The sequence below is a fragment of the Felis catus genome, chromosome D1, assembly GCF_018350175.1.
Source record: "Felis catus isolate Fca126 chromosome D1, F.catus_Fca126_mat1.0, whole genome shotgun sequence".
Lineage (NCBI taxonomy): Eukaryota > Metazoa > Chordata > Mammalia > Carnivora > Felidae > Felis > Felis catus.
This window is the reverse complement of record NC_058377.1, coordinates 106291875-106427182: the sequence shown is the minus strand read 5'-3', so window position 1 is coordinate 106427182 and position 135308 is coordinate 106291875. Positions and strand designations below refer to the sequence as shown.

The window sequence follows — 135308 nt, the reverse complement described above, 5'->3', positions numbered from 1 at the left end:
GATTTTAATGCAAACACTGTGGAGTGCAACCCCTCAACCTACCAATATGTGATATGTGTAATCACTCCCCTGGGGCCCTGGCTCTCCTTTGACTGTGGCTCTGGCCCAAAGACCAAATGGGTTGCAGATGCAGCTGGGGATAGGGGAGAGCTGGGGACAGGGAAGGTGTTACCCGTTAACCCTGTAGAACCCAAAGTCTCCAAAACAGCTTTGGAGAGGAAGGCTGGGAGCCATGGGTGGGAAATGGGACCATGACTTAAAGATGAGGTTCAAGGTAGAGGGTCTGGAGCTGGGAGCCAGGAGACTTGGGGCCAGAGGCTGCATAGTAAGCTAGGGAATGAGGTCTGTTGACTGAGGACTGGAGGCCAGAGGCTGGGCTGGGGAAACTTGGGGCTGGGGCCCAGGATGGGGAACCAGGTAACCACATCCAGGGCTATGGGTGGCCATCACATTGACCCCTGCCAGGAGAGTCCAGATGGTTCCTTTGGGAACCAGGAAAGATCTGGGAAGGGGCAGGCAACTGGAGTGAGTTTGAGCCTTCCAGGGCAGAGTCAGGGAAAGTCACAGGAAGCCAGGCACAAAAGACATGCTAAGGAAAGTAGAACAAGGGGCCCAGAGGTGAAGAGTGGCCAGGAAAGGTTGGACCCAGAGAAAGGAGCCTTTGATGGGGACAGGAGTCCAGGTCTAAAGGGTGGAGGAAATGCCTAGAATGTTCACATGCTGGAGCTGGAGGGTTTCTATGGAAGCTAGTGCACAGTGACTCAAGTATGTTCCTCAGGGGGCACCTGGGTGGCTCAGTCGGCTGAGCGTCCAACTCTTGATTTTGGCTCAGGTCATGATCCCAGGATCATGAGATCGAGCCCTGAGTCAGGCTCCATGCTGAGCGTTGAGTCTGTTTAAGATTCTCTCTCTCTCTCTCTCTCTCTCTCTCTCTCTCTCTCTCTCCCCCTTCTCCTTCTCCCTCTCCCCCATTCACTGTCTCAAAAAAAAAAAAAAAAAAGTATGTTCCTCAGATGCCAGTCCTGAGAAAGGCTCATGTAAAAAAACTTCCGTGGTGAAATAAGTTGGAGAAACCTGCACGTTTTCTCTGCCTCTCAGAGATTGTCAGTATATACTTGCCATTTAAAGGTTCTGATAGGTTCCTGCAATAAAGAAAACCGAATTAATTTCCCATTTTATCACGGAGGCCTTTTTTCTTATAACTTACACCTACTAATGTCTTGCAAGATAGACTTTGAGGAATACTAGGCTAACCTAATCGCCTGATTTACTTCTGGGAAACCAAAGCTCGGTGATCTGCCCAAGGTCTCAGGGCCAGGAAAGGCAGAAGTGAGTTGAACCCCAGGTGTCCCACCTGCAAAGAACATCAGAGCTGGGAGAGTCTTTGGGGACCACCTAGTCCATCTACACCTCTGTCCCCATCATATTTATAGATGGGTAAACTGAGGCTGGGAGGAAGGCCATGACATCTTCCCTCACACTGGGCCTGCAACTTGACTCAAACAGTCTGGTGTCTCGACATACTACATAAACCCCAGATCCAGATTATCCTCCCCAGCCTGGCCTATACCCCCCCCCCAATGGAGCCAGCTCCCACTGACCATCCCTGTACTTTTCTTCACCTTTTTCCCCATTCCCAGGAAGTTCATGGGCTCTGGTCTGCCCTGGTAGCTTTCCCAAGATCATCTTATCTCAACTAGTTCATCAACCCCCTGTCTTCTGGACTCTGGTTTCTCCTGTTCCCTTCCTGTGGTTAACACAGTGCTGGGCATAGACTCCACACTATTCCCTTAGGATGGGGCTGCCTTATCAATCTGGAGGAAGTAGGACATACTATAGGCTGCACTGTGTGGTTTTTAAATAGCAACTACTGGTCTAAAACCCCGGAAGCCTCTCCCTGGAATGTAGGGCAAGGGAGCAAAGGCTCCCCATGAGAAGGGCTGAGCTGGGTCTGGGCTTTTACCCCTGTCTTCCCTCACCCCAGGTGGTGTGCAGACCCACTTCCATGGTGGAAGCCTATCTAGCCTGCTCTGAAAGCTGGAGCAGGCTAGATGTGTGCTCAGGGAAGAGAGCAACAGGCCTAAGAGAAAAACATACCCACCCCAGAAGTAAGCAACTTGAGGCCCAAGCAGGGCTGCTTCCCACCTTCCAAATCCCAGATCCGGCCTGGCTTCCTCCCTCCCTCCCAGTAATGCAGCCATTTTCTGTTAGGGCTTCCTTCTAATATGCACCCAGCCCCTCCCTATCTGAGCCTCCAGTCCTCAGTGAAAAGGGCTAGAAGGGCTAGAAAGGCAGCGAAGGTTTGTCCGCAGCTCCAGAGGGCCACATGCTTCCTAGCCCCACTGGCAGGGCACAGCACCCTCTAGACCTCCCCGGGGGCTCCAACTTCAGGCCAACCCCTGATGGCCCCAGGGAGAGGGGGCTCTAGCCCGGAGGCCCCTCCCCCTCCCCAAGCCTCAGCCTCGGAGCTCTGGCCCTAACTCGATTGTGCACTGTTAATCACAGCGTGTGCCGACAGGCGGAGTAAACAGGCGGCCTCCGAGGTCGCCCAAAGTCATCAATCCCTGCCCTGGTTAGGCCTTCAGCGGCTGGAGCTGACAGGAAGCGCCAAGGGGGCGAGGCAGGGGGGGGGCCCTAGATTCTGGCAGAAAGATTGATTGCCCCACAGTCCGGGATGCGGGGGTGGGGCGGAGGAGAAGGGGAAGGCTTCGTGGATTCATTGATATGGACATTTGGGGGGCCTTTATAGGATAGAGACAAAGCACTGATTGAAGTCAACAGGCCCAGCTCTGTCACCTACTAGCCATGCGACCTCAGACTACGGAACCTCTCAATACCTCAGTTTCCTTATCCATGAAATGGGGATAATAATTCTATCTACTTCGTTGGGTTATTACAAAAATTAAATTAGTTAAAACATGTAAAACTTTGAGAACAGAGCTAGGTGTTTGTTAAATACATGGGACAGCGGAATGAAGAACTGGCTTAGCAAATTCCTGGGATGCCCCTCCTTCTTTATAAATGGCCCACAGGGTTCTCAACTAAGGCTCCAAACTGGGGCCAAAATCTGCAAACTGTGAAGGAGTCCAGAGGGCAGACTGAGTTAACCTAACTTCTCTGGGCCTCAGTTTTCTATCTGTAAAATGGAAATCATCACAGCGCCTGCACCTTGGGGTTGTTGAGGCTTAAATGAGAAAAGCGCACGTAAAGCGCTCCTGACTGCGACAGCCAGTGCCAAGGGCGGCAGTCCAGCCTAGCCAACTCCGGCTTCCTTCTGAGATCTGGATCTGTGCCGTCCCTCACCCGCCCCTGCCAACGAAGGGCCTGCACTGTAGGGCATGAAAGAGGTCTATGTACTATTATTCCTCTCCCTGCGCAGGAAAACGGACTCCCGGGCGCCGGGCACACCGCCGCCCCGCCCTGCCCTGTCCGACCTCTCGCCCTGCACCCCCCACCCCCGGGCCAGATCCCGGCCACCAGAGGGCGCGGGGAAGTACGGAGGGCGGTGGGTACCACCGGAACGTCCTGGTTAGTTGGTGCCCAGACGGAGGACGGCGGGGAACCACCCTGCCCGCTGACGCTGACGTACTTGCTGAGCCCACAGCGGGGACGAGGGTCTCGCGGAGAGGTGAATGGGAGAGCCAGCAGGCTTAGGTTCCACTCGACCTGCTCCCTCCCACACCACGCCACCTTGGGCTTCGAGCTTCAGTCTCCGACTGGGTGGGAACAAGGTACACGGTCACAGAAGTCGGGGGGAGAGGTGCTACAAGGCGAGGAAGCAAACTTAGCCCGGCCAGGGGCAGGGGACCCTGAATTCGGTCCTGCCTCACCCGGGTCACTCACAGGGGCGCGTAGACTCAGCTTTGGAGGGCTGGAGAGCAGCCTTGGAGATCTAGCTCGGGGTGCCCGCCCAAAGTTCCGCACCACTTCTCTCCAGCAGTTTCACATCTGGTCAAGTCCAGGGCCAGGGTGCATATGTCAAGTGGCAGAAAACTTGGGGACCCGGTGGCCACTGACCAAACAAAGCAAAGTCGACGCCGTTAATCAGATTTTCCCAGCCATTTTTTTGGCCATAGAGATTTGAGTGGGAAGCAAGGACCCCCATAACGCTGGGGAGAGCGCCCCTTCCCTCCGTCCGGGCCGCAACTCCACGATGCGTCCAAATCCTAGATGGCAGCAAGTGGCCTGGACTCTGAGGTCCTGTCCTTATAGGCGGGAATAGAGAACGCTTAGGGACGCCCAACGGGAACGCTGTTCCTCGCTGCGCCTCCCGTGCAACCGAGATTCACAGACTCGTCCAGGATGGGTGGCCTCGGTCCCCAGCATCCAACAACCTTGCCCGACCCCTGTCACCTCACGTGCTAGAAGGACCAGGGGACGCTCTGCTCAGGTCCAGGCCGCGCGAGGAACCGTGGTCTGGGCCACCCTGAACCCATCCATTCTTCAGAAGCCGACCTCGAGGCCTCCGGGCAGGTGGAGCAGGGCTGCCCAGGGGCCCTCCGCCCTTCCCCGCCGAGGGTCCCTGAACAGAGCCCGGCCTCGGAGGTGAAGCGCCTCGTAAATGGAGAGAGATTGTTTCTAGGAGGCCTGAACTGTGGAACCGGATCGGAAAACCTCGATTTCCTGTCCCATGATGATGTTTTTTGTTGTGGCCACATTCTCCACAGCCCTCCGGTGTCAGGGACTCTGGGGCCCCTTACTAGGCCTGATTTATCTGCAGCCCCGCCCTGGATTTTAGTTTCTTCTTTGATCTGAGAATTAGTCTCTCCCAGAGCTCCTCCCCCGCCCCCACCCGTTGGGGAGGCGAGGAAAGGGGCATGAGGAAGCTGAAGTCCTAAAGCAGCGGTGGGGGTGGGCAAGGAGGGGTGCCCTCAGGACCACCAGCTGCCTCCCCACCCCCACCCCGTTCTGAATAGAGGCCACCTCCACAGCGGGCGAGACCACCAACCCACGCCCATTCCCAAGGGCACTGAGGACCAACCAACTTGGCTTCATAGGTTTGGTGGGAAGGATCGCTCACTCCCGCGTCCTCCCAGGACAGAGGAAGCAACACTGAAAAGTGGCAAATTTATCCAGGTTTGAGCTTCTGACTTGGGTTCAAAGCCCAGGGTGAGAGTCTGACCTTCACCAGCACACACTCCCAGGGCGGGCTCACTTCCTTTCCCCACCCCCTGGCAGCCCTCAGCCCGGATGCCCTGCCTTAAAAAAATTCTGTCCCACAACAGGTCTGCTGGAATTGGAGCCCGCACGTTGCCACCGGGACCCCAGCCAGCCCCAGGATGGCCCCAGACGCACTGACCGCACCCTTGCACAGAGCCCTGGGATTGCACGCCGCTTGTAAATCTACTCATCTGTAAAATGGGAATAACAATACACACTCCCTCTGGGAGCTGTTGTGAGAAAAAGAAAAAAAAAAAAAAAAAAAAAAACAGTTAATGAATGTGGAGCGTTTAATAGCGCCGGGCACGTAGTAAGTGCTCAATACGAGTTATAAATAACGACGAGAATGGCTTTCACGTGAAGCAATCCACAGTGCCACGTTTAACCTGGTCAAACAGCCCCCGTCGGGGAGGTGTCTCTAACCCCCATGACGGGGACCTCAAGAAGGACGCCAACTTGCTCAGAGCGGTTCAGCTGGGAAGAGGCAGGGCTGGATTCGCACCCAGGACAGCTTCTCTCCTCCTCCACGCGAGGGGGCTGAACGAAGGAAGGGCCCAGCCCCGCGCGGACAACCCCGCGTTCCCTCGGTGGCCGGGAGGAGTGAATCCTCAGCCAAAGGGACCAAAAATAGCCACCGGCGGGAAGCCGAGACCCAGGTGTCCTGCGCCAGCCGGAGTCCCAACCCGCCAGAGAGAAGGCAGAACCGGCTGAGGTCAGGCCGGGCCGCTCCCGGGGCCGCTGGGGGGTCGAGCGGGGGTGGGGCTGGACCCCCACGTGCGCCGCCTGCCGCTGCTTAGCCAAGCCCTTTGTCGCGAGCAGCCGCGTTCGTGCCTCACTCGGCGGCTTAAAATAAAGACAATGTTCCCAGCCTCCCTGCGGCTAAATCCGGCGCGGGTGCGGGGGCGGTGAGAGAGCCGGGTGGGAGAGCTTCTCCTGGCCCTACCTCCCTTCCTGCCTCAGTTTCCCCATCTGGTACGGGGACCCAGCCAAGTCTGGACGGAAAAGAGTCATACAGTCGGGGGGGGGGGGGGGGGGGAGGGGGGCATCAACCCCCTGGCTTCGCGGACTTGAGGAGGAAGCCGCCCGGGACCGAGAGGGGCATTCGAGAAGAGGCAGGGGAGCGCTGGACACCCTCCTCTCCCGCCTACAAAATAAGTGTTTTTATTTCTAAAGGGACGTGTGCAGAGGCGGTGGGAGAAGAGAAAAGGGAGACCAAGGAGATTGGGGGGAGGGGGCAAGGAGAGAGCCTGATTCAGACTCGGAAATGGATGTGGAGCGTGGAGGCCTAACACCCCCACACTCAGCCACGTGTACGCGCACAAGTACCCGCCGCCCCACCGCGCGCACCGGCCGCAGCCGCAAACCGAGGACAGCCCAGCAGGGGGCAGCCGGAGTCCGCGCCCACGGACAGGGACCGGTGAAGTTCTGACCTCACTGCTGACCCTCTGGCCGACCCCGAGGTGGGAGGGGGTGGGGGGCGCAGATTCCTTCCTCTCTAAGCTGCAGTGCCTCCTCGACTTCAGAAGGGAGGTGGGCTGGATGCTTGCTCTAGCGGGCTTGGAGAAGCAGAGACCCCCCCCCCACACATGTACCTGCCACGTGTGCCCACCACTGGCGTCCTGTGGCTGCTGGCCAAGCCCCAGGGACTCCGGATTTGTTCCATCTGGCTCCATTGGCAACTGGGCTCCAGCCGGAGGAGGAAGCCCCAAGTTAACCTTCGGGCATCAGGATTGAGAGGGGGTGCCCGGTGGGGAAATATGCGGGGCGAGTAAGCAGTGGGGCAGGTCCCAAGCCCCTGGCTTAGAGCCAAGGGACCTGAGTCCAAACACTTGCCCACCATGTGTTAAGCACGCCTCTGCTCTTCAGTTTTCTCATCTGCATAATGGGAACAGTAGATGATCCCTATCCTTCCTACCTTCTGCCCCAGGGCTTCAGCATGGCCCGGTGGGACAAGGGACACAGCAGCCCCACAGAAGTCTCCCCTGCTCTCCTCTGCGGTCAGCTCCCCAGGAGGTCTCTAGGGCCAGGTGAGGCCCGTGCAGAACCCAGGTCTCTATGGCAAAGGGCCCCCAGGGCTTCTATCTCTGACACAGAAATCTCAAAAGGGGGGAGGGTACTGACCAAGCAGGGGGGCTAAGGGAGGCGGGGCGGGGGGAGGGCAAGTTTGTCACTTTGGGTACGCACCTGTGAGCCCTGAGTGGGAGTCAGGGGAGACAGAGTTTGACAAGCTGGGAGGAGAGCTGTCTGTCTGCCTGTCTGTCTGTCTGTCTTCCAAGTGGAAGCTGGGGGTGGAGCAGGCAGGGAGGTAGAGGCTGCCTCACTTGTCAGAATTAGCAAGTTCCACAGTTGGGCAACACTCAGACACACACCGAATACAGACACACGTGTACACACGCGTCCGGGTTCCAGACCAACAGGGCGACACCTGCATTTACACAGGTTGCGTGGTATTCGGGGACACTCACGTGGGGGGCACTCAGCAGCACGTGCAGTGGGCACACAGCACCCCCCCCATCCCTGCCATCCAGACCCCCATATACCCTCACACCCGGGCCGTGCAGCGTGGACAGACGCAGAAGCACGCAGCCCAGCACGCGGCCACGTCTGCCCAGCCCCTGGGGCGGTGCGCCAGCCCTCTGGGTCTGTTCCAAGTTGGAGCCTCTCACGTGAGGCCCAATGTGTCATTTCCAAACAGAAGGAATCTAGCTCCTTCGTTCGCAGCAGGGAGGAAGAGCAGGGTGTGGGGCTGGGTGGGTGGGTGGGTGGGCGCGTGGGCATGTGCAGGGGGCAGGGCGAGTGTGTGAGGGAAGCAGGCATGTGAATGCCGGGGAGTGTGTGTCGGGGCAGGGTGCGCACAGGTTGGGGGCTCGAGTGTTGGGTGGGGGAAGGAGCCCCGGGAAACAGTGTGCCTTTGTGAGGGTGTGTGTGTGTGTGTGTGTGTGTGTGTGTGTGTGTGTGTGCCGCTGAGTCTGTGTGCAGTGGGTGTGGGTGTTTGTCTCCCTGTATCCGCCTTCTCTCCCGTTCTGGACTTTTAGCCTTCCTGGGCTCCTTTTCCCCGTGTCCTACGCCCTCCCTCTCGGGGCTCGAATGAGGTGCCCTAGTGGAGGAGGGGGGCACCCTCCAGGAGCCTAGTCCAACCCCAGACGCTGCCTGAGGCTTCCCTCCAGCTCCCCCTCCCTTCCTTTTCTCCCTTTCCTCCCTCCCTCTCTTTCCTCTCCTCCCTCCCCCCCCCCAGGCTGGCGTGCCAGGGGGTGGGACATGCCAATCACTGGCTGTGCCTCTCCGGCTGCCAGCACAGGGCGCAGCTCCCCCCGGGAGCCAGGTGTTTGGGTCCCTGGAGACGCCGCCGGCCCCCGGGGAGGCAGTGGGGCTGAGGACCCTACAGACCCCTCTCCAGTCCCATGGTGAGTACATTTGGGAGGGTTTGGGAGGGGCTCCACTGAGGTGGGGGCGGGAAAAGCAGGGTCCTAGGAGCAAAGCCGGGGCTAGGGGGAAATGGGGATGAACCCCAGAGAGCGGAGGGGGCCAAGGAGGGGTCTAGAGGCCACGGGGGCCGTGTAGCATTGGACATTGGCGACTCCAAACACCCCGTCTCCTGGCTTTGAGCAGATACACCTGATGTTTTTCTGGGGTTCAGCTGGCAGAGGAGATGGAGACCCCCCCCTTAGGAAACTGGACCCGGAGCCCAGAGGGATTAGGCTACCATGTAGCGGGCAGAGGCCCCAGAATCCCAGGGACAGAGTGGAAAGGTCAGGGGACCAGAGGGCCGTCCTTGCCACCAGCATCCCGCGGGAGGTTGACCCCCACCCCCGACATTGGGGTGCCAAGTCCCAGAACCTCCTCCTCTTCTCCCTCAGGGAACCCTGAATCCCACCACCCCCATCCACCTTCAGCTCCCCCAAGATGGACTGAACCAGGTTGCTGGCCACACGGACAAGCTGGATGCCAAGGTGGGTGTTAGGCCAGAAGCTAGCAGGAGACCAGACCAAGAGCCCCAGGGCTCTCGGGGAACAGATGGGCACATGGAAGGCCATTCCAGCCAGGGAACATGGCCCTGGCGTGTGCAAGGGCCCAGAGGGCCCTCTCTGTGTCCACGGTATCTTGGGCTCCCGTAGGAGCAGGTCTCAGTCCCGTGTCCTGGTAATGCATGAATACTAATGGGCACCCATGCAGGCACCCATCCCAGGACCCCCAGACTCCACAATGTAGTGATGGGCTGGAGGCCACGAGCTCTGATTCTTGCAGACTCACCCCTGCGGAGGGGGTGGTCAGCTCTCCCTGGGCCATTCAGACAAGTGCTGCTTAGGGGTTATCGGTGCTACTGAGAAGGGTTCACCTCCTGCCACAAAACATACCCACAGCTCCACCCAGGCTGACCCAACACCACCCTCCCCCTCCACCCAACTGGCCGGAAGGAGTCTGATTGTCTCCTACAGCCGGACAGTCTCCTGTCCTTGAGTAATCAGCTGCTCACTGAGCTCTCAGATAAGAGTTAGCTCTCTGCCCCCTGACCTCAGCCACTAGGCACACCGTGATCGCCGCTGCAATACAGCAGGCAGGGGAGGGGCTGGCGAGATGGGGCTGCAGAAGATGTGACTCTGGGGCCTGGAGATCTGAGAACCAGATCCCAAAGTGCAGAGAGGAGTCCAGAGTGTCAAGAAGGGTTTAGGCAGAGGTCACGTCAGCCCTAAAAAGGAGCCTCCCCATTGGAACAGACAGAGAGACTGAGGCTGAGAAAGGAGAAGGGACATGCTTATGGTCACAGAGAGGATATGTAGGGGTCCTCTTGGGCCGGGACCCCTTTTCCTTGCCCTCAGCGCAGCACTGCACTCCCACTCCCTGAGCAAGACAACGGGGTGGGGAAGCAGCAAGCTCTATGAGGCAGGAGCTTGGGCTCTGGAGGGGAGGGCGGGCGGGGAGAGGTGGGTGAATATCTCGCTGGGTTTCTGCTCTGCTGTGATGCCATGGTGATGCTTAGAAGGATGGGGGAGGGAGGGAGAGAGAAGAAAGGAAATGGGGAGGAGAACGCAAGGATTGAAGAGCAGGGGGCAAGTGATGAGGGGTGGAGCACTTCTGATGCTACCTTGGCAAAGTGACGTCGAGGGCCCAGCCTGCTGACTGTCTGGCTCTGGCCATGGTTTGGCTAAAGTCAGGCAACTGGTTAAAGTCCATCAGCAATGAGTGTATTTGGCAGTGGTTCCAGGGCTGACGCTCCTCTTCCAGCTCAGCAGCGCATTTGTGAGCATTTAACTGATGGCTGCTGCCCTCCCCAGGACCATTTGGCACTCCAGTGACTGTTGAGCCTGAAAATGTGGTAAATTGTATTTGTTTACCCCTGATTCGCGAGGCCAGGCATCAGAAGTAGGAATCTGTGCACCTGTAACGGGTCGAGAGCTACCTTCAGAGAAAAGTTAACCCAGGGGGAGAGAGCCACCTCTGACAGGCTGGCTTCTCCAGCAGAAGGGACCGGTCAGGAGATCTAGCCAGAAGGAACCCTCTTCACAGCACATGTGAAATCCCAGAAGCCCAGCCCCACAGGCCCCACCTCGTGTCTCCTTCTCCCCAGTATTACCCGTTCTCTCCAGTCAGGGCTCTGCCAGCTTCCCGGCCCAGAATCACAAGATGGCTTCATGCCTCCCTCCTGAACCTCTTCCCTAGCACCCTCTCATTCTCTGTCTCCCCTTCTCTACAACGTGGCCAGTGGTAAGAGTCGGGAAGCCCAAGTGTTCAGGAATCCCTCTCCCCATCAATCGCTCCTGACCTCCCCTTCCCTCTCGCCAGCCAGATCCCCAGCCCCTGGGGATTGGTCCAAGGCTCTGGCGGTCAACAGTCTGGGCAGCTGTTCTAGAGGCTCTGACCTCATCCCTTAACTCTTTGAGCCCAGGCTGACTTTTTCCTCTCCCAACATTAACAGGCCCCAACCCACAGCCGTGCCTGTCCTGTCACCTCACGCTGCTTCCCCGCAGCAGGTGCATCAGGGATCCCTTCGTCCATTTTACAGATGAGGGGCCCGTGCTCTGGAGCCTGACCGCTGTGGATTCATCCTCATGCCCCTGAGCCTGAAGTCAAACAGGAGGACCTTATATACGTATTCATGTATTTATTCCACAAATATTTGTTGAGCAACTCCATGTGCCAAACACTGGGATAAAGCAGCGAATGAGGCAGACACACCCGCTACCCTGCCTCTCTGAGAGCGATGGCTAGACCTCCCCCTTCCCACAGCGCTGTCATCATACATCACGCAGATGGACAACAGACACTGTCACACACACAAACACACACACACACACACACACACACACACACACACGCTAGATTCTAAAGGAAGGACTGATTCCCTCACTGACTCAGACTGTGGCCAAGCCAGTCAAGGTGGGCGAGGAGGCTGTCGAGTTCACGATTCCCACAAGGGCAGTTTAGAATAGGCAGGGGTCCAAGAGGTTAGTCTTGGAAGCAGACTGCCTGGGTCTAAATCCTGGTTGCATCGTTGATGAGCTGTAAGGTCCTTACAGTCTCAGAGCCTTGGTTGCCCCTTCTGCAAATTGAGGATAATAAAACCTGCTTCACAAGGAGTCATAACAGGTCAATTAAATCCTGAATATAAACTTTAGAGCCATGTCTGGTATATGGTAAGCAGTCAGCAAATATCAGTTGCTATGATAATATTAATAATATTATTAAAAGCTCCCAACAACCTTTATCAGGAGGCCACGGTCCTGAGAAAAAAGCACCTCCCTGCTTCCTTGCCCCCTTCCGGTGCCCCAGACATGACACCCTCAGAGGATGAGTCCCAACCCATCTCCACAAAGCTACAGACTCACCCCCACCATTTCCTATTCTCACTCAGCAATGCACACACCCTCGCACACAAACAGTCATCCTACAGATGACCAGGGTGGGAAGTGACTTCCCCAAGATCACACAGCAGGGATTGGAGGAGGCCTCCAGGAATGTTCTCTTGAGCAAATCACTGTCCAAGAGAGGTTTGGGGGCAGACCCTTGCTTCTGATTGTGGAGGAAAGGCAGAGTTATTGACGGCTCTGCTCTTGGGCCCAGGGGCTCAGAAGATCCAGAGAGTGGCAAGAATCGGGGTCTAGTTCCCCAGAACTGCTACCCTTCTCCTTCCCCCAGTTGTCCCAGATGGGAGGCCTTAGGCCCTCCAGTTGGTAAGTGGGGCGTAGAGGAGTCCACTAAGTGGAAAGAATTCAGGCCCTGGAGCCCACAGGTCAAGGGGCAGAATCCCAGCTCCACTGCTTCCTGTGAGACCATCAGCAAGTCACTTAGTCCCCTGAACCTCAGTGTCTTCATCTGTGAAATAGGGATAAGAACCCTCGTCGGGGTGCCCTATGGATTAAAGGAAATGATATCATACATCAAGTGCCTGGCATGCAAGAGGTGATTAATTATGGTGGTCTATCAGTGTGGCTATTTTTTCTTAAGTTTTTTTAATTTATTTAAGCGCTCTCTACACCCAATATGGGGCCTGAACTCATGACCCAAAGATCAGGAGTCGCAGGCTCCTGCAGCTGAGCCAGCCAGGTGCCCCATCAATGTGGCTATTAAAATGAGTAGGTGGGAGGGACTTCCAGCCATTAAGGAGTGGGACTGCCAGCCAGCCTCCTCACTTCTAAGGATCATTTCTCAGAGTTCCCCCATCGTGAAAGCGTTTTTAAAACTCATCAAAGCTATAGCTAGCTTTAACAAGAGCTTGTGAGGGCCAGAGGTTGCCATGTTTCAGCCACAAGTAAATGTGATTCCAGCCCCAACTGGGAGAACCTAAGTGAGCCTTCAGCCTCTACAGCCTCCACTCAAGGACGTGGGTCCTTTCTGATCAGTCTTGAGATGTCGATTTCAGGACCCTGTAAAATCTCCCCACATGCCAGGCGGGTTCAGCTCCTCTACTGTGCAAATGAGCACTGTGAGGGACACCTGGCTGGTGGAGCATGTGATTCTTGATTTCAGGCTTGTGAATTCGAGCCCTACGTTGGGCGTAGAGCTTACTTTAAACAATAAAAACTAGGGGCGCCTGGGTAACTCAGTCGGTTAAGCGCCCAACTCTTGATCTCGGCTCGGGTCATGATCTTGCACTCCGTGAGTTCCAGCCCCGCACTGGGCTAAGCGCTGACGGTGCACCTGCTGCTTGTGTCTCCCTCTTTCTCTGCCCCTCCTCCGCTTGTGCGCTCTCTCTCTCTCTCAAAATAAGTAAGTAAACATAAATTGTTTAAATAAATAATAAATTTAAAAAGAAAGAAAGAGAAAAAACAAATGAGTAATCTGGGGCTGAGAGAGGGGCTATGCCTGGATCTGGAAGGCCAAAGGGCACAGCAAGAGGTGGCTGGGCTGTGGCTCAGAATGAGGAGTCAGGAGTAATAACAGAGAGGCACTTTGGATGCTGTCAGCCCCATCAGCTGGCAAATGCAGGGTGGCCAGGGAAAGAAAGGTTAAATGATTGCTAGTGATCAGATGGCTAGAGAGAGACAGTTTTGAGGGAGGACACACAAAATAACTCACTAATCAAGGTAAATAATATTGTAATGTAACATTGTAAAAATTCAAATGGCAAAAAAAAAAAAAAAAAAAAAAAAAAAAAGCAACAAACCACAGCCCAGAGGCTGGCCGTCTGTTTTTGTAAATAAAGTTTCATTGGAACCAAGGCCAGGATTAGGGTGAGTCATGGGTGATAGGATTGTTTTGTGTTAAGTGCAGGGTTAGATCCTGCCTTTGTTTAAAATTTGGCTCAGGGGCACCTAGGTGGTTCAGGTGGTTAAGGACATGATCTCCCTGTTTGCAAGTTCGAGCCCCACATTGGGCTCTGTGCACACAGCTCAGAGCCTGCTTGAGATCCTCTCTCTCTCTCTCTCTCTCTCTTTCTTTCTCTGTCTCTCTCTGCCCCTCCCCAGCTCACTCTCTCTCTCTCTCAAATATAAATAAACAGTGGGATGCCTGGGTGGCTCAGCTGGTTAAGCATCTGACTTCAGTTCAGGTCATGATCTCGCAGTTCATGAGTTCGAGCCCCGCATTGGGCTCTGTGCTGACAGCTCCGGGCCTGGAGCCTGCTTTGGATTCTGTGTCTCCCTCTCTCTCTGCCCCTCCCCCACTCGCACTCTGTCTGTGTGTCTCTCTCCCTCTCTCAAAAATAAACTTTAAAAAAAAATTTTAAATAAACATTAAAAAATAATAAAAAATAAAAATAAAATTTAAACAAAATAAAAATAAAATCAAATTTTGTTCATGATGGGCTTTTCCACCAATTTCCTTTTCTTTTTTTTTTAATTTTCTTTTTACATTTATTTATTTTTGAGAGACAGAGCATAAGTAGGGGAGGGGCAGAGAAAGAAGAAGACACAGAATCGGAAACAGGCTCCAGGCTCTGAGCTGTCAGCACAGAGCCCAGCGCGGGGCTAGCACCCACAAACTGTGAGATCATGACCTGAACCAAAGTCAGATGCTTAACCGACTGAGCCATCCAGGCGCCCCAGGCCTTTAAATATTGTGTTAAAATATTGTTTTCTTGATCAATGAGTCTGGGGGCACCTCAAATTTTGCAACCAAGGCAAAATTGTCTCAGCTCCCCCCAGGGCTAGACCTGCTGTGGTGTAGGACCAAATCCAACACAGTGGAGGGCTTGTCACAGTGTTGAAGGCTGCGCCGTGCCCAGGCAGACGGGAGGCCCCTGCAGCTCTGAGGTACAGCCTCTGAGGCCAGCAAGCTCCTCTTGTCTGACTCAGCCTTTTCAGGTAGTGGCCCTGAGTTCAGAGCAGAGGGACAGGAGTTGCGCAGGGCAACCTGCCAGGTGACATTCACCAGCGCCTTACCAGGGAAAGCCCCTGCGTGCACAGTCCTATCCCGGCCTCCAGCCCCAGCACCTGACTTTGGGTACAGGAAAAAGGTGCAGCAGGACTCAGTAAGCAAGACAAATAATATTTTAGCATAGTACTTTTAAAATTCAGGAGCACCTGGGGGGCTCAGTCGTCTAAGCGTCCAACTTCCACTCAGGTCATGATCTCACAGTTTGTTGGTTCAAGCCCTATGCCGGGCTATGTGCTAACAGCTCAGAGCCTGGAGCCTGCTTCAGATTCTGTGTCTCCCTTTTTTCTCTGCCCCTCCTCACTCGCGCTCTGTCTCTGTCTCTCTCCCTTTCTCAAAAATAAACATTAAAAAAAAATTTTTTTTTAATTCAAGGGACGCTTGGCTGTCTCAGTCGGTACAGTGTCCAACTCTTGATCCCAGGGTCATGAGTTCAAGCTTCACCTTGGGCGTAAAGCTTTCTTAAAAAAATAAAATAAAATAAAGTAAAGTAAAATAAAATAAAATAAAATTCAAATTGGCAGGGCTCCTTGCCACCTCAGTCAGTAGAGCATACGACTCTTGATCTCAGGATTGTGAGTTTGAGCCCCATGTTGGATGTAGAGATAAATAAATAAATAAATACATACATACATACATAAAATTTAAAGAATAAAATTTTAATTAGCGGGGCACCTGGGTGGCTCAGTCGGTTGAGCGTACGTCTTCAGCTCAGGTCATGATCTCACAGCTCGTGAGTTCAAGCCCCGCGTCGGCCTCTGTGCTGACAGCTCGGAGCCTGGAGCCCGATTTGAATTCTGTGTCTCCCTCTCTCTGCCCCTAACCCACTCGCATTCTCTGTCTCTCTCAAAGATAAACATTAAAAAAAATTTTTTTTTAATTTTTTTTTCAACGTTTATTTATTTTTGGGACAGAGAGAGACAGAGCATGAACGGGGGAGGGGCAGAGAGAGAGGGAGACACAGAATCAGAAACAGGCTCCAGGCTCCGAGCCATCAGCCCAGAGCCTGACGCGGGGCTCAAACTCACGGACCGCGAGATCGTGACCTGGCTGAAGTCGGACGCTTAACCGACTGCGCCACCCAGGCGCCCCAAAAAAAAAAAATTTTTTATTGGCAAACTGTGACCTCCAGGCCAGCCATCAGTTTTTATTTTTTTAATGTTTTCTTTATTTTTGAGAGAAAGAGAGACAGAATACAAGTGGGGGTGGGACCGAGAGAGAAGGAGACACAGAATCCGAAGCAGGCTCCAGGCTCTGAGCTGTCAGCAGAGATCCCGACACAGGGCTTGAACTCACGAACCACGAGATCGTGGCCTGAGCTGAAGTCAGGCACTCGACTGACACACCACCCAGGTGCCCCCAGTCATCAGTTTTTATAAATAATGTTTCATTGGAACAAGCTGTTTAGGCTCAAATCTTGGTTCCGGCCTGTGTGACCTTGTACCAGTTCTCTTGCTTTTCTCAGCCTCAATTTCTTCATCTGTGAAATGGAGAGAATCCCCAGGCCATAGGTTCCCTGTTAAGATTAAATGCAATAATGCACATGAGCACTTTGAGCAGAGACTGCCCCTCAGGGAGCACTAAATAGCAGTGGTCACTATCATTATCAGTTGCTGTTGTCATAGTATTAGAATTTTTTTTTATTTTTTTCAGTTTATTTATTTATTTTGAGAGAGACGGAAAGGCGGGGAGAGGCAGCCAGAGAGAGAGAGAGAGAGAGAGAGAGAGAGAGAATCTTAGCAGGCTCTGTGCTGTCAGCACATAACCTAACTCAGGGCTCGATCCCACGAACTGTGAGATCATGACTTGAGCCAAGACCAAGAGTTGGATGCTGACTGATGGAGCCATTAAGGCGCCCCTAGAATTTGTTTATTTATTTAAGTAATCTCTATGCCCAACGTGGGGCTCAAACTCATGACCCCGAGATCAAGAGCCACATGTTCTACTGACTGAGCCAGCCAGGCGCCCCAAGAGATGTTTAATCAAAGAAGCAGACGCTCGTGGGGGGAGCCCTCATGGGTGCACATGCTAAGAGTCCACAGGCATCTAGTGCCTACCGTGAGCTAGGCCTATTCCATGCATTCTGCATCTGGGGACCCATTTAAGCCTCACAATAATTCCTCGCTTTGGTGGCTAGTCATTCCCATTGGCTGATGTCATTCCTGGTTTTCAGCTGAAACAACCGAGGCACCTAGCAATGATACCACTCACAGGGATCACAGACCCAGTAAATGGTATTACCTGGGTTCAAAGGCAGGCCATCGAGCTCCAGAGTCCAGGCCCTCCCACTGTGATGTTCCATGTCCCCCTGATGGGGACACTGCCCCCGACACACAAGCACGCACTGACAGCCAGTCCTTCTCTCTCATTCTGTCACACTCCAGACTGCCATCCTGAGAGTCCCTCTCACACACCGGTTTACCGTGACCAGTGGAGATGACCTCACTGTCACAGCCCCCCCCCCCCCCCCGCCAAGGCCACCTATCATGCATCAACCTCCTCACAGGCACAGCACACTAGTCTCTCTGTCACAGACCAGGTCCTGAGGAGCACCAGGGCTTGGTGGGCCCTTGCCCAACATCTCTCCCTTAGAATTTTTCTTTTCTTTGTTTTGTTTTGTTTTGTTTTTAATGTTTGTTTATTTTTGAGAGAGGGATGGAGCGCATGCGCAGGGGAGGGGTGGAGAAAGAGAGGGAGATGGGATCCGAAGCAGGCTCCGCGCTGACAGCAGAGAGGCCGATGCAGGGCGCGAACCCACAAACCAAGAGATGGTGACCTGAGCCGAAGTCAGACGCTTAACCAACTGACCCACCCAGGTCCCCTGGAGTTTTTCCAATGATACGGTCCCTGAGGCCACAGCTGCAGGTGGGAGGAGACCCCAGCTCTTCGATGGACAGATGGACACCTGAGCCCCAGAACAGGAAGGAACCAGCCAAAACATACAGCAGCAAGGCCACGGCTGAGCTGCGGGGGCCTCCTTCCCAGCCAGTAGGTTGCTGAGAAAGGGTTTTCCCTTTACCCACCTTGGGTGCCTGGGCTGGACTCCAGGCTCGAGAAAAATGTGGGGGATCTTCCCTTTGCCCTTGCCGTTCCCCGCTCAGTTTGGACTCAGGAACAGAGCAGGGAAATAGAACGGGCCTCCCACACCTCAGCTGGGGCCAGACCCCTGCCTACCTGGGAGCTGAGGCCCTGGTCCCCGCTGCCTGCTTTCACTCCAGGCTTTTTACCACCAGGCGAGCAGTCGGGCCCAGCGCAACTTACCCGGCTGCCCTCGTGGAGGATCTGATCCAGCCTCAAACGCTGCCTTCCTTCTCTCTCTCTCTCTCTCTTTCTCTATCTCTGTCACACGCACACACACAGACACACACGCACGCACAGGGAAACCTGCAGACGCGCTAACATACACCTCTTTCCCCTTATCTTCCTCCCTCGCCTTCCCATCTTATTCGATGGAAGAATCCCACTGACGCTCCACATGCTCAGAGAAGCAGGTCCCAGTCAGACTCACCTCCTCTGTCACTGGGGGCCAGGTTTTGTAGCTGCTCAGAGCCACGGTTGCCTCAGTGAAATGGGGATCATAAGAGACCTGCGTCCCAGAGATGTACGACAGTTAAATTAGGTAATTCAATGAAGCACTTAGTGCTGTGTCTGGCTGGTAGTAACTCCCTGGTAAATGAGAGCTTTAATAAAATTGAGTGAAGTGCTTTGAAAATTTGGCAGTAGTGCATACAAAGCGAGTCTCCCAACTCCTGCCACATGAGTTAAGTAAGGCAAGAATTAGTAGCAATTTCCCGATGAGAAAATTGAGGCTCGGAGTCTGAAGGGGGACTCTGATCTCTGGATTCCAAGCCCCCTCCCCCCAGTGCCGCTGGCACATCCAGTCGTGGCTGGGAAGGTGCGTTATAAATGACTGTGTGGGGCCACTGGTGGGAAAAGGGGAGGCTGTCTCGCCTAAAGATCTGAGGAGGCAGAGGCTGGGTTCCCGGCACCTTGCACCCCGAGCTGTCAGAGACGACCGGCAGCCCAACCGAAGGCCATGTCCTCTCTTTTCAGGTGATGACCTCCCCCTGAGGAAGCCCTGTAGTGCGACTAGAGAAAGGGGCTGCCCGCCCAGCCCCACCCGGCCACCATGAATACCTCGGCCCCACCCGCCGTCAGCCCCAACATCACGGTTCTGGCACCGGGAAAGGGTCCCTGGCAAGTGGCCTTCATTGGGATCACCACAGGCCTCCTGTCACTGGCCACAGTGACGGGCAACCTGCTGGTCCTCATCTCCTTCAAGGTCAACACTGAGCTCAAGACAGTCAACAACTACTTCCTGCTCAGCCTGGCCTGTGCCGACCTCATCATCGGTACCTTCTCCATGAACCTCTATACCACGTACCTGCTCATGGGCCACTGGGCTCTGGGCACACTGGCCTGCGACCTCTGGCTGGCCCTGGACTACGTGGCTAGCAATGCCTCCGTCATGAACCTGCTGCTCATCAGTTTCGACCGCTACTTCTCCGTGACCCGGCCCCTGAGCTATCGAGCCAAGCGCACGCCCCGCCGGGCGGCCCTGATGATCGGCCTGGCCTGGCTGGTTTCCTTCATCCTCTGGGCCCCAGCCATCCTCTTCTGGCAGTACCTGGTAGGGGAGCGGACGGTGCTGGCCGGGCAGTGCTACATCCAGTTCCTCTCCCAGCCCATCATCACCTTTGGCACAGCCATGGCCGCCTTCTACCTCCCCGTCACGGTCATGTGCACGCTCTACTGGCGCATCTACCGGGAGACGGAGAACCGGGCCCGGGAGCTGGCGGCCCTGCAGGGCTCCGAGACGCCCGGTAAGGGGGGCGGCAGCAGCAGCAGCTCAGAGCGGTCCCAGCGGGGGACTGAGGGCTCGCCAGAGACCCCTCCGGGGCGCTGCTGTCGCTGTTGCCGGGCCCCCAGGCTGCTGCAGGCCTACAGCTGGAAGGAAGAAGAGGAAGAGGACGAAGGCTCCATGGAGTCCCTCACGTCCTCGGAGGGTGAGGAGCCTGGCTCCGAGGTGGTGATCAAGATGCCCATGGTGGACCCCGAGGCGCAGGCCCCCGCCAAGCAGCCCCCCCGGAGCTCCCCCAATACGGTCAAGAGGCCCACCCGGAAGGGGCGTGAGCGAGCAGGCAAGGGCCAGAAGCCCCGCGGGAAGGAGCAGCTGGCCAAGAGGAAGACCTTCTCGTTGGTCAAGGAGAAGAAGGCGGCTCGGACCCTGAGTGCCATTCTGCTGGCCTTCATCCTCACCTGGACACCATACAACATCATGGTGCTGGTATCCACCTTCTGCAAGAACTGCGTTCCCGAGACGCTGTGGGAGCTGGGCTACTGGCTGTGCTATGTCAACAGCACCATCAACCCCATGTGCTACGCACTCTGCAACAAAGCCTTCCGGGACACCTTCCGCCTGCTGCTGCTCTGCCGCTGGGACAAGCGTCGCTGGCGCAAGATCCCCAAGCGCCCCGGTTCCGTGCACCGCACCCCCTCCCGCCAATGCTGATGGCCCCTCACCTGCACCCCGCCACCCCAGTCCCCGGGAGAGCCGGGTGGAAAGCGGGCAGGGGCTGCGACCTCAGACCCAGGGCCCTGCTCAGCCCTCGCCGGGCTTCGCAGGCCCCTAGGTCACCTTCCTGAACAGCCCAGAGAGACCCTGCCAACTTTCCAAACTTAGCTCTTTCCAGCCAGGGAACGAACCCGGGGAACTGGTTTTTCTGTTCCCTGCTGGGTGGGAATAGGCTCTTCACCAGGAAGAAGGCTGGGGGAGGAGGCTCCAGGCTTTGGATCCCTTGTTTGCCTTCAGGCAGGAAGTCTGTTAGGGAGCCAGTGGGGCGGGTCAGGAGAAAGAAGGTTTACATTTCAGTCATCCCTGGCCCCGGGGGGCTGGCCCAGATTGTGGGAGACGGCACCCCCTGGGGCTACGGCAAGCTGGCCTCTCAGGGAGCAGGGATCCCCCTCCCCTCCCCAGGCACAGCCCACTCTGCCGGGGCCCTAGGCACACTCTCCGGGATTGTCCAGCCTCCCTGAAAATGTCCCCAGAGTGTCCCTATGTGGGTCACCCCAAGGCAAATGTCTAAGCATCAGCAGGACAATGACACCAGAAGAGACCAGATGGGCTAGTCACACACCAAGTCCCAAGGCAGCCGCAGGACCAGGCATCGGGAGTCCTGATTGTCCCACTATGTAGTTTCCCTGGGAGTGAGGGGCAGGGGTCCCTGCTGTCCAGCCCCACACCTATGCCCTCAGTCCCTCCCTCCCTGGCTCACAGCCACCACCTGGATGGATCTGCTCCGTACAGCTCTAGCCAGGCCTCCCGCATGCTGCCTGCCTCCGGCCTGCCCCGCACAGGCCTGGCCCGGCCCACGGGTCCTCTCCTGTGAGCTCCCAGTCCAACCATGCATGGCCTCCCAGCCGCCCTTATCTCCAGGCCCAGCCTGACCCCAAATGTTCTTTCCTTCCATCCTCAGCAAGTGCTGAGTCTGTGAATAAAGCCACGTGACTAGTGGGCGCAATGGGGCCTACTTCCCTGTGTGGATCCAGGGCCTGGTCTTAGACCAGGGCAGAATGGGACAGGGAGGGCCCAAGGATCATGGAGTGTGGGCCACTGTCCTGAGGGTGGCCCCAGGAGGGGGCAGCACTGAGTGGCTGGATCTACTGAAACCTGTGGGCCCCAGCACCCCGGGGTCCCCGGCTCAGGTGAGTAGGGCTGTAATGGGCAGGCCTGGGTACCGGAAGTAGGGAGGCCAGGTGAAATAAACTGCCCTTGCCCATAGCCCAGCATATTTTTTTATCAGCTTTGCCATATGTGGCTGCTCCGGGGGCCCTGTTACACCCAGGGAGAGCGGAACTGCTCCAAAGCCCCATTTATAGATGGGGAGACCAAGGCCCAGTGACCCAGGAGGACTATTCAGGGTTACCCTACCAAGCAACACTCAGGCTTCCAGGCAATTCACAGCCTCCTGACCCCTGGACTATGGAGATGGGGCGCCAGGCCAAAGCACTCCATAAAGGTGACCCTCAGGCCAGGTTCTAAGGCATTTCATTGATTAGGGGAGCCCTCAAGCCTAAAACAAAGGAAGCGCAGAGAGGTTAGTCCCACAGCATAGAGTAGTGGTTCTCAAAGTCTGGTTACCACTGGGGGTCCTCAAGACCACCCTTAGGTTCAAGGATTCACTAGAAAGATACCCAGAACTCAGCAAAGCTGTTACACTCATGGTTATAATTTATTATAGTAAAAAGGATATAAATTAGGGGCGCCTCGCTGGCTCAGTTGGAGAAGCATTTGGCTCTTGATCTTGGGGTTGGGAGTTCGAGCCCCACAATGGCTATAGAGATTACTTAAAATCTTCTTTTTTTAAATGATATAAATTAAAATCAGCAAAAGCTAATCGTACATAGGGCTGAATCCAAAAGAGACAAGCTTCCAGTTGTCCTCTCCCAGTGGAGTCATGGGGACAGCACTTAATTCGCCCACATGTGACAACATGCATGAAGTTTTGCTTGCCAGAAAGCCTACCTGAGCCTTGGTGTCCAATATTTCTACTGGAAACTGCTCATGTAAGCATGGCTGACTCCAGTTACTTAGTCCCCAGCCCCTCCAGAGGTTAATCTGATACCACAAGGCCCAAAGCCCGTAGGTATGCAAAGACACACTTATCAGGCAGAATATTCCAAGGGCTTAGGGGTGATCTCCCAGGAGCCAGCTAAGGGCCAAACCTTCCTTTGGAATGGCCAGGGTTTGGACAACCCAGACCCCCTGAGTTAATCCTTGAAGGCACAGTAGTCCTGACCAGTAACATTAGTATCACCCAGGACCTTGTTAGAACTAGAGGTTCTCAGGGTCACCCCAGATTTACTGAATCAGAAACTCTAGCCATGCGCTTCATTGAGCCCTCCGGGTGTTCTGATGCAGGCTGAAGTTGGAGGAATGCTAGCCAGAGGAATGAGGTCCTGGGTGGGGGCTAAACGCTTGCAGAGAGGGAATGAAAGTTCACCCCACACACAGCTGTCGGGACTTCCCGAAGCCCTTTTTTTTTTTTAATTATTTTTAATGTTTATTTATTTTTGAGAGAGAGAGAGAAAGAAAAAGAATGCGAGTGGGGGAGGGGTAGAGAGAGAGGGAGACACAGAATCCGAGGCAGGCTCCAGGCTCTGAGCTGTCAGCACAGAGTCTGAAGCGGAGTTCGAACTCATGAGTCACAAGATCATGACCTGAGCCGAAGTCGGATGTTTAACCCACTGAGCCACCCAGGTGCCCCCCGAAGAATTTGGAAAAGAAGCTGCCAAGACTATGGGCAGGGGCAATGCACAGAAGAGGTGGATGGGACAGGCTGGCCAGGAGCTGACAGGAGCACAGCACCGTGGAGAGTGGCCCCAGGACACTGACCCTAGACCCCTCTCCCTCCAGCATAGGTTTCTGGGCATCAGCTCTAGACTCTGGGAGCACCCCTCCCTCGCCACTGCTCCCTAATGGCCCTAACCCCCTTTAGGGTTAAATGCCCTGCCCTGTGCTGAAGGCACTGGAACAAAAGTCCTGGTGGTGGAGAGACCCAAGAAGCCTGAGTGGTGTTGGGAAAATCCTGGAATCCGATTGGCCTGAGCTCCTACTGGGAGCCAAGAGTGGGAGGACAGAGCTGGTATTCGCATTAGGAATGGGGTTAGCAGTTCATACTCCATCCTTTATCCCAGGCACAGGTCCTACCTGCCCATGCCCCCCCTCACCACACAACCCCAGGCAACCCTCTTATTTTCAGTGTCCTCATCTCTGAAAGGGGAATGAGTTCCTCGCTGAAGAGTGAAGAGGCCGAGACAGACTAAAAAGAAAGCATCTCCACGGCTCTGTGAGCAGTGTTACCCCAGGATGAGGCTGTTCTCAGGTAAAGGCCGGAAACCAAGTGCTTCCAGACCCACACCTTTCCCTCCACCTGCAGCAGGGGTTTCACAGAGTCCAGAGTCCCTTCCCCCACCCCACCCCCCAGCCAGGGGGAAGAAACCGGGCTTGAAGAAAGGAGTATCACGGGGCAAGCCTGGGTCGGAGGAGGGTGTGCAGTCCTGGAAGGCATCATCCCAGAAATGGGGCCTGGGCCCTGCAAGCCTCTAAAGCAAATTTCCTTCAGACCCAGCTGCCAGGAGGTGGAGGAAATGACTTGAGCCTGACGGGAGGCTCAGTGGCTGGACATGGCATCAATCCACCCCAAACATTGCACACGCGCGCACACACACACACATACACACACGCCGCGGAGGGAGTCCTTCTTGGCCCCAGAAACAAGGCTGTCATACGTGAACGGGAAGTAGAGAAAGAATGAGGTGGCTCTGTGAATGTCACCTCCTCCCCTACCAGGTTGGAGCAGGCCCGGGGAATGGGCAGGACTCTCCCCCGCCTCCCCACCCCTCCCGCCACTGCCCCCTCCCGGCCACCCCGCCTTCCCATCGTGTTACTTTAGCGCCATCTGCGGGCAACCGAGGGAATAGCCCTGCCGAGAATCACGGCGCTTAGAACCTGCCTGGCGGCTTCCCAGAGAACAGGACCACGGGGGGCCAATGACGGTCTTGGCCACCTCGGTAACTGCCCCCACACCTCGGCAGGAACCCAGGGCCCCGGAAGGATCAGTTCGCTTGGGGACCACGCTAAACCTGTGGAGGCAGGCCCGACCTCTCTCCTCTACACCAGCTTCACCAGGCAAGCAGGAGACTCTGCGACCAGAGCAGCCCCACGTTCTCGCAGTGCCTTTAGGAAGCCTCAGTTTCCTTTCTTGGAGGCTGGCTCTGATTTTACAGAACGGATGCTGACCCAACCGGACATTCAGACAGCTATGCCTGCACACCTTTACAGCACAAAACCCTTTTGAATGCCAAGTGCCCCACACCAGCCTCAAATGCTAAAAACTTGGAGATGATGTCCTTGTTCTTAGCATCCTTGTAACACACACAAACTGCCCAACTCCGGGAATCAGACTATCACACAAAAGAGGCCTGAAAATTACTGTCACTCTCCCTTCTGGCCCCTCTACTTCCTCCATTCCCCCCTCTCCTAGAGTTCCTGGCCATCACCACCCATGCAGCGCTCAATCCAGAAATCTGGGAGTCATCTTGGACTCCTCCTTTTCATTCCTTGTACCCAGTTGGTCAGTCCAGCTCTCAAACAGTTCCCAAATTCAGCCAGTGCTCTCCATCCCCACTGTCAGCATCCTCGTGCAAGAGTCCTTTAATTCAGGGGTTAACAAACTTTCTCTATAAAGCGCCAGATAGTAAATGTTTTAGGCTCTGTGGACCAAGAGGCAAAATTAAGGATATTATGTAGATACTTATGTGTTATAGTCTCTGTCCCAACTATTCAATTCTTCTGTTGTTAGGCAAAAGCAGCCATAAACAATACATAAGCAAATGAGCATGGCTGTGTTCCAATAAAACTTTATTTAAATTCCACTGAGATTTGAATTGCACATAATGTTCACGTGTCACAAAATATTATTCCTCTTTTGATTTTTGTATCTTTTTTTTTTTACCATTTAAAAATGCAAAACCCATTCTTAACTTACAATGGGCACAGAAACAGGCCAACCAGCTGTAGTTTGCCAACCCCTGACTTAATCGATCCCATTCCCATTCATTCTCCATGTTGCAGACAAAGTGATTTTGCCAAAACATAGAACTGATGCTGGGCCAATCCCTTGCTAACAGCTAGCCAATAGCGTGAGCTAAAAATGCAAGCTCCTCAGCCTCCAATAGCCTTCCATTCAGCCCTACTTCCTTCTTAAACCTCTTTTGTGACCCCTCACCCCCTAGACCCTAGACAGCCCCTGAAATTCTCCTGGTCCTCACACAGACCCCAAGCCCACTCATTCCTGCTTTTCACTCCCTCCAAGTTTCTCTGCTTGGAATTTTTTTGCCCCACTAAAAGGGAAAAGTTCTGTTTCCTTTACACGCTACTCACAAAATTTCTGACATCAAATGGGTGGGGGTTTTCCTTCCTACACCAGCCAATTCTCCAACACTAGCCAGGTGTCCGACCATCTATTCTTTTTTTTTTTAAGTTTATTTATTTATTTTGAGAGAAAGAGAGCGCGTGCAGAGGAGGGAGAGAGAGGGAGAGAGAACCTCAATCAGGCTCCACGCTCTCAGGCACGGAGCCTAGCACGGAGCTCAATCTCATGAACTGTGAGATCATGACCTGAGCCGAAACCAAGTGTCAGACGTTCAACCGACTGAGCCACCCAGGCACCCCCCAACAATTGATTCTGACACTACCTATAGTTAACATCAGATCCCACTGGTTAAGGGCTCAGTGCCACAAGATCCCCCCCCCCGCCCTGGCAGGAGCCAATCTCAAGTAGTGGGTCCTGAGGTTACCCATACTTATGCCCGATGTGGCTACAAATTGGGAATTCCCATGATCCCCTCCTCAGGTTCAATATTCTTGGGTTTTTTTGTTCAATAATTTGTTCACACACACACAAAAATTGTTCACAGAAGTCAGACAAATACACATACTGGTTATATAATAGAGGGTATAATAAAGGAGAATGAACAGATGAGCAGCAAGGTCCTGAAGGGGCTCGAGCACAGAAGCTTCTGTTCCCGTGGAGTTGGGATGTACCACCCAGCCAGCACATGAATGTGTTTACCAACTGGGAAGCCCTCTCAGACCCCATACTGTAGGGACTTTCATGGAGGCTTCACCATGTAATTGCGATCGATTATTAACTCAATCTCTAGCTCCTCTCTCCTCCCCGGAGGATGAGACAGGCACGGAAAGTTCTGAGCTTCTAAGCCCCCACCCTGAAGCTATCTGGCAGTCTATCAAGAGTCATCGCATTAGAAATCACCCAGGAAATGCTGAAGGATTTATGAGTTCTGTGTCAGGAACTGGGATCAAAGACCAAATGCTAAGAATAAAGATGCTCTTAACATCCCTATCACTTGGGAAACCACAAGAGAAGTTTGGGAGTAAGGCCAAGACTTTAGGAGCCAGAGTTTGTGACTTGGAACAAATCATTTCATTATTCCAAGGTCAGTTTCCTCACCGATAAAAAGGAGATGATCGTGCTGGGCCTGTCATATATGAAGCACTCAGCAAACATTGCTTTCCTTCTCCACCCTCCCTCCCCCACTGCCCCCCCCCACTCCCCCCACCCCATGGTCTTCACTGTCCCTTTCCCATGCTCCTCTGCCTCTGCCCAGTCAAATCCAGGGACTTAGAACATAAGACCATGGCCCCTTAGGATCAGTAAAGTCCTGGGCACATTGAGATACAGTGGACAATAAGCGATCATTATTACATTATATTTTTGCTGCCTTAGACAACTGGGAACTAGACAGGAAGCCCATCAGTTTCACGGACTCCTTTCAGATTCCTATCAGTATTCTCCCTGCTCTGACAGTCAGACAACACTCTCTTTGGAACTTGAAAATCCCTCAAGATGGATGCCATTGTCTCTATCTGTGATTTTTTTTTTTTAATGTTTATTTATTTTTGAGAGAGACAGAGACAGAATGTGAGTGGGGGAGGGGTGGAGAGAGAGAGGGAGACACAGAACCCAAAGCAGGCTCCAGGCTCCGAGCTGGCAGCACAGAGCCCGACACAGGGCTCAAACTCACCAGCTGTGAGATCATGACCTTTATCAGTCATGCCTGCATAATGGCACCTCCATAAAATCCCTTAAATGACAGAGAACAGAGAGCTTCCAGGTCATGAGCACATCAAGGTGCCGGGAGGCCATTGCACCTGGAGAGGGCATAGGAGGTCCATGTATACCTTCCCTCCCCCCAAACCTTGCTCCATTCATCTCTTCTAGTTAGTTGTCCCTGAGTTGTATCCTTTATAATAGTAAACTGTTAATAGTAAAAAAAAAAAAAAAAGCACTGTCCTGAGTTCTGTGAGTCGTCCTAGAGAATTATAGAACCGGAGGAGGATGTTAGAGGGACTCTTTGAATTGATAATCCCTTGGTCAGAAGTGCCAGTGACAACCCGAGCCTTGCAACTGGCATCTCAAATGAGGGCAGTCTTGTGGGAATGAGCCCTTAACCTGTGGGATCTGATGCGGACTCCAGTAGACAGGTGCCAGCATTGAATTGAATGAATTGAATTGAATTGAATTGAATTGAATTGAATTGTAGGAGAATTGGTTGGCATGAGAAAAAAATAAACAAACACGTTTGGTGTCATAGTGTTGTGAGGAAAGTGAGTCTAAACTGAGGTTTAGACAGGGGTAGAGCAAAGAGTCCATCCCCAAATGATCTCTGTGCCCATGCTCTCCTCTTCACCCTGGCTACCACCCTGGCTGAGCAACTCATTCAACTTAGCAGTGCCAGCATCATGATCTCCTCGGCCCCAGGGACCTCACTTCTATCCCAGAGTCCTCAACTGCTGTTTATACTCCCTTGTCCTTACTCCCCCACTGAGAACCTTCCCCCCACCATCAACCTTCCTCCCCTGAGAAGCCTGAACCATGCCGGCTTTCATCCACACCACAAGTATCCGCAGACCCCTGGCCCCTGGCTTCCACTGCAAATGCAGCACTCAGATCAACCCCACCATCCAACTTCCCTGATCCCACACATGGGGACATTCGAGCACAGCTGGGGGGGAAATCCTGCTACCTCGCAGACTGGCACCAGAAAAAACGCAGGACTCCTGACCTCAGCTAATGGGCATCATTGTGCCATCCACGTATCCTTCTGCTTGTCCTCAGTCAACTGCCTGGCCTTATTCCCAAAGGTGCCCTCAGCTCTCACCTCTCCTCATGCCCCCTCCCCTCCACACTCACAACAGGTGTCCTTCCCTCCCGCGTGTTCATTTGAATAAGACAAGACTCTCCAACTCTTTGTTTAAGAAAACCTTGCAGTCTCAGTCGCAGGGGGGATTATTTCACCCCCTGCACGTGGGAGGAGAGGGATGTGCGGCTGCTCCCCCTCTGGCTTAACAAAAAAAACTCACAGGTATTTATACCTTCTAGAAAACAGAGATGTGAATTTAAATATTGCCAGGGCAACACATTCTTAAGGAAGACAAGCGATCAGAATCGCAAGATTTTAAAAGTTAAAGGGTGCTGTCACAGGACAAAGCAACCGCCTCTTAAATTTGATTGTCTGACAAGATTCCCTTGTTAGAAATAACATTTACAAGGATGGTTTCACGATTCGGGGAAAGATTCTACTTTCATTTCTGTGGCTTCAGAAAAAAAAGGGAACGTGTTCTCCTTATATGGAAGTGGGGGGCGTATTGTTTTTTTGGAGGGGTTTTTGGTGGTTTGGGGAGGACTTTTTTATTTGTTTTGTCTTTGGCACCACCAGTTAGGGGGGATCTGGCATTTTTAAGGCCAGGTGCTGAAATTCCATTAGTTAGCACCAAAAGAAACAAAGGCAGGTCTGAAGCCGGTTGTTCACACGGCCTGGCCGTCCCTCTACGTTTCCTTCAAGCAGTGACTTTACCATTCGCCTACTGCCGGCCTTGTCCAACTTGAGTGTGCATGAGTCACCTGGAATCTAAGATGCAAATTCAGGGGCACCTGGGTGGCTGTCAGTTAAGCATGGGACTCTTGATTTCAGCTCAGGTCACGATCTCACAGGTTTGTGAGTTCAAGTCCTGCATCGGGCTCTCCACTGAGAGCATGGAGCCTGCTTGGGATTCTCTCTCTCTCCCTCTCTCTCTCTCTCTCTCAAAAATACATAAATATTGGGGCGCCTGGGTGGCGCAGTCGGTTAAGCGTCCGACTTCAGCCGGTCACGATCTCGCGGTCCGTGAGTTCGAGCCCCGCGTCGGGCTCTGGGCTGACAGCTCAGAGCCTGGAGCCTGCTTCCGATTCTGTGTCTCCCTCTCTCTCTGGCCCTCCCCCGTTCATGCTCTGTCTCTCTCTGTCCCAAAAATAAATAAATTAAAAAAAAAAAAAACGTTGAAAAAAATACATAAATATTAAAAAATAAAAATTTATGTATTTATTTATTTATTTATTTGGAGAGGGAGGGAGGAAGAGAGAGAATCCCAAGCAGGTCCCACGCTGTCAGCACAGAGCCCGGCATGGGGCTCACCAACCGAGAGATCATGACCTGAGCCGAAATCAAGAGTCAGATGCTTAACTGAGCCGTGCAGGTGCACCATCAAAATAAATTTTAAAAAAATTTTTTTTAATTTTTTTTTAATGTTTATTTATTTTTGAGACAGAGACAGAGCATGAACGGGGGAGGGGCAGAGAGAGGGAGACACAGAATCAAAAGCAGGCTCCAGGCTCCGAGCCATCAGCCCAGAGCCCGACGCGGGGCTCGAACTCACGGACCGCGAGATGGTGACCTGAGCTGAAGTCGGATGCTTAACCGACTGAGCCAACCAGGCGCCCCAATAAAAAAATTTTTAAATGCAGGTTCGGGGGCATCTGGGTGGCTCAGTCGGTTAAGTGTCCGACTTCGGTTCAGGTCATGATCTCATGGTTCATGGGTTTGAGCCCCACCTTGGGCTCTCTGCTGTCAGCTCAGAACCTGGAGCCTGCTTCAGGTTCCCCTCATTCTGTGTGTCCCTCCCCTGCTGGTGCTCTCTCTCTCTCTCTCTCTCTCTCTCACTCTCACTCTCTCCAAAATAAATAAGCGTAAGTAAGTAAGTAAGTAGATAAATGAATGAATAAATGCAGAGTCAGATTCTGATTCCAAAGGTCCGGGGTAGGGCCTGAGACCCTGCATGTCTAACATGTAGGTGCTGTGGTTGCCATTGGGCCCCAGACACTGAATGGGAGGAGCCTGGGTGTTTATTCATATTTTCTCCCCTCTTCTCAAACCTCCACCCCCCCCCCCCCACCAGGCCCCGCGGTTCTCACTCTCAGCCGATGACCTCATTTCCTGTTTTACTGAGAAAATAAAAAGCCATCTGTGGGCAGAATTCCACAAGCTCCCACCACATCTACCCAGCAATTCTGTCCTCGTCTGTGCGTCGCCCGCATGATGCTGCTGCACTCCAGCCCATTTCCCCCCTGTCCTTACCCTAGACCCCGTCCCCTCTCCCTCCGGCAGAGGCACCCACCCAGCGTGCGTCCTCTCTCCCCTCTCGACTTAAGCAAATGTGCTGTCACTGTTCCCATCTTAGACACCAAAGATTTCAGGCCCCTTCTTCCTCCAACTACTGCCTCGGTTCTCCCTTCCTGAGCTGCTCTGCTCTCTCTGGGCACTGACTCCAACCTGTCTCTTCTGACCCTCCTAAGCCCCTTCCGGTTGGCCCTTGCCCCAGCCTTGCCAAGGTCACCAAAGACCTCCATGCTGATAAACCGGGCAGCCAAGCCTCCATCCCCTCCCCCCATGCCCCCCCCCCAGTACTACCACTGGCAGCACTGGATCCAGCATTTGCCCGTCACCTTGGTCTCCGCGGCGCACCCTCCCACCTACCTCCCTGCCCCTCGCTCTCAGTCTCTGTTGCCCGCCCCTCTGACCCGGGAAGGGCTGGCATCCTCTTCTCTTCCCTCTCTACACTCACCCCGCGGGCCCCCTCCTGTCATTCTGTGGCTCTGCAAGCCAACCGTACACACGACTCCCAGGTTCGAGCCCCCAGCCCACGTCTTGGCACCAATGCCGGAGCAGGGTGTCCTGCTAACGCGCCCACAGCCCACAGCTCCGTGTCCGACCACACGCACATTGGCAGTGTGTCCCCTTGGTGGCGGCCTCCCAGGCTGTTCCAGTTAAAAGACAATTGTACTTCCTGCTGCTTGGCACTTGGGCTTCCTGCCCATTTTCCAAGTCTGGTCCTGCCCCCTCCTGGTAGTTCTTGACGGCCTTTCAATAAATTCTTTTCTCTGCTTAAGAAAACCAAGAACTCCGACTGATACCATCTAGAAACCTGTAGAAATCCCTCCCACCCTTAGAAGTAACAAATTTCATTCCTCCATCGTCCCCTGGAAGTGCTCCGGAGAAGACCGCCAGAGATGCCACCAAACTCGAGGCCAGCTGGGACAGCCCTGCTCTAAGGGACACAAACCAGGTCTCTTCTTCTTGCCTCCCTGTCCCCACCCCCAGGGATCTGCTCCCTTCTGCGGGTCCCTCCTCCATGTCTGTCCCGTAAATGGTGCCAGTCCTTGGGTATCCAAGCTCTTCCTTCTGCCCTTCTCACCCCACAAGCTCATCGGGGCGTCATTCACACTCACAAGATGCAGCCCTACCTCCATTCCTCTGCTAGGCTGCAGACCGTCCCCTGCTGGAAACCTCCACCTGCCCTTGGTGCAGTCCAAGGGCACCTACACCCAGCACATCTACATGGAACTGACCCCCTTCCAGCTTCCCCGTCCACAGCTGCCTCTCTCCCTGCCTCCCCCATCCAGCTTGAGGGCCCCAGCCTGCTCCCCAGCCACCTAGGCTAGAAACTCAGGAGTCACCACACAGCTTCCTTCTCCCTCCGAGTCCGTCCCTCCCAGGCGTTTGTGAAATCCTGGAACTTCTTCTCTTGAAACATCTCTCCAAGCCATCCCCTCCTCTCCAACCACACAGCCTCTGCCTCATTAATTTCCCCATCTTCCTGGGCTGTTCCGACAGCCTCCTAGAGGGGTCCTGGCCACCCTCAACTCCTTCTACAACAGCAGAGCCAGAGGGAGCTTTCTGGAACTCAGACCTGACCATGTCGCTCCCTACCGAGCACTTCTCTATCCAGTGAGAGCAGTGTTCTTTTCTCATTCTTCTCTGAGCTTCTTACAAAGATCTGGTGTCCTCTCCCAGACCTGCTGAAACAGGACACCCAGGAAAAAACCCGGGACATTCCTCCCCCACCAATCTTTGTCCTCAGGCATAACTCAGCATGTTTGGAAAACATCGATCTGGTGATTCCCAAACTGCTGTGGGAATCATTTCAGAAAGCTGGTTAAAAACCAACTCCCAGGGATGCCTGGGTGGCTCAGTCGGTTGAGCGTCCGACCTCGGCTCCTGTCATGATCTCGCGGTCTGTGGGTTCAAGCCCCGTGTCGGGCCCTGTGCTGACAGCTCAGAGCCTGGAGCCTGCTTCGGATTCTGTGTCTCCCTCTCTCTCTGCCCGTCCCCCACTCATCCTCCCTCTCTCTCCCTCTCTGTCCCTCTCTCTCTCTCCGTCAAAAATAAATAAACATTAAAAAAAAAAAAAAAAACCTCCCAGGCTCACCCCCTTGGAGATGCCAATTCAGTGGAATGGGAGAGATTTTCCCAGAGGATGAGTGGGACCAATCTTCTTCCTACAGGCAGAGTATAGACAACTTGAGCACGGCTGTTAAAGCCCTTCAAGCTTCAGCCTCTGATTGGCTCTCACCATTTCCAAATGTACGACACCATGCTGTCTCGTCCTCGCGATCACCGCGCTGTCTCAACTGAGTGGCTATACATAATGTCCCCTCTGCCCGGGTGGCCCTGTCCCTCAAGTGTGTCACACGAATGCCTCTGTCTCAGTTCAAATGAAGACCTGAAAAAACTTTTCCTGACCTCCCCTGGGTTAAACTCGTCCTGTGTCCTCCACGGAGCCTAGTTCACTTCGGCCCTAGAGGGGCCCTTGACTTCAGAGCCCTCGGCCTCCTCTGTAAACCAGATCCACAACATCCTCACGTGTACATCACAGTGACTTCAAAGAAAACAAAAAGGGAAATCTTGTTAAACCGATGATCTGGTTTGTTTTTATTTTATTTTTTAATGTTTATTTATTATTGAGAGACAGAGCATGAGCATGGGAAGGGCAGAGACAGGAGAAGACACAGAATCCGAAGCAGGCTCCAGGCTCCGAGCTGTCAGCACAGAGCCCGACGCGGGGCTCGAACTCACGAACTGTGAGATCGTGACCTGATCTGAAGTCGGACACGTAACTGACTGAGCCACCCAGAAGCCCCCTGATGATCTCATTTAAAAGTGCCCTTAACCCTTAAGAGCCAGCCCCCAGTGCTTAAAATCCCAAGCACTTGGTCCTTTGTGGAGGCTGGGAGCCACGTGAGGGCAGGGTCCTGTTCACCCTGACTCCAGGAAGTTGAGGATGGTACCAGGAGCAGAGCAGGAATCCAAAACTGTATTCAATGAAGGAAGGAAACAGCAGAGGCGCATCTCACCCTGGCTCCCTCTACCTCGGGTGAGCCCAGCTGCCAACTCGGGAGAGGCATTCTGGCCACTTGCCTCAACTATGATAATAGGGGTGCGAGACCCTCCTTCATAGGGTAGTTGAGGGGCTAACGAGACAGCTTCTGTGACCGCATCTGCCTCTGTTTCCTTCCTTCTTTAATGTGGGAAGTGGAAGCTGAGGTCCTCAATGGTACAGCTTGCAGAATCAGAGGACCCACGCGTTGACCTCGTCGGCTCTCCCGCAGCACAGAGGTCCGAGTTTTACCAAGAAGGACCTCACCCAGGATCTCTGGGGGTTTCAGTGTCTGCATTTGACTTTTGGTTTATTCATTTGCTATTTTAAAAACAAATATGGAGAGGGGCGCCTGGGTGGCGCAGTCGGTTAAGCGTCCGACTTCAGCCAGGTCACGATCTCGCAGTCCGTGAGTTCGAGCCCCGCGTCGGGCTCTGGGCTGATGGCTCAGCGCCTGGAGCCTGTTTCCGATTCTGTGTCTCCCTCTCTCTCTGCCCCTCCCCCGTTCATGCTCTGTCTCTCTCTGTCTCAAAAATAAATAAACGTTGAAAAAAAATTAAAAAAAAAAAAACAAATATGGAGAGGGGTGCCTGGGTGGCTCAGTCGGTTGAGCGTCCAACTTTGGCTCAGGTCATGATCTCACGGTTAGTGAGTTCGAGCCCCGCATCAGACTCTCTGCTGTCAGCACGGAGCCTGCTTCAGATTCTGTCTCCCCTCTCTCTGCCCCTCCCCTGCTTGCATTCTCTCATAAATAAATACAAAATATGGAGGGAGGGAGCTAGTATTTGATGGGTACAGTCTCAGTGGTTTGGGAAGACAAAAAAATTCTGAGGGTAGATGGTGGGGATGGTCAGACAACAATGTGAATATAGATTTTTTTTAAGTTTCTTTTTTTTCTTTTTGAGAGAGAGAGAGAGAGAGAGAGAGAGAGACATCACGAGTGGGGGAGGGGCAGAGAGAGAGAGAGAATCCCAAGCAGGTTCTGTGCTATCAGCACAGAGCCCGATGCGGGGCTCAAACTTTCAAACCGTGAAATCATGACCTGAGCCGAAATCAAGAGTTGGACACTGAACTGATTGAGCCACCCAAGCGCCCCAGAATGTAAATATACTTAATGCCACTGAACTGCACCTAAAAACAGTTAACATGGTAAATTTTATGATATCTATAAAATTAAACTTGCAGCCTTGCCCACCTCAGTAAAGGCAAATCCAGTCTCCCAGCTGTTCCAGACGAAAACCTTATAATCATCCTGACTGTTCTCTATCGAGAGCCACCCTAGGCTTATGAGTACCCCTGTATGAACGGGGAAAGGGTTTTTTATTTTTATTTTTTAAATTTTATTTTTTAAATTTACATCCAAATTAGTTAGCATATAGCGCAACAATGATTTCAGGAGTAGATTCCTTAATGCCCCTGACCCATTTAGCCCATCCCCCCTCCCACAACCCCTCCAGTAACCCTCTGTTTGTTCTCCCTATTTAAGAGTCTCTTACGTTTTGTCCCCCTCCCTGTTTTTATATTATTCTTGTTTCCCTTCCCTTATGTTCATCTGTTCTGTGTCTTAAAGCCCTCATGTGAGTGAAGTCATATGATATTTGTCTTTCTCTGACTAATTCCACTTGGCATAATACCCTCCAGTTCCATCCACGTAGTTGTAAATGGCAAGATTTCATTCTTTTTGACTTCCAAGTAATACTCCATTGTGGGGAAAGGGCTTTTTAAAAAGGGAAAGTCGGGGCACCTGGGTGGCTTAGTTGGTGAAATGTCTGACATTGGCTCAGGTCATGATCTCACGGTTCATTGGTTCGCGCCCCGCACAGGAAAAATTTGAAAAATGTGAAAGTCTACAGGAAATCACAAAGCACAAAATGAGGTTGAGGTTCCATCTGTAGTGACACCATGATACCCACTGGGTCAGAGGGGAGGCGGGAGGCAGAGCAAGAGGGAAACGGGGAGGGCTGGAGCTGGCCCCCTGGGAAAGGGCCGAGGGTGGGGAGCCTCAGGAAGAGGAGAGCCCGGATCAGACGAGGGTCGGAACCTGCCGGGTGTGTCTTCTCGGGAACTGCGCCCTACTAGCACCTGAGCACATGCCCGCACAGCCCTTGGCACAGGTGCAGGGCAAGAGAAATCAAATGAACCAACAAGGACCGGGCCTTAACTGGGCCATCTAGTCTCTTGACCTGTCCCCTCCGCCAAGACCCCCTTAGAGGCTCAGGCCCGACCCAAGCCCCATCCTGCAGGAACCAGTGTTCTTTCCATAAGAAAGCCATGGGGGCCAGACTTCACCCCCAGGCCTGTGAGGCCAGTCTGAGAATCATGACTGCAACAGAAAGATTCAACACAAAATCCAGTGGGTCCAGGACCCAAACACCTCCACTGCTGTTATCCTGCTAAGTCTGTTAAGCTACAGCCATTAACAGCCACCCTAACTAGCCTCCCTGCTAGGGGGACAGCGAATCAGCGAAAACCCATCAGCCCACCCATGCTGCTCACGCCTTCCAGCTCCCTCCCATCACTCAGAGTTAGTCTTACCTTCCAAGTCTGGCCTTTGCTCTCAGCTCCTGGGAGGTGATCTCCAGGCCTCTGGAATGTCCTGTCTGAGGACTTCAGACATCTGTCAAACTATGTGATTTGCAAGGAGTGCTTTGGGACACATGCCTTCTGGGGGAACTTGGAGAGTAAAGGTCGGGCACATGGGCACCCGGTTATGGGCACACCCAGGAACTCTGGACACCAAGCCTAGGACGAGCTTCCCTGCTTGGCCACACCGTGTGTTACAAACCAGGGGGTCTCAGGTCCAGGACCCCACTGCGAGAGAACAATCCATTGGAAGCTTCACACTTGGAGCCTCCCCTTCCCCCCTGCCAGTCCCCCGCCGGATTCCACCCTGTGCAACCTGCCCTTTAGTTGAACGTGTATCCTTCTGCTGTTAGAACACTGTGATCTTGGGGCATCTGGGTGGCTCAGCTGGTTAAGCGCCCACCGACCCTTGATTTCAGTTCAGGTCACGATCTCACAGTTCATGAGTTCGAGACTCACGTTGGGCTCTGTGCTGATAGAGTGGAGCCCGCTTGGGATTCTGTCTCTCCCACCTCTCTCTACCCCTCCCCCGCTCACACACGCACCCTCTCTCTCAAAATAAACTTAAAACACACACGCACTGTAATGTTAGTGCTTTCCTGAGTTGTGTAAGTCATGCTAGCATTACCTGCTCAGGATGGTTTTAGGGACCTGAACTTGCAGCTGGTGTCTGAAGTGAGGCAATCTTGTGGGGACCATGCCCTCAAACTGTGCCGTTTCCCAAATTCTTTACACCCCGCTTTGTGACCACCTTACTCCGATCTTCATGATCTACCCAACTCCTGCCAACCAGGCCTCACCCCCCCCCACCCTCTCCCCCTCAAGTAAGGCATGCCCCCACCCTAGGGCACCGAAGAGCCCCCTTCCCCCAGTTATCTGGCAAGTGAACCCCCTCCTTTACTTCAGGCCTTTCGTTCACATGGCACCCCCTTGGTGAGGTCTCCCCTCCTCCCTCCTCCAGTTCCCTTCCACCCCAAGCCCCTGCCTCTCTTCCTGCCTCACTTTGTCCTCTTGGGACACCATCACTATATCCACGGCACTCAAAACTGTATTCACCTTATTTCTTCTCCATTCCCTCACTAGACTAGAAGCCCGAGAAGACTAGAAGAGAGGGATCTTGTACTTCGTCCTCTCCTGTGACCCCAGGACCTAAAACGATTCCTGTCACATGCTGAGTGCACAACAGATTCTTGTTGAATGAATGCCCTCTAGTACCCTTTAGAAGCATCTCTTAGGAAACAGGCCACCCGGCTCCCACTCCTTCTCCCTGAGAGGCCAAGTCTGCAAAAAACAGGAAACCTGACCACACTTGGCTGGAGACCACTGCTGAGGGGGATAAGGAAAGAGTCAGTAAGACCAAAGACCTCCAGGAGAGGACCCTGGCCCAGACGCTAGCCCTGGCCCTCATACCTCCTTGTTATGAGCCTGGAAGGCCCCTCCCTCTCGGGGCTGGAGCAGGTGCATGGAACTCTAGCCCTGATCACTGTCTTTGTGTGTGTGCGTGCGCGCGTGCACGGAGGAGGGGGGTAGATTCCTGCTGTGACCGAGTAAGGGAAGACAAGACCTCACCAGGCAGGAGTGACTTTTATTTGAAGCCAGAAAACACCTCTCAACTGTAATCTGTGACCGTAAAAAAAAAAAAGAAAAGAAAAGAAACCAGGACCCAAAGGGCCTGGAGAGGGGAGGGGTAATGGGTCCTGTTAGGCCACATAGGGGAAACGAAGCAACAGCCCCTCATGGGGCTCCACGTTTAGGTGCCCCAGCTCAAGAGAGGCCCCCTCCTCGCGGCCCAGGTGGGTGCTGAGCAGCAGATTGACCTTGGTTGGCAGGCTGGCAGTGGCCGGCAACCTGGCTGGTTGGCCGACATCCCCGAAGTTGAGCACTACCAAGAAGCGCTCGTTCTGGTCCCACTGGCGGACGTAGGCGAAGAGGTCAGGCCCGGAGGAGAGTACATGGAAATCCCCGTGCAGCAGGGAGCGCTCCTTGCCTCGCTGATCACTCAGCCGCCGGAAGAGAGAGAGGAGGGAGCCAGGGTCTTCATTCTGGCCCTGCAAGTGGTGGTCACAGCAAGAAAGGATAAAGGACACCCCTGGGTGCAACCTCCTACACGCCACCTGCCCACCCTCGGCCAAGCAGGTCTGGCCCACCCCGAACCCTTACCTTTACAGTCATGTTGTTACTTCCAAGTTCTGCGGTGTTGGGGAAGCTGGATTCATCCCAGGGCATGATTGGAGCCTTCACAGGCTGAAAAGCCAGGAAAACAGGATTTGGGAAAGGCCTGGGCCTGCTCTCCCTTCGCCTTCTCTTCCCAGCCCCATCCGTGTAGAGCCTCCCCCCGAGGCTGGCCTAACTTCTACTGGATAAGCAAGGCCGGCCCCCGAGTCAGGTCCCTGCCCGCACTATCGAGTCAGCGTGGAGGGCTTTTCTCCCAGCCATAGGGTTAGCTCCCTCACTGCCCTCCACTCCCCGCTCAGGTGTCTCACTAGATCTTCTGTGGCCACACGATGGCAAACATCCCCCATCCCCTGTTCTCTAGGCCCCTGACCCTGCTCTCTTTTGCACAGCACTTAGCACCTTTAATTTTTTTTTTTTTTAACATTTACTTATTTTTGAGAGAGATAGAGGCACAGCGCAAGTGAGGGAGGTGCAGAGAGACAGGGAGCCACAGAATCCAAAGCAGGCTGCAGGCTCTGAGCTGTCAGCCCAGGGCCGGACGCAGGGCTCCAACTCACAATCCGTGAGATCATGACCTGAGCCGAAGTCGGGTGCTTAACCTAGACTAAGCCATCCAGGCGCCCCAGCATTGGGCATCTTTATTCTCTTTGCTTATTATCTAACTTCCCCACCTCCAGCTCTTCTGTGCATTGCTGTGTCCTCTGTGCATGGCATATAGGAATTACTCCAGAAAACCGTGGAATAACTGCACGACCAGTTCTGTAAATATCAGCTTGGGTGTCAACCTCTAACCCTGCGGCCAGAGCTAGGTGAACACCATGCTCTTACCCCATCTCAGCACTGGCTACCATGCGTTTCTCTTACTCCTCTGGGTCCCCCACTAAACTAGGAGTTGCTGGAGGGCACAAGCCCAGCCGAATACCTACCTGCTGCCCACTGAACACACGAATGAGAATGAACGAACGAACCAACCAACCAACGGATGGCTCCCATCTGGAACACCTACCAGGTACCAGGCATCGCATCTTCAAATATGCTCTCATTGAATCCCAACTTCCCTCCAAGAAATGCAAGGCCCCAGAAGAGGTGATCAAGGCTAGGGCCGTGAAATAAGTTGCCGAGGCCACGCGGCTACCGTGGCTGACCAGGAGTCAAACGCAGTTCCCCCCAAGGCTCACGTCTACCGGCTGCCACCCACAGAAGCATCGTGATGGGGGAGCACAACCTCCCCCACTGCGCCAGGGAGGCAGCAAGCCATACCTGGCCAGGCAGGGCAGCGGCCTCCAAGCCGATCTCATCTCCGTAGCTGAAAACCGGGGTCCCTGGCAGGGTGAAGAGCAGCAGGTGGTAGAGGCGGAGAAGATGAGCCGGCACGAAGGAAGTCAGGAGCCCCGCCTGAGACAACTGCAGGGATGGATGCACTGGTGAGCCCGAAAGCCCGTCTCTGCCTCCGTCTGCCCACACCTTTCCTCAAAAAGGCCTCCTCCCCCGCCTCGTCCCCCGACTGTGGTACTCACGCTCCAGCTGCACCAGCGACTGTCAGTGGCATTCAAATACTGGGTGACCAAGAACTCTATATGCTTCCCGGTGGAAATGGACTCTGACAGGTATGAGCTAGTCAACAACAGGTCCTTAGTGGATCCAAGGAGGCTCAAAATCTGCTGAAGGTCAGAGGACTCAGTCCCTGCGATCAAGAGCCTGCAGAGGGCAAGGCAGGGGACAAGGTTGGTAAAGAACAAGCCAAGAATGAAGGTGAAGAAAGTTCTTTGGGCTAGGAAATCGCCCATTCCTTGGGTCTGGCACTCTACTGGGGGGTTCCCACCATGAAGCTGAGTTGGCGGGGGAGGTCTGGCACCTACCTGTCTTCGCTGAAGCTCTTGGTGATGTTCTGCCACTCAGCCAACAACAAAGACGCATCCTAGAAGAAAAGAAACAAAGTCAAGGAACAGAGAACGCCAACAAGCCCTGACGAGTCCCTCTGCTCTCACCCAGGCTCTGCCTCTCACATGGAAAGACACTCACCGTCAGATTCTCCACGTCCCGAACCTGGAACCCATCCACACCAGCCTGCAGCCAAAAACTCAGAGCATCCTGCAGGGAGGGGGCAAAACAACAGAGGAAGGGCTTCAACACTCTGACAAAGGCTTAGAAAATCCAGCCCACGCTAAACCTCACCTACCACGCACTTCCCTATGACCTTGGAAGAGTCACCTGCCTTGACTGGCCTCACTTAACCATCAGCCTTCAGCTCCGTCCCATTCTACACCATCACTGATTCTTTTTTTTTTTTTTAAGTTTATTTATTTATTTTGAGAGAGAGAGAGAGAGAGAGAGAGAGAGGAGAGAGAGAGAGAGAGAACACCTATGAGCAGGGAAGGGGCAGAGAGAGGGAGAGAATCCCAAGCAGGCTTCACACTGTCAGTGCGGAGCCTGATGTGGGGCTCGAACTCACAAACGGTGAGGTCGTGACCAGAGTCCAAACCAAGAGTCAGATGTTTAACTGAGCCAGCCAGGCGCCTCTCACCATCACTGATTCTTAAAGTTATAGCATTTCACTTCTGTATTCCTCCCCATTACAAATCACACAGCTTCTCCTTTGATATAGAAAAGGCCTAAGAGAAAAAGTGTGTTGATAAACATAACTTCACTTACGAGTGCCTGGGTGGCTCAGTCCGTTGAGCATCGGACTTTGGCTCAGGTCATGATCTCACAGTGCGAGGGTTCGAGCCCCACATCAGACTCGCTGCTGTCAGCACAGAACCTCACTTCTGGTCCTCTGTCTCCCTCTCTCTCTGCCCCTTCCCCTGCTCACGTGCTCGCTTGCGGGCTCGGCGCACTCTCTCTCTCTCTCTCTGTCTCTCTCTCTCTAGCCAAGATCAGAAGACAAGTATACTTACTCCTCTCCCGGTGTCCTGAGGCCAGGGGAGGGTGTGTGTAAGAGAGCAGGTCAGAGCAAGGCCAAAGATGAAAGAGTGAAGTTCAAAGCACAGCCCCAGGGCAGTTCAGATGAAGATTTGAGAAGAGAAGCCAGTTCTGCAAAACAGGCCCAGGCCTGAAGTCCTGGCATTGGTGGGCACAAGACATGGAACCCCACCCCCAAGACCCCTTTTTCCCTTTCTGTCTCACCTCTTATCTCCATTTTCACCCGAGGCTACCAGTCCTCAAGCCATACCATCTGAAAACATCCCCTCATCAATAACTTTTAAGAGATTTTATTTTGTTCTATACCCCTGCTGAACTGGCCAGTGTCCTAGAACCCAGGCATTAGGAGCTTGGATAACAAAGTCCCACTTGCAGCCTGCTGGGTATAGTCTTTGAGCCTATACCTGTATTCAGGGAAGGCAGGTTACAGAAATGAGACTACTTGAGACTTCAAATCCTAAGCACCTCAAGCCCCTCTGAACCCTAGCTTCTTCACTGACAGATTAGAGACGAAAGAGGCCTTGTGTGGTTACCGAGAAACTTAGAACACATATCCAAAATACTTGGCATGGTCCCAGACGCATAAGACCACAATGCTTACAACTTCAGACTGGGCTCCCCTCCAAAATACATCAAACAAGAACTGGGAAACCAGACACGGCAGGATTCCCACAGAGAAACAGCTTCCTCTCCCCCAAGGAAGAAAAGTCAAACCCAGGTCGCCATCTGAGAAATTCCTTTCCTGGCACTGTCACCATCAGAGTCGAGGAAACAAGGAAAATGAGTGACCAGACAAGGAACAAGCAAAACCAGGGTGCATTGTTGGCCTACCCTCTGCCTGTGGGAGGGGTGTGCAAGCTCGGCTCCAAGGAGCAAGGGGCCCCCCAGCTGGAGCCAGGATAGTTTACAAGGGCTTGCTAGAAGGATCAACACAGCCCCAGCAGCCAACTCCCACCTGCCATCGGCGCCAACACACTTACCTTCATCTTGGCGGCCACAGTGTCAATCTGAGTGGGGAGGAACCATGAGTTCTGGCCCTCATAGTTGGGAGTGAGGTCCAGAATGACCCGGATGCCTGGAACAATGGAGAAAAAAAGGGAGTCAGGAGAAAGACGTTGGGGTGTCAGGAAAGGAAGCAATCAACAAATACAAGTTGGTGGACTACTCCCTATGTATCATTTGGCACAAAAAGCTTAGATTTGAACCCCGGCAAAACCTATTCCATTGAAACAAAGATGTGAGTGGAGGGGCTGAAAATCTTATCGGGCAGAAGGCATGTAGTGTAGTCGAGAAGGCTAAACTAGGGGGCCCTGGGCTCCCCACCCCCAAAGTGAATCCTCTTAAAATAAGACAAGATTCTATTTGGATATTGTTCTCAAAAGGATCCATTCCTTTACAAGTTTAAAGAACACCGAATCAGCAAAAGCCTACATTTTGCAAATAAGGACACTGAAGCCCAGAAGGTAAGTGAATGCGCACACATCCAAGTAGAAAGTCTCTGCACCACCTGGCAAATTAATTTTAGGCTGAAGCCTAACAAACTGCAGGGAGCTTGTACCTGCCTTAGAAAACTCAGCCAGACAGGAGTAAACCAAATAAAAACCCTGTCCTGTCTTTTCTGTGGCCAGAAGGCCAAGCCCTTCCCAGCTGCTTCCTTGGCAACTCCGGGACACCCACTCTTTTTCTTGGCCGATTGCAAGAGATTGTCAAAATCTTCCTTGGAGCCGAGAACAGGGTTGATCTGTTCCAAGTTGGTCCCAGCGAGGTCATCTTTCTGGTTCTTGTGAATTGGGCCCAGCACAAAGCCTTTCACCTTCAGGGTGCTCAGGTAATCGAGGTGCCTCTTCAGGCCTGAAATGGGGAAGCAGATTTAAAGTGAAGGCCCTCTGAGGGGCACCTGGGTGGCTCAGTCGGTTGAGCGTCAGACTTCAGTTCAGGTCATGATCTCAGAGTCTGTGAGTTCGAGCCCCGTGTGGGGCTCTGTGCTGACAGCTCAGAGCCTGGGGCCTGCTTCAGGTTGTGTCTCCCTCTCTCTCTGCCCCTCCCCCGCTCATGCTCTGTCTGTCTGTCTGTCTCTCTCTCTCTCTCTGTCAAAAATAAATAAACATTAAAAAAAAAATTTAAAGTGAAGGCCCTCTGAGAGGTCCTTGATCGCCCCTCTTCTCTTCTCCCCTCCCGCAGGAACTAAGTGTTGGGGAACTAAGTGTTGGGCCTTGATGGCCCCTCTTCTCCCCTCCGGCAGGAACTAAGTGTTGGGGGGAAGTGAGCCTGAATCACGAGACTCAGAGGAGCTGACGCAAGGTGCCCGGTGCATTACTTCAGAAACCGTCAGCTACAGGCTTCGCAGGGTAAGTGAGGACGCTGAGTCAGCCATCCTCGTGGAAGAGGGCGTAGGGGCAGTTTTCTTCAAAGAAGGAATGGAGAAGCTACATCTCCGGCTTGAGGGTGCGGGACCGAGTACAGAATGGGGTGGACAACCGTCGGCGTCAATCTGGGGACAGGATCGGAGCCGGTGGCCCGATAACCCAGGGTCGCGCCCACAGCTCACCCGCTAGGTCGCCCTCCTCGTGGCCCTGGAAGGCGAGCAGGTCGCCGATGCGGTAGAGGGCGCCTTTGTGCCACCAGCTCTGCGCGGGCAGCTCGCGGCAGCGCGGCGCCCGCACAATGATGACCACCGCACCCGCCAGCATGCCGAGCCAGCCGAGCCAGAAGAGCACCAGCAGCGCCCAGCGGGTGCGCACCCAGCCGGGGCTGCCCGCCACCTTCAGCAGCTCCTCCTTAGACAGGCCAGTGAACTTGGCCGCGGCCGCTGCCTCTGCCTCGTCGTCGGCCACCTTGATCTTAACCAGGCCGTTCTTTTCCGCGCCGCTCGCCACGACTACGGCCATGGCTGCCCCGGACGCCGCATTCATCGGCTGCTTCTCGGGCTCCATTTCGTTCAGCTCCACCTCCTTCATGTCCACCTCAGTGTCCTGGCTCATGATGCCTGCGGAACCGGCGATACGATGCAGTCTGCGATCAAGCGGTGGCTGGACTCCGGCCGCGACCTCCCCGCCCCAACTCGGTCTCCGAAGAATTCGCGATCACGCGCAGCTCGGGCTACAGTGTTCGCGTCTGCGGTGGGAAGGGCGCAGCCTACCGGAAAGAGAAGGGGAGCCCCGCCCCTGCCCGCCCCTTAAAGAGGAACGGCCCCGATTGCTCTTTCTGAGACAACACGGGTGGGCGGCGGTGGGGGGACTAGGCTCCGGGGCACGCTTCCCACCGCTGCGCGCCTCAACTCCCCCTTCTCGAACCTGTTTACCCCTAAAGTTCCTCCTAGTCGAATGCTAAGAAGGTTGAGCGCAGAGCCACCTCCAGGTGGGCGGAGTCTGATTTGTCTCCTCCCCGAGGAGTGGACAGGGAGGGGACTTCCAGCACCGCGGGTGTCCCTAGGGCCCCTCTTCGCCACCGTCGAAGGCTGGGCCCCAACGCCGTGCTCCGTTCGCCCCTGGCCCTGGGCTCCAACCACCGCGTGGTGGGCCCAACTTCGCCCGGCCGCTGGCGCTCTCAGAGCCAGCCAAACTCAGCTTCTCCCCTTTCCCCCACCTAGCCTTGTCTCCTCAAGCCTTTGGAACTTGGCGCCGGATCTCTGCTTCCCCGCAGGGCTTACTCCCACTCGTCCTTCAAGACTCATCTTGAGTTCATTTCAAATAATTCATCATGCAGCAACTATTAAGTGCCCACTACAGTACTTTGCTGTATTAATTTTATTGGGTTAACTGTAATGCAGTCTTCTCCCTGATGTTTTAAGATGAATCTGTTCGGACAGGAGAGTTGAAGCTGACCCCACCCCCCACCGCCCGTCTTCCCCTACCCCACCCCCCCCAACCCCCCACCGCCAGTTTCTGGCGCCAGGATGTCGGGCAGCTGGGAATCCGACATCCAGAAGAGCCAAAAGCCTGATGGGCTGTAGGAAACATTCCAAGGTTGGGCCTCAATTGGAGGCACCCACCATTTTCCTACAACAGACCAGACTCTTCCCCACTGTTGCAGGGCCTCCGACAGATTAGCCCAATCTCCCCAGGGTGCCAGGATTCCCTTACCTCCTTATCACTTCACTATGCTAAGCCTTGGAGGCAGCCGCAGATGATGAGACAAGCTGAGGGCAAAGCATAAACTAGCACCCCGCACCCCCGCACCCCCCACACCCCCACCCCCACCCCCCACCCCGCTTCAAGTGGGATACATGTGATATTCCTCGGACACTCCTGGCTACCAGAGAACAAAGGAAAGGGGTTTAAGTGCTTGCCATGGTAATGAGGGAAACTAAAGCAAATGAAAATTTTAATTCCCTTACTGCCTATAGCCCATGACAAGTCCTCGAGACCTGAGACCGACAGAGTGATCTCCCTCTAGGAGCTCAGCTGCTTCAAGGATGACGCTTTGCTGGGGCCAAAGAGAACCTTGGTTTAACATTATCCCAACCACGAGGATCCTGTAAGTCTACTTCCTTTATCTCAACTGCCCCAGGATATATGCTGGCAATCTTGCTCCAAGCTTATACCGCCCCCCCCTTATACATTTGAAGGATCTCATGACTGAGATTTTATTTAACGGTAATAAGTGAAACAGTAATTTCCCTGGCAACAACTAGCCCCTCAAGGTCGTGGAAACCTTGCTTCCAAAATTCCTTAGAGACGTACTCTATCCCTGACCACCTCCCAAGCTGAGGGTATATAATAAGTTACCCATTGTGACCCCAGTGCAGCTCTTCCTGCCCACGGGTCATGTTCCCATGCTGTAGTAAAATTATTGCACCAAAGATGTCCTCAAGAATTCTTTCTTGGTCATCGGCTCCAGACCACCCCACCGTCACCCCAAAATTTCATCGCAGAGGCCTTGAAGACCACCCAGCTTCCCTCCACAGAGATTCTGGGATGGAGACTAAGTGGGGCAGAGACAAGGTTCATAGCAGGGACTGCTGGACATCAACACCATGGGGTGCAGACGTTCCGGAACTACTTGTTCCTGACCAGTGCCAGCTGGATTATTTTCAGAGAGCTGAAGGAAACAAGTTCTTTCTCCCTCTCCCACCTGGGCTGGAAGCCAAGGTAGCTGTGTGTTTGGAAGAAAGCAGAAGCCAAATCTAAAGAAACAGCAGACAGGAAGGGGGGCCCAAGGAGAGTCAAGGGTGTGAAAAGGCTCATCTTCTGCCATTCCCTTTCTGCATGCCAAAGCCCATACCCTACCCCCACCCTAAGAGAGCCAGACCAATTCCTAGAGGGAGGCAGGCGAGTGGATAGAGGGTGGAGTTCAGACTACTGCGCAAAGATGATAAGTCCAAGGTACCCTGGGCATGGCAGATAAGTGCCAACCAGAGGCTCTGAACAGACTTTAACAGGGTTCAAGTTCAAGGTTGAGAACTGGGTTCAGAAGCTCTCCTTGAGATTGTCCAACATTACACCCCTAGAAACCTAATATCTCACTCACTGCCCTGTGGTTCCAGACAGATGAAGCCAATTCCTTCTGCGTGCAGTAAAGAAGCTAACAACTTACCCCCCAAAATTTATGATCCCCATGCCTTCCACAGGGATTGCCCCTCCCCCTTCCCCCCCCCCCCCCCCCAGTGACATCAGCCTTCAAACACCTGCCAGTCTTACAGTACAGCCAGCTTTGTCAGGCCTCTGCATCTCTGGACATGCCATTCCGTGTTTTTCCCGTCCTGTTCTGCCACTCGGCCTCATTAGTTCCCTTTCATTCAAGACCTAGCTCAGATGACAGTTTTTCTCAACTTCTCCCAAAGAACTATTTTCCATCTACCTCTGCCACAACACATATCCTGTTTGTTTATTGCATTTCCTTTTCTGAGCGACTGTTTGCACTTCAAGACGAGTGGCAGAGACCTTGTGCAATTTGCTGACAGACCTGCCTGTTCAGAGATAACATATAATAGGCACTTCATGAGTGTTTGGAAAATGAGTGGATGAACTATACCAGTCGAACCCAAATACTTCCCTTGTTAGAAACAACAAAAGTAGCGTATGAAGATAAAGGGATAAAAGTGAAAAGAAATGTAAACAACACCACATTATATCATAAAAAAGGAAAACAAGGGCACCTGGCTGGGTCAGTCGGTGGAGCATACCACTCTTGATCTCGGGGTTGTGAGTTCGAGCCCCAGGTTGGGTGTAATGATTACTTAAAAACAAAAGTCTTTATTTTTTCTTAATGTTTATTTATTTGGGGGGGGGGGGGGCAGAGAGAGAGGAGGAGAATGAGAATTCCAAGCAGGTTCCATGCTGTGAGCACAGAACCTGACATGGGGCTCAAACTCATGAACCATGAGATCATGACCTGAAGTGAAATCAGGCGTTGGTTGCTTAACCGACTGAGCCACCTAGGTGCCCCAAATACCAAATTCTTTTAAAAAAGGAAACCAAGGGGCGCCTGGGTGGCGCAGTCGGTTAAGCATCCGACTTCAGCCAGGTCACGATCTCGCGGTCCGTGAGTTCGAGCCCCACGTCAGGCTCTGGGCTGATGGCTCAGAGCCTGGAGCCTGTTTCCGATTCCGTGTCTCCCTCTCTCTCTGCCCCTCCCCCGTTCATGCTCTGTCTCTCTCTGTCCCAAAAATAAATAAACGTTGAAAAAAAAAATTTTTTTTAATAAAAAAAATAAAATAAAAAAAGGAAACCAAGACTTGTTACTGTTCAACCAAAAGAAAGTAATAAATCTGGGGGAAGGAGACGACCGGAAAACATGGAAAGACTACAGAAAGAGGCAGAACGTGGCTAGAGATCCTCAGATCCTTCAATGCCTTTTGATATAAAAACATATAAGACTTAATATTTACTGTAGGAACGCAAAGTAGATCATTAACAAATATTTTTTTAAGTTTTAAGTAATGTCTATACCCAATGTGGGGTTCAAACTCATGCCCCTGAGATCAAAAGTCACATGCTCTTCTGACGGAGCCAGCCAGGTGTCTGGAAAAGTATATGATTTGTCACCAAGAATTAAGCTTTCAAAACAAGGCTGGGACTGGATGGCTCAGTCGGTTGAGCGTCCACCACTCGATTTCAGCTCAGGTGATGATCTCACGGTTCGGGCGTTCAAGCCCCACATTGGGCTCCATGCTGACAGTGTGGAGCCTGCTTGGGATTCTGCCTCTCTCTCCCTGTCTCTCTTCCCCTCCCCACTCGTACTCGCTTTCTCTCTCGAAATAAATAAACTTAAAAAAACTAAAAAAAAGAAAAAAAGACTGAGACAACACAGAGAGAAAAGGCAGCTCAACAATCCAGAGACCACGTGAGGCTACACATCTTTAATACTTTATGCTCAGGCAGACAGATGAGGGTTGGGCCCTGAAACGCAGAGCGCTAAGCGTACAGAGAAAATTCCTTTCTAAACCCCTGTTGCAAAAGTCCGTGTCACATGTTTCCCAACAGATAAGGATTACAGTTGAGCCTTCAACAGCACAGGGATTTGTGGCACGGTCAAAACTCTGCGTGTAACTTCTGACTCCCCAAATACTTAACTACTAATAGCCTACTGTTGACCGAAAGCCTTACCGATGACATAAGCAGCTGATTAACACGTATTTTGCTTCTGACATGTCCACCGACCCTGGGGAGTTCAGACATTTGAAAAATGGATGATGGCTGAAAGTTAAAGAACTGAGCATTTGGAGGTCAAAGCGCTATGGAGATGAAAGCCGAGAAGGAGGCCGACCCTCAGCCAAAGGGGCTCACTTGGCAACTGTCATTTGAAGAAGTGACGTTGATGGGGCGCCTGGGTGGCGCAGTCAGTTAAGCGTCCGACTTCAGCCAGGTCACGATCTCGCCGTCCGTGAGTTCGAGCCCCGCGTCGGGCTCTGGGCTGATGGCTCAGAGCCTGGAGCCTGTTTCCGATTCTGTGTCTCCCTCTCTCTCTGCCCCTCCCCCGTTCATGCTCTGTCTCTCTCTGTCCCAAAAATAAATAAACGTTGGAAAAAAAAATTAAAAAAAAAAAAGTAGAAAAAAAGAGAGTAACATCAGAGATATAGCAGATCAACCTATGGAAGAAACAGAGAAGCATTTGTAACATAGTATCCTTGGATAGATGACATCAGATATTTAGCTGATCAGAGACAGAATACTGATCTCATCCAAGAGGCTACATAGTAATAAGGGATTAAATTATCCTTAAAATGGTGACTGAAGTCCCCCAACATCAGCTCTTTCTACCATTGTGGTCACACGATACTGGTGGGTATTGCTATTTTTCCAGCCCCTGTGACCTTCAAAACTTTCTATCATCACATCCTTTGGAAGAAAATCTCTAAGTGCAGCCACACTCACGAGGTCTGGCATTAAGCTCTGCCTCCTGGATGGGAGGGAGTATTGACATGAATTACTGGAGATTTTCTGTACAGGAGATTTATCTCTTCTCCCTCATTTATCTGGTTATTTGTTTTTTGTCAGTATGGACTTGTGCATATGTATTTTATCCTTTGGGTAAGAATTCAATACTATATTACTGGGGGGTTTTCTCAAATTGTTACAGCTTTGGCCGCTGTGAGCTCTTTTAGGTTGGCTCTTTTATTTTTTTTTTTTTTAATTTTTTTTTCAACGTTTTTTATTTATTTTTGGGACAGAGAGAGACAGAGCATGAACGGGGGAGGGGCAGAGAGAGAGGGAGACACAGAATCGGAAACAGGCTCCAGGCTCCGAGCCATCAGCCCAGAGCCTGACGCGGGGCTCAAACTCACGGACCGCGAGATCGTGACCTGGCTGAAGTCGGACGCTTAACTGACTGCGCCACCCAGGCGCCCCAGGTTGGCTCTTTTAATACATTTCTCTTTCTGCTGTCCCCCTGCCTCCCCCCACATACAGTTTTTTTGAGCACGTCTTTACTTCCTGGCACTACAAAATGGTCCAGGCTCATCTTGTATGTATGTTAGGGCCCCAGCCCTAGAATCAGCCATATCTCCAAAGAACCCTGGTTCCTTTTATTGGGAGAATGTTATTAGAAACCAAGATCTGGGCACTCAGATGTCTTCTTCTTCTTCTTCTTCTTCTTCTTCTTCTTCTTCTTCTTCTTCTTCTTCTTCTTCTTCTTCTTCAAGTTTATTATTTATTTTGCGGGGGAAGGGCAGGGGAGGGGCAGAGAGAGGGAGAAAGAATCCCAAGCAGGCTCTGTGCTGTCAGCACAGAGCCCAATACAGGGCTCAATCTCACCAATGGTGAGATCATGACCTGAGCCCAAATCAAGGGATGCTTAACTGACTGAGCTACCCAGGCACCCTTCAGGTGTCCTTTGACGAACAAAAGTTATCCATCAAAAATGTTATCAGTCTTGGGGCACCTTAGTGGCTCAGTCAGTTGGGTGTCTGAGTCTTGATTGCGGCTCAGGTCATGATCACAGAGTCGTGGGATCGAGCTCCACTTTGGATTCTGATCTGAGTGTGGAGCCTACTTAAGATTCTCTCTCCCTGCCTCTCTGCCCTTCTTCCCCCACACCTCATGTGCTCTCTCTCTTTCTCTCTCTAAAATTAAAAAAAAATAATAAAATGTTATCAGTTTTGGTGGGATGGCTGGGATTGAAAAAATAGGGGTGCCTGGCTGGCTCAGTTGGTGGAGCATCTGACCCTTGATCCCAGGGCCGTGAGTTCAAGCCCCACATTGGGCATGGAGCCTACATAAATAAATAAATAAATAAATAAATAAATAAATAAATAAATAAATAAATAAATAAATAAGTGTTTTCTCTTATGGCCCACATTTTTACTTTTGACGTCTTATTTTAAAACGTATTATTGGGGCACCTGAGTGGCTCAGTCGGTCGGGCATCCAACTCTTGATTTCAGCTCAGGCCACGATCTCACAGTTTCACAAGTTCGAGCCCTGCGTGGGGTCTGTGCTGACAGTGTGGAGCCTGCTTGGGATTCTCCCTCTTTCTCTGCCCCTCCCCCACCCACACTCTCTCTGTCTCTCTCAAAATAAATAAACTTTATAAAAATTTTTAATGTATTATTTGTTTTGGAAAATATTATTTGGTGTGTTATTTTCAGAATCTTTCTTTTTGTTTATTTGTGTGTGTGTGAGAGAAAGAGAGAGAGAGAGAGAGAGAAACACAAGTGGGGCAAGGACAGAGAGAGAGGAAGACAGAGTCTGAGGCAGGCTCCAGGCTCTGAGCTATCAGTGCAGAGTCCGAGGCGGGGCTCAAACTCACAAACCCTAAGATCATAACCTGAGCTGAAGTCCGCGTTTATCTGAATCACCCAGGCACCCCTAAAAATTCTTTCTTTAAGGCCTGAAAGATATTCATCGACATTTTCTATGCAAGAAGGTAAGGTTTTGTTTTTGACATTTAAGTCTTTTGGTTTTTTTTTTTGTTTTTTTTTTTTTGTTTTTTAATTTTTTTCAACGTTTATTTATTTTTGGGACAGAGAGAGACAGAGCATGAACGGGGGAGGGGCAGAGAGAGAGGGAGACACAGAATCGGAAACAGGCTCCAGGCTCTGAGCCATCAGCCCAGAGCCCGACGAGGGGCTCGAACTCACGGACCGCGAGATCGTGACCTGGCTGAAGTCGGACGCTTAACCGACTGCGCCACCCAGGCGCCCTGACATTTAAGTCTTTAATCCACCTTTAATTGATTTTTTATTTATGGTAAAAGCCAACCTCGCCTTTTTTATAAATGGGTAACTGTGATACGATAAAAGCAGAGACAGAGAGAGAGAGAGAGAACACGAGGGCACAAGAAAGGGCGTGAACCTTTGTCCCTAGTTCCTGACGCTGAGCTCCTAAATCTCTTGGAATTCCTGGGTGATAAGAAAGCCTCCTCCAAAGAGACCACTCCTGGTAGTATCTTTGGGGTAGAGACTGGCCACCAGAAAAATCAAGGCATGACTAGAGGGTTGTAACTTCCAGTCCTATCCCCCAACTTCCAAGCAGGGGGGAGGGGCTGGAGACTGAGTTAATCACCAAGGGTCAATGATCATGCCTGCGTAATGGAACCTCTGTAAAAACCAACCAATGGGGTTTGGAGAACTTCCAGGTTGATGAACATGTACCAGGAAGGTAACCCACCCCAAGTCCACAGGGTCTGAAGATCCTATGCTTGGAACCTTCCAGACATCACCCCATGTACCTCTTCATCTGGCTATTCATTTGTATCCTTTATAACGTCCTTTTTAATAAACTGGGAATAGTAAGTAAAGTGTTTCCCTGAGTTCTATGAGCTGTACAACAAATTGTGTCCACACAAAAACCTGAACACGGATGTTTATAGCAGCTTTATTAATCATTGCTAAAACTCAGAAGCGACCAAGATGTCCTTCACTAGGTGAATGAAGAAACTGGTACATCCAGATAATGGAACATTATTGAGCTATCAAGCCACAAAAATACAGGGAGGAATCTTAGATGCATATTGCTAATCTTAAATGCATAAGAAGCAAATATGAAAAATCTACATACTGTATGATTCCAACTATATGACATTCTGGAAAAGGCAACACTATGGAGACAGTAGAAAGATCAGTGGTTGCAAGGAGTTCTGGGAGGGGGGGGGGAGGGCAGGCTGAATAAGTGGAGGGCAGGGGATTTTTAGGACCAGAAGACTATTCTGAACAATACTGTAATGGTGGATACATGTCATTAGACATGTGTCAAACCCCACAGAATGTACAACACAAAGAATGAACCTTAATGTAAACCATGGTCTTTAGTTAATAATAATGTATCAGTATGGGCTCATCAACTATAACAGGTGTACCTCACTAAAGCAAGATTTTAATAGGGGAAAGGGTGGGAGGTGGAGAGAGGGTAATGGAAGATATGGGAACTCCATTCTTCCTGTCCACTATTCTGTAAACTTAAAATTGCTTTCAAAAAATAAATTATATTAAATAAATAAATTAAATAAGGTGTTTACTACAGAGAAAACTAAAACTCAAAAGTTTAAAGAAATGGATCCTCTAGCAAGTTTAGAACAGATTCCCTTTCATCCTCAAATTAGACAGCAGCATTAGAACTGATTACCCAGTTTCTTTAAAATAGTACTATCAGGGGCGCCTGGGTGGCGCAGTCGGTTAAGCGTCCGACTTCAGCCAGGTCACGATCTCGCGGTCTGTGAGTTCGAGCCCCGCGTCGGGCTCTGGGCTGATGGCTCAGAGCCTGGAGCCTGTTTCCGATTCTGTGTCTCCCTCTCTCTCTGCCCCTCCCCCATTCATGCTCTGTCTCTCTCTGTCCCAAAAAATAAAAATAAAACGTTGAAAAAAAATAAAATAGTACTATCAAGGGGCGCCTGGGTGGCTCAGTCAGTTGAGCATCTGACTTCGGCTCAGGCCATAATCTCACAGCTCGTGAGTTCAAGCCCCGCGTCAGGCTCTGTGCTGACTGCTCAGAGCCTGGATCCTCCTTCAGATTCTGTGTCTCCCTCTCTCTGCCCTAACCTACTTGCATTCTGTCTCTGTCTCTCTCAAAAATAAATAAATATTAAAAAAAATTTTTTAAATAGTACTATCAATTTAATTCCAGCATAGTCACCATATGGTGTTATATTAGTCTCAGGTGTCCAATATAGTGATTCAACAATTCCATATGTCACCAGGTGCTTATTGTTATGCCCAGAATTCGTGATCCCCAAAGACCACCAGGGAGTCGAGTCTGATGCAAAAGCAAAGAGCCTTTATTCGAGCTAGCTCGAGCTCAATCCCCTACCTGCACCGAGGCAGCAGTGAGATACTGGAGAGAGTGGGTTTCAAAAGCACAAAGGTTTTATAGGGATCATGGCCTTAGCCGATTGGCTGGGGAAGGGTCATGGCCTCAGCTGATTGGCTGGGGAAATAGACCAATGGCTGCCAAGGTGTGGTCCCAGATCAGCAATTATCAGCCTCACCTGGAACTTGTTAAAAATGCAAATGTTGGGCCTGGTGGTCACAGACCTACTAAATCAGAAACTCTAGGGGTGGGGCTCAGCGATCTGTGTTTGAACAAGTCTTCCAGGAGATTCTTTTTTTTTTTTTAATTTTTTTTTCAACGTTTATATATTTATTTATTTATTTATTTTGGGACAGAGAGAGACAGAGCATGAATGGGGGAGGGGCAGAGAGAGAGGGAGACACAGAATCGGAAACAGGCTCCAGGCTCTGAGCCATCAGCCCAGAGCCCGACGCGGGGCTCAAACTCACGGACCGCGAGATCGTGACCTGGCTGAGGTCGGACGCTTAACTGACTGCGCCACCCAGGCGCCCCTCTTCCAGGAGATTCTGATGCACCTGAAGTTTAAGAACCACTGTGTCTGAGGATCTCTAACATGTTTGGCCTCAGTGTATACAGAACATTTTTCACTGGTCACCTATTAACCATTGACTGTCAGCCTTGCTGTGCTATATAAATACCTAGCACCAAACACCATCCCCAGAGACTCTGATTAATTGGTTTGGGGAGGGGTAAAATGCTCCCAGGTCATTCTAAGCCTGGACAGGGTTAAGGGCTCCTGCCTCTGGCCCCTACCTGAGAGAAGCCCTCCCTCTTCTACTCACACTTTCCAAGCCTCTCATACTCCCCTTCCTCCCACCTTAGACTTTGGAAGAATGCATCAATCGGTAGCCTGCTTTCTTAGAAAACATAAGTTACTCAAGGGGAGGAGGCGTGGTCTGAGGTCTGAGCGGGAACCTCTTCCTGCGGCCATGTCAGGGACATAGTCACTAGTTGGCCTGCCTAGTCTGCTCTTTCATTTATCACAAGTGTCCTTGTTAATCCCCATCACCTATTTCACCCATCCCCCCACCCACCTCCCCTCTGATAACCATCAGTTTCTTCTCTATAGTTAAGAGTCTGTTTCTTGGTCTGTCTTTTTTCCCCTTTGCTTATTTGTTTTGTTTCTTAAATTCCACATATGAGTGAAATGATATCATATGTCTTTCTTTGACTTATTTCGCTTAGCATAATACGCTCTAGTTCCATCCACGTTGTTGCAAATGGCAAGATTTCATTCTCTTTTATGGCTGAATAATATCCTATTGTGTATATATACTACATCTTCTTAATCCTTTCATCTATCAATGGATACTTGAGCTGCTTCCATAACTTGGCTATTATAAATGATGCTGCTATAAACATACGGGTGCATGTATCCCTTTAAATTAGTGTTTTTGTATTCTGGGGGATAAATACCCAGTAGTGCTATTCATGGATCATAGGGTAGTTCTATTTTTAATTTTTTGAGGAAACTCTTTACTGTTTTCCTTGGTGGCTATACCAGTTTGCATTCCCACCAACACTTTTTTTCCAAGTTCTTGCCAACACTTGTTGTTTTCTGTGTCATTAATTTTAGCCATTCTGATGAGTATGAGGTGATATCTCACTGTAGTTTTGACTTTCATTTCCCTGATGATGAGATGTTAAGCATCTTTTCATGTGTCTTTTGGCCATCTGGATGTCTTCTTCGGAGAAATGTCTTTCATTTCTTCTGCCCATTTTTTAATTGGTTTATTTGGTTTTGGGGGTATTGATTTGTATAAGTTCTCTTTAAGTTTTATTTATTTAAGCGATCTCTATACCCAACGTGAGGCTCAAACTCACGACCCCAAGATCAAGAGTCGCATGCCCTTCCAACTGAGCCAGCCTTGTGCCCCTGTATAAGTTCTTTATATATTTTGGATACTAACCCTTTTTGGATATGTCATTTGCAAAGATCTTCTCCCATTTAGTTGGTTGCCTTTTAGTTTTGTTGACTGTTTCCTTTGCTGTGCAGAATCTTTTTATTTTGATGAAGTCCCAAATAGGTTATTTATGCTTTTATTCCCCCATCTCAGGAGACGTATCCAGAAAAATGTTGCTATGGCTGATGTCAGAGACCTTTCTGGCTGTGTTATTTTCTAGGATTTTTATGGTTTCAGGTCTCAAATTTAAATTACTATCAGTAATTTACAAAATACTTTTATAGGTAACTAACATTCAATTGGGGGGGGGGGTAGGGAATGAAACCTAAATGTTTTGCTCTACTTATAGAAAATTCTGTACAAAAAAGTCCAAATTGAGGGGCGGTTGGTGGCTCAGTTGGAAGAGTGTGTGACTCTTGATCTTGAGGTGGTAAGTTTGAGCCCCATTTTGGGTGTAGGGATTAGTTTAAAAATAAAAAAATCTTTTTTTGGTAATTTTTAAATTATTTATTTATTTATTTATTTATTTATTTATTTATTTTCGAGAGAGAGAGAGAGAGAACAAGCGGGGGAGTGACAGAAAGAGAGGGAGACACAGAATCTGAAGCAGGCTCCAGGCTCTGAGCTGTCAGCACAGAGCCCGATGTGGGGCTTGAACCCACAAACTGTTGAGATCATGACCTGAGCTGAAGTTGGATGCTCAACCCACTGAGCCACCCAGGTGCCCCCAAAATAAATTCTTAAAAAAAGTCCAATTGAATCTAAAAATTATTAGATTAAGAGTTCAATTAAAAAAACTAGATGCAGAACAATTCTGTTCTCTATACCAGTAGCAAACAATGAGAAAAAAAATTTTTTAAGTTGCCATTTATACTAGCAACTGTTAACCTTAAAAATAAAACTGTCAGTTATCTTACCAGAAAAAAAAAAAAAATGAGTTTATTCAGGAATACCAGAGAATTGCAATTCAGGACATGTGGGAAATTTGCAACAGTCTATAAAACTGAAAATACTCTTGCTGTTCTCTGGAAATGTCACTCCTAGATGCATACCCCGGAGAAACTCTCATACATGTGCACAAAGCAACATATGAAAGATTTCACTGCCACGTCGGTTACACCAATATCTATTTGGTAACCTGAAACATGTTCTATCACTAAGGGACAAGATCATCTGTAGAAAATCTCTAAATAGAGCACTATAAATAAATATTAAAGAACCAGGACATAAAAGACAAGTAAAATATGTGTCAAAAATATAGCATTAGGGGCGCCTGGGTGGCGCAGTCGGTTAAGCGTCCGACTTCAGCCAGGTCACGATCTCGCTGTCCGTGAGTTTGAGCCCCGCGTCAGGCTCTGGGCTGATGGCTCAGAGCCTGGAGCCTGTTTCCGATTCTGTGTCTCCCTCTCTCTCTGCTCCTCCCCCGTTCATGCTCTGTCTCTCTCTGTCCCAAAAATAAATAAAAAACGTTGAAAAAAAATTAAAAAAAATATATAGCATTAAAGAAAGAGGGGAAAGAGCAGATTTATCTTAAAATTTTTTCCCCAAAACCAAAAGACATAGTGGAATGCAACAGTCTGCATTTTAACTGACATTGAGTCCAAAAGGGAGAACCATACCATTCATGGGGGTACTGCAATATCGGGTTGGTTTGTAGAATAGATGGAGAGAGCCCCTATTCAATCTCTCTGTTCCCAAAACCCACATAATAATAATAATAATAATAATAATAATAATAATAATAATAAACTTGATAAAGTATCCTCAGGTACAGGTTTACAAGATACTAAATGATAAGAACACATACTATTCATGGGGCGCCTGGGTGGCTCAGTCGGTTGAGCATCCAACTTCAGCTCAGGTCATGATCTTGAAGTTGACAAGTTTGAGCCCCACATTGGGCTCTGTGCTGACAGCTCAGAGCCTGGAGCCTGCTTCGGATTCTGTCTCCCTCTCTCTCTGCCCCTCCCCCGCTCAAGCTCTGTTTCTCTCTGTCTCAAAAATAAAGATAAACATTTTAAAAAAAAACATTTTTTTAAAGAACACATACTGTTCTTGATCTTGGGCCAAGAAACAAAGAAACAACCTACAATTCAGATTCCCAGCCGAACTCGCTTCCCAGCTGTCCCTTATAAAATTCCACATCCTCAACTCTTCCAAAAACCAGTCTCACCCCTCTATGAGAGAGCTTCTCCTGGCATACTTCTCCACAGTTCAGGAAATAAGGAAATTCTGTCCTCACACTGAATTTTTCCCAGAGGTGAATGCCCTACTCCCAGATCCCAGGAGAGCCCTGTTCATTTGCGGATCCCTTTTCCTCCACGAATGGAGGCAGTGCCTCTTGCTGCCAGGAGGGGGCAGACGCAGCCTCCATCCTCTGAGAGAGCTTCGTGTTTCCAGGAAGCTGTCGACAGTTCAACTGCATTTTTCCTAACAGCCTCTTCAGGAGCTACCTTCATAGCACAGGGCAGGCAATCGATGCATTACAGTGTCATGCCTTGTTCTACACGATAGGGATAAAATAAGTTATACAGACACGATTTCTGACCTCAGGGAGTTTATATAGGGAAGGGGTCAAGTAGAGCAAGGGAGGGAATGAGTAATGATATTAAAACTGAAAAAGGAAAACGGGCCTTGTTGGCTCTGTCAGTGGGTACAAATTTTAACCTAAGAGCAAAGGAGAAGCACTGAGGATTTTGAGCTGAGATCGGACTTTCCATTTAGAAAGATCGCCCTGGTGGCGCCTGAGTGGCTCAGCCAGTTAAGCATCCAGCTCCATTCAGCTCATGATCTCACATAGTTCGTAAGTTTCAGCCCCTGCATTGGGATCTGTGCTGACAGCTCGGAGCTGAGCCTGCTTCGGATTCTGTGTCTACCTGTCTCTTTGCCCCTCCCCCCCCCCTCTCAAAAATAAAACATTTTTTAAAAAATTAGAAAGATCACTCTGGCTATAATGTGGAGAATGGGTTATAAGGGGTTGAAGTCATGAGATGCCTGGGTGGCTCAGTCAGTTAGGCAACCAACTGTTGATTTCTGCTCTGGTCATGATGTCGCGGTTCGTGGGTTTGAGCCCCACATCGGGCTCTGCACTGGCAGTGCAGATCCTGTTTGGGATTCTCTCTCTCTCTGCCCCTCCCACACACAGTCTCTCTCAGAATGAATAAATAAACTTAAAAAAAAAAAAAAAAAAAGAGAGTTAAGTCAAAGCCAGGGAACCAGTTTGGGAATCTGTAGCAGAAATCCAGGGGTGAATGGCTTACACTGGGGTACTGAGAAGGAGAAAAGCATCTACTGACATCCAGAAGCTGGCCTGGGATTCACACCTAGACCTTGGTGGTCTCCTGTTGAACGTAATTTCAGAATATCAACATAAGTCAAGGCCACTCTGTGATCATGGTGGGTCAAGGCAAAACAAGTCCATCCCATACGTCTGAGCACAGAAAAAAAGGATGAACATCGTCCAGATAGCAAAAGTCCAAACTGCTCCCTGTCCTCGCTAATATGAGTGATGGTTTATTTACCAATCATAAGTCAGTCTCATTCTATCCTTCCGTCCTTCTAGGTAAGACTTATTAAGATACCCAATAATAGGGGCGCCTGGGTGGCGCAGTCGGTTAAGCGTCCGACTTCAGCCAGGTCACGATCTCGCGGTCCGTGAGTTCGAGCCCCGCGTCGGGCTCTGGGCTGATGGCTCAGAGCCTGGAGCCTGTTTCCGATTCTGTGTCTCCCTCTCTCTCTGCCCCTCCCCCGTTCATGCTCTGTCACTCTCTGTCCCAAAAATAAATAAACGTTGAAAAAAAAAATTTAAAGAATTCTCTAAAAAAAAAAAAAAAAGATACCCAATAATAAATGATGTCACTTCCTGAAAACATCAAATCCAGAGTAAAGCCTCACTTGCTTAAAATCTCCCACAAATCACTTAGCACAAGCCCAAATCCTGCAGTAAATTCTTTCTAACACCCTCTTACTGAGACACCCCGTGATTCCCCACGGGGTGTGTTCTTCCTCGCTGCAACAAATAACCAACTTGCTCCAATACAAATACGTTCCCGGAAGTGTTTGGCTGGAGAGGATTTACAGCATATCAGCAGCAGGGATAAGGACCACGTTCTGGCTTAGACAATCGAGTCAAAGAGGGCACGTCAGGGAAGGAACAGATTTGTAGGAAAAGATGATAAATTCCATTGCAGACAAGTTGAGCTGAGCTGTTTATGGGCCATCCCAGTGGAGATGTCTGATAGACAGTTAGATACCAGGGTGTGCAGTCCAGGAGATCTTGTGTTGGGATGAAGTGGGGGAGATGGCAGCATATATATGGTAAATGAGGCCCAAGGTGATGGGTAAGCTGGTTTGTCTAGGCAGAGTCTAGCGAGTGAGTAAGCAAGTGGACCCGGAACAGAACCCTGAGGAACGGGTAGGAATAGACAGTGAAAAAGGTCAAGAAGGAAGAGGAAACCCAGGAGGGTGCAGGGTCCCAGAAAGCAAAGGTAGGGAGCACTTCAGGAAGAGGGGGAGGTCACTAGTGTCAAATGCCACAGAGAGGTCAAGAAAGATGGAAGCATCTTCTGGGATTAAGTGAATGAGGTCAGTAGTGGCCTCCGTGGAGGGGCAGGTACAGGAGCTGGAGTGCAATGGGTTAAGGACAGAATGGGAGAAAAGGTCATCGCTGGAATGGGGACGGTGCAGTTTCAGAGATTCCTACTTGGTCTTTCCCACTGTGATAGCTTTTTTCCCCCAGCCCAAAGACCTGATGTGGTGGTAATGCGCTCCAACCCCAAGCATATCAACCCTGTTAAACACCCGGGGACCAGGGTAACGATGAATGGAGTACCCAAAGCAAGCTCTTATTCTAGCCCCCGCTCCCCAAATCAATGGAATACACTGTCCTCAGATACAGGAGGTATCAGATGTTAAACTGATAAGAACAGATACCACACTTGAGCTTAGCCAAAACATCAATTCCTACCCGTATCAACTCCCTATTATCCCAAACCTTCCTCCCTCAGGTCCACAAATACAGCATATGAGCCTGTCCTTATAACCTTCAACATTCTCATCTCCCCTGAGACCAGGCTAATCCTCCCCAGTGTCACGCTTCTCCACAATCCAGTAATTCTGTCATCAAATTGGGACTGTTTCTCCATGGAAGTAATTCCTGGCAAAGCGGTAGTTATTTGTATATCCACCTCCGTTAAGCGAGGCAGTGCCTCTTGTAGCCAGGTGAGGGCAGAGTTGCTCCCTGAGCAAACCCTCCCGGACCTCTGTAAGAAAGGAGAACCTATGATATGTAGGGCAAGAATTGGGGCTGGAAAAAGGTCATTCAAAATGTATGGAGATAAACTGATATATACTGAGTCCTACTTAGTGTCTTGCATTCTGCCAGGCAACAGGGATACAATGATGATTTACACGGGCATGATCTTGAATTAAAAAGAGTTATAGTGGGAGGCAAGGTGAATATCAGGCTTGGGGAGGGAGTGGTGGTAAAAAAAAAAAAAAAGCTGGCAAGGAAAGCAGGGGTCTTAACGGCTATACTGGTGGGTCCTAAAGACGATGGAAAGGCACTGAAGTTTCATGAGCTGAGAAGTGAGACTTGATCATAATTTTTTATTTGGAAAAATCACTCTGGCTGCAAGGGGGAGAATGGATTGATTGGAAGGGAGGAAACCAGACCCAGGGAGGAGGTTAAATTTTTTGTAAAAACCTCAGGGTGAATGGCTTGAATTAGGGTAGCAGAAGTGGGGGGCATGGACAATTGGGTGGAATGAATAGTGAGGTGAAGTCCATTTTGGAAAAGTTGAGGAGTCTGGGGACCAACCAAGTGATAACGTTCATCCAGAAGGCAACTGGACTTACCGCTGTGAAGCTCAGGAAAAAGAGCCTGGGTTGGAGTCATAGGCATAATGCTGGTCATTAAAAACATGGGAGTGACTAAGGTGGCCCAGGCAGAGTGAGAAAAATAGCTGGGTGTGGCACCCAACTGGGGGGTACATTACTGTTTAAGGAATGGCTACAGTATCTACTTCAGGAGATCACTAAGACTGTTGGCATCCACACGACTCCTGAAACAGAATGCTACGGGCACCAGTGACAGTCACAACAAACTTTATTACAATGAGAGGCAAGGCTGACCGATCGGGACCAACACTCTTGATAAGAGTGCGGCCCGAACAGCCGGGGTACAGAGTTTTTATAACCGATCACATCGTTTTATCATCACCTGGGAACAGAACAAAGAAAGTTTCCAGATGAGTCAGAAACAGTTGCCAGATGAGTTAGAAACAGTTGCCTAACGAGGTGTTTATTTTAGACTTTCTGCCTCTAAGTTGCAACCAGTGGATCCCCTTGACCCTGCCTCTGATGCTCTTTTCTTTGGACTTTTGTTTCCTTAATTGGTGAAGCCTAATTTACAAGAGTATGAGGGGTAGTTTACAAGAGTAAAGCAAGGCTGTTATCTCTTAACCTTCAGTATCAACACAAAGCTGTTATTTTTCAAGCTAAGCGTTAGCCCTATACTACAATCTAACCCCTTACAAGACATTATGAGAAATGTCAACAGTGGGAGAGGACAGGGTCTCAAGAACTGTGGGAACACAGTGTTTCAGGACATAGGGAATGGATCAACTGGGTAGTGTTGCCGAGAGGTCAAGAAAGTGACTGAAAATAGTCTTGAGAAAGCACAGTGGACACGGCATATACAAATCAGCCAGGGAGTTTGTCAACATGAAAATTCTGATCCATTTGGTCTGTGGCAAGACCTGGGATTCAGGGGCACCTGGGTGGCTCAGCAGGTAGAGCACGCAGCTCTTGATCCCAGGGTCCGTGACTTTGAACCCCACGCTGGACAGTGGAGCCTACTTTATATATAACCTGTATATGTATACGCCCTGCTACAAGCCAAGCTCCTAGCGACATCGGACGGGAAAAACCGTCGCTCGGGAAAAATCAGACCCTGTCAGAAGATCCAAGCGGAGCAGGAGCACTGAGGGCCTGATTCACATTCCCAAAATGGCTCCGTACAAAGGGCCTTCCGCTCCCGGTACCCCACAGCCGCCCTCGACGCAGACACCCTGCGCACCAGGCCTGCAGAGGCGCGCCGGGAGGCAGGCGTGTAACCGGGATGACGCCGGTCGAGACTTCAAGATGAGGTTCAGGGGGAACCTCACGGGGAGGCGGAGCCTGCACACCAGTTTAGGGTGTGTGTGGGTAAGGGGGGGCTCAGGGAGTGGTGTGGGAGCAGGCGGTCGTGACGGGGACGGAGCGTCTCCCGAGATCGTTGCAAAGCCGGGACCTCTGCGTTCTCTTCCTACAGAGAGCCGGCGGTACGGCCCCCGCTGCAATGAGCGCCAGCGCGACTCCCTGAGACGCATGCGCGTCTTTTCTCGCGCCCCAGATGCTGAGTGTGCGCACTGCACTCCCGCCTTCCCTGGAATTCCCTACTCACAATTCCCCAGGCTCGCGCGCTGTCTCCATATGCGCGTGCGCCCGCCATAGTCCCGCCCATAAATCCCGTGGGCCTCTGCGGGGTGGTATTTAAGTATCTCGCTGCCGCCCGTCTGCCTCATTTTTTGTTCACGGTGCCAGGTAAGTATGTGGGTTGTTTACGTTATCTTTTTTAAAAGGTGAAGCGAGGGAAAAATAAAAAGTGAGCGTGGCTTGCCTGAGCACTAATACATTGCATTTATTGGTTGGTGGGGGAGGGGTAAGAGCTCGGCCACGGCCTTGAGTCCACGAAGCAGCCGCGGAGCTTTGTGAAGGACAAGATGGCGATGGCGGGCCGTGCCGGCGGCCCTCTCTGTGATGAGAACCTTTTCACAGACCTGTACTGAGCTCCGTGAGGATAAGACACTCTGAAGAGACGGGCCTTGCACAGCCGAGATGCGACACAGTCGTAGCTCCGGCGGACAAAACGATTGTGAAAAAGCCGGTGTTGATTTAATGTCCTCTTGTCTGCAGGGATTAGGCGCACGTCTGAACGTTAGAATGGAAAAGAGCCGACCTGCTAGGGTAAGTGTGTGGCCCTGTTTTACCCCCTCTTCCTCTGTTGTCGAGTGTACGGGGGCCCTGTGGGAAGTGCTACGGGGATGATACTAAGGATTGAACTCTCTCTTTCTGATGGAGTAGTGGAGAAAGCCTAAGAGTTCTGAGTAGCACCAGCCCTCAGCGAATGTTCGGGTGTTTCGCGCGGAGGCAAGAAGACCGACTGCAAAGTATGAAACTAAGTGAGAGGTGCCCCCCCTTTTTTTTTCCTTCCAGATGTGGTTCAGCTCAAAAGACCTTACGGATTGGAGGATGGGACAAGACCCATCCCTGCAAAGTAAGCATTCCAGTGATGCTCCAGGTGGGTATGCAGTGATTTGCCGCAGTTAAGGGTGGGCACTGTGTCTAGATGGGGTTTGTTCTTGTTCAGATTATGCTGACCACTCTGTGATGAACATAAAAAAGACAAGCATATGGCTGATCTTAAAAGTGATGTCATCTTCCTGCTGAGAAGTGGACCAAGAGTATTCAAGGACCTGTGAATGGCTATTTTTAGGTACATATAATGCCTTCCTTTTCTGTTTCCAGCATCTCCTCCCCAAGCCTGAGGAATCCAGCTGCCTCCAAGGGTGAAGACAGGTAATTTTTTGACCAAATGAGGGGATTGGAGTGTCCTCTCCTGTTTGGCCTACAACCAGGAGAGCAAAATGAGCAGTTTTGCCTTTTTACTCCTTGCAGCTTATTCCTCTTAGAATGACTTTCCTGTGGAGGGAGCGAGCAACCCAACAGTACAGTTAATTCTTGAGATGGTGTGCTCTCCCTCACCCATATGTCACTGTCAGATGATTTGAATAGATATGCTGATCCTCCGTGAGGTACAACAATTAATAGCATGTTAGAGTTCTGATGGCAGTTTCCATTAATGAAGAAACTTTGTTCTAGCCTAGTATTTTTGGATAACCATCTGGTCTCCTTTTGCAGGTCGTCCTGATGGTGGTAACATGTTGATTTACCTTATGGTGAGTAGTTTCTCCCAATACTGTTGTTTTGTTAGCATATATGTGAACCCATCACAGGGTGATTTTTTTTTTTTTTCATGGTGTGGTTTTTATTTGTCTTGTCGTTGTGACCAAAGACTTGATCAGCCCGTATCGCTTTCTGGTTCTTTTCCTTGTAGTGATATTTCTTGATCTATTTCTCTAGATGCCCACTGATGTGTCAGGGTCGAACTCATGGAAAGAGTTAAGGATGGTGAGTACTTGTAACCTTGCTGATTACAGCTTGCCCCAGAGTATAATGCCAATGAAGAGAGCAAGCATCCTGTCTTACCCCTGTTCTAGCCCCAGAGCCAGTAATGGTGAACCCACTGGGGCTAACTGGGTGAGAGGATGAGAATTTGTTCCATAAGGAACTGTCTGAGGTACAGTGTATCCCTGTCAATAGTATTTGCTTGGGTTTTCTTCACTTAAACCCATTAATTATATAGCTAGAATAGCTTTGGCTGTTTTAGATACTTGCTTGGCTAATTACATGATCTTCTTCAGGAGCAGCTTGTTCGTGTATACTACCAAAAGGTCTCCAGAGTTAACAGGTTAGTTGGTTAATGTCTGTGGTTCATGCCACCAAATGGGCAAGTTTCCATGATGAATAAAACTAGCTCACTATGACTCCACAATGAAAACATGTGAACACCTGAGAAACTGGGAAAAGTAGCAATGAGGGGGGTGCCACGTGGAAGGACTTTTCATTACCCACAGCTTTGTCTTTCTCTAGGTGTGGTTACCCATAACCTGCTCATTTGCTCAGAGGTGAGTAGTTTCCATATGTGATACCTGAAGCATATTGGGTACAAAAAAAACACCCTTTGGGGCCTAAACACGTGATGACTTACATGGAATCTCGTTCGGCTGATAACTTGCTGTTGAGATTGGAAATCTGATTTTCCTAGAAATGATGGTTTTAAAGGGGAACGATTTATTGCTGAAGGTAAGCATTACTGACTCCAGTGTGGTTTGTTTCAGGTTCAGCACCTTCTCTGGAGCCCAAGAATGATTTGAGGTAAATGCCTTTGTAATGCTGTCATTTATAGCCATTATGTAAAATTTACTAGGTGTTTTTAACGGGGAGGGGGCGACACTTTGGTCTGGGTAGCTATTCGAAGAAGACATTACTGACTTAATTCAGTCTTGTCTGTGGACACCCTGAACCATCTGTGACAAGCTCCCACTCACCAGTGATGAATGCAATACCGCCCCAGTCTGAACACTGTGACTGAAAGGTATTCTCTGAGCTGTGAGCTTATGTTAGTAAGAAGTGGTAAGTTGGCTGGTGGTTTCTATGTAAAATGTGCATGCAGAATACTACATAACCTTTACAGCTGTGCCTTCCCTCTAAGCAATAGGGACCCAGGGGGATGACTGAGAGGCCTATAATTCCCAATCATTCTTTTACAGGTACCCTCAGCCATTTCTCTGCTCAGCTCCAGTCTGAAGTCAGGTGGGTAAACCTAGATACTAGATGGTCCAAATTAAAACTTCCCAGTGAAGAAACAGTCACATGTCTTACTTCCTGTTCTAGTCCCAGAGCCTGTAAAGGTGAACCCACTGGGACTGGCTGGGGGAAAAGAGGAAGCTTGTTCCAGAAGGAACAGTCTGAGGGATTACAAGAGATTTCTAAAGATGGGAAAGGGAAGGACAAGTCACTTTGACGTAGAGTTTTGTTTTGTTTTGTTTTTTTTCCAGGTCTGAAGAAGGAACAAGGCATAGGTAATGGGTAGGTATTTGTCCAAATATTGGTGTTTATTTAATGTTTATTTTTGAGAGAGACCACGGAGACACAGAATCTGAAGCAGGCTAACAGAAAAACAAAAGTATACCTGAAAGTAGGTATTATGTTAGGGGTTTTTTTTTAGAAAGCAAGTGGGGGAAGTGGGGCAGAGGGAAAGAAAATCTTAAGCAGGCTCCATACTGAGTGTGGAGCCCACGTGGGGCTTACCCACATGACCAGAGCCTAAATCAAGAATCATGTTCAACCAACTGAGCTATTGATGCTCTCCAGGGTGAACTAGCTTAAAGGGTAGTCCCTTGTAAACTCCATGTAGTGCATACATTCTTCTTGTCTACCAAGAAAATGCACTTTATTCTGTATAGGAATTCAGTTCTTTATCAAAAGGGAATTTTCGGGGCGCCTGGGTGGCGCAGTCGGTTAAGCGTCCGACTTCAGCCAGGTCACGATCTCGCGGTCCGGGAGTTCCAGCCCCGCGTCAGGCTCTGGGCTGATGGCTCGGAGCCTGGAGCCTGTTTCCGATTCTGTGTCTCCCTCTCTCTCTGCCCCTCCCCCATTCATGCTCTGTCTCTCTCTGTCCCAAAAATAAATGTTGAAAAAAAAAAGTTAAAAAAAAGGAATTTTCAAGTCCTGTTTTTGTACAACCTAGTTATTGTAATTAACATAATTGTTTAACCCTTTCTAAATACAGGTTTAACCTTCATTGTGACTTGTGCATGTAGCTGGATAGAAGGAAATAATCCTGGGGAAGTTGGCAGTATCCAATTTAATGTGTGGCACTTTGCCTGATGCTGTCTAGCTCAGGGAAGCATTGTTCAAGGAGCCTTCTAAGATCTTCCCTCCCCCAATACATGCCTCACTGCATGAAAAGTTTCCTGGCTTTGGGTGATCCTTAGCTCTGCCTTAACTTTGGCAGGCTTAGTTCATAAGGCACAGAGAGCCATAAGGCATAATCACCATTGAGGACCACTCAGACTCAAAATATTGGCTGTCAGAGTTTGGTATTTCACTGCCCTTTTTCTGCGTATAAAATTCCCAACGTTTCAGTGGAGTCTGCTTTCTGTAGGATCAGGCCAGTAGCCCCTGAATTTCTGTTCCTCTAATGAGTTTCTGGGTCTCTACATTCTTCCTTTTATCTGGAATTGTCCTGGTTCTTGTAGGTAACTCAGGGTCCCACTCAAAAGTTCCTGCTAGGAGGTACCTGGCTGGCTCAGAGCATGCAACTCGTGATCTCAGGATCCTGAGTTTCAACCCCATGTTTGGGCAGAGCCAACTTCTAAAGTTTTTTTTTTTAATTGTGAATGTTCATTTTTCAGACAGGGAGACAGAATCCCAAGTAGACCTCATGCTGTCCAGTGCAGAGCCCAACGCAGGACTTGAACTCTGAACCTGAGATAACCTGAGCTGGAATCAATGGTTCGACATATAACAGACTGAGCCAATGAGGTGCCCCTAAAAAAAATTTTAAGTCAATGCTAAAAGGCTTACTTTGGCCAATTATTGTGTTTCTCCTGTTGGTGTAAATATAACTTGATGAGAATGATCCTGCTTGTGTCGGTCTTCCATTTGTTCTTTCCATGGGAAACCAGAACTTCTGTTCACTTAGGACATCTGGTAAGAATGCTCAGTGAACACCTCAATTGACATCAAACATCCATCTTTCCATCTACATGTGCCATTGTTTCTGAGTATAAATTTAGTAAGTGGGGTTAAGGTACATGAATGAGTACTTGAAAATTTACAATCTCATTCAGATGGATTGTCACCTCACACATACCTAATGTTTTCAAGTCTTTGCTTTTTAATTGGCGCTGTTGGGGAGCGGATAGTTCTACTTATGTATAAGTGGGATGCAAATAGGTTGCATAAGAAAAGATACAAGGACCAACTTTTCAAATTGGTGGGGGGGAGAAAAAAGGCTGGGAGGAACACAGGAGAAACCGCTGCCACAAGCAGAATCTGCAGTGCTGACCAGGAAACATCAGGTCACTTGTGTCAAAGCCACTAAGGTCAGGTGGACTTGAAACAAAACAGCAAGCAAGTGTTCAGCTTTTACTACAGACCAGCCACTATGCACACGACCTCTCACCCCAGTACTTACTGTGGGAGGTCTTTGCCAGAAGTATCTTTGGATAAAGGGGAACCAGCAAAGAAGCGACTTGTCCCTGTCACAGAATACCAGGGGAGGAGAGGGTTACTATTCAAAGTCCTAGGTACTTAAACATCAGGCCGGGTGCTATCTCTAGGAGTCTGGAGGCTGCTGCTTCTCTAACCCAGCTGAGGGATTCAGCAAGGAGACGATGGAACCAAAGTTGGATCTAGGCTGGTACAGGGGCCAGAAGGTATTCACTGGAAGAGTCTGGTTGACAATGAAGCCTTCCAGGAATACTATTCTCACCATTTGGCAAATGAATTCAAATTAAGATCCAAGTCAATGGCTACTCTGGCTAAAAGATGAGATAACAGACAATATGGAGGAACGGGGGAGAGGGCTGGAATGATTGAGGCCTGGCTCCTCGAGTTCCTGATGCCTCAGACCACCTTTCCCCTGAGCTTCAGGTACATCCACTTGCCCCTTGACCTCCTTCCCTGATGTATCTAACTGGACACAGTCCCTGGAGTCCCTGTCCTGCCCAGGTCTGCTCCCCCCTGACACAACACCCCGTCTCCCCACCTCCATGAATGGTCACAGCACTGAGCAGCTGCTGTGTCCCAAACCTAGCAGTGTACTGATCACAAGAGCCATGGCCTTGCTTTTGCCTTTGTTGATTGCTGTTTAGTTACATTCTTACAAGAGGGAGGGAAAGGGAAAATAGGACAGTGAGTACATAAGGTAGTGTGAAATAACACAGTGGTTTTCAAGCAGCAGTGACTTCATCCCCCAGAAAAAATTTAACAATCCCTGGAAACGTTTTTGGTTGGTATAACTTTGGGGGTGGTATACTGGCGTCCAGTGGGGAGACCCTACGATGCACAGGCCAGCTCCCTCTCCACCGCTCCAATGAATCATACAGCCCAAAATGTCAATAGTGCTAAGTTGAAGACACCCTGAGATCTGTGAGAAATGCCAGCAGGGAACAAGAATCCGTGATTTGGTAAGAAGGTGGTCAGGGAAAGCGTCTCTGAGGAGGTGACATTTGAGCTAAGATGGGGAGTTCTGGAGGCTAAGGAAGGAACAGCTGATGGGATGAAACGGAGTCACTCAGGATGTATTCTGGAGTAGATGCAACAGGACTAGCGGATGGACTGGATGTGGGGGTGAGTGAAGGGAGCATAAAGGACGTTCCAGTGGGGACAGTAGGGAATGATTTTGGATAGCGTGAGTCTCAGATGCCTCCCTGACACCCAAGGAGTCAAGCAGATGTGGTATGGTATAGGAGTTGCCTGAGGTTGGAGTCTCCACCACTTACTAGCTGTGTGACCTGAAGTGGTTCAGTTTCTCCATCTGTAAAAGATGGAATATGACAGTCACCACTTCTCTCTTAAGGCTGTTACTACATACAAAGCACTTGGAATGGTGCCTGGCATCACTGACCAGTCAGGCTGGAGACAGGGAATCCGTTGTCACCATAGCACCGAAAGCCCAGGCACCAGATGAGAGGCTTTCAGTAGAAAGTGTGAATTCGAATTTCTAGAGAGCCGGGGGATGGGGGGGGGGGGGGTGCGGTTCACACAAATTAGCAAAGGGGGTGGTGGAATTGGTGGCCAAGAGAACTGGTGCTTCTTTTCCAGGAGCTGCAGGAGCTGTCCAAATCCACCCCCGAGTCTCCACGGGAAAGTGGGCCCAGTGGAGCCAGACTTGAGTCCAGGAGACCGTGCTCTCAGACAGCCCTGCCACAAGCCGAAGCAGGGCTTCCGGGACCATCCCCATCTATGCCCCCATTTTTTTTTTAAATGCTTATTTCTTTATTTGGGGAGAGGGGCAGTGAGAGAGAGACAATCCCAAGCAGGCTCTGCACTGTCGGCATAGAGCCTGATGCGCAGCTGGAACTCAGGAACCTGTGAGATCAGGACCTCAGCTGAAATCCAGAGTCGACCCTCAACCCGCTGAGCCACCCAGGCGCCCCTGTACCTCCAACTTGATATGACCTCATTAGGTGTTTGGACGCCGTGAGGTTCTCCTGTCTCTTTAGGACTGTGGTTGTTAATGAATGGGCTTAGGGGGCCCTAAAGAGTCCCCCCAGGAAATGGTATGCAAGACGTGTGTAAGGCAACTCATTTGAGAAAAGCTTCAACAGATTCTCAGAAGGGTTAGGAGATGCAGTTACATTAAAATCAAAATCTTCAAACTGACTAGGCTGTTCTTTGACATGCTCTATATTGTGCTGATTTTTAAGTTTATACCATTTCTTTTTTTTAATACTTTTTTAACATTTATTTATTTTTGAGACAGAGAGAGACAGAGTATGAGTGGGGGAGGGGCAGAGAGAGAGGGAGACACAGAATTGGAAACAGGCTCCAGGCTCTGAGCCATCAGCCCAGAGCCTGACGCGGGGCTTGAACTCACGGACCGCGAGATCGTGACCTGAGCTGAAGTCAGACGCTCAACCGACTGAGCCACCCAGGCGCCCCAAGTTTATACCATTTCTTAAGAACACACACACACACACAAATAGAAAGTCTAAAATTGTTTAATCAATTTATAAACAACAAGAAAAGTACCATTAAAACATTTTATGGGGGGGGGATGTTATAAGCCTTTGAACATGTGACAATGTATAGTGTGTCAGTTTTGTGAAAACAAAACATCAAATTTATTTTATTATTATTTCAATGTTTATTTTTGAGAGACAGAACGCAAGCAAAGGAGGGGCAGAGAGAAAGGGAGACGCAGAATCCGAAACAGGCTCAGGCTCTGAGCTGTCAGCACAGAGCCCAATGCGGGGCTCGAACCCACAAACAGCAAGATCATGACCTGAGCAGAAGTCAGAAGCTTAACCAACTGAGCCACACAGGTGCCCCCAAGACATCAAATTTAAAATGTATGCACACGGAAAGAATACTCTTCCCTTGGCCTCACTCTGCCTGTCATCAAAGCCAGTGATTCTCTGTGATCCCTTCCACTTCCCTCCACCTCTGCCATCACAGCCACCCTGCCCAAATCCCCTCCAGCTCTTGCCTGGAGAATCACAGGAGCCTTCTCCCAGTTTTCCCCAGTAGACCACGAACTCACGAAGCCAAAGGTCCTGTCTGATTTTATCATTGCAGAGTATGTGCTCCATAAGCATAAACAAATGGACACATGGCCTCCCAGGAGCAAAGGTTAATTTCCAAGTTCTTATGGTGCCTGCACTGTCAGTCTCCCATACTTGTACAGAAAGGGGCAGGGTAACAGCAGACTGAGGGTGAAGGAGCCACTCCCCACTTGCCTTGGCTTCAGAGGAGGAACAGGGCTGCTGCTGACTGCAGACCGACCTGAGGAAGCACGGGCCACCAGATCTGTGTTCTGGGATGCTTGGCTGTACATAGCCTGGGGCAGAAGGTGAAGCCCGCTCAGCTAGGGGGCTGTGGCCTTGCCCGAGGTTGGGTCCAGTAGAATTTGGAGAAGGTTCAGACTGAAATAAACTGAATGTTGCTTTTGCCCCTGTATTGGTTTTTATTGCTGTTGAAACCAATTACCACAAACTCAGTGGCTTAAAACATAACAACTTATTATCTTACAGTCCTGGAGGTCGGATATCCAAAACAGGTCTCAGTGGGCTAAAATCAAGCTGGGTCCGCAGGACTGCATTCCGTTCTGGAGGCTCTAGGACAGAGAATCTGTTTCCTTGCCTTTTCCAGCTCCTAGAGGCTGCCCACATCCATCTGATGACCTCCTTCCATCTTCAAAGCTAGCAATGGCTCATCCACCTTATACGTGCTCCATCACTCTGACGCTGGCTCCTGCCCCCCTCTGACCCTGGTGAGGACCTTTGTGATTACAGGCACCCACTAGATAATCCCAGATAAACTCTCCTTCCCCCAACTCTTGATTTAACCACATCTGCAAAGTACCTTTTGCCATGTAACGTAACACATTGAGAGGTTCTGAGAATTAGCACGGGAGTATCTTTATTGGAGGCAGTATTCTACCGGCCACACCTCCTTAATTCAGCCCTCCCTGGAGGCTCTGGATTTACATATGGGAACCTTTACAAACTGCCTGTTTATTAGCATCAGGGACACAATGCTGAGAGCCTTGCTCTCTAAAATTATAGATTATAGAAATTTTGCTAGTTGAAAGCCTGTCAGTGAGAACAGAAGGTCCCATCTAGTCACCTTGACACAGACAACGGCCTCTATTTCCAGCCCGGGCGTAGAGCTTCAGTGAAGGAGATTTCCAACAGAACGTTCCACATTAAAAAAAAAAAAAAAAAAAAAAAAGAACGCTCCACATTTATATTAATATACTTTCCAAGGAAACGGGACCTCAAGTCCTTTCTCAGCTCCGGCCTGATCATCAATCCTTTTCATACAGCCGGACTTCGCCTTGAGCCTACAAAAGAACTGCTTCGTTTACATTTTATCTACACTGGCCTCAGCCAGTCTCTCCCACCTGGGTTTAGGAATCGGGACCCTCCAAAACGCCTTTCTCCGGGCATCTCTTCCCTTGTGTGAAGGGCGCACGGTGGACGATGCGTCGTAAACGGCAAGATGTAAGTGGCTTGGGGGTGGATGGTACAGTCAAGGAGGAGGCGCGGAAGGGAGGGGAGCCCTAGAATGAGAGGGGAATGCAGCCCTAAAGCCCAACCTCAAGTGGGTTCTCACTACCGCCGTATAAGCGCGTTATTAGTCCTCAGTTAACAGAAAAAGATTCCAAGCAACCGGCCTTATGTCATCAAGTCAGGAACTGGCGAGCAGGGATCCCAATCCAGTTCTTCGGACTCCGAAGCCTGTACTTGGGATCGATAAACAAACGTCCCGGGGAAGGGCGCCACCACCTACCGAAACGCCTTCCACCCACTCACCGAGAGCGCCGCGCGGCCTGCAGGCGGGGAGACAGGCCCGAGCCTGGGAGGCAAAGAGACCACGCCCATATTGAAATCCAGACTTGTATGTGGACCAATCCCAAGAAAGAAAGTCATTGGTAGGGCGGGGTTATGTAAAACACGTGGAGAGAGCGCAGGCAGGCAATGCAGCAAAGACCACTATTTAAGATCTTTTTTAAAAAAATCTAACTATTATTATAAAGGAAGGATAATGAGACGTTGAATTTAAGAAGTATCACATATTTCAAGGTAATCTAATCATTATGTCATAGAAATCGCCACAATCGTAAAAGCTATAGTAAGGGTAAGGGTTGCCAGGAGCCGGCTGCAACGGTATCGCTTCTCGGCCTTTTGGCTAAGATCAAGTGTAGTATCTGTTCTTATCAGTTTAATATCTGATACGTCCTCTATCCGAGGACAATATATTAAATGGATTTTTGGAATTAGGAGATGGAATAGGAGCTTGCTCCGTCCACTCCACGCATCGACCTGGTATTGCAGTACTTCCAGGAACGGTGCACCCCCTCTTGGGGGAACAATAAAGGTTTCAAAAGAAAGAACGTTGTTTTTAAGACAGCTTTAGCTCTAGATTTAAGGAGTTGTGATTTCTTCTTCAACACACTAAGCCAACGGGGCTGCCAAATAGTTTCATTGATGTCTGGCTTTTAACCCAAGTTATGACTTCCTTTGACTTGTGAGCTCGCGCATCCCCACCCTCCTCTCCACCCGCCCCCCCCCCCTCCCCGTGGGCTCCGCGCTGGTAACTCAGAAATTGGAGTCTTTTTCCGGTTTTGTGTCTTTTCCGCCGGCCGTGCTCTTTGTCAGATAGAAGTGTATTAACGTTAATAAGAGTAATATGTTGCTTAACGGGGAACGTTCTGATACAAGCAAGTAAAGTAATTTGAGAACGATCCCCGTTGTTTCTTACTCTGCGTGCAGAAATTGTTTCCCTGGTATGTTTATCGATGTGTTTCTCCCCAAGGCAGTTTCTATTTGGTAAAGTAACTTTCTCGGTCTGGGAGCTGGAGTAGCAACTTTTTTTCTCTTGCACTTTTAGAAAATGCGTTCTTTAAAGGGTTCAAAAACGATTTGCAGGGTTGTTTTATCCTGGATTATAAAGGGGAACTCTCGGGGGGGCCGGCCCAGCCTAGCCTAAACCCCAGATGTATCCCCGAGTTTACAATGAGAGGAAACCGCCCACCAACAAAGGGGACGTCTCGCAAAATAAAGGAGTAATTTAAAGAAAGACTTTTAAGGTTAAGGTGGAGTTTAGATTTGATTTAATGTTGTAATAGGCTCAATACAAACTAGGACTGTGGAGGGGAGACAAAGGGGTCAATATCCAGTGTACCCTGTGAAGTAGACATCGTGCTTGTTACCTTGGTAATAACGTTTGCATAAGTGTGGAATGTTGTGCTCAGAACCCTCATTCACAGCTCTGCAGCTGAGCTGGAAATCGAGGCTGCTTCTCTGTGAGGCCTTGTGCAGGCAAGAGTGCGATGCTTTATTTCTTACTGATAAAATTTTAAACGGGCAAATTTCTGGTACTCTAATCTCAGAGAACAAAACCTCTGTAATAAAATTGTAGTCATTCACAGGAAGGGTGGTTACATTTATGCAGCAGCAGCTTGTACCTGGGAGAAATACTGTTAATTTTGCAGTTTTATTCTCAGTTGGAGCTGATGTTTTTTACCATCACCAAACCTCAATGCGAGGAAATAAAAACGACGCAGCTACCTCCACTTTCTAGGTTTCTATTTTAAGATCATCGGTTTCATTTTCCCCATCCTTCGTCGGTTTGTGGCTTTTACGCTCGAGGTTGAAGCCATGCGCCTCAGTGATTTTTTTTTTTTTTTTCTAAAGTGTGCTCGTCTTTCTTGTACAGAAAACATATTACACGATGCTTTGGAGCAGGGAGGCGCCTTCCACTCCAAGTACACAACTGTCAAGTTACTCTCCAGATCTCCACCAGCACCCCCAGAGTTCGTAAAGCAAAACCAGCTGCAGAAGGCAGGGGACCAGGGTGATCTTTACTCTTCTCTTTTTTATTATTTTAAGTTTGTATTTATTTAAGTGATCGCTACACCCATCGTGGGGCTTTAGAACTTACGATACGGAGATCAAAAGTCACGAACTCCTTCCACCCAGCCAGCCAAGGGCCCTTCTTCCGGCTTTTTAAACGGCAAGAGAGGGCGTTCATCCGGATCAAACGCGGCGCGCTGGTGACGCAACGCTGCGCCGGAAGTGCGAGCCGTGGGCTGCTGGGCTCCGTTATGGCGGCTGCTGGGGCACGCTGGAACCATGTGTGGGTGGGCACCGAGACCGGGATCCTGAAAGGTGGGTGGCCGGGCCCAGCATCGGGAAGGCGGGGGGGTGTCCCTCGCTCGCGACCCCGGCGCGACTGACGCCCGCCTCCCGCAGGGGTGAACCTTCAGCGCAAACAGGCGGCGAACTTCACGGCGGCAGGACAGCCGCGGCGCGAGGAGGCGGTGAGCGCCCTGTGCTGGGGCGCGGGCGGCGAGACTCAGGTGAGCGGCCGCTGGTCGGTCCCGAGCTGGGGGGGGGATTTACGGTGCGGCAGCCTCGCTCTGGTCGCCATCCTGCCCTCCTCTGCCCGCAGATCCTGATGGGTTGCGCCGACAAAACAGTGAGGTACTTCAGCACCGAGGAGGGCAGATTCCAGGGCCACAAGCACTGCCCCGGCGGGGAGGGCACGTTCCGAGGCCTCGCCCAGGTCGACGGGTAAGACCGAGCCCCTCGCTGAACGCTCAGGTCGTAGGGACAGCGTGGAGGCTCTCGCGGGACTGCCGAATATTGGGCAATCAACCCTTAGGGACCCCAGCCTGGGCTGAGTGACAGGCCAGGTGCTATTGAACACCTGCTTATTAATAGGCATTGGACGAAATGCAAAGGCTGCAGGCAAACCAGACACGTGCAGTACCTGCCTTCATGAGTTTGCATCAAGGGTATTTTTCCTGGCTCCATAGCTTTTTGGATGACCCTGAGCAGGTCACTGAATAGTTTAGAGTATGTTTGAAAATGGAGACTAACAACCACCAACGAGACGGTGAAGTTCCCAAAGGAAAGGATAGGAAAGTGTTAGTGGTTAAGTAACTGGGGGTAGCTTTCTTCCAAAGAGGGAGAAGGCTGTGAACAGGCTGTGTGGGTTTGGTGGTGTTCTGAAAACTGACTAGTCGAAGTGCCTGTGTAGGTGAGTCACTTGAACTGAGCCATGAAGGATGGGTAGAATTTTGACAGGAGGAGAAAGGAGTAAGCGCGTTTCAGAAAGAGACTGCTGCCTGGGCTGAGGCCAAGGATTGGTGTCAGGCTACATGGTAATTTCAGGCAAGGTAAACAGCATTTGGGGGTGGAAACCGAGGGCGCGTTTTAGTACAAGATGGGCAAGGTAGGTAGTGATTAAATGTGAAGGCCTTTCAGCGTCAGACTGAGAGATTTGCACTTATGATTTTGCAGGTGGTTTTGAGCGAGGAGGGGTGTGGAGAATGGGTTGGAAAGAGTGGATGAGAACCTCTTGCCAAAGCCCAGGCAAGCACCGCCACAGCCTGAACCGAGGCGGGGAGGGTGGGCAGATGTGAAAAAGAACATAGGCTCAGGCTTTACACAGATCCTGGGGGAGGCTTGCTTGGGGAGGGGGTGTGTGTTTTAGGGAGAGATTGACATTTAGTGTCTGGAGTGCCAAACAGGGAGCTTGAGAGAAGAAGCTAGTGTTTGACTTTGGCCAGACCCGAACGTGAGACCAGTCCCACTTCAGCTCTTTCAGAGCTACTGATCCTGACCCCTGGTGACCCACCCAAGGTTCAGAAAACCCGGCAGGGCCGGCTGCCCCCAGATAATAGCAAAGGCACTCTGCTTTGGAGTATCACACGCTTGACTTTCCAGCTCTGGTTCTGACATTTAGAGCTGTGTGGGCAAATCTTTTTACACTTCTCAGAGCTTGAGTTTCCTCACTTACAAAACTGAGAAACCATCCCCCGTTGAGGATATTAAATAACAAACATGGGAGGAGGGAGTCTAGTTAATGTGAATCTGGGGGTGGGTTGACTAGGGCCCAGAGAACACTTGAAATTCATACTTACTTACTTTTTGTTGTTGTTGTTTACTCTAACCTCCCTCTGCCCACAGCACCCTCATCACATGTGTGGATTCTGGGATTGTCCGGGTCTGGCGTAACAATGACAAGGAAGCATCCTCTGACCCAGTAAGGCTCCCCTGCCCTGCCAGTGATGGGGAAGATGAGGGCCCGGGTAGGAACCGAGGGAGGGCTTTGGGGGAAGAGGGTTTTTTGTTTGTTTGTTTCTTTGTTTTGTTTTGTTGTTGTTGTTTTTAATTTACATCCAAATTAGTTAGCATATAGTGCAACAATGATTTCAGGAGTAGATTCCTTAGTGCCCCTGACCCATTTAGCCCATCCCCTCCTCCCACAACCCCTCCAGTAACCCTCAGTTTGTTCTCCATATTTATGAGTCTCTTCTGTTTTGTCCCCCTCCCTGCTTTTATATTATTTTTGTTTCCCTTCCCTGATGTTCATCTGTTTTGTCTCTTAAAGTCCTCCTATGAGTGAAGTCATATGATATTTCTCTTTGACGGACTAATTTCACTTAGCATAATACCCTCCAGTTCCATCCACGTCGTTGCCAACGGCAAGATTTCATTCTTTTTGATTGCCGAGTAATACTCCATTGTATAGATATACGACATCTTTATCCATTCATCCATAGATGGACATTTGGGCTCTTTCCATACCTTGGCTATTGTTGATAGTGCTGCTGTAAACAGGGGGGTGCATGTGCCCCTTCAAAACAGCCCACCTGTATCCCTTGGATAAATACCTAGTCGTGCAATTGCTGGGTCGTAGGGTAGTTCTATTTTTAGTTTTTTGAGGAACCTTTGTACTGTTTTCCAGAGTGGCTGCACCAGCTTGCATTCCCATGGGGGAATAGGATTAAGGACTCCGGAACTGACTCTCATCTCCTGTCTCTTTCAGCTCCTGGAGCTGAGTGTGGGTCCTGGGGTGTGCAGGATGCGCCAAGACCCAGCACGCCCGCACGTGGTTGCCACGGGTGGGAAAGAGAATGCTTTGAAGGTGTGGGACCTACAGGGGTCGGAGGAGCCTGTGTTCAGGGCCAAGAATGTGAGTGACAGTGGTGGGAGGGGCTGGGGCTGAGGTTCAAGGAGGCTGAGGCCGCTGAGTTGGGGGATGATGGTGAAGAGCTGAAGGACAGGGCCTATGAGCCCTCCTGCAACCTGTCCCCCCTCTATCCACCCCACCAGGTACGGAACGACTGGCTCGACCTGCGGGTTCCCATCTGGGATCAAGATATACAGTTCCTTCCTGAATCTCAGAAGCTTGTCACCTGCACAGGGTACCATCAGGTGAGGTACTGCCCCACCTCTACCTCCTCCGGGGCTTAAGCAGCCTCCTAGAGAAACCACGAAACAACCTGCCTGGTGGCACAGGCCGACCTTCATCCTCTGTCTCTGAGCTCCCAGAGGGAGCATTCCCACCCCCCCCGCCACTCCCTGGCCCCCGACCATCCCAGCCCCATGGCTGAGCCAGAGACCTTCTGGTACATTGTAGGATGAGTTTTCTGAACTGTGACCCTTCCTTCGCTTCCAATGTGGAAAGGAGGAGAGAAGAAGGGAGAATTCTGCTTCTTTCACAGTAGAATCCCACGGTCCAGGTGTCATGAGAGGACACTGGGTTGGGTGTCAGGGGAACTGGGTTCTGGTCTTGATGCAGCGTCTGATTTGCTTTGGGACCCAGGCCTGACCCACTCCTCTGCATCCTCGGCTCCTTGGCTTTTTTTTTTTTTTTTTTTTTAATGTTTTCATTTATTTTTGAGACAGAGACAGACAGAGCATGAGCAGGGGAGGGGCAGAGAGAGAGAGAGAGAGAGAGAGAGACAGAATCTGAAGCAGGCTCCAGGCTCCGAGCTGTCAGCACAGAGCCCGACGCAGGGCTCGAACTCAAGGACCGCGAGATCATGACCTGAGCCAAAGTCTGACGCTCAACCGACTGAGCCTTCCAGGAGCCCCCTCAGCTCAGCTTTATAGGAGGGAGGGCAGGCGGGCCCGACTGGAGATCTTTACAGCTGGCCTCATTTGAAGTCCTAAGATCCCGGCAGGACTGGGTCCCTGTGTTTGTCCCATTTCCTTTGCTCCTGCATACTGAAATCTGATCTTGGGGATGTGTCGCTGTTCAAAACACACTGTGAGGGCTTACTCTCCCCTCTGTTGCTCAGGCTAAATTTCTCTGCCTGAAATTCAGTAGTCTCTGAAAATTGGACTGGCTTGCCTTTTCATGCCAAGATGGGAGTATGGAGGGGTGGAATGCCCACACATGTGGACCCTGGAAATGCTGTCACCCCCCCTAACCTGGGGGACCTCTCTCCCTAAGCAGATCTCCTCTGCCCACTCTTCCCTGACACTCAGAGCAAGAGGGGGGTACGTTTCAGATGAGAAAGTTTCTCTAAGAGTGGGTCATAAGAAAGCAGTGTATGAAGGAGGGAGTGAAGATACAGACAATCCAGGGACGGGTATGTGGCGTGAGGGTGCTCTCGTGATGCTTCGGTGTTCTCCAGGTCCGTGTCTACGATCCAGCCTCTCCCCAGCGTCGGCCAGTCCTAGAGGCCACCTACGGAGAGTATCCACTTACGGCCATGACCCTTACTCCCGGGGGCAAGTAAGTGTTGAGAGGACACAGAGTGGGGCTCGGAGAGGACTCTAGGAGGCTCCTGCTGACCCCACCCACCTCTGGTCTTCTCCTTAGTTCAGTGATCGTGGGCAACACTCATGGGCAGCTGGCAGAAATTGACCTTCGGCAAGGTGAGTGGACTAGGGAGCCTTGCAGGAGGGGAAGAGGTGGGAGGAAGGGCAAGATTCCCTCTGAAGGGGTACAGTGGCATGGTGGAGCCCTCATTCAGGTGCTGATTGCCTGGGTTCAAATCCTGGTTCACCAGAAGCTGTAGGGTCTTGGACAAATTACTTCAGTTCTCTGTGACATTAGCTCCTCCACCTGTAAAATGGAGATATTAATGACAACTCCTGTCCCCACCTTATGCTGAGGTATAAATATTGAAACATAAAGCGACTTGAAACGGTAAACAATGGTTGTTGGCTGGCCGGCCAGTGCTGATGCCTCCCCCTCTCCTCCAGGACGCCTACTGGGCTGTCTGAAGGGGCTGGCAGGCAGTGTCCGAGGATTACAGTGCCACCCTTCAAAGCCCCTACTAGCCTCCTGTGGCTTGGACAGAGTCTTGAGGGTGCACAGGATCCGGAATCCACGGGGTCTAGAGCATAAGGTGAGAGCTGGCTGCCTTGTGTGCCCCAAGCCACGTTTCCGTTTCAGTGTCCCTAGCTCCTTATGGCCCCTCTTGGTTTTGTAGGTTTATCTCAAGTCTCAACTGAACTGCCTCCTCCTGTCAGGCAGGGATGACTGGGAGGTAAGCAGCTGGGTCTTGGAATGTGGGAGCAAGGGCACAGATGTGAGCACTTCCCCATGGAGAGAAAAAAGAAACAGCTGGAACACAGCCAGAACTGTCTGCCTGTCAGCCAAGTTACTTAAGTTCTCTGAGGGGGGTTAATAGTTATAATCCTGGCAGGGCTACTGCAAAGGGCCACATAGGAGCATGGATGGGAATAGTGTCCGGGAGCAGGAAATGAAAGTGCTTTCCCAACTAGATCCTCCTTCTCCGGGCCTCTGTTACTGTGCCCCCGATTCCTAAGTTTTCTCCCACTCACCAGGATCAGCCCCAAGAGCCTCAAGAGCCCAAAAAGGCGGCCCTAGAAGACACAGAGACAGATGAACTTTGGGCCTCCTTGGAGGCAGCCGCCAAGCGGAAGCTCCCTGATTTGGAGCAGACCCAAGGGGCTCTCCAAACCAGACGGAGAAAAAAGCAGCGGCCTGGATCCACCAGCACCTGAAGAGCCTGTGCTCACTTTGTAAATAAACAGTTTAACACCCACCATGACCCTGAGCCTTTTGTGATGGGAGAATGGAAAGTGGACTGGCTGCTCCCAGCGCTGGTGCAGCAGGATAGCTGATGTCATAAAAGCCAGGCGCGGAGCCTGGTGGGCTGGCGTGGGCGGCACGGAGTTCGGGGCCGCTCGGGACCATGGGCTGCTGCCAAGACAAGGACTTTCAGACCTCCGATGATCAGGCTCAGGAGGCTGATTCGGAGGAAGTCGAAGGTGAGACCCAAGACACACCAGCGGGACCCAGGGAGCGGGAGAAGGGGCTGCGCCGAAGGGGATCGCCCGGGAGGTTGGACCGGGGAGGGTAGAGCAGAGCTCAGTGGCCTCGTCATCCCCGCAGGCACCGAAGAGGTCGATATGGACTCGCCGGACCAAAAGACTCTCAAGTCGAACGAAAGCCTTCTGATCACCGTGCTGTGGCGGCGGCTATCCCTGTGCAGCCGTCGGGGCTCTCGTTCAAACAAGAGGCACTCAGTCCAGAGTCAAAAGCATGCGTTACAGCAGAGCAAGCGGGAGGGGATCCTGGAGGAGCCGGAGAAGGGGTGACCCCGACCTGCTCTCAATCTGCCCCAGCCTCCGGAGAATAAAGTTTCTAACGTGTACCTTTCCTATCTTGCTTGTCTCCGCTGCCCGCTCTGGGCTCACTGGACACCGCCGGGGCTCTTTAAGGCCCCTCCCCTGAGGCTGGCCCAGCCCCCTGGGCCCCAGCTCTGGTTCCTCAGGGGCGGGGTCACAGGCGGCCTAGCCAATGGGAGGACGGAGTTGCTCTTGCGTTTTGGTGGGGGGGCGTGTCTCTCTGGTTGCTGTGCTCCAAAAGGTGTGGCACCGCCTTCTCGTCACCGGGGGTGGAGTTACGTGTGGGTGACGTGGCGGCTTCTAGGCTTTGGTCGGGTTTCGGCGGCTTTAGCGCTTGGGGAGGAGGCGGTGACCACCCGGGAGACTGTGGCAGTGGTGGCGGCGGCAGGCGGCAGAGAGGAGGTAGGACTCGCTCTAGAAGGGGTCTGGCCACCGTGTCCGCTCTGGGCAGCGGCTTTCCGGGGGCGGCGACGGTGGGGGGGAAGGGAACCTGGGGCGAGCGGGCAAGTCCTGCCGGCCCGGCTCGGGCTGAGGGAATACTTCGTCGTCCAATCAGGAAAGCCCCTGTTGAGAAAGACGTCGGCATTAGCTAATCGGTGGTCGCAGTCCCCCAGAAGGCGGGATTTGGGCGGGGGTGGGACTTCCTGTTTCAAATAAACACCTAGAGATTTTTCCCCCTTCCGCCCACCGAAGTGTGTCCTCCTCAGGAGGTCCGTCACCGTTTCTCCCTGAGGAGCCGAAGGGATCCGCGGATACGAGAGGGCCCGGTTAGGGCCTGGGGCAGTTGCACAGGCCGGGCTGGAGCCTCGGGGCCACGGGACCTGCCTCTGGCCCTGTCTCTGTTTCAAGGCCCCCGGCCCGCGCTCTGGCCGCCGGAGCCAAGTTGGAAGAAGAGTCTGAGGAGGGGGAACCGATTGGGTCGGAGAGCGGGCCCCTGCCCGCCGTGGGCCGGCCCCAGGATCTGCGGGTAGCTTTGGGCGCGAAAGTCCGTGCCAGGTGCAGAAGGGACCCGAGGATTTGCTGGCTGGGGCGGGGGGAGGGTGGGGGAAGGATTTATGGGGAAGGAGGCTGCCTAGGGAATGACACTCTCCCCTCCACAACAGTCCGAGGTTATGCGTCTCAATGATCCCGCGGAAACGCTACGGGTCTAAGAACACGGATCAGGGTGTCTACCTGGGTCTCTCAAAGACACAGGTCCTGTCCCCTGCAACTGCTGGCAGTAGCAGCAGCGACATCGCCCCTCTGCCCCCCCCAGCGGCCCTGGTCCCTCCCCCTCCCAACACCATGTCTTGCCGGGATCGGACCCAGGAGTTCCTGTCTGCCTGCAAGTCCCTGCAGAGCCGTCAGGTAAGGACCAGGAGTGGGAAAGGCAGGAGCGAGCCTTACTGAAATCTGGTCCCTCCAGCGCTGTTGAGGGACTGAATCTTGGGGGTGACGCGATGGAGAGCTGATCGAGCTTGGGGGGGGGGGGGGCTGGAGGATCTACTAAGCAACAGGGAATGGGGTGGGCCAGCTCTCTAGAGGCAAGGACCTAGACTTTTTTTGTGTGAGAAATCCCCCAGAGGGTAGGGTTGTTACTTTGCAAGGAATATCTCAGGGTGAGAGGTGGCTGCAGTATTTTTGGTTTGGGTAAGGAACACGTTCTAGAAAGAGCCTTTAGCTCAGAGACAGGCACTTTGAATACTGGTTCTGGAATAGTCCTTACCATACGTTTGCTCTGTGACCACAGAGTGTTGGGCCAGGAAGTCTAGTGGGACCTCAGTTTTTATATCTGTAAAATGAAGTTTTCCTGATAAGTAACTTTTGTCAAAATTCCTTCGCAGTGCTTTTTAAAAAATTAGATTCCCTGGTTTCAGTCCAGACTTTGTGAATCAAAGTGGGCCCTGAGTGACTGTAATTTGAAAGATTTTTACTGCTCTTCTGTATGATCGCCAAGAGCTTCCCAGTTATCCTCTTTGATTTCCTGACTGGAGAAACAATGTTAATAGTGCCTGTCGTTTATTTAGTGCTTATAACGTACCAGGTATATGACTAAAGTACTTTATCGCCCTGATGCTGCTTGATTCCAGCAACTGCATTTTATACAAGAGGAAATAGATATTCAGAATGGTGCATGTCACGTGCCCCAACCCCTCCAGCTACTAAGTGGTGGAGTCGAGATTTGAACCTGGGTCCACCTGTGCTCAAATCTGAGCTCTGCGTGACAACTACTGACAAGATTAGACTGTCCGGTACAAGAGCTAGAGAGAATTTAGTGGGCACCTGAGGAATAGCGAAAGCTGGAAATGGGGAGGGGGAACTAAAGCTTCACCTCTTGATGTTGCTTTTCAGAATGGAATCCAGACAAACAAGCCGGCTCTGCGTGCTGTCCGGCAGCGTAGTGAATTTACCCTCATGGCCAAGTAAGTTGAGAGACGTTACGTGGTGGGCTGGTGCGGTGTCTGGGAAGGAGTTGGCTTGCCTCTGGTGGCCTTGGCTGTGAGGGAGCTAATGTGGGAATAGGAATGGGTCCTGTCCTGCTCTTTCTCCTAGTGCCCTCACTAATGCTTGCTTCCAGGCGCATCGGGAAAGACCTCAGCAACACATTTGCCAAGCTGGAGAAGCTGACGATCTGTGAGTTCTTGGGGTCTTTCAGAGATGGGGCAGTGAACCAAAGAGCTCTAAGGAACCGGACTCCCTGAGCCTTGTCTTTGACCTCACCCGTCCTGGCCTCATTTGTCTCTACAGTGGCAAAGCGCAAGTCCCTCTTCGATGATAAAGCCGTGGAAATCGAAGAGCTAACTTACATCATCAAACAGGTGAGCTGCCAGCTGTTGGGAGCTAGCATTCCAGTCAGATCGCTTTCATCCATTTCCCCTTGTCTTGGAGGTCCAGAGCGAGTTTCTGGAGCCAGCCCCAAAGACCTTGCTCATCCATTGAGTCAGTGGACACTCTTTGGTCATGTGCTGTGTACAAAGCCCTGCTGGGCCCTTGCCTCCCAAACCTGAGGCAAGAATTCCACCCTGAGGGCTTATTGTCTGTAAGGGGTATCTAGTCCCGTACATTCGTACTTAGAATGAGTAGAAGGCAAGTGGCACAAAACAGAGCTTCAAAAAGATGAATGAGACAGTCTGAGGACGCTGGGACAAAATATTACAGAGGTGGGTGAAACCTGAACTGGTGTCAAGGCTTGTGTAGAGGCAGTGGAAGAACATTCCAGACAAAGGAAGCAGGGTTCAGAGGCATGGCTTATAAAAGAAAGTTCACGTCTTTGCTCAGATGTTGTTTGCCCAGGGAGGCCTACCCTGAGCGTGTTGTTTAGTGCTCCAGTGCCCCAAACTGTGCTTTTTTTTTTTTTTTTTTTTAATATGAAATTTATTGACAAATTGGTTTCCATACAACACCCAGTGCTCATCCCAAAAGGTGCCCTCCTCAATACCCATCACCCACCCTCTCCTCCCTCCCACCCCCCATCAACCCTCAGTTTGTTCTCAGTTTTTAACAGTCTCTTATGCTTTGGCTCTCTCCCACTCTAACCTCTTTTTTTTTTTTTTTCCTTCCCCTCCCCCATGGGTTCCTGTTAAGTTTCTCAGGATCCACATAAGAGTGAAACCATATGGTATCTGTCTTTCTCTGTATGGCTTATTTCACTTAGCATCACACTCTCCAGTTCCATCCATGTTGCTACAAAAGGCCATATTTCATTTTTTCTCATTGCCACGTAATATTCCATTGTGTATATAAACCACAATTTCTTTATCCATTCATCAGTTGATGGACATTTAGGCTCTTTCCATAATTTGGCTATTGTTGAGAGTGCTGCTATGAACATTGGGGTACAAGTGGCCCTATGCATCAGTACTCCTGTATCCCTTGGATAAATTCCTAGCAGTGCTATTGCTGGGTCATAGGGTAGGTCTATTTTTAATTTTCTGAGGACCCTCCACACTGCTTTCCAGAGCGGCTGCACCAATTTGCATTCCCACCAACAGTGCAAGAGGGTTCCCGTTTCTCCACATCCTCTCCAGCATCTATAGTCTCCTGATTTGTTCATTTTGGCCACTCTGTCTGGCGTGAGGTGATACCTGAGTGTGGTTTTGATTTGTATTTCCCTGATAAGGAGCGACGCTGAACATCTTTTCATGTGCCTCCAAACTGTGCTTTTTATAGCACTTGATACTTTCTAACATTCTGTATCATTAACTCACTTACATTTATTTTATTTATTTTTTTTAATTTTTTTTTTCAACGTTTATTTATTTTTGAGACAGAGAGAGACAGAGCATGAACAGGGGAGGGGCAGAGGCAGAGGGAGACACAGAATCTGAAACAGGCTGCAGGCCTGAGCGGTCAGCACAGAGCCCGATGTGGGGCTCGAACTCACAGGCCGTGAGATCGTGACCTGAGCCGAAGTCCCAAAGTCGGACGCTTAACCGACCAAGCCACCCAGGCGCCCCTCACTTACATTTATTGTTTCCGTTCCCTCTCATCTACCTCATCCCAGCCCCCAACCAAAAAAAAAAAAAAAAGAAAAAGAAAAAAAGAGAAAAATATAAGTGCCACAAGAGCGGAGAGTTTTTTCTTGCTATTTTTTCGTCTTGCTCATAGATGTATCCCAGTTGCCTGTAATAGTGTCTGGTGTAGAAAAGGTGCTCTGTATTTGTTGACTGAATGACCGCCGGGGGGAAATACCAGCCTGGAGCATGGATGGGCAGAGAGGCCAGGGAGGAGGCTGCTGCCGCTGTCCAGTGAAAAGATGATGGTGGCAAAGGCCAGGGCAGACGTGTTCAAGAGGTGCCATGCAGGGTAGGAGAGAGAGGATACCATGAACTATTGGGGCGCTATTGCATAAGCTTTGGAGAATCACAGCCTGTTCTCAGACAGTCCATTGGTTATGGTGTACCCTTGGGTAAGCTGCCTGACTACTCTGAGCGTCAGTGCCCTCGGAAATAAGAGGGGGCTGATAACAGCACCCACCTCGTAGGGTGGATGCGAGGATTCAGTTGTTTGTTTTTGGAGTCACTCACGTGATTGAGTGAGTTTTAGCCGCCTGGTTCTGGGGGACTCCCCAGTGAACAAGACAGATGGGGTACCTCCCCTTGAGGATTTCCTATCTGAAACTCGACAAGTAGAATTTGTCAGATGACTTCAGGGTAGTGAATCCCATTAAAGACGTAAGGGAAGTGAGTTCTTCAGGGTAGGGGCCTACTTTAGATGGGGTGATATAAGATCATCTGTGAGGGGCGCCTGGGTGGCTCAGTTGGATGAGCGTCTGACTCTTGATTTCAGCTCAGGTCGTGATCCCAGGATCACGGGATCGAGCCCCATGTCAGGCTCTGTGCTGAGCATGGAGGCTGCTTAAGATCCTCTCTTTCTTGGGGCGCCTGGGTGGCTCAGTCAGTTGAGCATCTGATTTTGGCTCGGGTCAGGATCTCAACAGTTCTTGGGTTCAAGCCCTGGGTCAGGCTCTCTGCTGTCAGCACAGAGCCTGCTTTGGATCCTCTGGCCCCGTCTCTGCCTCTCCTCCACTCTCTCAAAATAAATTAAAAAAAAAAATTTTTTTTTTAAGATCCTCTCTTGGGGCGCCTGGGTGGCTCAGTCAGTTAGGCGTCCGACTTCGGCTCAGGTCATGATCTCACGGTCCGTGAGTTCGAGCCCCGCGTCGGGCTCTGTGCTGACAGCTCAGAGCCTGGAGCCTGTTTCAGATTCTGTGTCTCCCTCTGCCTCTGACCCTCTCCCGTTCATGCTCTGCCTCTCTCTGTCTCAAAAATAAAAGTTAAGGGGCGCCTGGGTGGCGCAGTCGGTTAAGCGTCCGACTTCAGCCAGGTCACGATCTCGTGGTCCGTGAGTTCAAGCCCCGCGTCGGGCTCTGGGCTGATGGCTCAGAGCCTGGAGCCTGTTTCCGATTCTGTGTCTCCCTCTCTCTCTGCCCCTCCCCCGTTCATGCTCTGTCTCTCTCTGTCCCAAAAATAAAAAAAAATAAATAAAAAAAAAATAAAAGTTAAAAAAAAATTTTTTTTTTAAAAAGATCCTCTCTTTCTTCCTCTCCCTCTGCTTCTTTCCCCTGCTCACACTCTCTTTCTCTCTCTAAAATAAAATTAAAAAGAAAAGGAAAGGAAAGGATAGTCTGTGAGAAGTGACTCTGAGACCTGAATGGTAAAGGAAAAGCCAGTTATCCAAAGATCTGGTGGGAGCACTTTCCAGAAAATGGGAATAGCAAAGGGAAAGGCCCTGAAGGGTGGGCCACCTTAATGCATCTGATAAACATGTAAGAAGCCAGTGTGGCTGCAGCAGAGCAAGTGAGAAGGAGACTGGGAGGGGATGAGGTTGGGGAAATGGGCAGGGCTGGACCACACAGAGTCAGGTGTAAGCTGCGCAAAGAATTCGGTTTGTGTTCTAACTTGAGTGGAAGCTCTTGGAAGATTTTTAGCAGAGGGAGGACCTGCTCCATTTCTGGTTCAAAAGCTCACCGTGGTTGCTGTGTAGAGAGCGGATTGTTGCGGGTGGGCTTTAAGGGGAAGGTCATTTAGGAGGCTCTTGGCTATAGTTGAGAGAGCAAAGGTGGTGGGTTGGTCTAGAATAGGGTTAGAAGAGCAGTAGCTGAGCGGCTCGATTCGGAGCATCTGTTGGAATCGGCTGGGTTCTCTGTGGGCTCCGTGTAGGCTCCATGTGGATCAAGGGAAAAGAGAGGAGGACGGCTCTCCAGCGTTTGGTCTGGGCAGCTGGCGACTGGCGGTGCCATTTACCAAAACAGAAAAGGAGGGAGAAGGGGGAACAGGTTTTCGTTGGAGGTGGGGGGATTAGGAGTTGTCGTCCACGTTAAGTTTCACCACAAAGAGCAAGTTATAAGCTGCGTAGCGTGCCGTGTGGCGCACAGTAAACGAATATAAGGTGCCGAGTGCCTGGTCAGCGATCAGCCGAGTGTGGCTGCGTTGTGGCACATAGATGGGTTTAGGAGGTACGAATGTGTGACTTAGAAGCTTCCAGCTTGGGCACTTCGGTGGGAAGTGGTGCCGTTTTCTAAACTAGAACTCTGGGGGAGGAGATTTTATGGGGAGAAAACCTGGAATGCAGTTTTGGCCACGGGACTCTAGGGAGGGTGCATCAGCTCTGAAGGGACAGCCAGCCAGCAGTGAAAATCATCCATTGGTCTCAGGAATGGTTGCTGTAGGGCGGGGGGACACCTGGGTGGCTTAGTTGGTTAAGCGTCTCACCCTTGATTTACAGCTCAGGTCACGATTGCGAGGTTCATGAGTTCGGGCCCCGCGTCAGGCTCTGTGTTGGTGCAGAGATGGCTTGGTATTCTCTCTCTCTCACTCTCTCTCAGAATAAGTAAATAAACTTATAAAAAAATAAAAAAGAAAAGAATGGTTGCACCTGGAATACTACCTGGGGCCTATTGGAGAAATTCTAGAAGTTGCCTAATCCAGTTTGTCTTCCAGCCTATTCCTTGAACTCACTATTCCTGATCTCTTCTCCCTGGGCTCCCCACCCCCAACCCCCTGGGCAAGCTTTCTCTGCCACTCTGTGGCCACCTCCTTCCTCTCTCTTGTCTCATGTGGCCCTTGGTAACTTGCCAAGCCAGATCGGGGGGCAGAGGATGCCTTGGTCTGGTGTAGAAGGCCTGGCTGTGCTACGGTACCTCCTTATGTGTGACCTCGGATAAGTCACAGCTTTCACTCTTTTGCAATAAAAATATTTTTTAATGTTTATTTATGTTGAGAGTGTGTGTATGAGTGGGAAAGCGGTGGAGAGAGAGAGAGAGAGAGAGAGAGAGAGAGAGAGAGAGAGAATCCCAAGCAGGCTCTGCATTGTCAGCACAGAACCTGACGTGGGGCTCCATCCCATGAACTGTGAGATCACGACCTGACCCAGGCTGCCCGCAATAATAATTTTTTAACAGAATTCTGTATATAAAAGGTATTTTGTTGATGTTTCTGGGCCATCGTGGAGACTTTGACTTCCCTTCTCCTGCCTACTGCACAGGTGCTTTGTCAGTCAGCGTGCTCTGGGCTTGAGATTTTGGCCTTTGAAGCAGTTCTGTGGCCACGTGCCTGGCCTCACAGGGTAGAGTTGGGCCGTAGGGCGAAGAGGGTAAGCAAGTCATTTATTTACAAATGGATGAGACCAGGGGTGCCTGGGTGGCTCAGTCGGTTGAGCATCCGACTTTGGCTCAGGTCCTGATCTCGCCGTCCGTGAGTTCAAGCCCTGCATCGGGCTCTGTGCTGACAGCTCAAAGCCTGCAACCTGCGTAGAATTCTGTGTCTCCCTCTCTCTCTGCCCCTCCCCCACTCACGTTCTGTCTGTCTGTCTCTCTGTCAAAAATAAATAAACATTCAAAACAAATTTGTATACAAATGGATGAGACCATATTTCGCCTCTTCTGGCTCTCCTCTGCAGGGACTGAGCCAGAGCAAAGTCCAGAGCTTGGAACATCCTAGCAGGCCCTTCTGGTCTGACTCTGAAGCACCCTCCCTCCCGTTTGTAACTTCCGCCCTGCCCTCCATGCCAGAGCCGTCCACGCGGGAGAGACATTGGCTGAAGAACCCTTTGTTAACAGTTTTTCTGTTGGCTCCCCCTAGGACATCAATAGCCTCAACAAACAAATTGCCCAGCTTCAGGATTTTGTGAGGGCCAAGGGCGGCCAGAGCGGCCGGCACCTGCAAACGCATTCCAACACCATCGTGGTCTCCCTGCAGGTGGGACCTGGGGTTGGTAGAGGGGGAGGCAGAAGGGAGAAAGGTGTTGTCTTCCGTGGCTGATCCTCTCCTTTTCTTCTAGTCGAAACTGGCCTCGATGTCCAATGACTTCAAGTCAGTTTTAGAAGTGAGGACAGAGGTAAGGAAAATCTGCAGGAGGGGTAGGAGTTTGGGGGTAAGGGCCCAAGGGAGAAATGGAGCAGGAACAAGTGGAGGGGTGAAGGTAACAGGGTCAAGGACCAACAAGAGGGCCTCTCTAACCTGCCTGCTTCCCAGAGGCCTCAGGACCTTTGCATTTCTTCCCCAACCCCAGAACCTGAAGCAGCAGAGGAACCGGCGGGAGCAGTTCTCCCGGGCGCCTGTGTCAGCCCTGCCCCTTGCCCCCAACCACCTGGGTAAGTCATAGGTGACGAGGGGAGCCTTGAGGGGAAAGACCCAGTTCCTCTGGCTCTGATGGCATCCTCTAATCCCGTGATGGCAGCAGTAGGGTAGGAGAACAGACAAGCAAGGGACGTGCTAGGATTTTCAGAGGTCAAACCTCATTGCTGGCGTTCGTGATCCACACTCAGTCTACCGCATTCTCGTGTTTGGGGCTGACGTCGGTCACATGCAGTACGATGATGGTTTCTAATCTTTTCGTGCACTTACTTCATTCGCATTCTCTCACTTAATTTTGTTTTTAATGTTTATTTTTGCGAGAGAGGGAGAGGGAGAGGGAGGGAGGGAGGGAGGGAGGGAGAGAGAGAGAGAGAGATGAGCACAAGCCAGGGAGGGGCAGAGAGAGCAGGAGACAAAGGATCTGAAGTAGGCTTTGTGCTGACAGCAGCGAGCCCGATGCAGGGCTCAAACTCACAAACTGTGAGATCATGACCTGCGCCAAAGTTGGATGCTCAATCAACTGAGCTACCCAGGCGCCCCTCTCTCACTTGTCACCACCCCCCTCTGGGAAAGCAGTTGTTACTATCCCCCATTTTACAGTTGAGGAAGCCGGGCTCAGAGAGGTTAAATGATTTGTCCAGGGTCACAAGGCTATTAAGTGCCAGAGCTGGGATTCACATCCAGAACATGTGGGCTTTGAACCTAAGAAGTGCTTTTCCTTTCTCTCCGTAGGGGGCAGTGCTGTGGTCTTGGGGGCGGAGTCCCGTGCCTCCGGGGATGTGGCCATTGACATGATGGACTCTCGGACCAGCCAGCAGCTGCAGCTCATTGATGAGCAGGTACCTGGGCTCTGAACTGGGGAGGAGATGCTCCTTTGTCCTCCCCTGTGGGCCTACCAGCAAGGGCTGAAATGTGCCTTGCATGGAATGGCAAGTGGGGACAGTCCTAAAGAGACAGGCTCTACCCTGAGGAAGCTCCCAGTGCTCACGTGTGCTCTCTCTCCTCTGAAGGATTCCTACATCCAGAGCCGGGCAGACACCATGCAGAACATTGAGTCCACGATTGTTGAGCTGGGCTCCATCTTTCAGCAGTTGGCACACATGGTTAAGGAGCAGGAAGAGACCATTCAGAGGTGAGAGTCTCTTTCACCCTAGACAGAAGGACCTTCTCCTCTCCATAGGGTGGCATCCTAAAGCTCCCCCGGGACAGCTTGATGCCCTTTGGAAGAGTAGAGTAAATCTGGCCCACCCACAGGGCCAAGTTCATCTGCGTCCATCCATTCAACAAGTGTTTACTGAGCACCTGTTTCATGTTCGGCGACGTTCTAGGTGTTGGGGATGTAGCGATGAATAAGACAGTGGAGTCTCCATAGTATAGGTAACAAAAGTCAATTGGGCAGGTGAGGACAGCTGTTCAAAAGAATTGACAAGAAATTTCCGGGTAGTGATAAGGTCTACAGGGAGAATTATAACAGGATGACGTGTTAAGAAAGTGACTGAGTAGTTGCCTATCGATGGACTCTTAGGGTTCTTCCATATCTTGGCTGTTGTAAATAATGCTCCAGTGAACATAGGGGTGCGTGTATCGTTTTGAGTTAGTGGTTTTTGGAGGGCTTTTTTTGTTGGTTTTTTTTTGGATAAACGCCCAGTAGAATTACTGGATTGTATGGTAGTTCTATTTTTCTTTTTAGTTTATTTATTTATTTTGAGAGGGTAGTGGGCAGAGGGAGAGAGAGAATCCCAATCAGGCTCTGCACTATTGGTACAGATCCCAATACGGGGCTCAAACCCACAAACCATGAGATCATGACCTGGGCTGAAGTTGAGTCGGACGCTTAACTGGTGGAGCCACCCAAGCGCCCCTATTTTTAATTTTCTGAGGAATCTTCATGCTGTTTCCCGTGATCTCTATATCAGTTTACATTTCTACCAACTGTGCACAAGGGTTTCTTTTCTCCACATCCTCGCCGACACTTGTTCTTTCTTTCTTTTGTTTTTTTTCAACCATTCTGACAGGTAGGAAGTCATGTATCTCATTGTGGTTCTGGTTTGCATGCTGATGAGTGATGTTGAGCATCTTTTCATGTGCTTGTTGGTCATCTGGATGTCTTCGCTGGAAAAACATCTACTTGGACTCTGCCCATGTTTTAATTGGATTGTTTATGGAGTTCTTGCTGTTGAGTTGTATAAGGTCGTTCTCTATTTTAGGTATTGGCCCCTTATCAGATATATGACTTGCAAACTTTTCTCCCTCGCAGTAGAAACGAACTTTGCCGATCATTTTCTTTGTCGTGCAAAAGCTCTTTAGTTTGGTTGTACTCCCATTTGTTATTTATGCTTTTGTTGCCCTTGCCTGCGACGTCGGGTCCAAAACACATCGCGCTAAGTGACGTCAAGGAGTCTACCACCTATGGTTTCTTCTAGGATTTTTATGGTTTCAGGTCTGACATTCAAATCTTTAATCCATTTTGAGTTTCTTTTTGTGTATGGTGTGAGAAAGTGGTCCAGTTCCATTCCTTTGCATGGAGCTGTCCAGTTTTCCCAACACCATTTATTGAAGTGATTGCCTGACAGTTACCCATTGTATAGTCTTATCTCCTTTGTTGTAGATCAATTGATGTTACATGGGTGGATGTATTCCTGGGCTCTCTCTCATGTTCCGTTAATCTTTGTGTCTGCATTTGTGCCAGTATTAGTTACTACAGTTTTTTTTTTTCTTTTTCTTTTTTACTGTTTATTTTGAGAGAGAGCGCGCGCGCAAGTAGGGGAGGGCTAGAGAGAGAGGGAGGGAGAGAATCCCAACCAGGCTCTGCACCATCAGCGTGGAGCCCGACATGGGGCTTGAACCCATGAACCATGAGATCATGACTTGAGCCGATACCGTGAGTTGGACACTTAACCGACTGAGCCACCCAGGCACCCCTGATTACTAATGTTTTGTAGTATAGTTTGAAATCAGGGAGTGTGATATCTCCGGCTTTGTTCTTTCTCAAGGTTGCTCCGGCTATTCAGGGTCTTTTGTGATTCCATAAAATTAGTGTAATTTTTGATAAGGTTGGATTTCTACCATTTTACTATTTGCTTTTTCTTTTTCCTGTTTTCTTAAGTGGCTCCTCTAGGGAGTACATCATCAGCTTTTACAGCCTCCTTCATGTGAAATGGAAGAACTTCGCGACCCTCTCATCCAGCCTTTACACTCTAGTTGTCGTATCTGTTGCACTTACATACGTTCGAAATCCCCTAATCCAGTATTATGGTTTTTGTATCACAGAAATTAAAAGGAAAAAATTGTCTTTCGATTTACTTCTCTGTTGACCATTTCCAGCGCTCTCCATTCGTTCCTGGATATCCAGTTTCTGTCTGGTATCACTTCCCTTTAACCTGAAGAACTTTCTGTAGCATTTTTTGTAGTGCAGATCTGCTGACGTGTTGTTTTACTTTCCTTTTCTCTGAAAAATTTTTTATTTCACTTTTATTCTCTTCTCCCCCCCCTTTTTTTTTTTAAATGTTTTTTGTTTTTGAGAGAGAGAGAGAGAGAGATAGAGCATGAGTGGGGGAGGGGCAGAAAGAGAGGGAGACACAGGATCTGAAGCAGGCTCCAGGCTCCTGTCTGTCAGCGCAGAGCCCGACATGGGGCTCGAACTCCCGAACTGTAAGATCGTGACCTGAGCTGAAGTCGGCGCTCAACCAACTGAGCCACCCAGGCACCCTTCTTTCCCTCTGTTTTTTAAGTTTATTTATTTTGAGAGAGAGAGCGTGCACGCAGGGGAGAGGCAGAGAGAGAGAGGGAAAGACTGAGAATCCCATGCAGGTTCCACACCGCCAGCGCAGAGCCCAATGCAGGGCTGGAACTTACGAACTGTGAGATCATGACCTGAGCTGAAACCAAGAGTCAGATGCTTAACATACTGAGCCAACCAGGCGTCTCTCTCTCTCTCTCTCTCTCTTTCTTTGAATTTATTTATTTTGAGAGAGACAGACAGACAGACAGTGTGTGGAGAGAGGTGGGGCAGAGAGAATCCCAAGCAGGCTCTGAATAGTACAGAGCCCGATGCTGCGCTTGAACTCAAACCGTGAGATCATGACCTGAGCTGAAGTTGGATGCTTAATCAACTGAGTGACCCAGGTACCCCTCTTCTGTTTTTGTTTTTTTTTAAATGTTTATTTATTTTGAAAGAGAGAGTATTATAGCAGCACGTGTGCACACACGAGCCGGGGAGGGGCCAAGAGAGGGAGACAGAGAATCCCAAGCAGACTCCGCACTGTCAGCAAAGAGCTGTCGCGGGGCTCGATCCCACAGACCGTAAGATCATGACCTGAGCTGAAAAGTCAGGACACTTAACCGATTGAGCCACCCTGGTGCCCCTGTTTTGTAGTTGTTTGTTGTTGTTGTTGTTATTTTTATTTATTTTAATTTTTTAATGCTTATTTATTATTGAGAGACAGAGAGAGACAGACTGCGAACAGGGGAGGGGCAGAGAGAGAGGGAGACACAGAATCAGAAGCAGGCTCCAGGCTGTCAGCACAGAGCCCGACGTGGGGCTTGAACTCACAAACCGCAAGATCATGACCTGAGCCGAAGTCGGGCACTTAACCAACTGAGCCACCCAGGCACCCCGTTTTTTTTTTTAAGGTTTATTTATTTTTGAGAGAGAGCACAAGCAGGGGAGGGGCAGGGAGAGAGGGAGACACAGAATCTGAAGCAGGTTCCAGGCTCTGAGCTGTCAGCAGAGTCCCAACGCGGGGCTCAAACTCATGGACCCGCGAGATCATGACCTGAGCCAAAGTCGGACGCTCAACCGACTGGGCCACCCAGGTGTCCCTGTTTTGTGTTTTTAAAAGTAGGCTCTATGCCCAGTGTGAACGCACAACCCCAAGTTCAAGAGCCGCAGGCTCCACTGGCTGAGCCAGCTAGGCGACCCTACCCTCATTCTATAGAGAAGGATGTTTCCCCTGGTTATAGAATTCTGGATTTATGGTTTTTCTCTTTAAGCACTTCAGATGTATCACTCTACTCTCTTGGTCTTTTTTGTTCTTAATGAGAAGGCAGTGGTAACATGAACTGTTTATGTGATGTCTTTCTCTCTGGCTACTTTTCAGTTGTTTGGGGGTTTTTTGTTTGTTTTGTTTTGTTTTGTCTTTGTTTTTCAGCAGTTGACCAGCATGTGTCCAGATGTCACTTTCTTTGCATTTCTCTTTCTTGGGGTTGGCTGAGCCTCTTGAATGTGTACATTTGTATCTTTCACAAAGCTTCAGAACTGTTTGGCTGTTACTTACTCAGACGGGCGCCCAGTTCCTCACACAATTTCAGCCTCTTCAGCTCAGTACAAGGGGGGCCAGTGGCAGAGAGAGGGGCAGAGGGAGATGTGGGAGGTAGAGGAATCCACACGGCTCCGCGTGCCTGCCCACTTGCTCTTAGGCCTTTTAGCAGCACTCAGTCTTGGTTGATCTTTATTCCCCAGGGCGCCTAGCAGAGTGCTTTCATTCTGGGGTATATAGGTCGAGTGAAACTGGTGAACACCTTGATTTGTATAAAGCAGGTTTCCCTGTACCGATCCATTAAGCAGCCTCACATATTTAATTAGGCAGAGGTGAAGAAGATAGGTCCCTGGCCTCACACTTGGAGATTCAGATTCCGTGGATGTGAGTGGAGTGGCCCGCCAGGAATCTCCCATTTTTATGTAAGCTCAGAGGGTTCTTTTATTTATTTATTTTAAATGTTTTCTTTAATGTTTTATTTTTGAGAGAGAGAGAGAGCAGGGGAGGGGCAGAGAGAGAGGGAGACACAGAATCTGAAGCAGGCCCCAGGCTCCGAGCTGTCAGGACAGAGCCCGACGCGGGGTTCGAACCCACAGACTGTGAGATCATGACCTGTAAGCTCAGAGGGTTCTGATGAGCATCCAAGTTTGAGAACCACTGGTTAATAGGATGTTTATTTATTCAACAACTATGGTACCGGCCATTTATAAGGTGCTGTGAGTACAGCTGTCTTGGTCTTAGAATCAAGAGACTTCAAAAGACTGACACTTACTTGGTTCAGCTGGTACCTCGGGAACTCCTTTCTGGCTTGTTCCACAGACACTGCACAGCTCCTCAGGCTGTGATGTATTTTGAATGTTAGAATATTACTGTAGATCCAGTGAGACAGAATTGTAAAAGACATTGGGGTTCTGTGTCCATCGCGTACTTGTTTTAAATAGTTAACACGATAGCACGATAGCACACGTGCAACTTGACCTTCTAGTCTTCCTTGCAACAGCGTCGTAAGTATCTTTCAAAGTATCTTTCAGCGCTAGTATTCATTTGGCCGTTGGTTTAGCAAACACCTGTTGTCGCGGCTGCGAGCTAGTCCTGCTGGATCTGGGGATAGGACGGTGAAAGACAGTCCTGGTCCTCGTGGAGCTCATGTCCACTCGGAGCGTCATATGCTGACAGTTACAGTTCAGCATGGGAAGGGCAGGAAGTGAAGGAGATAAGGGAACTCAGACTAGGTACCTCTTTCTAGAAGTAAAAAATACCGAGCTAAGTCTTGAGGAGGAATGCCAGCCGAAGAAGGGGAAAGAAAAGGCCATTCTCTGGGGTAGGGGGGGCGGGGAGGACCAGCTCAGAAATGAAAAAGAGCTTGGGTGGATTCCAAGAATGCAGCGCTACCGCACAGGGCATGGGGGGTGGTGAGGGAGGAAACCCGAGGGGGCAGGGCCGCAAAGGACCGGTGCGCCACAGCAAGGAGTTTGTGCTCAGGGCGAGAATACAGGATGAAGTAGATTGGCGCTGGGTAAAGGGACGAGCTTTGTTCTGGACATGCCGAGTGCCAGATGGGACATCCGAGTGGCATGTGATGTGTGGTCTGATACTCAGAAGAGACTTGGGGGAGTCTGTGGCCTCCCTGATGAGGGAGGCCTCAACCAATTAAGCCACCCAGGGGCCTCTTAAATTTTGTTTTTAATGTTTATTTATTTTTGAGAGAGACAGTGCAGGCGGGGGAGGGGCAGAGAGAGAGAGGGAGACACAAAATCTGAAGCAGATTCCAGGCTCTGAGCTGTCAGCACAGAGTCTGACGCGGGGCTTGAACCCACAAACCGTGAGATCATGACCAGAGCTGAAGCTGGACGCTTAACCGACTGAGCCACCCAGGGGCCCCCTCAAAGGATGAAAGTTTTAAAATAGACCTAAACTTGGGGCGCCTGGGTGGCTCAGTCGGTTAAGCTGCCAACTTTGGCTCAGGTCATGATCTCGCGGTCCGTGAGTTCGAGCCCCGCGTTGGGCTCTGTGCTGACAGCTCAGAGCCTGGAGCCTGTTTCAGATTCTGTCTCCCTCTCTCTGACCCTCCCCCGTTCATGCTTTGTCTCTCTCTGCCTCAAAAATAAATAAACGTTAAAATAAATAATAATAATAAAATAAACCTAAACATTCTTCTCTTTGCTTCCTGCATGCCGGTAGATCTGGATTTGAGCACCCTCTTTAGAAACCACTGATGTCGGGGCGCCTGGGTGGCTCAGTTGGTTGGGCATCTGACTCTTGATCTCAGCTTGGGTCATGATCTCATAGTTTGTGAGCTTGAGCCTCACATAAGGCTCTGCGCTGACAGTGTGGAACCTGCTTGGGATTCTCTCTCTCCCTCTGTGCCCCTCCCTTGATCTCTCTTTCTCTCTCTCAAAATAAATAAATGAAATAAACTTAAAAAAAAAAAAAGTAAGTTAGTCCTAAGTTCTTCAGTATGTGGATTCCTGGGTCCCATCCTAGACTTTCTGGACGTGAGACATGAGAATTTTCACTTAGGGGATGCCTAAAAGGTGTTTCTTTAAAAAGAAAAAAAAAATTTTTTAACATTTATTTATTATTGAGAGACAGAGAGACACAGAGCCTGAGCAGGGGAGGGGCAGAGAGAGGGGGAGACACAGAATCTGAAGCAGGCTCCGGGCTCTGAGGTGTCAGCACAGAGCCCAACACAGGGCTTGAACTCACAAACTGTGAGATCATGACCCGAGCCGAAGCCGGATGCCCAACCGACCGAACCACCCAGGCACCCCAAAGGTGTTTCTTATTTTTTCTACGGGTATGAAAACTGCTGATCTGTTACTCTCTTTGTTTTCTTTTTCACACCATTTTATAAATTATGAAATTTCTAACTAGAAAAGTGGGGAGAATAGTACAATGAACACCTATATGTTCCTTTAACCCAGATTCGCTTAGTATTTTATCGTATTTGCTTTCCTTCTTTCTTTTCTTTTTTTTTTTTTTTTTTTTTATTCTGAATCATTTGAAAGTAAGTGCAAAGATCATGATGTTTTTATCCCTGAATACTTTGGCACACATCTGCCAACGTCTGGTATTCTCCTGACCGGCCACAATGCCATTATCATAGCTAAGAAAACGAACAGTTCTCTAGCACAGTCCAGTATTTAGTGCATACTGAAATTTCCCCAGCTGTTCTTAAAAACTGCTAGAAAAGGGGGCGCCTGAGTGGCTCAGTCGGTTGAGTCTGCGACTTCGGCTCAGGTCATGATCTCACGGTCTGTGGGTTCGAGTCCCGCGTCGGGCTCTGTGCTGACAGCTCAGAGCCTGGAGCCTGCTTTGGATTCTGTGTCTCCCTCTCTCTCTGCCCCTCCCCCGTTCATGGTCTGTCTCTCTCTGTCTCAAAAATAAATAAACATTAAAAAAAATTTTTTTTAACTGCTAGAAAAGAGTCGCTAAAATGCTAAAAGCATTTTTCCCCCTTCAATTTAAGACCCAGGCAGTATTGACAGGTGGCATTGGATGGTCTTGCCTCTTTAGTCTGCCTTCTGAGGCTCTGCTGCTCGTGACACGGACTTTCCTTTCAAGAGGCCAGTGCCTCTTACAGAAAGTCCCACGCGTGTATTTATCCAGTGTTTCCTCACGGTTGGATGTAGGTTCTAGATTTTTGGCCCGCTGTGTAGGTGATTGTTGTCAGTAGGCGCGTGGTGAGGTCATCCTTTTCTTGGCGATGCCAGGGCTGGTCACTTGTTGACTGTGGTGACCATCCCACCACGTTTTCCATGGGGTGATGATTTGAGTCTGTGTGAACTTGCAGCTCCTTCCGCCCAGGATGGGCCTTGCCTGATTCATTTGTAACATTGTATATGGCGACACGGCAATTCTCTTATTCTTTCCTCTCTGCTACATTTTTACAGCTGGAATCCTTCTGTAAAGAAGGAGCTTTCTCAGGCCGCCCGGGGGGTTCAGTCAGTTGAGCATCCTGACTTCGGCTCGGGTCATGATCTCACGGTTCCTGAGTTTGAGCCCTGCTATGCTGACAGCTCAGAGCCTGGAGCCTGCTTCAGATGCTGTGTCTCCCTCTCTCTCTGCTCCTCCCTTGCTCACATTCTGTCTCTCTCTCTCTCAAAAACAAATAAACATTTAAAAAAAAATTTTTTTTAAATCTTTTTAATGTTTATTTGTTTTTGAGAGACAGGGAGAGAGAGACAGAGTGAGAGCGGGGGAGGGGTAGAGAGAGAGGGAGACACAGCATCTGAAGCAGGCTCCAGGCTCTGAGCTGTCAGCACAGAGCCCGATGTAGGGCTGAAACTCATGAACCGTGAGATTGTGATCTGAGCCAAAGTCGGACGCTTAACTGAGCCGCACAGGTGCCCCCCCCCCATTTTTTTTTTTTTTTAAGGTTTCGTGGGTGCCTGGGTGACTCAGTTAAGTGTCTGACTTCAGCTCAGGTCATGATCTTGTGGTTCGTGGGTTCGAGCCCCACATCAGGCTCTGTCCTGACAGCTCAGAGCCTGGAGCCTGCTTCAGATGCTGTGTCTCCCTCTCTCTCTGCGCCTCCTCTGCTCGTGTGCACTCTCTCTCTCTCAAAAATAAACAAACGTTAAAAAATTTTTTTTAAAAAGGAGGTTTTTCCCTTTAAACATTACTAGGAATAATGGATTATTTTTATTCAATGTAAGATAATCCATTACCATTATTATTTTATGTTTATTTATTTTGAGCTGGGGAGGGAGGGGGCAGAGAGAAAGGGAGGAAGATTATCCCAGGCAGGCTCTGCACCATCAGTGCAGAGCCCAATGTGAGGCTCGAACTCACGAACCATGAGATCATGACCTAAGCCAAAGTCGGACACTTAACCTACTGAGTCACACAGGCGCCGCCATCATCATTGTTATTATTTTTTAATATTTATTTTAGAGACAGAGTGTGAGCGGGAGAGGGGTTAGAAAGAGGGAGACACAGAATCCGAAGCAGGCTCCAGACTCTGAGCTGTCAGCACAGAGCCTGACATGGGGCTCGAACCCACGAACCATGGGATCATGACCTGAGCCAGAGTTACACACAACCAGCTGAGCCACCCGGGTGCCCCATCATTATTTTTTTTTACAGTCAGATTTCCTAAACCTGGCCATGTGGAGCTCCTTAAAGGCAGCTTCTGTATCCTCTGAACATGACCCAACTCCTCTGTTGGTCCTTAGGAAGCTTTGGGGAAACTTATACTCCGAAAACTAAAGTCTCAGATCTCTGAATTGTGGTCAAATAATCTTTCCAGTCCCTAGGTTTAGTGTTTTCTTCCATTCAACCTCCTTTTTATTGTCATCCCCAACATACACACACCTTCTCGTGCTCTGGCTTTTCCTGCCTCTCCATCCATCCACCCCTTTGTCCTCCCCACCTTGCAGGCTTGTTCCCTATTTTCCTCAGCCTTCTTCCCAACCCATTATTTTCCACCCCCATCATTTCCATCTTTACTCCCCCCTACTTTCTCCGAGTATCCTGCCAATACCTAATTTTTCACCACCAGTACCCTCTCCCATTAGTTTTCATTCATGGATTCCCATTTAAAATCTTTCTTAGGCCAAGGGCGCCTGGGTGGCTCAGTCGGTTGGGTGTCCTACGCTTGATTTCGGCTTGGGTCGTGATCTCATGGTTTGTGGTTTCGGGCCCTGAGGCGGGCTCTGCACTGACAGTGTGGAGCCTGCTTGGGATTCTCTCTCCCTCCCTCTCTGCCCCTCCCCTGTGCACACTCTCTCTCTGCCTCTCTCAAAATAAATAAGTAAAATAAAAAAGTTTAAAATCTTTCTTATGCCAGACTGCATTGACTATCCATTTTTGTTAAGTAAAGCCATTCCTAATGGTCAAGATGAGCTTTCTGGGGTATGACAGTGGAATCCACACTGAGAAATGAAATTCCAGCCCAAAGGTAGGAAACCTGATACTAATTTAGTTAGCCACTCTGATATAAATAGGGAATCGTGTACAGTCCAGGCTCCTGTGTCTGAATTCTTTTTAAATGTATTCATGTGTGTAATCTCTACACTTAACACGGGGCTTGAACTCAACAACCCCAAGATCAAGAGTCACATGCTCTTTTGAATAAGCCAGCCGGCACCCCTGGGCTCTTGTATTTGGACAGAGATTAGTTCACAGTTCTCACGAGTACCTTCTGCGGACCTTGGGCTTACGGCCACTGGCCCAGCCTCTCATGTTCCAACTGGATTACAAGGCTCCACCTTTTCTGTCCCCAGAGCTCACAGAGGTCTCTGCTCCCAGGGACTCCCTTTGCAAAGACCTGGGTTTGTATTGGGTTTTCAGGATTGCATATGCAGTTTGGCAGGGAGATGTTTTATTTTCCTCAGCAGTGTCTCAAGAGGTGGCCCTTCGTCTGAGGACTTCTCTATATGCTGGAGAGACATGTTCGACTAATTGCAGGGCTTTTCTTCTCCCCTGGCTTCCTGTCCATATCATGCAGTTTTCTTCCTGTCTTAACTCAGAGCTGGGATTTCCTAACTCTAATGATCTATGGCCGCTCCCCCCCCCCCGCCCCCGCCTTGTTACAAATTCAGTACTGTTTTTTAGATGAAAACCAATAAATCCTGATGAGCAAAAAATTCAAATAGCCAACATTTTGGCGGCTCTTACTAAGGGTTGGGCACCTCCTGTTAACTCGTTTAAGGCCGACAGCAACCGGAGAGGCCGGGTTGGTGTATCCTCATTTTCCCTCCTTTGCAGTTGAGGAAAATGAGTCGGGAGGCTGAATGACTGGCTCAAGATCATAAGCTAATAAGTTGCAGAGCTAATTTTCAAACCAGAGCCAAGACTTGTCTACGTTGCCCTTCCAGAGCTTTCTCTGGACACAAGTGCGCACACACAAAAATGGGATCACAGTGTATGTACGTGCTTCCCACTCCCACACGTTGTGACTATCTTCCCATGTCCGTAACTATACTATGATAGCCTTCTTTTTAATCCAGTGTCCTTCTCTTTCCTCTTTTGGCTCTGTCCCCAGGATCGACGAGAACGTGCTGGGAGCCCAGCTGGATGTTGACGCCGCCCATTCAGAGATCCTCAAGTACTTCCAGTCGGTCACCTCTAACCGGTGGCTCATGGTCAAAATCTTCCTCATCCTCATTGTCTTCTTCATCATCTTTGTGGTCTTCCTTGCCTGAACCCTCTCTACTCTGAGGCACTTCGTGGGGGTTTGGAACCCTTTTGGCAGGGCAGGTGGCCAGTGCTGCCGCTGAGCCTGTGCAGGGTGCTGGGGAGAAAGGCCCTGTTTCCCTAGAACTGCTGAGAATGGCCACTGCCCCTGACCCCTGACCCTTTGCCTCTGGCCACCCTGTCCTCCCCTCACCACCCTCAGGCCCACGAAACACACGGTTCTGGATTTGTACTCTGCTGTGAAGTGGCTGAAAGAGAGCAGGGCCAACTGGGGGCCTGTGGAGGAGGTTGTCTCCACTAGGTAGGAGATTTTTAGAAACTCCCCAGCCTCTTCCAAAGGAAACTTCAGCAGCAAGGGGAGATGATGCCGTTTCCCCACCTTCCTGCGAGTGAGGAGAGGAAGCGAAACTGCCCCCCTGGGACCAACTTTCCCATCTGGGTTAGAATTTGACCTTTCTTCTTCCTTTCTTCACCACGTGAGGCAGGGGGCCCTGAGCCCCTCGGCTGCCCGCACAACCCCAACTCTGGCTGCTGGTGACTCTCTCTGCCAAATGTGCTGCAGCCCATTTTCTCCCAATTACAGCAAGACTGTCAGCCTCACTGGCCCTGTCGTCATTTCTGGGTGGGAGCGTCGAAGGGCCTATGCAGCGAGCACACCGCCCAGTACAGGGACCGAAAGGCCGGGCCAACGGCTTGAAGGGCCAGGCTTTGGGTCCCATGTACACAACTGCCTCCAGGTGGAGGAGGACTCAAGTGCAGCATTGCATTAGCATGGAAACTTCCCTTCGGAGGGGGAATCGGGACCCCAGAGGGGGTCCTTGTTTGGTAGCAACTTCCAGGACCATCTCTAGCAGTATTTGTACCTGTTTTAGCTGCATCCTCTGACCAGCTGGCCCCGTTTTTCCTTAAGCTGGATGACACAGGAGCTCTGCCTGCTGCAAGGAGTGAAAGGCGAAGAATCTGTTCCCCGCTCCAACTGAGGCTCTTGGTCCCCTCCAAGCCCCTCATCCAAGCCAGTCACAGGAGGATGGAGGCCTGCGTGGAATATCCACCCTCTGGGGAAGTTCATATGCTTCTTGGCCAGGACCCACAACCAAGTTTCTGAGGTTACTGGAGTCCCTCCCCCCCATCTCACACACCCCCAAAGCAGCTCAAGCTACAGGAAAACAATAACCATACACCACGCTGGCCCTAGAACTTTGGCGAGGGTCGGGGTGGGAGGGTGGGGAAGGGTCGCCTAGGAGAACCTATGGCTTTTCTAGCCAAGGCATTTTACTAGGTCCCCTTGGCCTCTGTTCACTTGCATCCTCACTGTCTTGCTTGCATCCTCACTGCCCAGTTGACACAGAATGTAGGTCTGGCCCAGCACGTCTGTGGTGGGTGAGGAGGCTGTGAAGACAATTGCTTGCCAAAGTCGGAAGTGCAATGCTCCTTTGACTCGGCAACTCTTGGGAGGATGTGGAGATCGGAAATTCATTTATTTCACAAATGTTTGTTGAGTTCTCGTGCGTGCCAGGCAGGGTACTGAGCCAGGGGTTAGAGAAAAAAAAAAAAAACACCCATGAATTTGTCGAGGACCCTGCCCTCTTGGGGTTTACGTGCTAGTTTTCTATTGCCTGATAATCCATTTTATAGATGAGGCAAGCGTGGTATATATCCGCAGCTGGCAAAGGGTTGGGCCGAGACTTAAGTACTGAGGTCTATGAACAATTACTCCCACTCCGAGGCCCGGGCCTCCCATTCCTCGGAGGGCCCTTCGTGCGACCCCCTTTCTGTTCCTCTCGGAGTCCTGGGCTGCACCAGCCTCCTATGTGCTCCGGCGCTGGCCCCAGAGGTGCCGGCCTAGCTGATGCCCGAAGAAAGAAGAAAGCAGACTGCGGGCCGACTGGGCCCGCCCCAACCTTGCGCGAGCTGTCCGCGCCCGGGTCTCTGGTGGGGGTAGGCAGAGGCGAGCTCCGCCCCGACCCAGCTGCCAGCCGAGTGCGCACGCGCAGCGGGCCGCGCTCCTTCGGCGGCACCGCCCACCACCGGGGGACGTCGGCGGCGCGCGACGTAGTTCGCAGGATAAATGCGGTGGCGCCGGGCGTAGGAGCGATTAGGCTGGGGTGCTTGGGTGTTCGGACGCTTGGCGGGGTCGTGGCCCGCGCCTGAACCTGCCCTGTTTCGCGCTGTGCCATGGCGGACGAGGGGAAGTCCTACAACGGTCAGTGCTGGCTCTCTGGGCGGGAAGCGAGGCGATCTGGGGCCCGGTGGGCGGTGCCGGCCTAGGCCGCAGCCCCGGGGCGGGAGGCCGCGAGGGGCTGGGTGTCCGCGGCGGAGGGGGGGGGGGCCGGCGCGGGCCGGGGGCGAGGCCACCCGGGGGCCCGGCCTCCATCGAGGCTGAGCGCCCGAGGCGTTGGCTCGGGAATCCTGGCGTTGCGTGGAGCTTCGGCTTGGAGCGGGTGGCTTGGCGGCGGGGTGGCGAGATTCCTTTGAACTTTGTAGGTGGTTGATGCTTGTCAGTTCAGTTTGGCGGCCAGACTCTTCCTTTAATGTGAGTCAGTGCCCGCCCAGTTCATCGGCTGCCCGTGTGCTGCTTTCCACCTCGTCCAGTCTGTCTTGCCCCGCCTCCCCTGCGGCCTTGGCTTTGGCTTAATGTTTCAGACCTCCACACCAGCTCCCTGTGCTAGTCCGAGCACTACACTGGATTTTAGTCCAGAATAGTGGGTAGGAGCGCAAGAAGACCGAGGTTTGAATCCTGAGTTGTCTTCACTAAGCTTGAGTGAAGTCCACTCCCGGGCCTTGCTTTCTGTCCCCGTAAGGAGGTAGTAACAGTGTTTATTTTCTTAGTGTGTCCGTGTATGTGCTAAAATGAGATCATTCATATCAGGTGCCTGGAGCATAGTGCCTGACACTGGAGAGAGTTCTCAGTGAATGTTAGCTGTGCCTTCTATTCGTTATTCCCCCCCCCCCCCCCCACCAGGGTCATTTCTTAGGGTTCATTGTTTGCAGAGTACTTACTAAGCAAGAGGCAGATCTTTTTAGGAATCACAGACCTTTTTTTTTTTTTTTTTTTTTAAATAAGCCATTCCTACACACCAGGATTCAGAAGGTCATGTTACCTGAGAGCAGTCAAGGACCCTTGTTAAGCTCCCTAGCTGTCATTAGAACCTGAGTCTTAGGAGTTGTCTCCTGAGTTAAAAGGCATTTCTGGGGGCACCTGGGGTGGCTCAGTCATTTAAGCCTCCGACTTTGGCTCAGGTCATGGTCTCACAGTTTGTGAGTTTGAGCCCTGCGTTGGGCTCTGTGCTGACAGCTCAGAGCCTGGAGCCTGCTTCGGATTCTGTGTCTCTGTCTCTCTCTGCCCCTCCCCCATGAGTACTGCTCTGCCTCTGCCTTGGTCTCTCTCTCAAAAATAAATAAACACTAAAAAAAAAAAAAAAAAAAAAAAAGACTCTTTTAAAAAGGCATTTCTGGCCAAGGAAATGAAGAGTTCACTCCCAAAACTTCAGAGTGGCAGTTTGAGAACAAGAGTTTTTAAAAAGCCTTTAAATTGACCACCTTTGTAACCGTATGCCGTTTGTCCTCTGTATTGCAAAAGTATTGTTTACTGAAAGCTAATGTAATCACTGTGATTGGTTGATTTTAGAAGATGTGAGAGAGGTCACCACCCAGAGTTTGAGAGGGGTTAAATAGATTTGGGAGGCTAAACAAGCAAGTTTCAGGTGAATTTCCCCGGGGGTCCGAGTTGTGTCTAGTTCTGCTTTGGGTCCGCTCACACTTCCACATTGTGCTTCTCTTCTCTGTTAGTTCCAGTTTCTGATTCCTTTTCCTAAAGCCCTACACTGTCTTCCAGTAACATTTCCTTCATGCCGCCATGCCACAGAGAGGGTTCTCTCTCAACAGACAGAAGTTTGCAGGGAGGTGGCCCCTGTAGTTACTGTGTATCTCATCCGATAGCAGGGTGCTGGATACTGTGACTGCCCCAACAAGGTAGCTGGACTGGCAATGTACTTTCTAACTGATGTTCTGCTTTTAACCCCAGAGCACGATGACCGTGTTAGTTTCCCTCAAAGAAGAAAGAAGGGCCGGGGTCCCTTCCGGTGGAAATATGGTGAGGGGAACCGCAGGTCTGGAAGAGGAGGTTCTGGCATTCGGTCTTCCCGCCTGGAGGAAGATGACAGAGATGTAGCGATGAGTGACGCCCAGGAGGTTCCCCGAGTACGATAGTAAGTAACCAGTTGATCTGGTTTGAATTCAGCGGCCCATTTGTTTGATAAAGCTCTCTTACTGGCCACGTCATTTCTCTTTCCACCTGGAAAAGTGAGGGATGCCAGGGCCAGCTTCCTGGTTGAGCAGTCTTAGCTGTAATCCTGACAACAGTGTGGGCAGGCCTTGGAGAAGACATGCCTAGTGTTTGTGGGCATTTTGTTCCCTGCTTCCCCATAGCAACCCCTATGCTGTCCGACCCAACCGTCGAGGTGACAGTTGGCACGATCGAGACCGCATTCATGTTACCGTGCGGAGAGACAGAGCTCTTCCAGAGAGAGGAGGGGCTGGCACCAGCCAGGACGGGACCTCGAAGAACTGGTTTAAGATTACAGTGAGTGTCTGGGGAAGTGGATGTGCAAGGGAGACAGGGAGCTGGGCTCAGAATGAAGGTTTCTACTTTTCACATGACAAAATCTGTTTTCTCCACAATCAGGTGTCTCTCCTTTCTTCTAGAACACCCAAGAGCAGGTTAAGAAAAGGAGTAGGACAAGCAGGATGCTGGGGGGCAGGGATGGGGACACCATCTAAAGGGAAACATGAAAACTGGTTGGGAGGTGGAGTAATTCCTCTGAATGTCTCCATTTGGCTCAAGCCAAGTGTGGGGCTTCGGGTCCCTTAAGTTCCCTTAAGTGAAATCATGACCTTAACCGAAATCAAGGGTCAGACACTTAACTGACTGGGCCACCCAGGCACCCCAAGAAATGCTAAGTTTAAATGGACAGAAAGGAGGGCAAGGAATCCATGTCTGGCTTGAGTTAAAAAAAAAAAGAAAGAAAGAAAGAAAACAAAAAACTTTTAACTGGCCCTTTCTTTAGAAAACCTTGTGAGGGTCGGCGGAAGGTGTGAAAGGAGTAGACTGGGGCTGCTGGTCAGCCTTCGTTCCTCACTGTTCCCTTCTCTTTCTCTCGTCTAGATTCCTTATGGCAGAAAATATGACAAGTCATGGCTCCTGAGTGTGATTCAGAGCAAGTGCAGTGTCCCTTTCACCCCCATTGAGGTGAGATAAGGCCTGCGTGGCTGGCTGGGCACCAAGGAAGGCGAGGGGCCAGCTGGACCAGGGGCCCTGGGCTCCCGAGTCTCATGTTCTTGTTTCTTCTTTGTGCAGTTTCACTATGAAAACACACGGGCCCAGTTTTTTGTTGAGGATGCCAGTACCGCCTCTGCGTTGAAGGCCGTCAACTATAAGATTTTGGATCAGGAGAACCGAAGGGTGTGTGTAAAGGGCCTGGCGTGGCTGGGGGTGGGTCTTGGGCCTGCTGCTTAGGCCTCCCCGGAATTCAACCTGCCCTCTGTGTCTTCCCTGCAGATCTCTATCATCATCAATTCTTCTGTCCCACCCCATTCTGTACAGAACGAGCTGAAGCCGGAACAAGTAGAGCAGCTAAAGGTGAGGCAGGCTCGCGTCATGTTTCCCTCCAGCCCTCCCACTTCCCACGTGCACTCCTGCCACCCCCCCTCTCCCCACAGAGCCCCAGTGACCACCGGCCCATTTTCCTTCCCCTGTAGCTGATCATGAGCAAACGATATGATGGCTCCCAACAAGCGCTTGACCTGAAGGGCCTCCGTTCAGACCCAGGTATGGCTGATAGCTGTCCCGCTCAGAGAGGTGGGGACCGAGCGGGGGGATCTGTCAGACGGGGACGGTTTGAGAATGGTTTGGTACTAACTCTGACCTGGGAAAGCCCTCTCAGACTCGCCTTTCCTTCCTTTCTGTTTCCTGAAGACTTGGTGGCCCAGAACATTGATGTTGTCCTGAATCGCAGGAGCTGCATGGCGGCCACCCTGCGGATCATCGAGGAGAACATCCCCGAGGTGAGGCCTTTGTCCCGTTTTGAGAGGGGAGGAGGGCGGGGTGGGGTGGGTAGGATGGGGTTGGGAGGCAGGTGCGTCTCTGAACCCTCTGTTGGCGGCGCTTCCTCTAAACTTTCCTCTGCCCGCAGCTGTTGTCCTTGAACTTGAGCAACAACAGGCTGTACAGGCTGGATGACATGTCCAGCCTGGTGCAGAAAGCACCCAACCTGAAGATCCTCAACCTCTCCGGAAACGAGGTGAGGCAGGAGAGCCCGGTTGTGGGCGGGGTGAGCAGAGGGGGGCCCCCGGGAGGGAGTTTCCGAGCTGGGACTCTCGCCGCCTCTCCTTACCGGGGTCTCTTGCCCGCTCTCTGTCCCTGTCTCTGCAGTTGAAGTCCGAGAGGGAGTTGGACAAGGTAAAAGGGCTGAAGCTGGAAGAGCTGTGGCTCGACGGAAACCCGCTGTGTGACACCTTCCGAGACCAGTCCACCTACATCAGGTCAGTTGTGGCCTCTGTCTCCCCTCCCGGGGACCTTCACCCCCTGGGAGGCTGAGCTAATGCACCCTGACCAGCGCCCGTCTGCAGGAGCTGTGCAGCCCTGAGCTGGAGCCGCCTGTCCTTTGGGAGGATCACGTGCTCCTCCCTTCGTCTGTCCGTGTGTCCCAGCTTGGCCCCAAGGTCTCCTCTCCTTCCTTCTCACCTGACTGCCTGTTCGCTGTCCTGTGGTCTTGCCTCTTCCTTCCTGAACACTGCCTTTTCTAGAATCTCCCTACCCTACTGTTCCAGGAAGGGCACCTCCCTTTTTCTACCACGACCAGGGGGTGTCTTGCGTATGCCCCGTACGTGGAGCTGCCTTGTGCTAAGAGCCCGGTATTCCTGGGCTGAGAAAGCCCTCCCTCCCCGGGACTTCCTGTTGATGGGCCTTCCCTTCTTTGTCTCACGACGGCCCCTCTTGCCGTGCCAAGAGGGACTCTCCTCTCATGGTCCACGTGCCCAAGGCTGTTGCCTGGGCTTTCCCACTCGTGCTGAGGTGGAGGACTCCTCGGAGCTGGTGCCATGCAGTCTGTCTCTCCTGCCCGGAGCTGTGAGCTGGGCCCTCCCTGGAGAAGAAACCTGGGTTCCCCAAGCCGTGTGATCAGAGCCGGGGCCCCGCCAGCAGGCGAGGGCGTCCCAAGGCAGGTGCTGGGCGTGGAGGCCACGGGGGCAATGGCTACCAAGGAGACAGAGAACTGACCCTCTCGGGGGGCGCTGCCCCGCCCTCACTCACACACCTCACGTCACCCTGCTTGGCCCCGGAGGATGGCTGGTTAGCCAGAGACGGGTAAGATTCCTCAGGGAAGGAACAACCTAAGACAGGCACAGTCGCAGAGGGGCCATCAGGAGAGAACTTGGGGGCCAACAGAGGTGGGGCACAGACCCTCACCCCCCCAACTTTGCAGGGGCCTGAACCCTCAACCTTCTGAGGGAGGTCTCCCGCCCCCATGGCTGCTTCGCTTCCCACGCCCAGCTCAGATCGGGACCCAGGTAGCCAGCAGAGACCTGGACGACAGCAACTGCCCTCTCGCTGCAGCAAGAATTTGTTTTCTGTTTCTACCTTGGACCACAGGGAAAGGGGCAGCTGAAGGAAAAGGCTGTGTTGGGTGTCTTCTTCCCTTTTTCCTTCCTCGTTCTTCTAAATGCCTCCTTGCCTGATCGTTCTTTCGCCTTTTCTTTGCTTCCTCTTTCTTTTCTCTCTCTCTGCTCCCCCTCTGTCTCCCCCATCTCTCCCCTGCCCCATCCTACCTTCTCTCTTCTTTTTCCCTTTTCTTTCTTTTCTTTTCTTTTCTTTTTTCTTTTCTTTTCTTTTCTTTTCTTTTCTTTTCTTTTCTTTTCTTTTCTTTTCTTTTCTTTTCTTTTCTTAATTCTCTTCTCCTCTCTTCTCTCTTCTCCTCTCTTCTCTTCTCCTTTCTTCTCCTTTCCTTTCCTCTCCTCTCCTCTCCTCTCCTCTCCTCTCCTCTCCTCTCCTCTCCTCTCCTCTCCTCTTCCTTCGCCTCACCTCTTCCTAAACCCTGCCTTGCTCATCTCCCTGCCCCAACATCCTGTGCCATCCCTGTGGTGTTTCTGGTCTTGGCCACGGCCAGACTGGGCAGAACTGATGGATACCCGTTGAGGCAGCGGAGCCCCTGGGCTCCCACCCCATTCCCTCCTCCCGGGGCTGCACAGGTGAGTAGGTGGAAGGTAAGGGGGGCAGGGTGGGGAAGGACGTCCTGGCTTAAAGCCCGGGCTGGGAGCGCCGTTCTCGTGGTGCTCGGATCAGGCAGAGAGAACAGGGTCCGCCTTCAAGGCAGTTGTCTCTGGGTGCCCCGGGTGAGGTGGGGAGTGGGGCCTCTCTCCCAGGAGCTCAGAGGCTGGCGGGAGTGAGGACGGGAGGGGCTGTCCCTGGGGCGTTGGTGTATGTGCTCCTAGAGCAGCTCAGGAGGCACGGTGGCTCTGAAGCATCACTCACTTCTGTCCTGTTCTTGACAGCGCCATTCGCGAACGATTTCCCAAATTATTACGCCTGGTAAGTCCGCAGCTTTTTTAACTCTTTTGTCACGAGCGTAGCCTCTCCCACCCAAAAGGTCCCGCCTCACGTATGTTTGTATGACCGTGAATTTGGAGACATGGAGCCCTTGGAGAATCTGGCAAAGGTTATAGAATCTTTCTTCCCAGAGAAACGCCTGTAGACAAAAGTTGCACCTATCACAGCTCCTGGGATCTTCTCCATGTCTCTTTGGCCTCTGACCCCCTCACTCTTAGCTCTCCCATCTAATTACTCATCCAGCCTTTTTCGTCTCTGTTTATGCTGTCAACTTCCACTTCCTTTCTGCAGGATGGCCATGAGTTACCCCCTCCGATTGCCTTTGACGTTGAAGCCCCCACGACGTTACCGCCCTGCAAGGTAAGAAGTGGGGCAGAGTTAGAACTCGTGTGGGGAGGAGAGTATAGGTTACGGGATTCCGATACCTGTTTGCTTCCAGGGAAGCTATTTTGGAACAGAGACCCTGAAGAACCTGGTCCTGCATTTCTTGCAGCAGTGAGTATTGCCGGAGGACCCCTGAGGCTGGGGAGAGGTGGGCCAGCCCCAGTGCCGCTCACTCGGGGCAGCTGTTGGGTCGTTCTGTGGATCCAGAGCAGGGAATTCAGACTGGCCCTTTTGTGGTTCCCGCAGGTACTACGCGGTGTATGACTCTGGAGACCGGCAGCGGCTCCTGGACGCCTACCATGACGGGGCCTGCTGCTCCCTCAGCATCCCCTTTACCCCCCAGAACCCTTCCCGGTGAGTGTCACTGCCCGGGACCAGCATTTCTCGGCAGATGCAGGCTAGCACCTGCCAGCATCCATCCCACGCTGACCACCGCCTCCTTTTCCACTTATCCCCCTAGAAGCAACCTGGCCGAGTACTTCAAGGACAGCAGGAATGTGAAGAAGCTCAAAGACCCCAGTAAGTGTGTGATGTGAGCAGAAAGCCTGGGACGGAGGTGGGAAGGAATCGGTCACAGGGCTCAGGAGTGTGTGGCAGCCCCTAACCTTGGGTTCTCCCCACAGCCCTGCGGTTCCGCCTGCTGAAGCACACGCGTCTCAACGTGGTTGCCTTCCTCAATGAGTTGCCCAAAACTCAGCACGACGTCAACTCCTTTGTGGTAGACATAAGCGCCCAGACAGTAAGCACCTGTTTCTTCCCTGGCCGGAGCCTGAACTTAGGGAAGGAAGGGGCGGTCACGAGGCACGGGGGACTTAGGCTCCGGCGGGGAGCCCACCTGGTGACTGACGCTGCTTCTCTTTCAGAGCACATTGCTGTGTTTTTCCGTCAACGGGGTCTTCAAGGAAGGTGAGAATCTTGGTGGAGTCTGGAGTTTGCAGAGTGGGCCCCTCCTGCAGCTAGATTTTTTTTCTCCGCACTCTCGGCTTCTCGGCTACCTTCCCTCTCCTCCCCTGACCTCCTCCTCTTCTGCCCCAAGCCATCTTCATGAGGCCTACCCTCTCCACCTGTCTTTCCTGTCTGGGATATGGGACAAACCTGAGGATTAGGAGGACACAGGCTTTGGTGTCAGGCAGATCCAAGGCTCCATTCCAACCTCGGTCCCGTGTGCCCGTGGCGAATTTACATGAACTCTGAGCTTCAGATTCTTTATTTGTAGAAAGGGGTACTAGCCACCCCCTAGCGGTGCTGTGGGGAGTAAGTGAAGGGCTTGCCGTAGGACCTTGCACACAGATGTTCTGTGGGTGGGCTAACGGGTGGTTATTGTCCTCGCTGGCCCCACATTCCTCTTCACCTCTGCTCCCCTGTACACACGCAGTCATCCGTCTGGTCTACTTGAGGCGAGTCGTATCAAGTAAGACCGTGATGGGAGAAGCTTTCGGTGAACACAAAGCGTGGCTGATCCTAAGGGGTCATTGCTGTTGTTAACATTACAGTGGATGGAAAATCTCGGGATTCTTTGCGAGCCTTCACCAGGACATTTGTCGCTGTTCCTGCCAGCAATTCAGGGTAAGTGTTTGGCTTACCACATGGGGTCCCAGTCCCAATCCATGGCCAGCATGTGGGAGTTGGTAGGGGCGGGGATGGGGGAGCCGGTCCTCAGGATGTTTTCAGAATTTCAGAAAGGCTTGGGGGGGGGGGGGGAATCAGGAGGAAGCTCTCACAATGGTGGTGAGCTTGGCTCTGGAGCCAGGCTGGGTTTTTCATCCTGGCCCCACCACTTCTAGCTAAGGGCAAGTTTCCTCGTCTGGAAACTAGTATATTTATTTCTGTGGCCTGTCGTGAAGATAAATGGGGATGAGAACTGTCCAGAGTTGGGGGAGAATGTGTAATTCTAGTGTGTTCGGTAGAGAACCGCTTACACGGGTTGTGTGGGAAGGGTCGTAAATGATAAAATGTAATGACCAAGAGTGGGGGAGGGGTTCTTTGTGAATGCTGAAAGAACCTGTCGAGTGTAAGAGCGTCAAGTATGAGAACAGGAATAAAGTTGGGAAGATGAGGTGGTCTGTTTGTCCAGCTGCCTAAAGTGCTTTTTGTCCCACAGGCTGTGCATCGTAAATGACGAGCTGTTTGTGCGCAATGCCAGCCCTGATGAGATCCAGAGAGCCTTCGCCATGCCTGCACCCACACCTTCCTCCAGCCCAGTGCCCACCCTCTCCCCCGAGCAGCAGGAGATGCTGCAGGCATTCTCTACCCAGTCTGGCATGAACCTTGAGTGGTCCCAGAAGTGAGTGCTGGGCATGTGTAGCAGTAGGGGGAAATGGAGGTAGGGGTGGTAGTGAATAATGAGTGCTCCTAAGATTTAAAAAACCAGAACTTATAAATACGGTCCATAAAAAAATGTGGCCTCTGCATAAATCAGCATCACAAAATTTAAAGCCCAAATGAAGTCTCTTTGTATATACTGTTTTACAACTTACCTTTTTGTCTTGTGAACATCTTTCCCTATCACTGTGTGTGTGTGTGTGTGTGTGTGTGTATTTTAAATGCTTGTTTATTTTTGAGAGAGAGAGAAAGGGATAGAGCATGAGCGGGGGAGGGGCAGAGAGAGGGGGAGACACAGAGTCTGAAGCAGGCTCCAGGCTCCCAGCTGTCAGCACAGAGCCCAACATGAGGCTCAAACTCACCCTGCAATCATGGCCTGAGCTGAAGTCAGAAGTTTAACCGACTGAGCCACCCAGGCACATCCCCATCACTGTAAAAATCACCTTCCTCCTTTTGACAGCTACTTAGTAATCCTTTGTATCCAGTAGGCCATTGATAGACATTTGGATTGTTACAAGTTTTTCATTTGTATACACAGTGCAAGAATGTATATAATTGTTGGCACACACTGGCAAGTGTTGCTATATAATGGACTTTGAAGTGGCATCTAGCCATCAGGGTGAGTACCTTTTGGTTCTAATGAAGGTGCCTGTTCTTCCCCCACTGCAGGTGCCTCCAGGACAACAACTGGGACTACACCAGATCTGCCCAGGCCTTTACTCATCTGAAGGTAAGTTTTGGGAATTCAGTAGCAAAAAGGCCAGAGATCTCTGGGCCTTCAAGAGGGTCAGGCAAGCTGGGAGTGGGGGAAAGGGGCTGGCTCTGCTGACCTTTTCTCTTTTTGCTAAGGCCAAGGGCGAGATCCCAGAAGTGGCGTTCATGAAGTGATCCGTAGTCATGCCCCAGAAGAAGCCCCCTGTAAAATAGCCCTTGGATATTGACGTCTCCTTGTCATGGCTGTCGTTTTCTCCTCTCTGGCCCCGACCGACCGAGGCCACCCTGTGACTGTGACCGTGACCGTGACCGAAGAGAATGGGCTGCCGGATCCCTCTCCTCACCTGCCTTCTGGGAGACTTCTGGAAGACTTCCGGAAGATTGAGCCTCACTGGTGCCAGGAAGCCAAAGCTTACTTTGTAGAACTGACACTAAACTACCGAAGGACCTAGGTGCTTTGTGTACTTAACCCCAGAACCCTCCTTACTTTTTAAGATAAAGAGTGATATTGTATTTTGTGTCACGCGTGCTAGATTGTTTTTGCCCCGCCCCTGCCAGGAGGTGGTGCGGGGGCGAAGCCTGGCGGGCAGCCCTCCCCTCCCTCCCGGGGCTGGACCCAGGCTGCGGGCAGGCGAGCGCTGGGGGCGGGGCCCGCCTGCCGGAAATCCCGCCCCAGAAGCAGCGCCGCCGTAGTTATGGCGGCGCCCGGGCGGCGGTGGCCGGTGCGGCTGCTCCTTGCGCTGCGGCCGCTGCCCGTGCACCGGTCCTGGCACGCCGCGGCCCCGTCGCGGGACGTGCTGCTCTTCGAGCACGAACGGGGCCGCTTCTTCGCGGTCCTCGGGCTGTTCTGCGCGGGCCAGGGCGTCTTCTGGGCCTCCCTGGCCGTGGCAGCTTTGGCCCGACCCCCGGCCCGGGCGCTGTCTCCAGACGCGGAGTTCCCGGACCGCGGCCGCTCGGACCTGCGCTCCACGCTCTGGCGCTACGGCCTGGCGCTCGGCTGCGGCGCCATCGGTAAGGCGTGGGCTGGCTTCCCACCTTGGGGACGTGGGGTGGCTGGGCACGACCTTCCCTGCTCCGACAAGGACAGTGAGGGACTTCCGACCCTCCGAGGCGGGCAGTACTGGAGGTGGGAGGGCCTTGAGCCAAGCTCTCGGGCAGGCCTAGAGTGAGGTCAGCCTCTCACTCTGCGAGCTTGAGCAGTTACACGGTCCTGGACCCGTCTCCTTGTCTTTAAAATGGGGGTGGACATTAATGTTGTTGGGAAGGAATGACGGAACCCAAGACCCCGGGGTAGAAGAGGAGCTCAAGAAATGTTACCGTCGTCGCAATTGTTTTAATCTGGGGGGACCGGAGAGGTTCCTGCTTAGCTCTCCCGCGAAAATGCCCCACCCCAAACTTTGCTCTTCCTGCAGGTACCCTGGTACTTGGTGCCGGTCTCCTCTTCTCCCTCCGTTCTGTGCGTTCAGTGATGCTATTGGCTGGAGGAAAGCAGGTGACCCTCACCACTCACGCTCCCTTTGGCTTGGGTGCCCATTTCACCGTTCCTTTGAACCACGTATCCTGCATGGCCCACCGTGGTGAAGTCCCTGCCATGTTGCCTCTGAAGATCAAAGGCCGGCGCTTCTACTTCCTCTTGGACAAAGCTGGACACTTCCCCAACACGAAACTCTTTGACAACACTGTGGGTGCCTACCGCAGCTTGTGAAGAGACCACCGCGGATGGCTCAGCCCTCCCAGAGGGGAATAAAAACCGGACCTCGGGGATGGGGGGTCACCCAAGGGGGCCCAGGGTGCATTAACAGCAAATAAAAGAGCAGTCCATGTCTGTTTGGCTTTCGCTCCTGTCCTCCGATCCACCTGCCTACAGTGCTTTCAACACCAAGAACTCAGTACCAAGATGAAGGAAAAAAGTAATCTAATATTTTGGTACAAAAACAGCTGTAGGAAGAGAGGTGGAGGGAGCCCATTGTCACGTTTCCCTCGTGGAGGGAAAAACAGGCTCCCAGTATAAACAGGGCCACGTGGGGGCAAGAGGACTGTAGGCACGTGGGCATGGAGTCTTTGGCTGCAGGAAGGATTTTCTGGTTACTCTTCAGGAAGGGGAAAGGCGTGGCCCAACAAGAACATCTGTCTCAGAGCTCCATTCGGGGTCCCCCCGCTCCAGAGGCCGATAAGGTGTGGCTTCAGACTTCCACTGCACCACCTGAAGCATCAAGACCACACACCACAATACCAGATTCACCCAAGAAGAGGTCTGTGGGAAACAGGAACAAGAGCGTGAGGAACGTGGCCATCTTGAATCCAGTTCCACCCACATACAGCTATTTGCTCGCTGTCAGGTCAACAAGCCCATCAGCCCCTCTCAGCCTCTCACTGGTGGGCACCCTGACAACTACAGATGCTTATAGGAGTCTGTGGACCCCTGAGTTTCCACCTAGTCTTTCACGTCCCAGAACCTCACTTCAGCATCGTATAGGTTGGAGTAAAACTTCAGAGTGGTTCCAGGGGGTGTCCATGGAATTTTCTGGGCTTCAGAGCAGCTGTGAGGTCAAAAGATGGTGGTGAGAAAGGGAGGCTATACCCCAAACATACCTGTGCCCGGATGCCCTCGGAGAGGAGAACTGAGAGGGACAAAAAGGGAAGGCAGTCAGCCCCAGCCAGGGTTCCCTCCCTCTCCCATTACCTAATTGTAATGTTCAGGGAGACGATGGATTTGCAGAGAGAACGGGTGCCAAATCGAAGGATACAGGCGGACACTAAGACCAGGAAGGTGGCTATAGCAGAGATGGCCAGTGCAATGCGGAGCCCTGTAGGGCCTCTGAGGAGGGAGAGAACAAGCCTTGTGGTTGGAATGGGCCTTCCCCGAGCTCAGCCCCTGACTCTCAGGGTAGGGCAGTCACCTGTGGGAGTCCTCGATGCAGCTGCTGTAGACCCAGAAGAGCAGGAGCAGGAGGCAGTAGAGGGCCAGGAGGCCAGAGACCCCGGCCACAAAGTAGCAGAGGGATGGGGCCGAGGGTTGGGATAAAGCCAGGGAGGAGCCATTGAGGGCGGCCACGCCGTACAAGGGACAGTGGCTACTGAAGGAACCCTGTGAAGAGAAGCTGCTGAGTCCTCCCAGATTTCAGGTTAGAGCCTCGGTGCAGGCTCTGGGCAGGTGTGAGGGATAAGCTAGGAGAGGGCCACCCTAGGAAGTTATTTGTGCACTGTCAGTTCCTGTTTCTGGGCCAGTAGACTGATGGAGAGGGCCTGCTGGGGAAGTCAAACCTGCAGTGGACAGAAGGATCAGGAAACAGGCGGTGGTTACAAAAGACAGTGAGCTTCAGAGATGCCTCACCAGTTCTGGTCTCCCCTCTGCAGAAAGCCTAGAGTAAAACCAGAACTTGTGTAACCTTCAACTATCTCCGATATTTCCTAATCTGTAAAAAAAAAAAACAAAAAAAACAAAAAAAAACCAAAACCACGAAAAAGGCACAATCGTGCCTTACAGGCTTAAATGAGCCTGTTTATTAACAAGATTGCAGGCTGGGGGGAAAAAAACCCTCCTGCTTTGGGCATTTTCTACCTCCGTATTTTGTCATTCATACACCGTGCTGCAATCGTGTGGAAACTCGGTCATCTCCGCTACACTATGCTTTATTTCCTGGCGTAGCTCGGCACAAGTGCCTCATTTAAACGTGTAGGCAGGGCCCGGGCCGATTTCTGTTTCAGAACCAGGGTAAGGTGATGCAGCCGCAGCCACCAGACCGGGCTACGTGTGGTGCTGGAAGACACTCCGGAAAACCCGTCCCTAGGCGAGGGAATGACTTTTTAGAGCAACGCGGGCGGGCGGGGCCGGAGAGCGCGATCGGCGCCGGTGCAACTCCGCCGCAGATGGGCGCCCGCCGGGCCTCCCCCGACGTCCCGGCTCCGAGGCGCAGCGCGACGGCACCAGGCCGGCCCCGGCCAGCCCGCCCCCGCCTACGCGACCCCACGGCCGGCCCCGCCCCGCACCTGGGTCTGGGTCAGCGTCGCGGCCGCCACGGCCCCGCACAGGAAGGCAGCTGTGAATAGCAAGAGCTCGAAGCGCTGCAACCAGGGCAGCGCCATGGCGCCCTCGCCACTAGGAAGTGCCGCCGCGGGAGCCAACCACCCAAGCCCCGCCTCATCCGGCGCGACCCACGAGCGCGCAGACGTCACTTCCGACAGGGGCTTTATTTACAGAGGCCGGTGGGCGGGGCTGGGGGGGGGGCCAGCGCCGCTTCAGAGCGGCAGGTACAGCGAGTAGTCCGACAGTGCCCAGCGGCGGGCCGGGCGGCCGGTGCGGCCGATCATGGGCAGCTTCTGCACGTAGCGGGAGGCCGGGCTGGGCCCGTACGGCGCGGGGAAGGCGGTCTGGAAGAGGCGCCCGCGGCATCGCCTCCCGGCCTGCCGCCCGGCAATAATGAAGCGGAAGTGGGGGGCGCCGCGCGGGGCGAAACGGCTCTTCTGGAAGACGTCGCGGGTGCCGGCGCCGGGGCCCTGCTGCCGGGGCGCCCCCCGCGCCCGATGCACGCGCGGCAGCGGCCTGCTCTCAGAGGCGGCGGGCGCGGAGGCCGACGCGGGGCCGCCGCTCCGGGGACTCTCGTCGCCCTGCGGGCTGACCATGGCGTTGGCCGTCAGCTGCGGCATCTTCCGCACCGAATCCGGAGCGGCCGCCGGCTCCTTCTTGTCCCCGGGCGGCCGCGGAGTGGTGGGCGCGGGCTGGCCCGTGCCGAAGCGGGTGGCCAAGCTGTCACCGAAGAAGGCGTACAGCTCCCGGTAGATGTCCGCCAGGGTCACCGATGGGGAAGGATCCTCCGGCCCCGCGCCTCCTGGCGGCGGCGGGACGACAGACCCAAAGCCTGGCTCCGCGCTGCCCCCGGAGGGAGACTCCTGCAGGAGAAGGCTGTCCCACGGCAGGTCGTCCGAGCGCCGGCACCCCCTGCCGCTTGGGCCCCCCTTGCTGGGCTCTGCCGCCTGGGCCTTCATCTTCAGCAGTCTCTCCACGGCCACCTGTAAGAGCAGAGGGACTAGGATAGGCAAGAACTAGGAGGAACCTGGGCCCATCGAGTTTTCCAAAGTTAAGGCAGGTGAGCTGCTGCGCTCACGCCAGGGAAGGGAGACCGGAAGGGGCAGGCACTCACCAGAATGGCTCCGTAGACCTTGTGTCCATCTGCTTTAACTTGGGCATTAGATACGGAGTAATCATCTAGCACAGCCTGCAGATTTGTCCAGTAAGTGGACAGGTGTGGGTACAGTACTCGTTCTACTGCCTGGAAGGGAAAAGGGAATGCAGTAAGCACCTTGTTGCTTATTGCCTCTCAGGTACCCTTGCCCACGGAAGACGTACTTTTACCTCTGACAGGAAATTCTCAGCTTGGCATATTCAGCCAACATTTATTTGGAACCCACTGTATGCCCAAGCCTTGGCTAAGCACTGAGAATGAAGGTCAGGTACAAAGACCACGTAAAGTGACCCTGTTATCACTGACATGTATGACAAGGGCTAGAGGATCTAGGTAATGCCCACTGCTAACAGACAAATTTAATTTGCCAACTGTTAACCGTATACAGTCAATAGGCAAGTACTATTGCTTAAATGTACACTGGGACTCAGTTCAGGCCACCTGCACAAAAACAAACAACCGATCAGAGGCCTGGACTCTGATTATATGATTTTAATCCTGTGATTAATTTTGAGGAAAGCAATTAAGACTTCACAGAGGATGGACGGCCTCGGTGGCTCAGTTAAGCAACGGACTCTTGATTTTGGCTCAGGTCACAAGCCTGCTTAACATTCCCTCCCTCTCCCTCCACCCACTCCTCTCACTCTTGCACATTCTATTAAAAAAAAAAAAAAAAAAAAAAAGACTTCACAGAGGATGTGACATCTGTTACAGGCTTTGATGCGTTAAGAGTTCTTTGGTTAGGCATCCACAGCCTGAGGATTTGAAAACGTTAAAAAAATCAACAAGTTCCGAGAAAAACACAACTTACGGCTGACTCAAGTATAAGAGCTTAAATAATTCTATAACTGTAGTAGTTAAATAAAATATCTAACCACAAAAAAAGACACAGTGCCAACATTTACAAAGACAGTCTGAGATCTTATCAAAACAAACAAGGGAATGCCTGTGCAGCTCAGTCTGTTACGCACCCAACTCTTGATTTTGGCCCAGGTCATGATCTCCCAGTCTGTGAGCTGGAGACCCGCATCAGGCTCCGTGCTGAGCCTGCTTGGGATTCTCTCTCTCCCTCTCTCTCTTCCCCTCCCCCACTCAGGCTCCTTCTGTCTCTCTCAAAATAAACAAACATTAAAAAAACAAAAACAAACCCTCAATACAAGAGGAATTGAGGGGTGGTTCCTTAAGATGATTAACAGAGAATGGCCAGGAATTTATGAAGTGGGGATATACTAATACCTGCCATGTAGAACTTTTGAAAGGATAAGACATTTATACACAGAAAGGCAAGCTATCAAATAGTGTGGCCTAAGGCAAGAGCTCAGTACATGGCAACAGCAAGCATATACCTTTTTTTTTAGTTTTTAAATTTATTTTTATTTTGAGAGAGAGAGAGAGAGCAAGCAGGGGAGGGGCAGAGAGAGAGGGAGACAGAAAGAATCCCGAACAGGCTCCATGCTGTCAGCGCGGAGCCCGATGTGGGGCTCAAACCCACGAACCGTTGAGACCATGACCTGAGCCAAAATCAAGAGTCAGATGCCTGAGCAATTGAGCCATGCAGGCGGCCCAAGCATATACCAGTTTCATGATAAAAGACACACAAATACTATTTTTCTGATTACAAATGGGAGCTCTTCCGGCTCTGTGTGTGGGAAAGGCCGGGGTCCTCACCTTCCAGCCGAGGGCATGCAGCCCCACCACAGCCCCGTAGTGAGAGCAGAGAGGCCGCACGGGGTCTGCCAACACCTTCTGCAGGGAGAGCAGGATCTGCTGATAAAGGCCACTCACAAGGTCCCCGTGTGTCCTACGGGAGCGGCATTCAGTCAGAGAGGAGAATGAGGCACAGGGCAGCCTAAACTGGACTCCGGCCGGGGCGCACTGGGGTAAGTGGACAAGGAAGGCTAAGGGGGAGCGAAGGCCACCTGAAGGGCCGGAGGGCCCAGCCCTGGGGATATCGGGTGTCCATCTCTAGAATCCCAGCGCGCCGACGCACACCGACTGGGAAGCTCTAATGGAAGAGGCTCCCTGCCCCCTCAACGCATGGCCTCAAAGCCAGACGTCTCACCAGCTCCCGAACGCAACCCCTCGGCACGGTGACAGCCCCACCCTTCGTTCAGCTAGGCCCAGCGGCTACCAGAAGATGTGGCTGAGCAGGAGGGCAGCCCCATCCCGAAGAGTCCAGTGGTCGTTCAGAGGGTTGATGGAGGCAGCCAGTGGCTCCAGCACGCAGTAGAGGACACTCCCTACCAGGGAGCGGACATAGGGCCCCAGGCAGAGGTGTGGGTTCCGAACCAGGCTCCGAGCCACTTGGAGGAGCCGGTGCAGCTGCTCCAGATCGTGGCTTACAGATTTCACCTGTTTGTAGAAGAGGGTGGCTTAGGGGGACACGAGGGTGCGGGTAGGAGCCCACCGCCGCGACGGCGCCTGCCATGAGCCCTACCCGGTGCCGGGTTATCTCCCCACAAACCGTCCCCACCCTGCCGCAGCCGCGTCACTCACCCCACTGACCACGTAAACAAAGTAGGGGAGGAGTGCTGCGATCTTGGAGTTCGTCTGCAGGTCCTGGAGAGCGATCTGAAAAGGAAGAGGCCAGACTGCACTGGGTCCTCCAGCCCCAAGTAGAAACTGACATTTAAAAAAAAAAAAAAAATTTTTTTTTTTTAAATCTTTATTTATTTTTGAGAGAGAGAGAGAGACATAGAGCGCCAGCAGGGGAGAAACACAGAAAGCGGGAGAGACAGAATCCAAAGCAGGCTCCAGGCTCTGAGCTGTTAGCACAGGGCCCGATGCAGGGCTCGAACCCACAGAACTGCAAGATCACGACCTGAGCCGAAGTGTGACGCTCAACTGACTGAGCCACCCAGGTGCCCCTAAACTGACATTTTTTAGAGGACAGTTTACTTCTTGTGTATTACAATTTAAATGTTCTCTCTCAAAATAAATAAATTTTTAAAAAATGTAAATGTTCATATTCTTTGATTATTCAAGTGTACTGCTATAAATTTAACCCACCATAAAAGTGACCCACTTACACACATACCCACTCACAGCACAGTCTGTAATAATAAAAACTGCCCACAACCTAAATGGCCAACGTAGTTTTAACTGAGAAAAGCACTTGTTCTAAAACCAGATGTTTACTATAATACCACCTTGGTTTATACTAGAGAAATTACAGTTAAAACTTGGGGGGAGAAAACATGTTTCCATAGGAAACTTTCACTTTCTTTTTTAAATCTTTTAAAAAATTTTTTTAATGTTTTTTTATTTGATGGAGACAGTGAGAATGGGGGAGGAGCAAAGAGGGAGACACAGAATCCGAAGCAGGCTCTAGGCTCCGAGCTGTCAGCACAGAGCCCGATGTGGGGCTTGAACTCACGAACCATGAGATCATGACCTGAGCCAAAGTCGGACGTTTAACCGACTGAGCCACCCAGGCGCCCCTAAAAAAATTTTTTTTGACGTGTATTTATTTTTCGGAGAGACAAGAGACAGACAATGAACGGGGGAGGGGCAGAGAGAGAGAGGGAAACACAGAATCCGAAGCAGGCTCGAGGCTCCCAGCTGTCTGCACAGAACCTGACATGGGGCTCGAACTCACAAACCACAAGATCACGACCTGAGCCGAAGTCGGATGCTTAACTGACTGAGCAACCCAGGTGCCCCTCTATATTACAATACTTCTATAATAAACATGCTGATATAACTTTTATAAGCAGAAAAAAGAGTTAAGTAAATGAGAAAAGTCCTCTTAACCCTGAATCTCCACTACCTGTGACCTCCAGACCCCTCTGGATAAAGCTCCTATGCTCAGGCACTACGAGAGCAGACAGCAGACTAGTGGGACAGGAGCTCAGCCCCCAGGCCCCCCACCCATCCCATCGGCACGGTGCCTGGGGAACGGAGCCAAGCTCCTAAGGAATGGGAGCAACAGCCAGACACGGGAAGAAGGATAGAAACCCCGAGAGGCCACATGGTGGAGCAGACCAGCAAACTAATGCTCGCCCGACTCTGGACACAGGAGGACTGACCACAGGCAGCCTGCGGAGTCCCAGAGGCTAAAGCGGCAGGGTCTCTCCGAGCAGGTCTGGCCGGGCACCCTGACCCCGGCTCCTTCCGCTTCCCTTCTCTCCCTCTCAAGTCCTCACAAATGAGAGCCGCCACGTGGCTGCCTCACTCGGCCCCAAGTCAACAGGCACCCCAGAGAGCAGGCTCTGGAATCAAGGTGTGCGGGTACTGACCACCCGAGTCCCCCCAGATGGCCCTGCTGAGCTGCCCGTTCCCTGGAGAGCAGGAGTTCCCGCTGGAGTGGGCAGAGCAAGGCGGTCCTGGAGGAGGGCGGCCTCAGAGCCCTGCACCCCCGCTCCCACCCACATCAGGTGTGTGCAGTGGACAGGAAGTAGGGGCCTGAAAGAGCTCTGTGGGGGGCGCCTGGGTGGCTCAGTCAGTTAGGCGTCTGACTCTTGCTCCGGGTTCAGTCATAATCTCCCGCTTTCTGGGATCGAGCCCCGTGTCGGGCTCTGCGCTGAGCATGTGGAGCCTGCTTGGGATTCCTTCTCTATGCCTCTTTCTCTACACCGCCCCCGCCAACTCACACTGGCTCTAAGTAAATAAATAAACTTAAAAAAAAAAAAAAAAAAAAAAAAAAAAAAAAAAAAAGAACGAATTCCATGGGGATTTGAAAACTGGACTTTGTGCCCCAATTCGGGTCCACTCGCTCACCTTCATCAGCTGCGGATCGTCCCCCAGCACGGCTCGAGTCACTTGCTGGTAGTACTTGAGAAGGTCATCGGTCAGCGAAGACACGGCGCTGGGCACTGTGGGAGGATGGGCAGGAGGTGGTCAGGGTCAGCCCAGCCCAACCTCACCTGCCGCCTCCCCTCCCTCCCCTCCCCACCAGAAGCCTGTTCACACGGGACTCCCAGAGCACACAGCCACCAACTCCTCGGAGCAGCCCTGCTCAGCCCTGAGCCTGCAGGCTTTCCACACCTCTGTGCTCCGTACTGTGCCTCCCACCTGTCCTCTGCCACGAAGGTTCCTGCTCAGTCCTCAGTCCCTCCTGGACACTTGCCCTCAGGGAACCCGGTTGCCCAGACTTCTGTGCTAGCATCCAACACCCGGCATCATGACTGGTCCCAGGTCTGGGCTCATAGCTCCAAATCTGAACCCTCTGGGCAGGGACTAGTGCCCACTCAGAACGGGGCATCAGTAAGTACTTGTGAGATGAAGAATCAGAGGTACAGGAGTGCCTGGGTGGCTCAGTTAGGCGTCCAACTCGGGGTTTTTTGTTGTTTTTTTTTCCAAGCATCCAACTCAATTTTGGCTCGGGTCATGATCTCACGGTTCATGAGTTCGAGCCCCGCATTGGGCTCTGCGCTGACAACGAGGAGCCTGCTTTAGGTTCTCTCCCCCGCCTCTCTCTGCCCCTCCCCTGTTCACGCTTGCGCTCTCTCTCAAAATAAACTTAAAATCAAACAAAAAAAAGAAGCAGAGAGGTACAGGAACACCCCCCTCCCCCTTAGCTCCTAAGGAAGGAAAGTCCAGAAAGCCCGTTCCCCGTACTACCCCTTACCTGATCCTTGAGGCGCCAGGTTCCCTTTGCCATCTAGGTAGGACACATGAACTAGAACCAGAGCACAGATCGGTCAGCTAAGGGGGTTCTGCCCCTCGTAGCACCAACCCATGCAGGAGTTCTGCCCCACCCACCCCTCCTCTGACAGCCCAGTTCCTGTCCCCACCCCATGGAGGACCTCGGCAGTCACCTCTCACAGCTGTCTCGGCACAGCCTTTGGGGATGTTGGTGGCCAGGGCCAGCTCTACCAGGTTCACCTCTCGGTCCTCAGGGAAGTAGAGCTCGCCCTCCCTGGCAGGGCGCAGGGGCAGCGCCTCCTGGGATCCATAGCCACACACAGCCTGAGCAAAGAGAGGATCGGAGGGCAGGCTGAATCCAGGAAGGGGAGAGGCGATCTACTGACCAGGGCAGGGGGCCTACGTTTGAGGGAAATCCAAGAGTCTGAGAAAAGGGGAGATGCCTGAGGCTTCAGGCCTATTGCCGGGAATTTGGCTGGAGCATCCGGTACTCACTGGGTCAGGGAGTAGAGCCTGGTCTGTCCTTCCAGAACCATACGGGCTCTGAGACCCAACCCCCTGCCGCCAGCCCTCCAAACATTCACCCAACTTTGAAAACACTATATTTTTTAATAATTTTTTTTTTTTTTTAACGTAGGGGCACCTGGGTGGCTCAGTTGGTTGAGCATCCGACTTTGGCTTCGGTCACAATCTTGGGGTTCGTGAGTTCAAGCCCGACAGCGGGCTCTGTGCTGAAAGCTCAGAGCCTGCTTCAGATTCTCTGCCCCCCAACTTCCCGCCCCTCCCCTGTTTGCACTCTCTAGAAAATAAACAAAAAGCATTTTAAAAAAATTAAATAAACTTTTTTTTTTATTTTAGAGAGAGTGCGTGTGTGAGCGTGTGGGCGGAAGAGAGGGGCGGCGGGGTAGGGAGAGAGAAAGAGGGAAAGGGAGAGAGAGAGAATATCCCAAGCAGCCTCCTCACTCAGAATAAGTTGCTCCCAGGACCCTGAGATCATGACCTGAGCCGAAATTAAGAGCCAGACGCTCAACCAACTAAGCCACCCAGGCGCCCTCCCCCTCTTTTTTTAAAGTAAGCTCCAGGCCCGACATGAGGCTCAAACGAACTCACAACCCTAAGATTAAGAGTCGCATGCTGGGGCACCTGAGCGGCTCAGTCAGTTAAGCATCCTACTTCGTTTCAGGTCATGATCTCACGGCTGGTGAGTTTGAGCCCCACATCGGGCTCGCTGCTGTCAGCACAGAGCCCGCTTTGGATCCTCTGTCCCCCTCTCACTGCCCCTCCCCGGCCTGCGCTCTCCCCCCACCAAAAAAGAAAAGTCACATGCTCTCCTGAGCCAGCCAGGCACCCCAACACTATTCTCTTCTAAACATGATCTTCTTCCCTCAAGTCCCTGCCCCACAACAACTGGGCAGGACAGTCTAATACCCACATTTATGCCCAGGCTCCTCCCTTCCCCAGAATGTCTCCTCTTCTCCTCTTGGCTTAGCCTAACCCAAGCCTCCCTTTAAAGCCCGGCTCAAGTCCCAGTTCTTCCAAGGCTTCCCTAACCTCCTGGCCCCCGGGCACCTACCCTGTGGTTTCTGTGAGCTGCCCCTGTGTGCACATTTGGTCTTTAGGTCTGTGCTGGGCACGGGGTGGGTCGTGCCACCTGAGCCCTGTGCAGCCCGCGCTCAACTCACCTCCACGCTGCTCCAGCGGAGGGCCCTGTTGAAGTCCTCGACAGTCAGCTTCCGCCGTTTGGTATGTTTCATGAATTGAGAGCTATTCTGGGAGGGGAGGAACAAAGTCAGGGGACAGGGAGAAGGGGGTATGGAGTCCCCAGGGGAAGAGAGACAGCCTGGGGAGGAGGCAAAGAGGACACCAGGAAGCCCAGAATCTGGCTCTGCTCTGGTGCAGACAGCATCCCCCATGTGATGTTCCCTCTCTGTGACCCAGTTTCTCACACGCAGAATGTGAGTGTGAACTTGCCTGGCCTGCCTGGCGGGGCTGTTGAGAAGAGGGGCAATGGGGGGACGATGCCCAGCCAGCACTTTGTTTGCCAGAAGCCCCACTGGCTGAAAGGGGAGCTCCGGAGAGGGCAAGGACCGCCTCTGTCCCTCAGAGCTCAGAGCAGGTGCCGCAAATACAGCTGTGTAGTAAATCCCTGTGGGAGGCAGCCATCAAGGAGAGAATAAGGGGAGCTGGGAGGGGTGCGGGGGGCGAGGGGGGCGTACCTGGGTGGCCTCTCTGAGACGGTAACACACATCCTCCGCGAGAAGAGCTGCCACCTCATCGCTCAGCTCCAGGCCCGTGCTCTCCGCCATCAGCCGGACCGACTCCCGAGGGATCTCCACAAACCGCCGCTCTTCTCGCTCGGACATGGCCCCGACGGAGCTGGGAGCCAGGAGAGAAGGTTTGAGAAGCCACCCAGTCTCCCTCAGGGCCCAGGAGCCCGACTTCAAGGCCTTCTGAACCAGTCTCGCTGCTCTTGTTCCAGAATCCCTGAACAAGGAGCCGCAGGGGCTCGGAGTGTCCAGGCGAGGAGACTGAGGCTAAGAACGAGAAACAGACGAGCTGGATCAGACAACGGGGATGCCTGAGAAAGTGCCTGGCCTCAGGGGGTTCACAGAACTGGGTCCCAGCCATGATCTACCACCTCCTGAGTGAATGTGACTGAGAGCCCTGGTCATCAGCTTGTGCGCTGGTGTCCGGACTTGTAAGATACAGGCAATCACCACCGCCCTCCCTACCTCACAGGGTTGCTATGAGGCCAAAACGAGACGGTGTATGAAAAAAGCCAAGGACCAGAACACCACCCAAAGGGATGATGGAAGATGTTACCATGGTTAGTTACAAATAAAAACTTCAGGGGCGCCTGGATGGCTCAATCGTTTAAGTGTCTGACTTCTGGTCCGGTCGTGATCTCACAGTTTGTGAGTTTGAGCCCCGCATCTCGGGCTGTCTGCTGTCAGCGCAGAGCCTGCTTCGGATCCTCTGTCCCCGTTTCTCTGCCCGCCCCCCTCAAAAATAAATAAATGTTAAAAAAGAAAAAAAAAAGTCATGTTTTCTTCCTTGATTCTTGCTACCACCACTATCTACTAAGTCTTGATGAAAACACTACTTGTATCCTGACACTCCCTTGCTCAGAAATCTTTAGTACTTCCACACTGGTTCTAAAAGAAAGTCTAAACTCCCCAGCTTGACATTTTTCTTTCTTTCTCTATTTCGAGAGAGAGAGAGAGAGAGAGAGAGAGAGAGAGAGAGAGAAATGCAGAGGGAAAGAGAGAGAATCCCAAGCAGGCTCCACACTGCCAGCAAGGGGCCCCATACGGGGCTCAAACTCACCGACCGTGAGATCGTGACCTGAGCTGAAGTCCGTGACGCTCACCTGACTGAGCCACCCAGGCGGCTCCCAGCTTGACATTCTGGATTTGGTCCCAAATCCCCCCAGCTATTCAAGCTGATCCCTCCTCCCAGTAAGACCAGCCTAGAGTCTTCCAGCCTGCCTTGTGCTCCACCACCAGTGCTCAGGCTGGTCGTCTCCCTCTCTACTCCAAGCCCCCCACCCCTCCTCTTTGCTAAGGCAAATCCAGTCTGTCTTTTAAGGTCTTCCTCGCCGAATGCCATTAGGGATTGTCAGGCTTTTAGTAGCTGGGCTTTTGCCCATGTGTCTGATCTTCCCCAGTCTGGCTTAGAGGTCTAACAGCAGGAACCTGCTCTTCCGTTCACAGGATATGGCAGAATAAGAACCCAACAAAAACAGCAACTGATGAACGATTCCAGTGACGGACACCACAGTGAGAGGGCAGGCCCACTAGGGCCAAAGTGAGGCGTCAGCACCACAGGCAGCAAGGCCCAGTTCCAGGTGCTTCTGGGTCACCAGTGACCTCCAGGTCCCTAAATCCAAAAACCTCCAGGTCCCTAACCCGGCCCCCTGCATTTCTCCCAGTGGCTCCACATTGCCTTTGGAATAAAGAACAAACCTGTACCATGGTTCCAAAGCCCTGCGTATCCATCTACTTCTGCAACCCTTCTTTCCCTCTTGTGTTCTGCATTCCCGCCATGGCCGCTTTCCATTTCCCCCAAAACACCTGATCCCAGGACATTCGTACACTCTCTTTCCCCTAGTTGAAACACTCTCCTCCTCCTCCACCTCCAATCTCTTTGTCTAGTGAGCTCCTAGTGGCTCCTTCAGATCTCAGTTCAAACGTCACTTGCTCAGGGAAGTCTTCTCAGACCTCCACAATGTCCCAGTACTTGGCCTTCAAAGCGATTATCACAGTTGGTAACTATACAATTGTGTAACTGTGTGGATAACACCTCCCCACTATATTGTAAGCTCCATGCCCAGCTAGGATCATGCCAGTTTGCTCACCTTTGCATCCCCAGAGTCCGGCACAGGGTCAGCACATAATACTCCTTCAATAAACACTTGCTGCAAAACCGAATAAAGAATAGCTATTTTTCCCAAGCACATGCTATGCCTGAGGCACACAGTTAGGTGCTTTATATGGCTTATACCTCATCTTATTCTCAGTAACAATGAGATAGATGTTATGTAAGTATCGTGTCTATTTCACAGCCAAGGAAATCAAGGCTCAGAGAGGTTAAATGTTAAATGACTTGTCCAAGAACATCCAGCGAGCACTAAGTAGGCAGCAGGGACTCAACTCCTGTTCCTAGTCATCAGAGCGGTAGGCTGTGTGAGGGACAAGGCCTGGATTTCCAGCCCGAAGACTGGAGTTGGAGGCCCGCCAATGGATAATTCTGAAGTTTCTGTTTCCCTGCCTGTAAAATGGGAGCATGAAGTCCTGCCCACGGGCAAAGGGCTTTCCTTATTATGTGCCTATATTAAGACCCACAAAGTCCTGGCTCTGACCAAGGTCTCCCCCTCCTCAACCTCCTCTCCTCTGCATCCCCAGCCACTAGCCACACTGGTAAAGTGGCGTGGGAACTGACCGCCACGGGCGTCGGGGGAGCGCATCCTCCCACCCAGCCTCCCTTCATCCCAGATCCAGAAGTGCTGGGGTAGGGTGGAGGAGGTCAGGGGTTACCGAACTTGGGTCACGTGGTCAGCGAAGGGGGCGGGCCCCCAGCGGAGCCGGCGCTAAGGCTAGTCAGTGCGGGGCCCACAGCGGGACGGAGAGTCCTTGGGCCTGCGAGGGCCTGCTCACCTGAAGGCTCTGGCGCGGCAAAGGCGGCTACCCAGACGGCGGTGGCGGCGAAGGCAGCTCCCACTCACCCTGCTCACCCTAATTCCCTCTCTCTGAGCCCAGGCCCCGCCCTCCAGGAGCACAACCAATCGGCGAGCGTCCTGCGAAGTTCCCGCCCACCCTCAGGCTTCCCGCCTCGCGATTGGCCTCTGTTAAGGGGCTGTAAAAGAATCTGGGCGCGGGGCGTCACGTGAGGCTGAAGAGTCGGACTTCTTAAAGCAACAGCTCTTGGGTGTTTTGCGAGTTGGTATGTATGGTTTTGTGTGTTTTGTGTTTTATTTATTTTTGAGAGAGAGAGAGAGAGAGAGAGAGACTGCAAGCAGGGTAGGGGCAGAGAGAGGGAGACACGGAATCTGAAGCAGGCCCCAGGCTCTAAGCCGGGAGCAGAGCCCCATGCGGTACTTGAACTCATGAATCGTGAGATCATGACCCGAGCTGCAGTCAGACGTTTAACGGAGTGAGCCACCCAAGTGCCCTTGTGTATGTTTTAAAAGCGTATTGTCAAGGAAAGCGTCTCTATTCTTTTGATCTTGTCTGCACTTTGAGTTTCCAAGCATTTGCATTTATGTGACTGCAGCGAAGCTTTAAACTTTGGTGTGTAAATTAGTTTTCTTGCCCACTTGGTGGGGCTCAGTTTACCTCTCCAACATCACCTGCAGGACTGATGGGGCTCCCACTAGGTATTTTCTTTGGGCAGAAGAGTCTTCTCACTGGGACAAGCTCACGTGCAAAATACAGACTCTAGGGCTGTGCTCATTACGGCACCCTTCCTCAGTAAGCCAACTATAACCCCTAACCTGCCTCGATTTCCTTGACCACTTTACACGCACATGCTTTCCTAAACTTGGACAGCTCTCAATTCAGAAACAAGTGGGTTTAGTGGGTTACGGATAGTATTTGGAGTCAGACCAACCTAGGTTCAAATTCTACCACCGCTTTGGGGCAAATTACCTAACCATATTTTCGCCCAAGTGCAAAATGGGATACTGATACTCACTTCACAGGATTACTGTAGATTAAATGAGATGATGTCTGTGAAAGCACTTGGCAGAGTTGAGGTTGAACCTTCTTGTACACATCAGGAGGCAGACAGTGAATTAATTCCTTTATGTTCATTCAAAATGAGGTCGTTTGCAGTGGGCTATTCATTATAGAAAGGAGTTTTCTGCGGAGGAGCGTGAATGTACACATCCTCGCCCTTCCTCCCTCTCAGGGTAAGATGCTGCTGCCTCTAAAAAAGATCCTCCCAGGCTAGAGCTGGGAAGGCCAGATGGATGTGGTGGAGGTTGCCATGGCAACACCACCTAAGGAGACTATGACCCTGCTGAGTCTCTTCCAGTTATAGTCAGTATGACATCTGCTGTAGTGTCAGTACTGTGCTTGAACACTGGAGTGTCTGCCCACCTCTGCATAAAGGGAAGCGGCAGGGCCTCCTCCACCATCCTGAGTCTGAGGTCAGTTCAGCAGGATCTGGGCTGCTGGCAGCTCTCCTTGCTGAGGTGTTAGTCTGGACAGCCATTGGCAAGCTCAAAGGCATGACACAATGACAGAAGGCCCAGGGGCCTGAGGGATATAGTAAAGCCGTATTCAAGCACTTTGGGGCCCATTTGCCCCCAGCCTCGAGTGGAGGCGGGGGCCAACGAGAGCAGTAGTGAGACCCACATGACCACAGATAGGAGAAAGGTGGGTCCCACTCACTCCCCAGCCACCTAGAGCCTGGCAAAAAGAGCTAGGATGGCTTTGAAGGCAGACTGACAAGTTTAAAAACAAAGCAAAGCCCCACCACTCACTAGCTGTGTACCCTTGGCATTACCCTTCGTCTCTCTAATCTGTTTTATCAGCTATCAAGTGGACCAACAGAATCTGTTGGTGGACCAACAGAACAGTTCGTGGAACTGTTGTGGGCAATGTGTGTAAAAGATTTAGCATTAGGCACCTGAGTGGCTCAGTCAGTTAGGTAGCCAACTTCAGCTTAGGTCATGATCTCACAGTATGAGTTCAAGTCCCGCATTGGGCTGTCTGCGGTCAGTTCAGAGCCTGCTTCGGATCCTCTGTCTCCCTCTCTCTGCCCCTACCCTGCTCAAGCGCTCGCTCTCTTGCTATCAAAAATAAAATGTGTATTTTTAAAAATGCTTTCTTTATTTTTGAGAGAGCACAAGTGGGAGAAGGGCAGAGAGAGGGGACAGAGGATCGAAAGCTGGCTCCGAGCTGACAGCAGTGAGCCCGATGTGGGACTCGAACTCACGAACCGCAAGATCATGATCTGAGCCAAAGTCAGATGCTAAACCAACTGAGCCAAGACGCCCCGGAAATAAAATATCTTTTAAAAAAATTAGCACTACCAGGCAGATACTCCTGTTACCTGTGACCTTTTTAAGGGGCCGTAACTTTCAGTTACAAACCTTAAAAAGAAGAGGCCTGGAGACCATCTCCAGACCGTCCGCACTTAATCCCCTCTCCACACGGCACACACCTTCTCGGCAGGTGCCACACCCACGTCCTCACCAGCACCCACATGTTCACGTTCCACAAGCCACTTCTGTCCATCAGTCACTTCCTTGTAGGCCTGGTGTGACTTCCAGATTATCCCCAACACAATTAACGGATGAGTGGTTCCATTTGAGAACTTGGGAAGAATTTTACTCCGTGAGACACATGCTGTTTACAGCCTAGGGGAAATGCCTACAGCCTGAGTAATCAACTCACCGTATACTGAAATGGTAACATGACTTTAACGTGGTTTCCATGGGAAAATTCATTGCTAATCCAGCACACTTTCCCAGATTCAACAAGCTTGGAAAACCTGGCCCAGTGCCAAGAGCTGGAGCTACAAAAATGAGAGGGATGCGTGCAAATCTACAATGATCTCAACTGAATCTTTACCTGATAAAAAACAAAAAAATGAGGGGTGCCTGGCTGGGTCAGTGGGTCAAGCGTGCGACTCTTGATCTCAGGGTCGGAGTTCAAGCCTCAAGTTGGGTGTAAAGATTATGTAATAAAAAAAAAAAAAAAAGAAATAGAAAGGAGACAGGAGACAGTAACAAAACAGCATGTTTTGTGGTCCACTGTAGAGGTGCACATGTTAGAGCTTCTATCTGTCCAGGAGTGCTAATGGCAAGAAGGAAACCACATTCAAAGGCCATTTTTTTTTTTACCATGTTTCAGCCACTATTCTGCTTCATATCGGAGTTTCTAGACCTTGACATGATTGACATTTGGGACCAGATAA

General features: G+C 51.5%; 9 protein-coding genes, 2 long non-coding RNA genes and 10 other non-coding genes across 29 annotated transcripts; 16 read left to right on the top strand and 5 right to left on the bottom strand.

Annotated features, from left to right (window-relative positions):
• The first annotated feature begins 7953 nt into the window (after positions 1-7953).
• CHRM1 (cholinergic receptor muscarinic 1) lies at positions 7954-21491 on the top strand. 2 transcript variants are annotated; one of them, XM_006937437.5, is made up of 3 exons: positions 7954-8564; positions 9018-9110; positions 19024-21491. In XM_006937437.5, the coding sequence occupies exon 3, from the start codon at positions 19100-19102 to the stop codon at positions 20480-20482; it is 1383 nt and encodes a 460-aa protein (XP_006937499.1). In that variant the 5' UTR covers positions 7954-8564; positions 9018-9110; positions 19024-19099; the 3' UTR covers positions 20483-21491. The 2 variants fall into 2 exon arrangements, with proteins under 2 accessions (XP_006937499.1, XP_019668122.1); XM_019812563.3 differs by lacking the exon at positions 9018-9110.
• Positions 21492-38175: 16684 nt separating this feature from the next.
• SLC3A2 (solute carrier family 3 member 2) lies at positions 38176-45022 on the bottom strand. Its single transcript, XM_003993534.6, has 9 exons — positions 44256-45022; positions 43385-43558; positions 42688-42782; positions 40808-40876; positions 40645-40703; positions 40303-40483; positions 40046-40189; positions 38771-38854; positions 38176-38658 (listed from the first exon to the last, which is right to left on the bottom strand). Exons 1-9 carry the CDS (start codon positions 44686-44688, stop codon positions 38311-38313), a joined length of 1587 nt encoding a protein of 528 aa, XP_003993583.1. The 5' UTR covers positions 44689-45022; the 3' UTR covers positions 38176-38310.
• Positions 45023-61112: 16090 nt separating this feature from the next.
• Positions 61113-61296, bottom strand: LOC111556875. The gene has a single exon (XR_002736589.1). It is a non-coding gene; the product is annotated as a U2 spliceosomal RNA (small nuclear RNA).
• Positions 61297-63831: 2535 nt separating this feature from the next.
• LOC102902216 lies at positions 63832-68643 on the top strand. 3 transcript variants are annotated; one of them, XR_006586666.1, is made up of 12 exons: positions 63832-63920; positions 64293-64343; positions 64593-64677; positions 64905-64955; positions 65055-65335; positions 65520-65567; positions 65861-65907; positions 66090-66124; positions 66338-66374; positions 66770-66812; positions 67058-67088; positions 68417-68643. It is a non-coding gene; the product is annotated as an uncharacterized LOC102902216 (long non-coding RNA). The 3 variants fall into 3 exon arrangements; XR_006586667.1 differs by having other exon boundaries at positions 64905-65191; positions 65298-65335; XR_002736391.2 differs by having other exon boundaries at positions 63846-63920; positions 65298-65335.
• LOC111556826 lies at positions 64413-64488 on the top strand. Its single transcript, XR_002736544.1, has one exon. It is a non-coding gene; the product is annotated as a small nucleolar RNA SNORD26 (small nucleolar RNA).
• On the top strand, positions 64759-64831 carry LOC111556825. The gene has a single exon (XR_002736543.1). It is a non-coding gene; the product is annotated as a small nucleolar RNA SNORD27 (small nucleolar RNA).
• On the top strand, positions 65154-65228 carry LOC111556824. The gene has a single exon (XR_002736542.1). It is a non-coding gene; the product is annotated as a small nucleolar RNA SNORD28 (small nucleolar RNA).
• LOC111556831 lies at positions 65614-65740 on the top strand. The gene has a single exon (XR_002736548.1). It is a non-coding gene; the product is annotated as a small nucleolar RNA SNORD22 (small nucleolar RNA).
• LOC111556823 lies at positions 65952-66017 on the top strand. Its single transcript, XR_002736541.1, has one exon. It is a non-coding gene; the product is annotated as a small nucleolar RNA SNORD29 (small nucleolar RNA).
• On the top strand, positions 66192-66260 carry LOC111556828. Its single transcript, XR_002736545.1, has one exon. It is a non-coding gene; the product is annotated as a small nucleolar RNA SNORD30 (small nucleolar RNA).
• Positions 66543-66611, top strand: LOC111556829. Its single transcript, XR_002736546.1, has one exon. It is a non-coding gene; the product is annotated as a small nucleolar RNA SNORD31 (small nucleolar RNA).
• LOC111556830 lies at positions 66852-66976 on the top strand. The gene has a single exon (XR_002736547.1). It is a non-coding gene; the product is annotated as a small nucleolar RNA SNORD22 (small nucleolar RNA).
• Positions 68644-74403: 5760 nt separating the features above from the next.
• On the top strand, positions 74404-74594 carry LOC111556872. Its single transcript, XR_002736587.1, has one exon. It is a non-coding gene; the product is annotated as a U2 spliceosomal RNA (small nuclear RNA).
• Positions 74595-75980: 1386 nt separating this feature from the next.
• Positions 75981-82053, top strand: WDR74 (WD repeat domain 74). The gene is made up of 11 exons (XM_003993532.4): positions 75981-76405; positions 76490-76596; positions 76689-76810; positions 78212-78287; positions 79074-79220; positions 79361-79462; positions 80671-80771; positions 80859-80914; positions 81245-81390; positions 81475-81531; positions 81833-82053. The coding sequence occupies exons 1-11, from the start codon at positions 76342-76344 to the stop codon at positions 82010-82012; spliced, it is 1158 nt and encodes a 385-aa protein (XP_003993581.1). The 5' UTR covers positions 75981-76341; the 3' UTR covers positions 82013-82053.
• Positions 80282-82824, bottom strand: LOC109492168. 2 transcript variants are annotated; one of them, XR_002145943.3, is made up of 3 exons: positions 82667-82824; positions 80841-81104; positions 80282-80723 (listed from the first exon to the last, which is right to left on the bottom strand). It is a non-coding gene; the product is annotated as an uncharacterized LOC109492168 (long non-coding RNA). The 2 variants fall into 2 exon arrangements; XR_006586668.1 differs by lacking the exon at positions 82667-82824 and adding an exon at positions 81830-81964.
• LOC123380637 (testis-expressed protein 54-like) lies at positions 82143-82665 on the top strand. The gene is made up of 2 exons (XM_045039466.1): positions 82143-82279; positions 82404-82665. The coding sequence occupies exons 1-2, from the start codon at positions 82204-82206 to the stop codon at positions 82607-82609; spliced, it is 282 nt and encodes a 93-aa protein (XP_044895401.1). The 5' UTR covers positions 82143-82203; the 3' UTR covers positions 82610-82665.
• Positions 82825-82901: 77 nt separating the features above from the next.
• STX5 (syntaxin 5) lies at positions 82902-104693 on the top strand. Of its 3 annotated transcripts, none has more exons than XM_003993529.6 (11): positions 82902-83041; positions 83743-83986; positions 84971-85041; positions 85197-85252; positions 85367-85437; positions 91201-91317; positions 91400-91456; positions 91631-91712; positions 92428-92534; positions 92706-92827; positions 103942-104693. In XM_003993529.6, exons 2-11 carry the CDS (start codon positions 83762-83764, stop codon positions 104099-104101), a joined length of 1068 nt encoding a protein of 355 aa, XP_003993578.2. In that variant the 5' UTR covers positions 82902-83041; positions 83743-83761; the 3' UTR covers positions 104102-104693. The 3 variants fall into 3 exon arrangements, with proteins under 3 accessions (XP_003993578.2, XP_044895399.1, XP_006937498.2); XM_045039464.1 differs by having other exon boundaries at positions 82910-83041; positions 83895-83986; XM_006937436.4 differs by lacking the exon at positions 82902-83041 and adding an exon at positions 83333-83635.
• A 1426-nt stretch (positions 104694-106119) lies between these two features.
• NXF1 (nuclear RNA export factor 1) lies at positions 106120-116628 on the top strand. Of its 2 annotated transcripts, none has more exons than XM_045039463.1 (21): positions 106120-106296; positions 108118-108301; positions 108522-108675; positions 109258-109341; positions 109450-109554; positions 109651-109731; positions 109851-109920; positions 110068-110156; positions 110285-110392; positions 110524-110633; positions 112641-112677; positions 112987-113055; positions 113189-113190; positions 113326-113433; positions 113540-113598; positions 113703-113818; positions 113943-113985; positions 114573-114645; positions 115181-115363; positions 116071-116131; positions 116251-116628. In XM_045039463.1, exons 1-21 carry the CDS (start codon positions 106269-106271, stop codon positions 116287-116289), a joined length of 1803 nt encoding a protein of 600 aa, XP_044895398.1. In that variant the 5' UTR covers positions 106120-106268; the 3' UTR covers positions 116290-116628. The 2 variants fall into 2 exon arrangements, with proteins under 2 accessions (XP_044895398.1, XP_003993577.1); XM_003993528.6 differs by having other exon boundaries at positions 106122-106296; positions 113135-113190.
• Positions 116629-116777: 149 nt separating this feature from the next.
• TMEM223 (transmembrane protein 223) lies at positions 116778-117940 on the top strand. Its single transcript, XM_023239966.2, has 2 exons — positions 116778-117126; positions 117528-117940. Exons 1-2 carry the CDS (start codon positions 116811-116813, stop codon positions 117818-117820), a joined length of 609 nt encoding a protein of 202 aa, XP_023095734.2. The 5' UTR covers positions 116778-116810; the 3' UTR covers positions 117821-117940.
• A 73-nt stretch (positions 117941-118013) lies between these two features.
• Positions 118014-120238, bottom strand: TMEM179B (transmembrane protein 179B). 2 transcript variants are annotated; one of them, XM_023239965.2, is made up of 5 exons: positions 120106-120238; positions 119016-119203; positions 118799-118933; positions 118577-118655; positions 118014-118369 (listed from the first exon to the last, which is right to left on the bottom strand). In XM_023239965.2, exons 1-5 carry the CDS (start codon positions 120199-120201, stop codon positions 118208-118210), a joined length of 660 nt encoding a protein of 219 aa, XP_023095733.1. In that variant the 5' UTR covers positions 120202-120238; the 3' UTR covers positions 118014-118207. The 2 variants fall into 2 exon arrangements, with proteins under 2 accessions (XP_023095733.1, XP_044895400.1); XM_045039465.1 differs by having other exon boundaries at positions 118228-118369; positions 118550-118655.
• Positions 120239-120287: 49 nt separating this feature from the next.
• On the bottom strand, positions 120288-131901 carry TAF6L (TATA-box binding protein associated factor 6 like). The gene is made up of 12 exons (XM_023239961.2): positions 131826-131901; positions 131242-131301; positions 129101-129418; positions 128567-128653; positions 127058-127208; positions 126868-126918; positions 126018-126112; positions 123795-123869; positions 123430-123650; positions 122967-123099; positions 121257-121385; positions 120288-121125 (listed from the first exon to the last, which is right to left on the bottom strand). The coding sequence occupies exons 1-12, from the start codon at positions 131871-131873 to the stop codon at positions 120355-120357; spliced, it is 2139 nt and encodes a 712-aa protein (XP_023095729.2). The 5' UTR covers positions 131874-131901; the 3' UTR covers positions 120288-120354.
• Between the last annotated feature and the right edge of the window lie 3407 nt (positions 131902-135308).

Bases quoted from the DNA above. Each gene is read 5' to 3' on its own strand.
- CHRM1 (XM_019812563.3), top strand. From the start codon at position 19,100: ATGAATACCTCGGCCCCACCCGCCGTCAGCCCCAACATCACGGTTCTG.
- SLC3A2 (XM_003993534.6), bottom strand. From the start codon at position 44,688: ATGAGCCAGGACACTGAGGTGGACATGAAGGAGGTGGAGCTGAACGAA. The intron at 40,877-42,687 runs GTAAGTGTGTTG...CCCTCCCTGCAG, and splicing joins CTGTGGCCGCCAAGATGAAG to GATGCTCTGAGTTTTTGGCT. The intron at 38,659-38,770 runs GTAAGGGTTCGG...CACCACTTGCAG, and splicing joins GTAACAACATGACTGTAAAG to GGCCAGAATGAAGACCCTGG.
- WDR74 (XM_003993532.4), top strand. From the start codon at position 76,342: ATGGCGGCTGCTGGGGCACGCTGGAACCATGTGTGGGTGGGCACCGAG. The intron at 79,221-79,360 runs GTGAGTGACAGT...CCACCCCACCAG, and splicing joins CTGTGTTCAGGGCCAAGAAT to GTACGGAACGACTGGCTCGA. The intron at 80,772-80,858 runs GTAAGTGTTGAG...TCTTCTCCTTAG, and splicing joins ACCCTTACTCCCGGGGGCAA to TTCAGTGATCGTGGGCAACA.
- LOC123380637 (XM_045039466.1), top strand. From the start codon at position 82,204: ATGGGCTGCTGCCAAGACAAGGACTTTCAGACCTCCGATGATCAGGCT. The intron at 82,280-82,403 runs GTGAGACCCAAG...TCATCCCCGCAG, and splicing joins TGATTCGGAGGAAGTCGAAG to GCACCGAAGAGGTCGATATG.
- STX5 (XM_003993529.6), top strand. From the start codon at position 83,762: ATGATCCCGCGGAAACGCTACGGGTCTAAGAACACGGATCAGGGTGTC. The intron at 85,042-85,196 runs GTAAGTTGAGAG...GCTTGCTTCCAG, and splicing joins GAATTTACCCTCATGGCCAA to GCGCATCGGGAAAGACCTCA. The intron at 92,535-92,705 runs GTACCTGGGCTC...TCTCCTCTGAAG, and splicing joins TGCAGCTCATTGATGAGCAG to GATTCCTACATCCAGAGCCG.
- NXF1 (XM_003993528.6), top strand. From the start codon at position 106,269: ATGGCGGACGAGGGGAAGTCCTACAACG. The intron at 106,297-108,117 runs GTCAGTGCTGGC...TTTTAACCCCAG, and splicing joins CGAGGGGAAGTCCTACAACG to AGCACGATGACCGTGTTAGT. The intron at 113,986-114,572 runs GTGAGAATCTTG...TTAACATTACAG, and splicing joins CAACGGGGTCTTCAAGGAAG to TGGATGGAAAATCTCGGGAT.
- TMEM223 (XM_023239966.2), top strand. From the start codon at position 116,811: ATGGCGGCGCCCGGGCGGCGGTGGCCGGTGCGGCTGCTCCTTGCGCTG. The intron at 117,127-117,527 runs GTAAGGCGTGGG...CTCTTCCTGCAG, and splicing joins GCTCGGCTGCGGCGCCATCG to GTACCCTGGTACTTGGTGCC.
- TMEM179B (XM_023239965.2), bottom strand. From the start codon at position 120,201: ATGGCGCTGCCCTGGTTGCAGCGCTTCGAGCTCTTGCTATTCACAGCT. The intron at 119,204-120,105 runs GTGCGGGGCGGG...TTCTCTTCACAG, and splicing joins CGACGCTGACCCAGACCCAG to GGTTCCTTCAGTAGCCACTG. The intron at 118,370-118,576 runs GTGAGGTTCTGG...TGTTTCCCACAG, and splicing joins CCAACCTATACGATGCTGAA to ACCTCTTCTTGGGTGAATCT.
- TAF6L (XM_023239961.2), bottom strand. From the start codon at position 131,873: ATGAAGGGAGGCTGGGTGGGAGGATGCGCTCCCCCGACGCCCGTGGCG. The intron at 123,870-126,017 runs GTGAGCGAGTGG...CTTCCTTTTCAG, and splicing joins ACGATCCGCAGCTGATGAAG to ATCGCTCTCCAGGACCTGCA. The intron at 121,386-122,966 runs GTGAGGACCCCG...TTTCCCTTCCAG, and splicing joins TGCATGCCCTCGGCTGGAAG to GCAGTAGAACGAGTACTGTA.